This window comes from Oncorhynchus tshawytscha, linkage group LG07 (assembly GCF_018296145.1).
Source record: "Oncorhynchus tshawytscha isolate Ot180627B linkage group LG07, Otsh_v2.0, whole genome shotgun sequence".
Lineage (NCBI taxonomy): Eukaryota > Metazoa > Chordata > Actinopteri > Salmoniformes > Salmonidae > Oncorhynchus > Oncorhynchus tshawytscha.
This window is the reverse complement of record NC_056435.1, coordinates 21,009,574-21,153,752: the sequence shown is the minus strand read 5'-3', so window position 1 is coordinate 21,153,752 and position 144,179 is coordinate 21,009,574. Positions and strand designations below refer to the sequence as shown.

Here is a 144,179-nt window from a genome sequence, read left to right as displayed (position 1 = left end):
TGCTATTCCGGTAGTCGTTTAGCTCAGTTACCTTAGCTTTAACAGGAACAATGGTGGCCCTCTTGAAGCATGTGGGAACAGCAGACTGGGATAGGGATTGATTGAATATGTCCGTAAACACACCGGCCAGCTGGTCTGCGCATGCTCTGAGGGCGCGGCTGGGGATGCCGTCTGGGCCTGCAGCCTTGCGAGGGTTAACACGTTTAAATGTCTTACTCACCTCGGCTGCAGTGAAGGAGAGACCGCATGTTTTCATTGCAGGCCGTGTCAGTGGCACTGTATTGTCCTCAAAGCGGGCAAAAAAAGTTATTTAGTCTGCCTGGGAGCAAGACATCCTGGTCCGTGACTGGGCTGGATTTCTTCCTGTAGTCCGTGATTGACTGTAGACCCTGCCACATGCCTCGTGTCTGAGCCGTTGAATTGAGATTCTACTTTGTCTCTGTACTGACGCTTAGCTTGTTTAATAGCCTTGCGGAGGGAATAGCTGCACTGTTTGTATTCAGTCATGTTACCAGACACCTTGCCCTGATTAAAAGCAGTGGTTCGCGCTTTCCGTTTCACACGAATGCTGCCATCAATCCACGGTTTCTGGTTAGGGAATGTTTTAATCGTTGCTATGGGAACGACATCTTCAACGCACATTCTAATGAACTCGCACACCGAATCAGCGTATTCGTCAATGTTGTTATCTGACGCAGTACGAAACATATCCCAGTCCACCTGATGGAAGCAGTCTTGGAGTGTGGAGTCAGCTTGGTCAGACCAGCGTTGAACAGACCTCAGCGTGGGAGCCTCTTGTTTTAGTTTCTGTCTGTAGGCAGGGATCAACAAAATGGAGTCGTGGTCAGCTTTTCCGAAAGGGGGGCGGGGCAGGGCCTTATATGCGTCGCGGAAGTTAGAGTAACAATGATCCAAGGTAGGTCTTTCCACCCCTGGTTGCGCAATCGATGTGCTGATAAAATTTGGGGAGTCTTGTTTTCAGATTAGCCTTGTTAAAATCCCCAGCTACAATGAATGCAGCCTCCGGATAAATCGTTTCCAGTTTGCAGAGAGTTAAATAAAGTTCCTTCAGAGCCATCGATGTGTCTGCTTGGGGGGGGGGATATATATACGGCTGTGATTATAATCGAAGAGAATTCTCTTGGTAGATAATGCGGTCTACATTTGATTGTGAGGAGTTCTAAATCAGGTGAACAGAAGGATTTGAGTTCCTGTATGTTTCTTTCATCACACCATGTCACGTTAGTCATAAGGCATACGCCCCCGCCCCTCTTCTTACCAGAAAGATGTTTGTTTCTGTCGGCGCGATGCGTGGAGAAACCCGTTGGCTGCACCGCCTCGGATAGCGTCTCTCCAGTGAGCCATGTTTCCGTGAAACAAAGAACGTTACAGTCTCTGATGTCCCTCTGGAATGCTACCCTTGCTTGGATTTCATCAACCTTGTTGTCAAGAGACTGGACATTAGCAAGAAGAATGCTAGGGAGTGGTGCACGGTGTGCCCGACTCCGGAGTCTGACCAGAAGACCGCCTCGTTTCCCTCTTTTTCGGAGTCGTTTTTTTGGGTCGCTGCATGGAATCCACTGCGTTGTCCTGTTTGTAAGGCAGAACACAGGATCCGCGTCGCGAAAAACATATTCTTGGTCGTACTGATGGTGAGTTGACGCTGATCTTATATTCAGTAGTTCTTCTCGACTGTATGTAATGAAACCTAAGATGACCTGGGGTACTAATGTAAGAAATAACACGTAAAAAACAAAAAACTGCATAGTTTCCTAGGAACGCGAAGCGAGGCGGCCATCTCTGTCGGCGCCGGAAGTAGGCGCCGTACATGTTGGCATTCATGGTTCCCTCAATGAACTGTAGCTCCCCAGTGCCGGCAGCACTCATGCAGCCCCAGACCATGACACTCCCACCACCATGCTTAACTGTAGGCAAGACACACTTGTCTTTGTTCTCCTCACATGGTTGCCGCCACACACGCTTGACACCATCTGAACCAAATAAGTTTATCTTGGTCTCATCAGACCACAGGACATGGTTCCAGTAATCCATGTCCTTAGTCTGCTTGTCTTCAGCAAACAGTTTGCGGGCTTGCTTGTGCATCATCTTTGGAAGAGGCTTCCTTCTGGGACGACAGCCATGCAGACCAATTTGATGCAGTGTACGGCGTATGGTGTGAGCACTGACAGGCTGACCCCTTCAACCTCTGCAGCAATGCTGGCAGCACTCATACGTCTATTTCCCAAAGACAACCTCTGGATATGATGCTGAGCATGTGCACTCAACTTCTTTGGTCGACCATGGCGAGGCCTGTTCTGAGTGGAACCTGTCCAGTTAAACCGCTGTATGGTCTTGGCCACCGTGCTGCAGCTCAGTTTCAGGGTCTTGGCAATCTTCTTCTAGCCCAGGCCATCTTTAGGTAGAGCAACAGTTCTTTTTTTCAGATCCTCAGAGAGTTCTTTGCCATGAGGTGCCATGTTGAACTTCCAGTGACCCGTCAGTATGAGGGAGTGTGAGAGCAATGACACCAAATTTAGCACACCTGCTCCCCATTCACACTTACGAGTCACATGACACCGGGGAGGGAAAATGGCTAATTGGGCCCTATTTGGACATTTTCACTTAGGGGTGTATTCACTTTTGTTGCCAGCGGTTTAGACATTAATGGCTGTGTGTTGAGTTATTTTGAGGGGAAAGCAAATTTACACTGTTACACAAGCTGTACACTCACTACTTTACATTGTAACAAAGTGTCATTTCTTCAGTGTTGTCACATGAAAAGATATACTCAAATATTTACAAAAATGTGAGTGCTGTACTCACTTTTGTGATATACTGTATCTGATCTGTTTATTTGAACTCAACAAAGTTAACCCAAATGTTACACTTTTTGGGAGCAAGTGCTAGCAACAACATTGAGTGGAGATTTTGAAGAGTGCGCATGCATGGGTAGGTAATTAGAGCCTATTGATCTTCCAACCTTTGCAATCTCGGACACCCAGCGCATCTGTCCACAAGAGATTACAAACTTGTGACAGTTATTACTGAATCGGATGCAGCTGAGAAGAAATTTGTAACAAGCATGTGTTGGGTCCATTGAGATATTAAATAGAGAAGAAGCATAGAATCTAAGGAGAAAGTTAAGGGTTCTCTGTAGAAAGCCAAAAGGAATGTGGAATGTGTTTGATGGAGGAGAGGAGAGCAACGTGTTGATACAGGAAAGACAGATGGACATCTGTGTATTGATGAAAGAGGGGTTGAGGACAGGAGGTGAGGGGTATCCTGTTACCCTCTTTATTAGCTTCTTGTAGAGCCACAAAATGTAAGGATTCGAGAGAAGGAGGAGTATCTTAAGTGGGATATAAATATCTGGATGGGACAAATGTTGGGTTGCCTGATTACAGCTGTACAGAACCTTTGTGGAGAATTAACTTGGTTAAAGCTTCTCTAGTGTGCGTGGGTTATTTACTCTGAAAAACAAGAACCTAACACATGGTAAAAAGCATTTGCTGTTACACCTCTGTAATTACCACCAGTTACCTGTTGCCACCAGTTACCTGTTATTACAGTGTAACTATGTGCTATTAAAATGAACTACAATGCTTATTACAGTGTAATTAGATGTAACCACAAATCACCACAAATGACATATCACAGGGTCAAGTGCAAGTGTTGGCCCACAAAAGTTTTTTTTTTTGGGGTTTAGGGGTGGGGGGTTGAGGTGAGGGGGATTATTTAAGTTACTGTTTGAAGAGGGAGGGGCAAGGTGTTGTGCAGTGTCACGCCAAAGTTCTTAGCACTCTGGGAGGGCAACACTGTGGAGTTGTCAACCGTGATGCAGAGGTCTTTCAGCAGGCATGCCATCCCCAGAAGGAGGAGCAGCTCCCTTTTGGCAAGGTTGAGCTTGAGGTGAATGGCAGACTTAGTGTGTAAATCTTATGCAGATGTGGGAAAATGGCTAATTGTTGTTTAATTTATTCTTAGGCACACCCAGGTGCTGTAATGGTTTTCCAAAACAAACCAAATCCTGGGTTGCTAAGAAAATGTATGAGCCAACAAAACAGACCTTCCTGTTGGACCCGGTAGAGTGTGTTGCTGAAAAGACAGGAGGACAAGACATTGGTGTACAAGGACCTGCTCTCCCATGTACAACTTCCAAGATGACCACCAAAGAACATAACCAGTGTTCCAAGACCAGACAAGGCTGAGGTTGTAGCTGCACGCCGGTCCCAATTCTGACTCCTGCCCTGTCACTGTAGCTCGAAAAGGACATAATGAACGTTTCCACTCTGGTGCCGACACCCCACAGAGCTCCTGCTAGCTAATCACAGCCACCACACAAATGGTAATCAAAACCGGTTAAGGCCAACTTGGATGTATGTCTTCATGTATGTCTATTAATTATAATCCACATAGTAATTCACATTTCCTGTTGCTGCAGGATTGTTTTCCTTTTGAAGCAAATTGGCTTAAAATAAGATCCTACATCTGTACTTGACTCAACTGCAATGTACCCACCCAACCTACTCTGTTATTACTGTATAGTTTACTGTTCCAATCCAGTCACTTTATCCTACCAACCACTACCTAGCTAGCCAATGCTACTGTACTGATACTGTAGAAAATCTCCTCTGAACCCACTCTCTGACCCTGGGAGTTAGGGAGCCAAACTTCTCTCTCTAAAGGCAATGGGTGAATTAACAATGGGTGAATTGCCCTCTACTGCAAGATGATAGTCAGGCTCTGGTCATGAAGAGTGTTATTATGTTGCGTCGTCAGCACCATCCACAACAAGTACCCCTCATCCACAAATGTCTACGTTGGATTCAATTAAGCGGATATTGCCTTCAGAATCCTTTGAAGAACCTTCCACCGATGGCTCATCACCTTTTCCTTCCCTTTCTACTGTAGATCTCCTTTTCTCATTCATGGGAAAATTGGGATTTTGTGTTACATGTATAGTAAGGATTATCTGATCTTGTACATAATGGCAGCTAAAAGTAGAATTGCAGTATTCAAAGAACAAATGTATTAATGAGAAAAGGACGGAACTGGGTAACACTCGTCATGACCACGGCCAAGTCGTTCGCTTTTCAATCTCCATTCTAAGACCACTCCGTAAACCATCAAGTCTATATTGCCTTGAAAATAAATGGAAAAAACAAACATGTCAGCTCGTTTAGTGAAAGCAGAATAACACTAGATAGGTCTACTGGTGGATATGTGGGTGACTAGTGACATTCTCTATTTGACACAGCCTATGAATACTATAATGTTGTGAAATGTACTTATTTGCTACTGGATGGCACTATTTTCTTCTAGAATTTGAGCCATTTTCAGTTCATCAGAACAAATGATAGATTGCTTTTGGCCAAACTCAAGATAGGGAAAGCCGTGAATAGTTGGGTTTGTGTTATGGGTTGCGGCACTAAAGTTTAAATGAATATTAGGCACCCTTAATTGATGAGCAGATGGCATCACTTGTCTCACATCACCTAATTGTCTAATCATCAATAACAATGCAAATAAAATGTGCTACAGTGCTCAGAGGTTAATAATTAGGTTATTTAGGCCTGGCAAGTTTCCCATCCTAAACCTTGAAGTCCACATTCTTTGGGACACCGGTCATAACAATAACACAGAAACGTTCAATTGCACCCATAGAGTACTCACTGTAATAGATCCTGTTGTAGTAACTAGTCCATGGCAGAGCAGGGATCAATTACTTATTGTCAGCAGGAAAAATAGACTTCCTCGGGAAAGTATCAACTGTCAAATGAACTGTACTGGAGCTCATACAGTATGTTTTGTAAAATGTTATTGCATTAGGCTGAAGTATAAAACTTAAGCCGAGGGGGTAAATAGAGAGTTATGCTATTTTAATCCATGCTTGCCCGTTGGTAGTTGAATAACTTCTTAAAGTCCATGAACACAATTATGTCATGTGTATATGTACCCTGTTCTATTAGTTTAACCGTTACAGTTTGCATGTAAAATAAACTACAGTGGATTCATAAAGTATTCACAACCTTTGACTTAATTAAAAACTTATAGGGATAGGGGGCAGCATTTTCACTTTGGATGAATTGCGTGCCCATAGTGAACTGCCTCCTACTCTGTCCCAGATGCTAATATATGCATATTATTATTACTATTGGATAGAAAACACTCTGAAGTTTCTAAAACTATTTGGATTATGTATGTGAGTATAACAGAACTCATAGGGCAGGCAAACTTCCAAACAGGAAGTGGAAATTCTGGGGCTGCTTGATTTTCAACTCATCGCCTATTCACATCCAAATAAGATATGGATCTGTTCGCAATTCCTACGCTTTCCACTAGATGTCAACAGTCAGTCGAATGTGTGATGTGGGACCGGATGGCAGCTATTTGAGTCACTGGTCTGGCAGAATGCCAGTTCCTGGTTACGCCCAGTAGTCATTATATGCCTTGCGTTCCATTACTCAGGAGACAAAAACGAATACTCAGGTTGGAACGTTATTGGATATATATGATAATAGCATCCTGAAGATTGATTCTCTACTTAAGTTTGACCAGTTTATTCGACCTGGAATATAATTTTTTGAAGTTTTCGTCTGAGTTCGCCTGGACCAGCGCCAGCTTTTGGACATGTGAACTAAACATGCTAGGAAAAATAGCTAATTGGACACTAGTAATGGACACTATGAAACAAAACAATGATTTATTGTGGAACTAGTTCTGAACATGGCACCAAAGTAAACCGAGATTTGTGGATATAAATATGCATATTATCGAACAAAACATAAATGTATTGTGTAACATGATGTCATATGTGTCACGCGGGACTAGGTGGGTGAAGGAATCATGCGCAGAGAGTTCCAGTTGTGAAAAGTGCTCTTTAATACGGCACACAAAAATGATAAGCCAAACAACACAGGCGGTTCTGGCGCAGGACGTGGACCCCACTTCACCATAGCTCTGGTTTGCCTCTTCACCCGCCTTCGTGGCCTCTTTAAAGCGGCGACCCTCGCCACCGACCTTGGACTGGGGACCCTAGAAATGGGTCCCGAATAGGCTGGAGACTCTGGCGGCGGCTCAGGACAGGCTGGAGACTCTGGCGGTGGCTCAGGCTCAGGACAGGCGGGAGACCCTGGACAGGCGGGAGACTCTGCGGGACTCAGGACAGGCGGGAGACTCTGGCGGCGGCTCAGGACAGGCGGGAGACCCTGGCGGCGGCTCAGGACAGGCGGGAGACCCTGTAGGCAGAAAACGGAGAGACAGCCTGTTGCGGGGGGCTGCCACCGGAAGGCTGGTGCGTGGAGGTGGCACTGGATAGACCAGACCGTGCAGGCGCACTGGAGCTCTTGAGCACCGAGCCTGCCGAACCTTACCTGGTTGATTGCTCCCCGTAGCCCGACCAGTTGGCGAACCAGGGACACCATGTGTAAGGCTGGTGCCATGTATGCCGGCCCGAGGAGACGCACTGGAGACCTGATGCGTAAAGCCGGCTTCATGGCACCTGGCTCGATGCCCACTCTAGCCCGGCCGATACAGGGAGCTGGAATGTACTGCACCGGGCTATGCACACACACTGGGGAAACCGCATAACACAGTGCCTGCCCGGTCCCTCTCTCTCTCCGGTAAGCACAGGAAGTTGCCGCAGGTCTCCTACCTGGCTTCGCAACACACGCTGTGTGCTCCACCTGACTCTCGGGATTCCAACCACGCTGCCGTGCTGCCTCCTCATACCAGCGCCTCGCCGCCTTCGCTGCCTCCAGCTCTGCTTTGGGGCGGCGATATTCCCCTGGCTGTGCTCAGGGTCCTCTCCTGTCTAGAATTTCCTCCCAAGTCCAGGAGTCTTGTGTTCTCTGCTGCTGCTGCCCGTTATCACGCCACTTGGTCCTTTTGTGGTGGGTGTTTCTGTAACGGCAGATTCTTCATCTGAAGAGGAGTAAGGATCGGACCAAGATGCGGCGTGGTAAGTGTTCATGATGATTTTAATAAGAAAAGTACTGAACACTATGAAATACAAAAACAATAAATTAATACGTGAAATAACCAAACCGAAACAGTACCGTGTGGCGACAAACACTCACACGGAAACAAACACCCACAAACCAACAGTGAAACCCAGGCTACCTAAATATGGTTCTCAATCAGGGACAATGATAAACAGCTGCCTCTGATTGAGAACCATATCAGGCCAAACACAGAAATAGAAAAAACGGTGGCGGCTAGTAGGACGGTGACGACGACCGCCGAGCAACGCCCGAACAGGCATAGTATAACAGGCATAGGAATACTGCAGAAATGCAAAATTGACTGGCCTGATGAACTCGGGATAACCGGGCAGTGATAGTGGAGCCTCTCCATCACTCGTTGTTTTGATTTCATCATGTCCATTTGGTGATGTTTTTTCACTGTTGCAAATGCACTGTGCATTTGCAATATGTTTCAATAGGCATTTACCATCACGAATTTGTCATGCTCAAAACTCCTGCCGAAATGCAAAATTGACTGGCCCGATGAACTCGGGATGGCTGAGCAGTGATTCTGGTTCCTCTCCATCGTGCGTTGGGGTTGATTTCAGAATGTCACTTTGGTGATGGTACCTCACTGTTTAAACATATTGAAAATGGACCAAAGTCACCAGCAAGTCACCGTCCATCAGTCAATTAGATATCATTCTGACACCAAACTGATACAAACTGACACCACACCCACTTTTTCCAACTCGTTTAGAAGCCAACTATCACATACTTCAGAGCTGGCCCAAAATTCACAACACCTTCTGTTCAAACCATAATAAAAACCTAAAAACACGTAGTTACGTTCTAGCTGCGGTTCCAGTTCTGACATTATGTGTAGGCCTACCTGAGGAAACCCCGAATCCCAAGTTTCGGCTCAATAGGTCATTTGGTGCCCGAGCAAGACCGTAATTGGTGCTGAAAATCCACTTTTTTTCCATGACTTGCTACGGGGTCCTTGAATGAGCTATCAGACAGTAACGTTGGGGTCCATCTATATGGGCCGAGGCGGTCGCAATGCACCTAGTCTTGCGACTCTGGGACATTTCTAAATGTCTGCATTTTCGTGATGCAAAAATGAATTGAAGTTATTGCAAAGGCTACGAGGCTGTTTCTTGGTCCAAGAACCTTCTAGAGCCACATAACTCACCATGCACTATCGACGTGAGCTCTAGAACAGGTTTCTAAAGTTTCAGAACTCTAGGTCTGACGGTTCTTAAAAAGTTTGAACAAAATTAACTATTGCAGGTGCTGTCTGTCTCTACGCACCCCAATGTGTCCCTCCTTCCAAGCTGTGTGTGTGTGTGATTTAGTTTTTCTTGGAAATTTAATGGGAGACATGACTGATTTACAGTTCATGAGGGTTGCCTAATCGCACATGTGAAGTTTTGGAAAGATCTGACGTTTTTAACCCTTCGAAACAGCCCCTGTGACACTAAATATGCACTTCCGGTTGGCACAGGAAGCTAAACGTAAAGAAATATCCTCATTGGGGTATGCTTTTACAGAATCCTGAGTTTTAAGTCTTTACGTTAAGAACTGACCGATTTACACAGGGTTGAATGCACTATTTATCACAAACTGCTGGCTGGGTATGGAAAAACACTTTTAGGGTGATTTTAACCACTTCCGGTTGATCCAGGAAGCTTAGAATCAACACAGGTAGACCTCATAGTGGCCTGATGGATTGTCATCAAAGACCGGTTCATACGGCATTCATAACCCACATAGGCTTCAGGTTGAATTTAGGGGTGCAGGCAATGTATTCCTATGGGGAGAGAAGTCATTGAAAACGGTTTAATGTAAACACCTTTTAACTGTTAAGGGTTAGTGCCACATGGTCAAGGTTAGACTTGCACAGATCGGAGGACCTCAGGAACGTTCCTGAGGTCAAAATGTGCTTCTCACCCTAAAGGTTCTCCCACTGTCACCCAAAAGCAAATGAAAATTAGTGCCAGGCTTCATTATGGGCCTACTTTTTCTCATGGTCGCTGCGCTTAGACCGAGCGAGCTACGGTCAAGCCGGGCATCTCGTTGAACTCGGCACGGCCTTGAGAATATGGAAATGCCATTGTAGTCTCTGTCTTTGAGCACCGCACTTTTTCACTCCATCCTTGCTGTGTGTGTGTGTGTGTGTGTGTGTGTGTGTGAGAGAGCTTTGCTTTGACATCTGTTGGGAGAAATGACTGACTTACAGTTCATGAGGGTTGCCTAATCACACATATGAAGTTTTGAAAAGATCTGACCTTTTAACCCTTCGAAACAGCACCTCTGACACACTTTTAAGGCACTTCCGGTTTACACAGGAAGCTGAAAGTTAACACATATCCTCCTTGGGGTAGGCAATTATAGAATTTAGAGTTTTAAGTCAACGTATTTTCAGTTTAGGAGATAAGGCCACGTCGTGATTCGTGATGTTTTGTACATTTGCAATATGATTCCATTCGCCCTCTTGTGGGATTCACCGGGACAATGGAAAAATGACCAAAATTTGATTATTTTATCAAACGGAAACCGAATGTCCGAGAGAGTTTGTTGGATGACTTCCTGGAAGATCCGCCCCTGCCGCACGGCCCTACGCCGTCCGCGAATTTTAGAAACGTTTTCGGACATCTAGTAAGGGACCATACATTTGCAATGTGGACTTTCTCACTAACCATATGAAAAATGTCAAAATGTTCCCTTAGGTATGGGGGTGATAAGTTTTAGATTTTTTTTTTTTCGTTTTTCAAAATTTTACTTTTTGATGTTGACTTGTTACATTTGAAATATGAAAAATCACGATAGAGCGCACTCGCCATCTGTTGGATTTTGAAGTGTTACACTTGGCATTTGCCATATGGCATTTGCAATCAACTTTGAACGAAACGACACCGAATTGAGTGGTATTGGACACCGTGTATATGGTTTGTCCAGTGCCAATGACTTCCCATTCATTTTTGTACATTTCAGGGGGGTGTTACCTTACAATGTTTAATAATCCAAAGGGGTAATCAAGAGAATGGTTGTGGACAGGCAAAAGGTCAAAACCAGATCAGAGTCCAGGAGGTACAGAGTGGCAGACGGGCTCGTGGTCAAGTCCGTTAGAATGGCCGGTACTCGGGTAAAGAGTACAGAAACAGGCAAGGGTCAAAACCAGGAGCACTAGAAAAAGGAGAATAGCAAAAAGGAGTACGGTAAAAACAATCTGGTTGATTTGACTAAATATACAAGATGAACTGGCACAGAGAGACAGGAAACACAGGGATAAATACACTGGGGAAAATAAGCAACACCTGGAGGGGGTGGAGACAATAAGGAGGACAGGTGAAACAGATCAGGGCATGACAGGTTTGCCCCATTAGGCCAGAGAGCTGCGAGTGTAATCTGATGTCTCTGTATATTTGTCTTAAGGACGGAGTGAGTAGGCTCATCTGTAAAAGAGACCCCTCAGTATGACTTCCCTGTCAAAAATAAAGGTTAAATAAAAATAAATAAAAATGGGCAATCAAAAAGCTGCCCATGCCAAGGTGTGAAGGAGAGTCCCCATTGGCCAGGCACACTGGTCTTTACGAGAGGTTTATTAAATAGCCCTCAGGTAAGGGGCCCAGGCGTATGGGTTACCATTTGTTTCCTGCTGGCCTCTCTAGGGTCTCTGAAAAATCCCACTTAAAGAATGTACAGCAAAAAACATAAGACATGGAAGCCCCCTGTAGATTGGTACACTAAGTGCATGTTACAGAACAAAGGAATGGTAGCTGAGGGCCCAGCAATGGTTTAAAAGCACATGGGCTGAGAGGACATGCTGTGAGAGAGTAGTTGAGGTTGCTGTCCATACATATGACGTGGTCCTGTGTAACTGGATGAGAGATACAGTATGTTGTTTGGCTCCTGCAGTGGAGTGTGACAGATTGCTGTCTGGTTAGGCTGGGGGAATTACAGGGAGAAAATATGAGTAATTTGCAAGAGGCCATGCCCACTGGTGTTGCATACACACACACACACACACACACACACACACACACACACACACACACACACACACACACACTTAAATTAGGTGGTAGACATGCACACACACACACGTTCAGTGTTTCCTGGCTGAGGGTAGGTCAAGCCTAGTAGGGGAAACTGTGACATGTCAGAGACGCCTTTGATAATAAGCACAACAGAACCCCAGCCAACAGCAACACTGCCATTGTGGACACATGGGCCACTGCTGGGCCTGGGTCAACTAATGAAATAATAATAATAATAATAATAATAATAATAAATTACATTAGTGAAGCACTTTTCATTACACAGAATAATTTCAAAGTGCATAAAATAAAACCAAATAGAAAAAAAATACACACAGCTAGACAAGTGGCTCCCCAAGGAATCAGGTCCTGTGACATGAACAACATGGCCAACACAAGACACTGAAACCTTCAAAACCGTCCAATAACCCCAAATATATCCATCACAGAAATGGCTTGAAGGTTTTGTAACAGTGCACATATAACATCATACGTTCAATATTAGTTTTGAGCAGTCAAAATGCAGCCAGGCCCAGACACGTGGCTGGGAACACACAACGGGCAAGAGTGGACACAATGTTTTGGTTGGCAGCACCTAGATCACCTAGACAAAACTCAAGATCACCTTTACTCCACACACAGAAAAAAGCTCTCCCTCCATTTGGCGAATCTGACCAGAGCTTTATCCTGCTGCCAAGCTAAAACTCAAACAGGAAATACCAGTGACACGCTCAATACGGCGTATCAGGTATGAAGGTAAGACCCCGATGCAGACAACGTTGAATTAACAATTGTTTAATAATCCAACAGGGGCAGGAAAATAGACAGGTCAAGGCAGACAGGGGTCAGTAAACCAGAGGAGGAAATGGTACCGGATGGCAGGCAGGCTCAGGGTCACGATAGGCAGAGGTCAATAATCCAGAGGTGTGGCAAAGGTACAGGTCGGCAGGCAGGCTCAGGGTCAGGGGCAGGCAGAATAGTCAGGCAGGCGGGCTCAGAGTCAGGACAGGCAAGGGTCAAAACCAGGAGGGCAAGAAAAAAAGACTGGGAAAAGCAGGAGCAGGGAAACAAAAACACTGGTTGACTTGACAAACAAGATGAACTGGCAACAGACCAACAGAGAACACAGGTATAAATACACAGGGGATAATGGGGAAGATGGGCGACACATGGAGGAAGGTGGAGACAATCACAAAGACAGGTTAAACAGATCAGGGTGTGACAGGGTGCTAAACTACAGGACTGTTTCTCTAGCACAGACTGGAATAGGTTCTGGGATTCATCCGAGGAGGTCACATCAGTCACGGGCTTCATTACAGTAATAAGCGATATCGATGACGATGTCCCCGCAGTGACCGTACGTATATGTATATCCCATATGAATGTACGTACGTATCCCAACCAGGAGCCATGGATTACAGACAACATTCACACTGAGCTAAAGGCTAGAGCTGCCACTTTCAAGGAGCGGGACATTAATCCAGACTTATAAGACCTCCGACGAGCCATCAAACAAGCAATGTCAATACAGTACTAAGATCGAATCCTACTACGCCGTTTCAGATTACAAAAGGAAACGCAGCCATGAGCTGCCCAGCCCACCAGACAATCTAAATGCCTTCTATGCTTGCTTTGAGGAAAGTAGCACTGAACCTTATGAGAGCACCAGCTGTTCCGCTCTCAGAAGAGAATATGAGTTAACCTGTAAAGGTCTAACATTTACAAGGCCGCAGGGTCAGACGGATTACAAGGACGTGTACTCAGAGCATGCACTGATCAGCTGGCAAGTGTCTTCACTGACATTTTCAACCTCTCCCTGACCCATTCTGTAATATCTACATATTTCAATCAGACCATTATAGCCGAAGAACGTCAAGGTAACCTGTCTAAATTACTATGATTGTAGCACTCACATCTGTAGCCATGAAATGCTTTGAAAGGCTAGTCATGGCTCACATCAACACCATCATCCCAGACACCCTGGATCCACTACAATTCGCAGACCGCCCCAAAAGATCCGCACAATCTCTAATGCACTAAAGATGCACGATTGAGAGCATCTTGACTGGCTGCGTCACTACCTGGTATGGAAACTGCTCGGCATCCGATTGCAAGGCGCGACAGACGGTAATGCGTATGGTCCGGAACATCACTGGGGCCAAGCTCCCTGCCATCCAGGACCTCTATACCAGGTGGTGTCAGAGGAAGGCCCTAAAAATCTTCAAAGACTCCAGCCACCCAAGTCATGAAATGCTCTCTCTGCTACAGCACGGCAAGCAATACCGATGCACCAAGTCTGGACACCAACGGGACCCTGAACAGCTTCTACCCCCAAGCCATAAGACTGCTAAATAGTTAGTTAAATAGTTAACCAAATAGCTACCCGGACCATCTGTACCGACCCTTTTTGCAAAACCTTTTTTGACTCATCACCTACGCTGCTGCCACTGTTTATTATCTATCCTATTCCTAGTCACTTTATTCCTAGTTATACTGTATGTACATACAGTATCTACCTCAATTACCTCTTACCACTGCACATCAACTCTGTACTGGTACCCCTTGTACCCACAAGTTGTTTATGAAGCATGTGATGATTTCAATCACATTTTAATTTGACCTCCCAGGGAATATTTGTGCGAAGTTGAGAGATCGAAAATCTGCGCTCCCTGTCCTTCCCAACCGCTCCACTTCCTTTCCAACAGTACTGTTAAAAACCACTCATCTCTCACAGGAAAAAAAACTGCAGTCCCTCCATTCATTAAAATTACCATTTGACCAGCCCCATTCTACCGTATATTAGCCATGTTCCCTCAAATTCTTTCCGGCACAGAGAAAATTTCAGGTCTGCTGAGCGCAAAATTGAATGTTGTGAGAATTCTGTGCATCTTCCAGCAGGTGTTTACTGTGAACACTTACAGTTTTAACAGTGACCTGACAGTTTTAACAGTGATATGGAAATAGCTGTTCTATCATTCAGCCTAAAGTTGTAGCCAATGTGTGGTGTTCAATGTAGGCCTACATTCCATGATGCTTTAAAAAAGACACGGCTTGACATTAACCTGCTTATCCACTTGTCTTATTGAAGTCTGTCTCAAAATACAACACTGCCCCTTTAAAAAAAAAAAAACCTTTACATGACTCTTTCATGGATGTCTAGAAATGTACATATTTTGTGCTCAATCACTCCCCTATTGCTGGTCACAACTGGACTAATAACTCACTAAATATCAAAGGATATGGACAGAGGGATAGGGGCGCTAGTGAGCACCACATGGAGTAGATGCTTTTCAAACTACCTCATCCTCACCCTTGCTTAAATTTGACTTAAATTCTACTTTTGCCCTGCCAAACTGATACAATGAACAACTCTATGAGAAACACGGCCAACACGGGAAACTAATTAATCCAAAAACAACTGGCAAGAAAGATGGCAAAGTCCCCACCACAGCACAAGATGAGGATGGCGATGCTTGTGTTAGCCTGGCTGTAATGGTTAGCATGGCTAACCCTGACTCGGAGTCTTCACCGATTATTATATTATCAGCTATCAAGAAAATGGAAGAGGACATGAACGCTCGATTTAATCATCTCGACTCATCCTTACAATCAGTGCAAACCTCCTCAGCTGACCATACAACCCGCATTGTTGACCTGAAAGGAAACGCAGGTGACCACGAGACACACATCACCACCCTCGAGGGACAGTATGAAGAGTTACTAACAGCAAAGAAAGCTATAAAACTCAAGATAATTGACCTCGAGGGATGATCAAGGCGTTCGAATATCAAAATCACAGGCTTGGAAGAAAAAATTAAGAAGGGCAGACCAACACAGTTCATGGCAGAACTCATACCAAAACTGTTAGGGATTGACAATTTCCCCCAAGGCCTAACAGTGGACCAAGCTCACCGCATCTTCGCTACGCACCCTGTGTCATGACTGCCAAAATACACCACGACCGAGAAGGAAACGATTCTGTGCTTGTCCCGCCAGCAATTCCCCCTGTCCTTCAACGGGGCTCAGATTAACATATACCCAAACTACACTGCTCAGGTAACCAAGCAGCATCAGGCCTCCTCTTCCCTGTTCGGCTGACTCTTACCCATGGTATGGTATAGAAGGTGTTCGAAAGGTGGCCGAGTCATTATAGCCACCGACGCCTAGGACCGATAGGGTTGTCCCAAGTAGCAGTTCATCATGATAGGTAGTTCCGATTGTCCTGCCATTTTTAGATAAGACAGCGTGGTCATAGTCCTACAGGCGGGTAAGACTGCATCTGACCGGTTTCCCTGTTTCAGTAGGGACATATTGACTACATTGTTTGGCTCAATTCAGTTAGGTGGGGGCCCAGTCAGACCACCTGAAGGTATGTTAATTTATTTTTTATTAGAAATTGGTTGGTTAGCTTATGTCTCCCTGTAGTGTCCAGCAGTTCCACAATGTTTATGGGGGAATTTATATTCCACTTCCTTTGGGGAAGTGGACAGGGGAGGGAGGTGGAGAATGTTTTGTGTTTTTCATTTGTTCGTTGCTCTTTACGTGTTGCGCCAGCCCTACTGCTACAATTTGAATATATTTGAGGACCAAATAATTATTTATTATGGCTACTGGTAACTATTACATTGCCACGGTGTGGCGACATTACCCTTCTTTCGTGGAATGTACAGGGTTTGAGAACAAGTTAGGGTTAGGGTTAGTTATTATGTTTCTACAAGAAACTCAAAGCATACTGAGCAAAGGAGATTAAAATGTAGTTGGGTATCACAGATTTATCAATCAACTTTTTCATCCAAGGCTAGAGCTGTAGCCATATAAGTTTTTAAACTGTCCCATTCAAACATATTTCAACTATAAACGACCCCAATGACCACTTTATTATAGTAATAGGCCATATTCTATCACGACATGTAACATACATGTAACATTTTTATATCTTTATGCACCGAATGTCGATGACCCAGGGTTCTTTCGGAATGTTAATCTCTCACCAGATTTATAAACCACACATTTAACTACAGGCAGAGATTATATGGAAAGGCTTCCTACTCGTCCTACCACTTCACTGAATTCCACTGGTGTCTTGAATAATTTAATTGGAACAATGAACCTTGTCAATATTTGAAGATTACAACACCCTACAGATAAGGATTATTCTTTCTTCTCTAATTTTTAACAGACATCTACCGTCACCTCTACCAAGTACCATAATATAATAATGTCTGATCACAGTCCCGTTTTATTTCAAATGGATTTTGGCAGGACAAAGCCTCAATTCAGCTGGCAATTTAATCCAACATTTCTGAATGATGCACAATTTCACCAACTAACAGCCAATTTAATTACAGACTATATGTCCCAGAATGATACTGCTGATGTATCCGAGGCATTTAAGGCTGTTGTGCGTGGGCATATATCATCATATGAGGATAATTGTAGGCAGACAAGATTAGAAATCCATGGTCAGCTCCCGGTACTTGAGAGAGATTATATGGATTCACCCTTGTCTTTCAAGTTGAATGACATAATAAAACTAAATATGAACACAATACTATTCTCTTTAAACAAGTAAACACAATGGTATTAAAGATTAAACAAAAACGCTTTGAGATTGTGACAAACTGGTTAAACTACTGGTGTACCAGCTGAGAGGTATTTAGGCCAATAGAGCTATTCATATAATTAAATCTATCACAGGAGCTTTTACTATGGACCCAAAAGAAATTAACACGTTTCATGAAGTCAAGACCTCTACACTTCAAAGACCACTGCATATACTGCAAAAATGTCTGATTTCCTCTGTTCCCTTTCCCTGCCTAAATTATGTGGCGCTGCTCAAAGGGAGCTAAGTGCAGAGAACTTTAGAAGAGGTTGTCTCTGCAGTACGTTCCTTCCCTAAAGGTAAAGCGGCTGGCCCTGATGGCTTTGGTATAGAGTTTAACAAAGCTTATTCAGAAAAGGTTACACTTCTTATGTTGAGGATGATTAAGCACTCTATTGAAACTCACAGTTCCCGGAGTCTTTATACTCAGCCAAAATCTCCCTAATATTAAAGATAAATATTAAACAGATCCATCTTCATATTGCCCTATTGCCCTCCTCGGATGCGACCTTAAGGTGTTTACTAAAATACTCTAACAGATTAAATAAATGCATTGACACTTTCATCATGACCGAACTGGTTTTAACGCAGACAGATTCTCATTTTCCAATGTTAGGCGATTGATGAATATCATGTATTCTAAACATGACAAAGATTCTAAAGTTGCAATTCTTGCACTTGACGCTCAAAAAGCATTTTGACCAAGTAAAATGGAACTACATTCTGACAGTAATAAATAAGTTTGGTCTGGGCGAGAGTTTTGTCTCTTGGGTTGAAATACTATATGCGTGCCCGATGGCTTCAGTTCTCACTAATTACAATAAATCTCCTCCGATTTCAATGTTCCTGCTGCAGGAGTGCCCCTTGTGTCCGTTGCTATTCACCATTGCAATGGAACCCCTAGCTATGATGCCATTACTCCGCTAAACATGGGCAAGGTTGAACACTGCATCTCGCTCTATGCGGATGACATCATCTTGTTCGTCTCATGCCTCGAAGAGTCACTTCCACAGCTGTTGGAGCTCATTGAATCATTTGGAGATCTCTGTACACCATAAACTGGGATAAAAGTGAATGAACGCCTCTTAAAAGGTGACTTAAACCCAGAGTTCCTTAAACATATACCTTCTAAAATCACAGGAGACTAAATTAAATATTTAGGTGTTGTCATCTCCAAGGACCATGAACTGATTTATAAATTGAACTACCTCGACATAAGAGAAACTTAAGAAACTGGTACCATTAATGCGATGACGATTATTTTATCAAATCAATTAACTATGTTTAATTATTATGATGATTAAATTACTCATGTAACAATTAACTCATTAGCATTCTTGGGGCACCATGGAAAATGTTTGTTTAATGACTTATCGTTTCCCGAATTAACTCTAAAGATATAAATATATCGTTATCATCTTAGTCATGCATTACTTATGATTTACCTCATCAGTCTTATTCCACACGTCGTAATATCCTATGAATGTGCAGGAACCCTAGTCTCAATGATGGATCAGCTATACACAAATTGGCTAAATTATTTATTTACTAACTAAATAAATCACACAGAATTAAATAAAAACACACACACACACACACACAGGATAGAATATACATTGGTTACTAACATGATGCAAAGAAAAGTCCCTAGTGGACTAACCCGATATGACAGCTTGTTACACAATGAAATGGGGGAGAAAGAGTGCAAAAAGAAAAAGGAATTCAACTGTTGTACATAGTTGATTAATACGCTCATCGTCAATATGGTTATTTAGCACCCTATCAACTGCTAATTCGGATTTAGAAATACAACACATACGGTTGAAGTCGGAAGTTTACATACACCTTAACCAAATACATTTAAAAACTCAGTTTTTCACCATTCCTGACATTTAATCCTAGTAAAAATTCCCTGTGTTGGGTCAGTTAGGAACATCACTTTATTTTAAGAATGTGAAATGTCAGAATAATAGTAGAGTGATTTCAGCTTTTATTTCTTTCATCACATTCCCAGTGGGTCAGAAGTTTACATACACTCAATTAGTATTTGGTAGCATTGCCTTTAAATTGTTTAACATGGGGCTAACTTTTTGGGTAGCCTTCCCACAATAAATTGGGTGAATTTTGGCCCATTCCTCCTGACAGAGCTGGTGTAACTGAGTCAGGTTTGTAGGCCTCCTTGCTCACACATGCTTTTTCAGTTCTGCCCACAAATGTTCAATGGGATTGAGGTCAGGGCTTTGTGATGGCCACTCCAATACCGTGAATTTGTTGTCCTTAAGCCATTTTGCTATAATTTTGGAAGTATTTTGGCAAATCTCTTCAAGATTAGGAGCATTTGTCACAAATTAAGGGGGAAACTGTCACCAAAATAACCACATAATGAGAGTTGTTTCAAACAGGACTGTACCTGTGTGTTTGTTTCTCCGTCCTAATCCACCCAGGCCGCAGGCAAGGTCAAGGATAGCAGGGTTTGGTACACAAATCGGGTTCTCGGTAGGTCCAGGTCCAAATGCCAACAGGTAAGTCCAAACAGTCCAGCTCATATACAGTTAATCCAATATATATTGTCTCTTTCTCTATGGTTCACAGATCCTTCCAGCCCCTTCTCTCTCGCTTCCTGGTTTGTCTTGACCCTTTATCTGTGGGTCGGCCCCACCTTCTGAGGGTTCCCCTTGCTTCTGGGAATTGTAGTTTTGGCAGTCAGCCATTTTGTGATCTGTAGCTCTGATCGGGAAGGCCATTTTAGTGATAGGGCAGAGCCCGTTCATTAGTTCTGCTCTCACATATCTGCCATTTATCATTCGACCCCCTTCTTTGCCACACATCTCCCCCCTAGATCCGACCCCCTAGGTTGGGCTCCCGCAGCAAAGCATGCGTGCATGCGGGATAACCCATCCACATTTCCGATTTCTTTCCCCGCTCTGTGTTTTAAGTCAAAGTGAAACGGTTGGAGGCTCAAAAACCACCGCATCACCCGAGCGTTCTTTTCTTTAGCCCTATGCATCCAAGTGAGTGGGGCATGGACACTGATGAGGGTGAAGTGGCACCCCAGCAGGTAGTATTTCAGGCTTTCTAGAGCCCATTTTACTGCCAGCGCCTCTTTCTCAATGACTGAGTAGTTGGTCTCCCGTGGTTCCAGCTTCCTGCATAAAAACAGGATGGGGTGTTCTACCCCTTCTACCTCTTGGGACAGCACTGCTCCCAAGCCGACCTCTGAGGCATCCGTCTGAACCACAAACTCTCTCTCAAAGTCTGGTACCACCAGCACTGGATTACAGCAGAGAGCCTCCTGTAATGTCCTAAATGCTTTGGTGGCCCTTTCATGCCATTTAACCATTTTGGCCCTCTGGCTCTAGTCATGTCTGAGTGGGGTGGCCACTGTGGCATAACTTGGGCTGAACTTTCTGTAGTAACCGGTCAGCCCAGGAAGGCTCAAACCTGCTTCTTATTTACTTTTTTTTGACATTCTCTAATTGCCTCCACCTTCTTAATTTGGGGTTTGATTAACCCTCTTCCCACTGTGGGTTCTGCCACAATTTACAAAGGTCCACCATAAGGCGGGACATAAAGGGGGTCTCCTGGTCAGTAAGGATCTCCTTTGGAACCCCTACCCTGGTGAAGGAGCACATATTCCTTGGTGACATTTTTGGAAGCCATTGTCCGGAGTGGAATGGCTTCTGAGTAGCGAGTGGCATAGTCTAGAATGACCAGAATGTTTTGGTGCCCTCTGGCGGATTTGGGTAGTGGGCCCACTATATCCATCACTATCCTCTCAAATGGCATTTTGATTATGGGGAGTGGCAATAATGGGCTTCTAACAGCTGGTCGGGGAGCTGTTAACCGGCACTCTCCACAATGCCGAGCCACTTCAGCCTTATTTCCTGGACAGTAAAACCTCCTTACAATCCGGTCTCGGGTTTTATCGATACCAAGGTGTCCACCCAGAATGTGCCCATGAGCTAGATGCAGTACTGTCCTCCGGTACCGGGTGGGGACCAACAACTGTTCCACCACATCAACCCCTATTTTTGAGACTCTGTACACCAAACCCTTTTTCATGATGAAGTGGGGAAAATTATTAGGCATCATCCAAACCATTTATGGGAGTACCATCTACGACCTGCACATCTGCTCTGGCTTGCTGCAGGGTTGGATCCTGGTTTTGGGCCGTCCTGAAATTAGTCAGGGACCCTACCAGGTCTGCGCTGGTTCTAGATAGTCGTCAAAGTTAGGAAAGTATCTACCCAGTATTACATCATATGACATCTTTGGGACCTCATAATCCAGCAGACCGTCCTCGGTTTGTATGCTAACTAAGGCTGTGGGGTAAAGACGGGTATCCCCATGAATGCACGTAACACTGATATCCTGACTTGTATACAGTTTATGAGTCGGCACTAGGTTTGCAACAACAGGGTTAGCATACTACCGGAATCCAGCAGTGCTTCAACCTCTTTTCCTTCAACCTTTACCCTGCACATATATTTGTTTCTTGATCTTTCAAGTACAGTGATTACCACAGGGCATACATACCATATATCAGCTTCTTCTTTTTCACAGAGCGGATGAACGGGTCTCTGGTTGCAACCATTTTTCACATTGCATTGGCTCTACTTTAACTTCTCTGGGATTATTGGGATGCTAGCGTCCCACCTTGACAACAGCCAGTGAAATTGCAGGGCGCCAAATTCAAACAGAAATCTCATCATTAAAATTCCTCAAACATACAAGTATTATACACCATTTTAAAAGATACTTATTTTATCATTTTTTTGTGTGAATTTTACCCCTTTTTCTCCCCAATTTCGTGGTATCCAATTGTTTTAGTAGCTACTATCTTGTCTCATCGCTACAACTCCCGTACGGGCTCGGGAGAGACGAAGGTTGAAAGTCATGCGTCCTCCGATACACAACCCAACCAAGCCGCACTGCTTCTTAACACAGCGCCATCCAACCCGGAAGCCAACCGCACCAATGTGTCGGAGGAAACACTGTGCACTTGAGATAGGGGGCAGCATTGGTAAGTTTGGAGAGAATAAGACCACTCAGAGTAAGTGGCTCATAAACAACTCATAGCTTTCAGCTGAGCCACTTACTCTGAGTGGTCTTATTCTCTCCAAACTTCCCAATGCTGCCCCCTATCTCAATGAAGTTAATAGGGCAGTAGGCTGCAATACGTCCCGGTCGATTACAATTGTAACAGATAATAGGGTTTCGGGGGGAAATCCCCTCAACCCCCTGTCCCGGTTCCCGGCATTTTCCATAGTGTCACGGCCCAACGCTGCTCACTCCCCACTCCAAATGTTGGGACAGTCTTACCCTGTCCATTCGTTCGCCCAGGTCTGGGGAATGGGAATATTTCATCCTGTGCCTGCTCAGCTGTCCCTGCCATACAATACCATTCAACCAGACCCACAATATGGTCTGCAGAACGTACCTCGTTCTGGCCAACACATTGTCGAACATCTTGGGTAGACCTCGCTGAAACTGGTCAAGTACGATGGTCTCAACGATCTCGGGGGATGAACGGGTCTCCCGTCGCAACCGTTTCCAGGTTGTCCAGGTCGGTAGGACCACTGGTGGAAGCAATGTGCCCTCATTGTATTGGTCACTCCCAGTTTAGTCAGAATCTCTCCCTTTAGTTTATCGTAATCCTGTGCATCTTTCAACTCCAGGTCGAAATATGCTTTTTGAGCATCCGCTGCCAAGTATGGTGCCAGAACCCCTGCCCATTCTTCTTTCGGCCACTTCTCCCTCTCTGCCGTCCTTTCCAAGGTGGTGAGACATGCTTCCACATCATCCTGCTGTCATTTTTTGAAGAAAATGATTGGCTCGCCTCTGGGTATTTGCAGCTGGTAATAGAGCCCCAATTTGGTCCACTAGCTCCTTTAGGCCTTCTCTTAACTTCTTATGGGCAGGTGGGACAGTAGAGTTCCACCTGGCCAACATCCGGTGAAATTGTAGGGCAAGATTCAAACTACAGTATTATAAAAATGTAACTTTCATGATATCACAAGTGTAATACATCAAAATAAAGCTTAACTTCTTGTTAATCCAGCCGCTGTGTCAGATTTCAAAAAGGCTTTACGGTGAAAGCAAACCATGCGATTATCTGAGGACAACGCACCGCATACAAAAACATGAAAAACATATTTCAACCAGGCAGGTGCGACACAAAAGTCAGAAATAGCTATATAAAAAATACCTTACCTATGATGATCTTCTTCTGTTGGCACTCCAGAAGGTTCCAGTTATATCACAAATGGTCCTTTTGTTCGATAATGTCCTTCTTTATATCCATAAAAAACTCAGTTTAGCTGGCGCGCTTCACTCCATAATCCACCCAGTTTCCCTCCATCAAAATGCATACAAAATTAATGCCAAACGTTACTAATAAACTTTTCCAAACACGTCAAACAATGTTTATAATCAAACCTTAGGTACCCTAATATGTAAATAAACGATCATTATTGTCTTTGCCGGAGAAAAATACCAAAGAACGCGCTCTCTTCCAAGCGCTTGGAAACACTACAGCCAAAATGGGAGCCACCTAGAAAAATGTCAATTTTTGGCTAATTTTTCCAAAACCCAGCCTGAAACTCTTGCTAAAGACTTGACATCTAGTGGAAGCCCTAGGAACTGCAATCTGGGAGGACTTGGCATTATAATAAAAGTGATAGCCATTGAATTTCTTTTTTTGTTGGTTGGTTTGTCCTCGGGGTTTCGCCTGCCATATCAGTTCTGTTATACTCACAGACATAATTCTAACAGTTTTAGAAACTTTGGAGTGTTGTCTATCCACATCTTATGCATATCCTAGCTTCTGGGCCTGAGTAACTGGCAGTTTACTTTGGGCATGCTTTTCATCCGGGTGTCAAAATACTGCCCCCAACCCAAGAGAGGTTAATCAGAACAATAGTTTTCAGCTGTGCTAACAATTTCAAAAGGGTTTTCTAATGACCAATTAGCCTTTTAATGGTGGGTCTCAATGTGTCAGAGTAAATGTACAATTATTTCATGAATTACTGGAATTGATTTGGCCAAGTGCGCTCTCTGCTTAGCAGCGGTCTGCTCAGTTTGGCAGCTGTGTGAGTGTGAGAGGGAGATGCCATGTGCTTCGCGGTTTACCATCTTTTTTCTGCAGTTTTCTTGAAGATTACTTCGCGACACACATGATACAGTGCTGTCGTTCAGCAGCAGATGATGCGCTGTCTGCCAATGACTTGTTTACCATCTTTTTGGATTCTGCAGTTTTCTTGAAGATATAGGAGTGATGAGTTTCTCTTTCATAGAAACTTAAAACGACCCACAATGTGTTTTGTGCAAGTGATACAGTGACCAAACATCCACAGCATGATGGTAAACCCTGGGAGTTCAGAACAGGGCAGATGATGCGCTGGAAAAGTCTGCCAATGACTTGTCATTCTACTTAACTCTCATAGTAGTAGATGTGAGTTTGTCTTTCAAACATTCTCCTGTCCTTGTACACATGATCTGTCCTTGTACACATAAGCCTAATAGCTATCATTCGCCAATGCAAGCTAGCTACTGATAGTAGGGTTGCACTAACAGTACAAATTAAAATGAAAAATTCAGGCCTACTGCACATCTTACTGGAGAAATTATTGTTGAAAACTGGTCTAGGTTGGAACTGTTGCTGTTAAAATACAATATTCATTTTGATTCTAAACTGGAATAAACTGATTGAAGCAAGAAACCTTTTGAGGCAAACGCACACACAGTTCTGGGATGTTCATCTACAGCAGGAAGCGGTCTCCTGCCTGGCTGAGAAAGCAGCAGATGTTCTGGTCCAATTTAGCACCACATACCTATGCGAGTCAGGGTTCTCAACTCTGACATACTAAAAAACAAGTACAGAAACAGTTAAGGCTGTGCATCAAATCAAATTTTATTTGTCACATACACATGGTTAGCAGATGTTAATGCGAGTGTAGCAAAAAGCATGTGCTTCTAATTCTGACAATGCAGTAATATACAACGAGTAATCTTACCTAACAACTACCTTAAACACACACAAGTGTAAAGGAATGAATAATATGTACATAAAAAAATATATGAACTATTGATGGTATAGAATGGCATAGGCAAGATGCAGTAGATGGTATAGAGTACAGTATATACATATGAGAAGAGTAATGTAAGGTATCTAAACATTATATGAAGTGGCATTGTTTAAAGTGGCTAGTGATACATTTAATACATCAATTTTTCCATTATTGAAGTGGCTGGAGTTGAGTCAGTATGTTGGCAGCAGCCACTCAATGTTAGTGATGGCTGTTTAAGTCTGATGGCCTAGAGATAGAAGCTGTTTTTCAGTCTCTCGGTCCCAGCTTTGATGCACTTGTACTGACCTCGCCTTCTGGATGATAGCAGGGTGAACAGGCAGTGGCTCGGGTGGATGTTGTCCTTGATGATCTTTTGTGCCTTCCTGTGACAACCGGTGGTGTAGGTGTCCTGGAGGGCAGGTAGTTTGCCCCCGGTGATGCGTTGTGCAGATCTCACTACCCTCTGGAAAGCCTTATGGTTAAGGGTGGAGCAGTTGCCGTACCAGGCGGTGATACTGCCCGACAGGATGCTCTCGATTGTGAATCTGTAAAACTTTGAGAGTCTTTTTGCTGACAAGCCAAATTTCTTCAGCCTCCTGAGGTTGAAGAGGCGCTGCTGCGCCTTCTTCCCCACGGTGTCTGTGTGGGTGGACCATTTCAGTTTGTCCGTGATGTGTACGCCGAAGAACTTAAAACTTACTACCCTCTCCACTACTGTCCCGTCGATGTGGATAGGGGGGTGCTCCCTCTGCTGTTTCCTGAAGTCTAAGATCATCTCCTTTGTTTTGTTGACATTGAGAGCGAGGTTATTTTCCTGACACCACACTCTGAGGGCCCTCACTTCCTCCCTGTAGGCTGTCTTGTAATTGTTGGTAGTCAAGCCTACCATTGTAGTGTCGTCTGCAAACTTGGTGATTGAGTTTGAGCTGTGCATGGCCACGCAGTCGTGGATGAACAGGGAGTACAGGAGAGGACTGAGAACGCACCCTTGTGGGGCCCCAGTGTTGAGGATCAGCGGGGTGGAGATGTTGTTACCTACCCTCACCACCTGGTGGCGGCCCATCGGGAAGTCCAGGACCCAGTTGCATAGGGCGGGGTCGAGACCCAGGGTCTCGAGCTTGATGATGATTTTGGAGGATACTATGGTGTTAAATGCTGAGCTGTAGTCAATGAACAGCATTCTTACATAGGAATTCCTCTTGTCCAGATGGGTTAGGGCAGTGTGATTGCGTCATCTGTAGACCGATTGGGGCGGTAAGCAAATTGGAGTGGGTCTAGGGTGTCAGGTAGGGCGAGGGTTGACACGCTTAAATGTTTTAGGTGTTTCGGCTGCAGTGAAGGAGGGCCCGCAGGTTTTGGTAGCGGGCTGTGTCAGTGGCACTGTATTGTCCTCAAAGCGAGCTAAGAAGTTGTTTAGTCTGTCTGGGAGCAAGACATCCTGGTCCGCGACGGGGCTGGTTTTCCTTTTATAGTCCGTGATTGACTGTAGACCCTGCCACATACCTCTCGTGTCGGAGCCGTTGAATTGCAACTCTCCTTTGTCTCTATACTGGCGCTTAGCTTGTTTGATTGCCTTGTGGAGAGAATAGCTACACTGTTTGTATTCGGTCATGTTTCCGGTCACCTTGCCCTGATTAAAAGCAGTGGTTCGCACTTTCAGTTTTGCGCGAATGCTGCCATCAATCCACGGTTTCTGGTTTGGGAATATTTTAGACGCTGTGGGTACGACGTCGCCGATGCACTTGCAAATAAACCCACTCACCGAATCAGCGTGTTCATCAATGTTGTTGTTCGACGCAGTGCGGAACATATCTCAGTCCACGTGATCGAAGGAATCTTGAAGCATGGAATCCGATTGGTCGGACGAGAGTTGGACAGACTTGAGCGTGGGAGATTCCTGCTTTAGTTTCTGTCTATAGGCTGGGAGCAACAAAATGGAGTCGTGGTCAGCTTTTCCGAATGGAGGGCGGGGGAGGGCCTTATATGCGTTGCAGAAGTTAGAATAACAATGACCTAGGGTTTAGCTAGCCCTGGTTGTGCAATCGACATGCTGATAGATTTTAGGGAACCTTGTTTTCAGATTAGCCTTGTTAAATTCCCCAGCTACAATAAATGCAGCCTCAGGATATGTGGTTTCCGGTTTACATGGAGTCAAATAAAGTTCTTTCAGGGCCGTCGATGTGTCTGCTTGGGGGGGGGGGAAATATACACGACTGTGATTATGATCGAAGAGAATTCTCTAGGTAGATAATGCGGTCTAATTGATTGTGAGGAATTCTAAGTCAGGTGAACAGAAGGACTTGAGTTCCTGTATGTTGTTATGATCACACCATGTCTCGTTAATCATAAGGCATACACTCCCACCCTTCTTCTTACCAGAAAGATGCTTGTTTCTGTTGGCGCGATGCGTGAAGAAACCAGCTGGCTGAACCGACTCCGATAGCGTGTCTCGAGTGAGCCATGTTTCCGTGAAACAAAGAACGTTACAGTCGCTGATGTCTCTCTGGAATGCAACCCTTGCTCGGACTTAGTCTACCTTGTTGTCAAGAGACTGGACATTGGCGAGTGGTATGCTTGGGAGCTGTGCCCGTCTACGGTGCCTGACCAGAATTCCGCTCCGTCTGCCCATTCTATGGCGTCGTTGTTTTGGGATCTGGTCCATTGTCCTGGGTGGTGGGCAAAACAGAGCATCCGCTTTGGGAAAGTCGTATTCCTGGTCGTAATGTTGGCAAGTTGACGTTGCCCTTATATCCAATAGTTACTCCCGACTATATGTAATAAAACCTAAGATTACCTGGGTTAACAATGTAATAAATAACACAAAAAAACAAAATACTGCATAGTTTCCTAGGAACGCGTACCAGGCGGACATCTCTGTTGGCGCCCGAAATAGACAGCATTGCACTGTCAAGAACAGAGCCCAGAATAGACATGCTCTCAATGTGTGTGTTTTTTGGTCTACATCTGTGTGATGTGATCAAATCAGTCTATTCCAGTTCAAAATAAATAAAAAATATGTATTGTATTTTAACAGCAACAGTTCCAACCTAAACTTTCTTTCAACAATCATTTCTACAGCAAGATAGGCCTGATCATTTTCCGTCTGTTCTGATACTTAGGGTTGCACTATTAAAAAGCCTGTGTGTGTGTTCTGTTATTCATCTGTGGGATGTGATCAATCAGTTTATTCCAGTTCAGAATGAAAATGATTTATTGGATTTGAGTGTTTTTAAATGGGGAAAAATAAATATATATATTTCATTGTTATTTGTTTTTGTCTATATTGCATTTGTTTTAGGCAAAAGGGCAATGAAATGTACCAATATTTATGCATAGTTGCATATTTTCCTTAGCTTGGGTCCCAGGAAAACACAGAATATCTAATTTGGTTTGCAGGATGAAAAAGTTTAAGAACCCCTGTTCTAGGCAAAGAAAAAGCCGTATCTCAGACTGGGCAATAAAATAAAAGATTAAGATGACAAAAGAACACAGACACTGGACAAAGGAACTCTGCCTTGAATGGCCAGCATCCCGGAGTCGCTTCTTCACTGTTGACATTAAGACTGGTGTTTTGCGGGTACTATTTAATGAAGCTACCATTTGAGGACTTGTCTGTTTCTCAAACTTGACAGTCTAATATACTTGTTCTCTTGCTCAGTTGTGCACCGGGGCCTCTCACTCCTCTTTCCATTCTGGGTAGAGACAGTTTGTTCTGTTCTGTGAAGGGAGTATTACACAGCGTTGTACGAGATCAGTTTCTTGTCAATTTCTCACATGGAATTGCCTTCCTTTCTCAGAACAATAATAGTCTGACGAGTTGAGTGTTTGCTATAGTCAAAATGATCCATACATTTTTTAAATTCAAAAACTAGTTGTATGAGCTCAGGTCAGTGAGGCCTACAGACCATAAATGGCAAATAGAAGTTCAAAAGTTCATGTGAACATTACAAGTTAAGTGGATAAGAAAATCTAACACAGCATTCAGTAACAATAGATGTAATATAATGGATTTATACTCAGCTATAAGTGGGGCAGTCATTTTGGACCACGAACAATTAATTCACATGAAACGAAGTGACCTTGAACAAAGGCAAAAACAAGTGCAGGTGTCTGGGGGAAGATACATTTCATAGGGTAGGAATTTATTTCACAATAAATGGAATGTCCTTATAATAATGGCCTTTAATACAGAATGTGTCCTTTTAGCCAGACCCTTCCTTAGCATCATAAATAAGCTTACTCTGGATAATTATCATTTCTGAAGAGGGAGGGAAAGGGTGTTTATTAATTTTTTTAATCCACAGCCAATCAGCCAGCAGCCACTGACAAGCAACGCTTCACTTATATGTTCTTTTCCAATAGGAATTTCCCAGGCTTTCGAGAAAAATGTGAGTGAAGCCTGGAGCAGAGGCTACCCCTCCCCAAACCCCAAAGTCTTGTCCTCTTGGTCTAATGGCTATCCGCAACAAATCTCAGGCAGGGTATAATTTCAAATGACTTCCACTATAATAGTGCTATTATAACAGTGCCACGATCATGGAGATAGTTTCATGCAGATACCTTTTGCTTGGAGGGTATCATTACGAATATCCATAGCCATGGCAGTCAAAGCAGCCTCGTCCACCACTTTAGAATAAAGTCCAATTTTACCCAAACAAAATAGCCCGTTTTCAATCAGAGCCCAAGCAGCACATTTTATAATAGTCAGAGGAGAACACTGACAGGTCTTAAGAGTCAAAAGCTATGGGTTTGACCTGACTATTGAAAAGATATTTGGGAGTTCCACCAAAGTGGGGATCCAACATTGAACCTGTGGGGGTGGGGGGCACACTAAAGAATCATCCAAAAATTGAAGAATTTAAGTAGGCTTTCTGCTTGGCTAGCGAACCCATTAGCCCAGGAATTAAAACTGGAGATTTATTTTCCTCCTTTTAGCTGATCACTTAAAACAGTTCCAGCTGGAGTGTGGCCATTGCCTAGCCTAATCAGGTTAACGTAATTATGAGCTTCGATCAGTTCTTATAAACAAACATTGTGTTAGAATCTTTCACTTTAAAGTCCTTCCTGGGCTTAAAGAGTTGAGCGAGGGGCTGCGACAGGCTCTCATCCAGAACCGGGGTGTAAAACTGTACTGTTTTAAACCCACGGATCCTTTTCATTTGAACATTTTTCTGTTTATGCATTTCTTCCATCGAATGATTATGAAGAACTGGCCGTTCTCGGTGAGTTCCATTTTCCTACAACGTACGACTGCAGCACGATGTCCCATGCAGTTGTTAAACACTAAAATAAACACTTGTGTCATTGGGTTTGCCAATTTTATTGCTCAGGATGCATGCAGCAGTCATCTCATTTTTCACTGGTGCAGATGTTGGTGTACCATCTTTCTCAGATTTAAAAGGGCTGTTTTCTTAAGTGTAAGTAAAGATGACACATACTGCAAAACATTGTGCAGCAGGCAGATATGATTCAGACAGGGCCTGACTGAATGAAACATTCAGGTTCTAATCTCATTCCCTTGTCAAACACAATTTAGAGTAAGACAGACAATGAAGTAAACAATCCAACATTATTTCTCTGGATCCGGTAATTAATTCAAGACTGTGCTCCCTGTAAGACAAACAACCTGTCAAGCTAGGCTTTGACACAGACGTATGCTTGGTCAGGATGAACTAAAATAATTTATCCTCTGTTTCACAAGAAGCACTATTCCTTATCATTTCACATAACTTTCTCATCTTTGCATATCTTCCCCTCTTCTAAAAAAACCTCACCTGTTTAGAGGCATTTTAGAATACTATTCATCAATGATGGGACAATGGGCGTAAGTAAGAAACTAAGTTGTATTAATGGTCCAGAGTTACCCTCCAACTTTGACTTTCTGAATGTTGTTAAACTGTTAGAGTTGTTGTGAAAGGCACCTTCATTGGATTATACTTAGCCATTGGTTAAAGCCTTTGTGATTACCTATGTACTCTTGACTTCTGATTATATTCAATTTTCACAGAACCGCTTGTTGCAATTTTCGATGAGACCCTGGTTCAGATATTGGTAGGTGGACTGGAGGCAGGGCATGTAAGGGATAACGAATTCAGTTGTTTGTGCCATCCATTTCGGGAAGGTACCTGCGTAGTTGCGCACCCAGCTCACTCAGGTGCTTCGCTATATCACATTTGACATTGTCCGTAAGCGTGAGTTCATTTGCACACAAAGGGTCATGCAGTGATGGAAAGATCTGTGCGTTGTCCTTGTTAATGCAAACAGAGAAGAGATCCAACTTAAGCATAACCTCAATAGTCCCACACATTGAATATAATTGCAGAGAGTCCCTGTAATCCTAGAATCAGATCATTCAGGCGAGAAAATACATAGGCCAGTGGTGTGAGAAACTCATCATGCAAGTGGTCAGACTACTGAAAATTATGGTCAGTAAAGAGAACTAAGCTAGTCTCTCAATTTAAAAAAACGTCAGTACTTTTTCCCCTTGATAACCAGCGCACTTCTGTATGTTGTAAAAGCGTTACATGGTCGCTGCCCAAATCATTGCATAATGCAGAAAATAAACGAGTTCTGGGGCCTTGCTTTAACAAAGTTGACCATAACTCATGTGCTGGTTCCCAGTGGCTTGCAGAAGAGGATGTCTTCCTTAATTGACCCCCCATAAATGTAACGAACATACAGTTGAAGTCGGAAGTTTACATAAACTTGTTTTAATAATGTAGCCAACTTAAGTGTTTCAACCACTCAATACATTTGTTAACAAACTATAGTTTTGGCAAGTCGGTTAGGACATTAATTTGTGCATGACACAAGTCATTTTTCCAACAATTGTTTACAGACGTGCAAAAGTGTACATACACTAAGTCCACAGTGCCTTTAAAGAGCTTGGAAAATTCCAGAAAATGTCATGGCTTTAGAAGCTTCTGATCAGCTAATTGACATCATTTGAGTCAATTGGAGGTGTACCTGTGGATGTATTTCAAGGCCTACCTTCAAACTCAGTGCCTCTTTGTGTGACATCATGGGAAAATGAAAATCAAGAAAACCGCTCAGGAAGGAGATGCGTTCGGTCTCCTAGAGATGAATGTACTCTGGTGCGAAAAGTGCAAATCAATCCCAGAAAAACAGTAAAGGACCTTGTTCCCATTTCCTCCAGGATCTTCACAGAAGTATCCATATCCACAGTAAAACGAGTCCTATATTGACATAACCTGAAAGGCTGCTCAGCAAGGAAGAAGCCACTGCTACAAAACCGCCATAAAAAAAGCCAGATTACGGTTTGCAACTGCACATGGGGACAAAGAGCGTACTTTTTGGAGAAATGTCCTCTGGTCTGATGAAACAAAAATAGAACTGTTTGGCCATAATGACCATCGTTATGTTTGGAGGGAAAAGGAGGATGCTTGCAAGCCGAAGAACACCATCCCAGCCTTGAAGTATCGGGGTGGCAGCATCATGTTGTGGGGGTGCTTTGCTGCAGGAGGGACTGGTGCACTTCACAAAATCGGTTGCATCACGAGGGGAAATTATGTGGATATATTGAAGCAACATCTCAATTACATTAGTCAGGAAGTTAAAGCTTGGTCGCAAATGGGTCTTTCAAATGGACAATGACCGCAAGCCTACTTCCAAGTTTGTGGCGAAATGGCTTAAGGACAAAGCCAAGGTATTGGAGTGGCCATCACAAACCCCTGACCTCACCCTACAGAAAATGTGTGTGCAGAACTCAAAATGCGTGTGTGAGAAAGGAGGCCTACATCAGCTCTGTCAGGAGGAATGGGACTGAATTCACCCAACTTATTGTGGGAAGCTTGTGGAAGGCTGCCCAAAACATTTGACCCAAGTTAAACAACTTAAAGGCAATGCTACCAAATACTAATTGAGTATATGTCAACTTCTGACCCACTGGGAATGTGATGAAAGCAATAAAATCTGAAATAAGTCATTCCATCTACTATTATTCTGAAATTTCACAATCTTAACTGACCCAAGACAGGGAATTTTTACTTGGATTAAATGTCAGGAATTGTGTAAACTGAGTAAATGTATTTGGCTAAGGTGTATGTAAACTTGAATTCAATTGTATTCCAGGAGAGGTGCCAGGACCGCCACATCTGTGGACTCATCCAGCTGTAACACATAGAATTCACTGGCTTGTATGCAAAGGTCACTGATTCATCATGTTGTTTGATGAAGACATTGTCTGTATAGTTTTTTTTGCCCTTTTCCCCCAGCAGTATCCCAGCCATATCCACAGCAGCAGGAAGAATTAAGTCCTCCACAATAGTATGGAGCTTGCCTGTCCTAGCCACGCGGTAGCTCACCATATAAGACACTTCTAGACCCTTCTTAATGGTATCCGTTGCATTTGTACATGTCTTACTACTTGAAAGTAGTCTTTATTCTCTCAAAAAAAACTTGTGGCTTACTTTTCAAAATGGTCATGTTTTGTTTCTAAATGTCTGCGCAAGAGTGAAGGTGACCCGCGAGAGAGTAACAGTGTGATGTGATTGGATGTTAATTATTTATGCTAGGCTACCTGTATTTGACATTGTTATTTTGCTGAAAACTAGAAGGTTTAATGTTATTTTTTGCAGTGAAACAAGGCTACTCATGTGAGAAAAATCCCTCACCCAAATGTATAGCCCCGTTGGAAAAAAATAAATGTGCTGTTTGAAAATGCAAAGACGAAATTGTACCAAAAAACAAAACATGGTTAATTTTCAAAGTAAATAACATTTTTATTTGACGTACCCCCGACGTCATTGCGCGTACCACTGGGGGTGCGTGTACCCCAGTTTGGGAATACCCTAGAGAAACAAACTCCACCAACTTTAAGGTGTTTGAGCTCATTCCATGAGGTGCAAAAAAATAAAAAGCAGATTTACTTAACTCACTGGAGATTGAAAGAATCACCAGGGTTAGCCATCCCTAAGTCCAGGTCTGGGAAATTATACATCTGAAGTATCTGAAAGAGCTGGCGTGACGTAAATTGCACGCCATTGGGACTGACAGACAAAATCTTATTTATTTAACTAGACAAGTCAGTTAAGAACACATTCTTATTCACAATGACGGCCTAAGAACAGTGGGTTAACTTCCTTGTTCAGGGGCAGATCACATTTTTACCTCGTAAGCATGGGGATTCAATCTAGCAACCTTTCGGTTACTAGCCCAATGCTCTAACCACTAGGGTACCTGCCTTCAAATCTGGGTTGGAGCACTTAATTTTTTGCTTATAGCCCTGTACAGATCGTTGAGTGCGGTCTGAGTGCCAGCATCTGTTTGTGGTGGTAAATAGATAGCTACAAGATGAACTCTTAGATGAATAGATGAACTCTTGGTAAATATTATGGTCTGTAGTTTATCATAAGGTATTCTAAGTCATTTGAGCAAAACCTTGAGACATTAGAGATCATGCACCAGCTGTTAACAAAGCGACACACCTTCCCCTTAACCTTACCCGAAGCTACTTGACGATGCATAGAAAAACCAGCTAGATGTACACTCAGTGTATAAAACATTACGAACACCTTCCTAATATTGAGTTGCGCCCCCTTTTGCCCTTAGAACAGACTTAATTCATCAGGGCATGGACTTTACAAGGTGTTGAAAGCATTCTACAGGGATGCTGACCCTTGTTGACTACAATGCTTCCAACAGTTGTGTCAAGTTAGCTGGATGTGCTTTGGGTGGTGGACCATTCTTGATACACGGGAAACTGTGGAGCGTGAAAAAAAAAACAGCAGCGTTGTAGTTCTTGACACTCAAATCGGTGCACCTGGCACTTACTGCCATAGCCTGTTCCAAGGCACTTAAACATTTTGTCTTACCCATTCACCCTCTAAATGAAGCAATCTGTCTCAAGGCTTAAAAATCCTTATTTAACTGGTCTCCTCCCCTTCATCAACTGATTGAAGTGTCTAACAGGTGATATCCATAGAATGGATCATAGACTGACTAGGTGAAAGCTATGTTGATTCTATTGGTGAACATAGAATCACTAGAGAACAAACAGGATAGTCTCGAATGGAGCTCGTACAATCAACAGGACCTAAAGAACTGTAATATCCTGTTTCTCAGAGTAGTGGCTGAACAAGGGCATAGATAGATAAAGAGTTACTTGTCTAACAGTAATCCTGCCGACCAAGGAAGGACCTGAGGAGCTATTTGGCATCGCAGCTAGCTAGCGGGGTTTTCTTGAACGCAGCCTGTGACACAGTTAGCCATTGTGGCTGAGACCGCGGATTGTCCCAGGTTTGTGGCTGTCTACATCCCTGCTGTTTGTTGTTTTCAATCTTCCCTGTGACCTGCCCTGTCTGGAACTAGACAGCCACAGGGGTAATAGCGTAACCTACGTTGCTAGCTACCATGACAAAGACCAAAACCAGCGGGAGTACCGTTGAGGACGGTGGTGTCTCTCTATCACACGTGAATGATCTTTTAAACTAACAAAGAGAACTACAAGCAGTTGTTACAAGAAAATAGCTTCAAGTGTTTTGTCCAAATACTCATGGATTCTAATAAAAGAATGGACGACCTGACCAGAGAGGTCCAGGACCTCAGGGTCAGCTCGATGAGTTGAAACAGAATGGCAAGATGACAGCAATCGGTAAGTCATTGAGGACATCAGTTGTGTGTGTGTGAATCCATGATAACAATAACAGATAAATCAGACTGTCTGATTTCAAGGCGGAACATGGTTGTGGACGGAATTTCAGAATCTCCACCTGAGACCTGGATGGTGTCTGAGGACAACGTGACGGAAATGATCTGAGAAATTGAAGATGGACCACAGGGGATATTAATTTATCTAGCTCCCAGTATGCAATTCCTATTTCTTCCACTGGATGTCAGTAGTCTTTGTTCAAGGTTTCAGGCTTGTTTCTTCCCAAACAAGGAAGAATGAGTTTTAGTACTAGGACTATGGAAATCAGTCTATGCGTGCGATGAAGAGGACACACACCTGCTAATATTGTTTTCCAATTAAACATACTTCTTTCCATACAAAATATTATAATTTAATTCAACTTATTTTGACTCGTCTTAAAAGTTTTACCGGTAGCTTTTTGGATTCCTTTCTCTGCATGTTGAACAAGTGGATTACTCAAATCGATGCCGCCAACTAACAGACTTTTTAGGATATAAAATAAGGATTTTATCTAACAAAACGACACTTCATGTTGTAGCTGGGACCCTTTGGATGACAAATCAGAGGAAGATTTTCAAAAAGTGAATATTTAGTTGCAATTTGTGAAACCTGTGCTGGTAGAAAAATATTAATGTGGGGTGCCGTCCACAAACAATCGCATGGTATGCTTTCGCTGTAATGCCAATTTTAAAATCGGACAGTGCAGTTAGATTAATTAACCTCTTGAAACTAGGAGGCACTATTTTCATTTTTGGAAAAAATCACATTCCCAAAGTAAACAGGCTATTTTGTCAGGACAAGACGCTAGAATGTGCATATAGCTTAGGATAGAAAACACTAACGTTTCCAAACTGTCAAAATATTGTCTGAGTATAACAGAACTGATATTGCAGGCGAAACCCTGAGGAAAATCCAATCAGAAGTGCCTCTTATTTTAAAACCGTTGTGTTCCTATGCACCCCTATTGGCCATTGAAAGGGATATCAACAATATTCTTTTTTCTATGTATTCCCTGAGTTGTCTACAGCATTTTGACCTGAACGCCTTTATGTTGAAGAATGAGCGTAAACGACTACATTGCGTAAGTGGCCAGCTGAGAGCTCTGAGTGATTCTTGCGTAAAAGACAGAGGTAGTCATTTTTCCTCTCGCTCCTACTGAAAAGCCAATTGTCCCGGTTGATATATTATAGAATAGATATTTGAAAAACACATTGAGGGTTGATTACAAAAACGTTTGCCATGTTTGTTGATATTATGGATCTAATTTGGAATATTTTTTTGCGTTGTCGTGACCGCAGTTTCCGGTGGATTTCTCAACCAAACGGAGGTATTTCATCTATAAAAATAATCTTTATGGAACAAAAATGAACATTTGCTGTCTAACTGGGAGTCTCGTGAGTGAAAACATCCTAAGCTCAAAGGTAAACAATTTAATTTGATTGATTTGTGACCAAGTTGTTTGCTGCTAGCTGTACATAATGCTAAGCTAGGCTATCGATAAACTTACAAATACTTGTCTTGCTTTGGCTGTAAAGCATAATTTCAAAATCTGAGATGACAGGGTGATTAACAAAAGGCTAAGCTGTGTTTCACTATATTTCACTTGTGATTTCATGAATATATTCTAGTAATATTTTTTGTCCGTTGTGTTATGCTAATTAGTGTCAGTTGATGACAATTCTCCCGGATCCGGGAGAGGTAGTTCTAATGACCTGCCACAAGAATTTAAGCTTTTAACCGATATAACACACGTATGTTCTTAACTTCTTGCGTCGAGCAATCCCGTATCCGGGAGCGTAATCATAGCCTCAAGCTCATTACCATAACGCAACGTTAACTATTCATGAAAATCGCAAATGAAATGAAATAAATATATTGGCTCACAAGCTTAGCCTTTTGTTAACAACACTGTCATCTCAGATGTTCAAAATATGCTTTTCAACCATAGCTACACAAGCATTTGTGTAAGAGTATTGATAGCTAGCATAGCATTAAGCCTAGCATTCAGCAGGCAACATTTTCAAAAACAAGAAAAGCATTCAAATAAAATCATTTACCTTTGAAGAACTTCGGATGTTTTCAATGAGGAGACTCAGATAGCAAATGTTCAGTTTTTCCAAAAAGATTATTTGTGTAGGAGAATCGCGCCGTTTTGTTTGACTAAGAAAAAAAAACGAAAATTCATTCACTACAATGCCAAACTTTTTTCCAAATTAACTCCATAATAATCGACAGAAACATGGCAAACGTTGTTTAGAATCATCCTCAAGGTGTTTTTCACATATCTATTCGATGATAAATCATTCGTGGCAGTTTGGTTTCTCCTCTGAACCAAATGGAAAAATGCACGCAGCTGGAGATTACGTAATAATTTAGACGGAGGACACCAAGCGGGCACCTGGTAAATGTAGTCTCTTATGGTCAATCTTCGAATGATATGCCTACAAATACGTCACAATGCTGCAGACACCTTGGGGAAACGACAGAAAGTGTAGGCTCATTCCTGGCGCATTCACAGCCATATAAGGAGACATTGAAACACAGCACATTCAAAATCTGGGGCACTTCCTGTATGAAATTTCATCTTGGTTTCGCCTGTAGCATTAGTTCTGTGGCACTCACAGACAATATCTTTGCAGTTTTGGAAACGTCAGAGTGTTTTCTTTCCAAAGCTGTCAATTATATGCCTAGTCAAGCATCTTTGTGCCAAAATATATCGAAGTAGTTAAATGTTTAATATCCATGATTTATTTGAATTGCTTGCCCTCCAGTTTCACCGGAAGTTGTCCCATTAGCGGGACGCCTAGCCTTAGCATTACAAACACTACAGGAACAAGATAGTCCACATGTATCGATCACATTTTTAGTAATAATGTAGAACTTTGTTCTGAAGCTGTAACCGTACGTACCAGTTGGATGAAGTGATCACAATAGTGGCTATATCCAGGAAAGCCAGTTCCAACAGCTGGGCCTAAAATAGCATAAGAGATCAATGCTATAAAGATGGAGAAAAAAAACTTACTTTAAAATGAAATGGGCAGAAAGAGACAAATTCAACTCCATCTTTCATCGAATCAGATGGATAAGTCAGCAAAACCATTTGATGTTGCAAATGATTTTATTGATTATTTCATTGGCAAAGTAGGTGAACTTAAGCAGGAGCAATTTGTATTCATGCATAAAAAAACTAATTTGAGCCGAGTCAGGAAACTAGGCATATGTTGCAAGTCACAACTTCACAGAAGAGACATTTGAATGTCTCAGAAATGCCTCCTCAAACATGTGAACTTTCACGTGCCTTAATATCAAACTTGGATGCCATCTGTAAATACGAAGAATTCAAAAAAAATAACAAGCCTAGTTGGTTTAGCCACAGAAAGAGAGCAGCCTTCATGCTAGCTTGGCTGAGATGAGTGGGCTGGACATGCCAAGAGATGAGTTTGGATTAGTCTGCCATAGAGCATGCATCTGTCTATTGGAGCTGGTCAGTATGTTTAGGTAAGTGTCAAACTCTGCTTTAAAAAAATGTATTGTGTAGTAAAACTGCATAAACCTAATGTTAAGTTAATAATCATTGGTGAAACGAAGAAGAGGCACATCCTGGAACGTTACACTTTTGATAGTTATGCAAGAGGGAAAATGGTGCGTGTTTTGTTTACTTGCTGTATCGAATACAGATTCCCCCGTCTACAATTTGATCGATTATTAACGTTTAAAAATACCTAAAGTTGTATTACAAAAGTAGTTTGAAATATTTTGGCAAAGTATATAGGCAACTTTTGAAATGTTTTGTAGTGACGTTGTGTTTTGGAAAGCTGTTTTTTTCCGGATCAAACCTGCTTTATAAAATGGACATTTTGGGTATACATGGACGGAATTAATCAGAAAAAAAGGATCAATTGTGATGTTTATGGGACATATTGGAGTGCCAACAAAGAAGCTTGTCAAAGGTAATGCATGTTTTATATTTTATTTCAGCGTTGTGTAGCGCCGGCTACGCTAATTATTTTGTTTACAACTCGTTCAGGTGGTTCAGGGGGGGGGGTGCATGCTATCAGATAATAGCTTCTCATGCTTTCGCCGAAAGCATTTTAAAAATCTGACATGTTGGCTGGATTCACAACGAGTGTAGCTTTAATTGAGTACCCTGCATGTGTGATTTAATGAAAGTTTGAGTTTTATAGCATTTTATTTGAATTTGGCGCTCTGCATTTCCCGAGGCTATTGGCCACTTGAGACGCTAGCATCTCCCTATCCATAAGAGCTTCAACCCAATTCCAAAGACTGGTGACATCCTGTGGAAGTCGTAGGAACTGTAAAATGGGCGCTATCTAATTTCCCTTGGCAAAGACAACTGAGGGAACAGAGAGGAAAAATAAATTAATAATAATTCGGAACAGTTTTTCCTCTGGGTTTTGCCTGCTACATAAGTTCTGTTATAGTCACAGACATGATTGAACCAGTTTTAGAAACTTCTGAGTGTTTTCTATCCACACCTACTAATCATATATGCATATAACATATTCCTGGCATGAGTAGCAGGAAGTTGAAATTGTGCAAGCTATTTATCCAAAAGTGGAAATTCTGCACCCTATCCTTAAAAGGTTTAAAGTGTACTGTTAGTTTACAAACATTAGCTGGTTGGCTTGCTAGCTAACGTTATGTGTATGCTCTCCACTTTCTGAAGATCAGTGGAATTTGAGTATGACAGCTCAGAAGATGGAGAAAACACCAGTCTGGATTACATCTTCAAATTAAGGGCAACCATGCATGGCATCAGACGTGTCCAACCATGATGTATACGGACGGGTAATACAGCTAGCTACATTCAGATATTGCACGGTTTTAATTTGAACAGAAGTGGTTTAATTTCAAGTGTACTGTTATATAGCTAACATTAGCTGACTGGGTCGCTAGCTTACGTTACGTGTATGTTCTTATTCTTCGTATCTCAGACACATTTGCTTGACTAGTGATAGCCATAGAACCTGGTTGGTTAGCTACCTGCAGATTCATGCAGGGTAGTAATGTCATGAGTTGGGATTATGGTCCTTTGCTAAGCTAGCTACATGTCTTAAAAGACTCCACTATGCAAGTATCCATTTCTATTGAATGTCACTGCAACTGTTGAGACATTCTAGCTGGTAAATTTGCTCTGACTACTCCGATTTCAGACCACGGGTAAGAGTCAGATATTACATGTTTCTAATTTTGACAAAGTATTTCTTTCAAGTTAATGTGTACTGTTAGCTAGCTAACATTAGCTGCTGTCTCACTAACTAACATTACTTCATGCGTTAGGATTCATTGTTTACCTAGCTATATAGCTACCTTAACAAAATACTTGTTTTAGTGTGCCAGAGCGCAGAATAACTGATGAATATGTGAACGCTCAACACCTGTTGAACATGTCCGGTATCAGTAAACATCTGCAACATACCGTAATTCAATTGTTGCCAGCAGCACATTTAGTCAACAACGCTCTGGATAACATGAACAGCCTAACTAGCTCTGCTTAGGGTGAGTAAAATGGTCAGAGTGGGGTGTTCTCTCATTAGGTGTCTGGAACTAGCTAGCCAATGTTAGCTTGGGTGCTTGACTGTTGTGAAGTCAGAGCTTTCAGATCAACCCTACTTATTGGCCAGAGCAACCAGTGTGCACTCTGAATGCAGGAAAGGACAATCTGACAGCACAGTTGCAGTCACCAACGTTCTGGATAACAGCTAACCAGCTCTAGGGCATGTAATGGTCAGTGAGCTGTTCTCGCTCTTAGATGTCTGGAAGTAGCTGGCAAGTTAATACAGAAAGACTTCAAGAGTTTACAAGTTGATCAGCTTTCAAAGCAGAATTACTTTCCCATCGTTTCCTCAAATGCAGTGTATGATATCATTTTGTAGCTCTGAGTCTCTACTTCTATCCAATGTAAAACAGGAAATCTAATTTTGCTACATAAGACAGAATTCAGGTGGAAGTCAAAATGAAAGACAAGCATTGCGAGTTTGAATTTTGTAAAGTTCGTGGGAGAGGTTGAAAAATTGTTATCGATAAATAACAGCAAACCTCCTGGCATTAACTTAGATGGAAGCTACTGAGGACGGTAGCTGACTATAGACACTGCTGTCATATTTTTTATCTGGGCCTAGAGGCAAGTCTGTCCTCAAGCCTGGAGGGAAGCCAAAGTAATTCCGCTACCCAAGAGTGGTAAATCAGCCTTTACTGGTTCTAACAGCAGACCTATAAGCTTGCAGGTCTGAAAAAAGTGGTGTTCGACCAAATACAATGCCATTTCTCTGTAAACAAATTAAGACTTTCATGCTTATAGAGAAGGGCACTCAACATAAAATACAGATGAGTTACTGATTGGTTGAAAGAAATGTAGAAGATTGTGGGAGCTGTACTGTTAGATTTCAGTGCAGCCTTTGATATTGTTGACCATATCCTGTTGGAAAAAAGTGTTATGGCTTCTCAACAGTCAAACATGTAAAGTGTGGTACCACAGGGCAGCTCTCTAGGCCCTCTACTCCTTTTTACCAATTACCTGCCACTGGCATTAAAACACAGCATGTGTCCATGTATGCTGATGATTCAACCATATGCATAAGCAACCACAGCTAATGAATTCACTGAAACCCTTAAGAGTCAAGTCTTTTTTGGAATGGGTGGCCAGTAATAACCTGATCCTGGACATCTAAAACTAAGAGCATTTTATTGGGTAAAAAATAATTCCCTATGTTCTAGACCTCAACTGAATCTGGTAATGAACGGTGTGGCTGTTGAACAAGTTAAGACTAAATTACTTGGTGTTACCTTAATTGTAAACTGTCAGTCAAAACAGATTCAATGGTTGTAAAGATATCCTCTGCTTTTGGCACCACTCAAAGCAGTACATTCTGCAGGCTCTAGTTTTATCTAATCTTTATTATTGTTCAGTCCAGTGCTGCAAGGAAATACCTAATTAAGCTGTAGCTGGCCCAGAACAGAGCAGCACGTTCTGCTCATTGTAATCAGAAGGATAATATAAGTACTATGCATCCCAGTCTCTCTTAACTAAGAGTTTAGGCGAGACTGACTGCATCACTTTGACTTTACAAACAATTTGGGATTTTCAACACAATTTACACACTGCTCTGACACACACTTATCCCACCAGACATGCCACCAGGGGTCTTTTCAGTCCCCAAATCCAGAAGAAATTATAGAAATCATACAGTATTATAAAGAGCCCTTACTGCATGGAACTTCCACTTCATATTACTCAAATAAACAAACCTGGTTTAAAAAAAGATAAAGCAACACCTCTCCCCTATTTCACCTAGATAGTTTGTGTATGCATTGATATGTAGGCTCCCTGTGCCTTTAAAAACATTTAGGTAGTTCTGTCCTTTGAGCTGTTCTTGTCTATTGATGTTCTGTATTATATTTCACATTTTGGAAGAGTAACCCCAGGAAGAGTAGGTGCTGCTTTTGCAACAATGAATGAGGATCCTAATAAAATACCACATAGATAGTGTACATGTGTTCCCTCCAAGAGGCATATGTAACATCACCCTGCTACACACAACTCCCTGTGAAGTGAAAGAGGTATGTGATTGTAGGTGCAGGTAAGGATGATAGGCAGAGAAGTCTACCATTTACAGGGAATTATTTCCTTAACTCAGTAAATGTGGGGGGAAAGGGGCTGGACAGAACCAAGGCAAAGAAATTTGGAACTCCTGCCTCACCTATTCTTAACGCCACCTGGAGTGCTAACCAAAACACAGGGGGTGGTCTGTCCTGGTGTGTTTAGACAGAGTACATACTACAGATATGTATGCCCGCAGGCTTCTTGCCTAAGCACTTCCAATGTGCCTCCCCCTTCCCCCTGGGAACAAACAAAACAGAATAAACTTATAGTGAACAATTTCAATAATCAAAAACACAGTTCTATTGGCACACACACACCTCAAACATAGCCACTGCAAAATACTTTCAACAACACTGTCTCTGAGCAACACAGGACATCCAAGAAACTCTCTCTCCCAACAAAGGAACCCTGGCTTTTAAAGCTGCATCAGGAGTTGGTAATTGCAGACAGCTGTATCCCCTGACAAGAGGGCGGGTTCAGAGAGCCAATCTGCAATGGGGCCGACCAATCAGCTGCTTGGGGGGGATCCAGGAAGCCATTTCATGAAATACACACATACATATAAGCAAACCCACAACACAGAAACTGGGGAACGTAACAGTTCAAAATATTTCCATGACACAGACTGACTAGGTGAAAGCTGTGAGCCGTTCTATTGGCAAACGTACAATCAGGCAGTTTATTTTTCTCGTCAACGTAGTCTCCTCAGGGAGCCCACTCAAGTTTGCCACTCTTGAGCCGTGTCTCCTCCTTTTTCGAGTCCCGCGGTTTAGTGCCTGGTCCGGGATGAGCAGTACATTCACAGTTGCTGACTCGCTGAAGCAGAAATGTTAATCCACATCAAGGTTAGTGATCGCTGTTGTCCAGAAGCTATTTTCAGTCATAGGAAATTATGGCAGAAATACCTATCATGCACAAAAAAAGTTGAGACGAGCGTAAACAAACCTGACAAAATAGCAGAATTGGTCAGGAGCCCATTTTATGGCACCTATCCATCTCTGCAGCGCAATCTTCCAAGGCCTGAACAATAACTGGATTGTTGTTTTTTTTACTTCAAATTTTCTTCAAATTATTTCTGCCATCTACTGTTTTTCAACTAATGGGACACTTGGACTAATTTGGAGAAGTTGGGCGACAGGGATTGTGCTGTCAAGAGCTTTTCACTGCTGTTAGCAAGATGCTTGTAAAGACTCACACAGCACAAGTTTATAAGTGCCATGGACTAGTGTAACAGTTTTTATTAACATGATCACTTTTTTGAAGGAACTACCAAGAGGTTTTTACTTGGACTAAATCTTTGCAATCGCTAATAAAACATTAAAGAACATGGTTTAATATTGTTCAGATGTGGTGACTTACGTAATAAACAACAGCATCATTTGAGTATCACGATCTAGAGGCTATTTCGTATACATAAGAAAGGTAAAGTATCTGACGAAATCCATTTAGATATCATTGCAATTACCAAACACCTGGAGGACAATGACCCCAAAATAACTTCTCGAGAAATTGAGAACATGACTAAAATTTAACACCAATTGCAATTCAATTGTGTGCAGGGGTTGTTTGCTACAGTTGAAATCCATAGCTTCAACTATGGAAAATATTAGTGTCTCAAAGATTGGAAACTCATTATCTCTTGCCTACTGTTTGACTTCAACTAAAGAACTCCACAGAGAACATTTTTTACTTGAGACATACAGTATGGACTTTACAGTAACCTGACAACAGTTTGAGGAAAGACCATATATTAAGCACCATGTTTTTATTTATTAAAGCAGGGAGTCATGCTGAGAACATGGTCTCGTTCGCAGATGAGCCCTGCATGAACACATCAATGAACAACAGTTACACTATACATATCTATATACATATAAATTACACAAGACATGAAAAGCAAACACAAAATACAAAAAGCAAAACACATTCTTATGAAACCAAAAGGCCCTCCAACGTTTGCCTGAATTGCCCTAGAGGCACCAACTCCATCAACTTTAAGGAGTTTTGGAGATCATTCCATGAGAGCCACAAAAAACTCAAATCAGATTTTTCCCCACAATTCCAAACCAATGCAGCTCTGGTATTCATTTGAATGTGTTGACAGTTGGAAAATTGTTTGTGCTGCACTGAGACTTTGAAAAGTATGAAAGCCAACAACCCAATATTCTAGAACACATCTGTGCGTACGTGTACACGTTTTGGACTATGATAGAAGTTAAATGATTTTAAGCTTAAGCTCACCAATCATACTCAAAGCTATTAAGATATAGACTGAGTGTACAAAACATTAAGAAAACCTGCTCTTTCCATGACATAGACTGACAAGATTAATCCAGGGAAAAGCTATGATCCCTTATTTAGGTCATTGTTAAATCCACTTCAATCACATAGAGATGAAGAGGAGGAGACAGGTTAAAGAAGGATTTTTAAGCCTCGAGACAATTGAGACATGGATTGTGTATGTGTGACTGTTAGCTTGTTAGCCTGCTAACTGTCTGAATCGCCGTGTCCCCAGCCAGCCCAACCACTCACTGGACCCATACTGTATGCTCACCTGGCTACGCATGCCTCTCTCTAATATCAATATGCCTTGTCCATTACTATCCTGGTTAGTGATTACTGTCTTATTTCACTGTAGAGCCTCTAGCCCTGCTCAATATGCCTTAACCAACCATGTTGTTCCACCTCTTACATATGCGATGACATCACCTGGTTTAAACACCTCTAGAGACTATATCTCTCTCTTCATTACTCAATGCCTAGGTTTACCTCCAATCTACTCACATCCTACCTTCCCTTTGTCTGTACACTATTCCTTGAATCTATGCTATCGTGCCCAGAAACCTGCTCCTTTTACACTCTGTTCTGAACATGCTAAACGGCCAGTTCATATAGTCTTTAGCCGTACACTTATCATAGCCTCTCCTCTGTTCCTCTGGTGATGTGGAGGTTAATCCAGGTCCTGCAGTGCCTAGCTCCACTCCCATCCCCCAGGTGCTCTCATTTATTGACTTCTGTAAACGTAAAAGCCTTGGTTTCATGCATGTTAACATTAGAAGCATACTCCCTAAGTTTGTTTTACTCACTGCTTTAGCACACTCTGCCAACCCAGATGTCTTAGCCGTGTCTGAATCCTGGCTCAGGAAAACCACCAAAAACCTTGAAATTTCCATTCCTAACTATAATGGTTTCCGCCAATATAGAACTGCCGAAGGGGGCAGTGTTGCAATCTACTGCAAAGATAGATAGTAATACAGAACTCTGCAGGCTAAGTCTGTACCCAAACAATTTGAGCTTCTACTTGTAAAAATTCACCTTTCCAGAAACAAGTCTCTCACTGTTGCCGCTTGCTATAGACCTCTCTCTGCCCCCAGCTGTGCCCTCGATACCATATGTGAATTGATTGCCCCCCCATCTATCTTCTGAGCTCGTGCTACGAGGTGACCTAAACTGGGACATGCTTAACACCCCGGCCATCCTACAAACTAAGCTTGATGCCCTCAATCTCACACAAATGATCAATGAACCTACCAGGTACAACCCCAAATCAGCAAACACGGGCACCCTCATAGATGTTATCCTAACTAATTCGCTCTCCAAATACACCTCTGCTGTTTTCAATCAGGATCTCAGCGATCACTGCTTCATTGCCTGCATCCGTAATGGGTCTGCGACCAAACGACCACCCCTCATCACTGTCAAACGCTCCCTGAAACACTTCTGCGAGCGGGCCTTTCTAATCGACCTGGCTGGGTGGGGTATCCTGGAATGACATTGACCTCATCCTGTCAGTAGATGATGCCTGGCTATTCTTGAAAAGTGCCTTCCTCACCATCTTAAACAAGCATGCCCCTCTCAAAAAATGTAGAACTAGGAATAGATATAGTCCTTGGTTCACTCCAGACCTGTCTGCCCTTGACCAGCACAAAAACATCATGTGGCGTTCTGCATTAGCATCGAATCGCCCCAGTGATATGCAACTTTCCAGGGAAGTCAGGAACAAATATACACAGGCATTTAGAAAAGCTAAGGCAAGCTTTTTCAAACAGAAATTTGCATCCTGTAGTACTAACTCAAAAAAGTTCTGGGACACTGTAAAGTCCATGGAGAATAAGAGCACCTCCTCCCAGCTGCCCACTGCTCTGAGGCTAGGAAACACTGTCACCACCGATAAATCCACTATAATTGAGAATTTCAAAAAGCATCTCTCTACAGCTGGCCATGCTTTCCACATGGCTACCCCTACCCCGGTCAACTGCCCGGCACCCTCCACAGCAACCCGCAGAAGCCCCCACCATTTCTCCTTTACCCAAATCCAGATAGCTGATGTTCTGAAAGAGCTGCAAAATCTGGACCCCTACAAATCAGCCGGGCTAGACAATCTGGACCCTCTCTTTCTAAAATTATCTGCAGAAATTGTTGCAACCCCTATTACTAGCCTGTTCAACCTCTCTTTCTTATCGTCTGAGATTCCCAAAGATTGGAAAGCTGCCGCGGTCATCCCCCTCTTCAAAGGGAGTGACACTCTAGACCCAAACTGCTACAGACCTATATCTATCCTACCCTGTCTTTCTAAGGTCTTTGAAAGCCAAGTTAACAAACAGATTACTGACCATTTCGAATCCCACCATACCTTCTCCGCTATGCAATCTGGTTTCAGAGCTGGTCATGGGTGCACCTCAGCCACACTCAAGGTTCTAAACGACATCATAACCGCCATCGCTAAGAGACATTACTGTGCAGCCGTATTCATCGACCTGGCCAAGGCTTTCGACTCTGTCAATCACAACATTCTTATTGACAGACTCGACAGCCATGGTTTCTCAAATGATTGCCTCGCCTGGTTTACCAACTACTTCTCTGATAGAGTTCAGTGTGTCAAATCGGAGGGCCTGTTGTCCGGACCTCTGACAGTCTATGAGTGTGCCACAGGGTTCAATTCTCGGGCCGACTCTCTTTTCTGTATACATCAATGATGTTGCTCTTGCTGCTGGTGATTCTCTGATCCACCTCTACGCAGACGACACCATTCTGTATACTTCTGGCCCCTCCTTGGACACTGTGTTAACTAACCTCCAGACGAGCTTCAATGCCATACAACTCTCCTTCCGTGGCCTCCAACTGCTCTTAAACGCCAGTAAAACTAAATGCATGCTATTCAATCTATCACTGCCCGCACCTGCTCGCCCGTCCAGCATCACTACTCTGGACGGCTCTGACTTAGAATACGTGGACAACTACAAATACCTGGGTGTCTGGTTAGACTGTAAACTCTCCTTCCAGACTCACATTAAGCATCTCCAATCCAAAATTAAATCTAGAATCGGCTTCCTATATCGCAATAAAGTATCCTTCACTCATGCTGCCAAACATACCCTCGTAAAACTGACCATTCTACTGATCCTCGACTTCGGTGATGTCATCTATAAAAAAGCCTCCAACACTCTACTCAACAAACTGGATGCAGTCTATCACAGTGCCATCCGTTTTGTCACCAAAGCCACATACACTACCCACCATTGCGACCTGTACGCTCTCGTTGGTTGGCCCTCGCTTCATACTCGTCACCAAACCCACTGGCTACAGGTTATCAACAAGTCTCTGCTAGGTAAAGCCCTGCCTTATCTCAGCTCACTCGTCACCATAGCAACACCCACTCGTAGCACGCGCTCCAGCAGGTATATCTCACTGGTCACCCCCAAAGCCAATTCCTCCTTTGGTGTCTTTTCTTCAAGTTCTCTGCTCCCCATGACTGGAATAAATTTCAAAAATCTCTGAAGCTGGAGACTCACATCTCCCTCATTAGCTTTAAGCACCAGCTGTGAGAGCAGTTTACAGATCGCTGCATCTGTACTTAGCCTATCTGTAAACAGCCCATCTATCTACCTACCTCATCCCCATACTGGTATTTATTATTTTATTTTGCTCCTTTGCATCTACCTGCACATTCATCTTCTGCCGATCTACCATTCCAGTGTTTAATTGCTATATTGTAATTACTTCGCCACCATGGCCTATTTATTCCTTAACTTACCTAATTTGCACTCACTGTATATAGACTTTTTGTTTTCTTTTGTTCTACTGTAACTCTGTGTTGTTCTATGTGTCGAATTGCTATGCTTTATCTTGGCCAGGTCGACCTCATCCTGTCAGTAAATGTTGAACTTGTTCTCAACTAGCCTACCTGGTTAAATAAAGGTGAAATAAATAAAAAGATGATAGAGCATGCAATAATCATCATCAAGAGAAGAGAGGACATGAAGTCTAAAGATGGTGAAATAGAATGGTCACCGTCACCACAATGAAGTCAAGGTAGAATGTCAGCTTCCAATGTAATCAACATTGTTCCAGGGCCTACACGATTTGCTCTGCCTCCCTTGCAAAGACAGTAAAACCAGCACCACATAAATATATCTGCAGAATGCACCAATGTACATTGTGTTCAACATGTGGAGAGAAAGACTGAAGGGATCATTTTGATCACTAGAGTCAAATCACACCTAAGTGTTACTGTTACTGTTACAAAAAAATGCCTACTTGGGGAAACAGAAAATGCTTGTTTGTGAGAAAGGAAATATGTTAAACAAATAGTTTCTAAATATGGAGTTTATGATATCAAATATTATTGTATTTCTTCTATCTGAAAGGTCTGACAAGGCTGTTTTTGCTTGATTCTTTGATTGACTTGAGTGTGCTTAAAATGTGCGGGTCAATCTGACCCATACTTTTTTTTCAGCAAAGCACAAGGGCTAACCAATTCACCGTATGGTGATGTCACAATGGAAGGCCGAAACCTCATCCCACCAAAACAGGCTGAAACAGCTCTTACACTAAAAGGGCATTATCATAATTTCACAATATCAGAATATTATTCCTCATAGTGTGGAAATATATATAAAACACAGGAAAATCACATTTTGGACAGCACTGGGTCTTTAAGATAGCTGGATGAGACAACCACATGCAGTGGTTCTTCCTGTAAAAGTTGCATCATACTGCAGTACACCCTGTGGGCTGCAGCAAGGATTCTATGGCACGTTATATAATAGTCAGCCATTGTTGCCATTCTTGTTAGTTAGTGCTAGTTTGACCACCAGAGGGTATCTTTGAGAAGCATTTGACAGACTTCAATATTGGCTGTACTAGAGAATGTAACCTTTTTTGTATATATAGGATTTATTTTAAGAAATGTAATATTAATTTCATTAATATTATGGTGTTTCTATTCCAAGATAAACGAGAAATGAAACCCTCAGTGTTTCCGTTAGGAAAATATGGCACTGTACAACGTGACCGGTCAGGAGTAGGCTACAGTACTAAGAGCATAACATTTCCACACCCTAATTGTAGTCTAACCAGACAGGGATTCAGTGGGGGAAAAAATAGAATTGATTTATCAAAACCAGTCCCCATGCTTGTCACAGAGCAGCGCGAACCGGTGCTGAAATACTTGACCAAACGCAGGTAAGTTATTGCTTCAAATCCTATTGCTTCTAACTTCAATATGCTTTACATTCCACAATGTCACAAATAATTGAAACTCTAATGCTTTACTATTCAATCATTTCTGCCATCCGAATTCATATTAATTATATAAATAGGCCCATGTGCACCTTGATATTAGGGGTGCACCATGCGGCCGTGCCTAACGGGGAAAGGGGGTGCGCCATGCGGCCATGCCTAACAGGGAAAGGGGGTGCACCATGAGGCTGTGCCTAATGGGGAAAGGGGGGATGGAGCCGGTCGGCCACAACCCAGACATGGGGATCAGGGCTCGGGCGAGAGCCGAAGCCACCCCCCAAAACCTCCTGGCCCAGAACCCCGCGCCGAAAAGCTAAAAAAAAGCTAAAAAAATGGTGGAAAATCCATCACGGCAGGCCTCATGGCATGCAAATTTGTTCCTTGTGAGACAAGGGATCTATGCACAGAATTTCAGAACTCTAGGTCAGGGATGGGCAACTGGCGGCCTACGAGCAAGCAAAGGCCTCGGATCAATTTCCCTCGGAAAATAACTATTTTCTGTGATTTATTGTCAGACTATGTCATAATAGTTTTCTAATTCCTAATTCTATTGTCAGGCCACTGTCTGTCTCTCACACCAGTCTCTCTTATCATGTGTCCTCTGCCCAGTATTCATTGATACAACTCTCAGATGATAAACATATGGCCTGTGCTATTCAGAATCCTTTGGACGTCCTTACCCCATTGAAGTTGACATTTAAAATGGTTAGGTAAGGGATTTGATTATGTGTAAGGATAAGGGTTAAGGTTAAGGTTTAGGGTAGGGACGTCCCAAGGATTCCAGATAGCACTGACCCTAAATATATAGGAGCAATGGATGCAAGGACTCTGAGTACACATCACGGACAAACTGAAATGGTCCACCCAAACAGACAGTGTGGTGAAGAAGGAGCAACAGCGCCTCTTCAACTTCAGGAGGCTGAAGAATTTTGGCTTTTCACCTAAAACTCTCACAAACTTTTACTGATGCACAATTGAGAGCATCCTATCGGGCTGCACCGCCCACAACCTCAAGGCTCTCCAGAGGGTGGTGCCGGCTGCACAAGACATCACCAGGGGCAAACTACCTGCCAAATAGGACACCCACACCACCCGATGTCACAGGAAGGCCAAAAAGATAATTAAGCATAACAACCACCCGAGCCACTACCTGTTCACCCCGCTACCATCCAGAAGGCGAGGTCAGTACAGGTGCATCAAAGCTGGGACCGAGAGATTGAAAAACAGCTTCTATCTCAAGGCCATCAGACTGTTAAACAACCTCTCTAACACAGAGAGGCTGATGCCTACATACAGACTCAAAATCATTGGCCACTTTAATAAATGGATCACTAGTCACTTTAATAATGCCACTTTAATGTTTACATATCTTACATTAGTCATCTCATACATATGTATGTACTCAGTGGTAGGCCGTCAGGGCCAGCAAGGCCTTCTCTGCTGGCCTAAACATCATCAGAATATACATTTTTTTTTAAATATATTTTCCCACAAATATGTATTAAATTATTCCCCAGACTAAGAGTTATACTCTTCATTTCATAGCTTTCCTCTTGGTTGCACTGCTTCCAGCCCCAGGTTGAGATTTGGAGGGCTGGTCTTTATGTTAGATCTTTTATCCAATCATATTCAGCCATCATGTGTTGCCAGGGGTCTAAAATCTGCCCTCGGGCCTTTAGAATCAACAGTGCGGGCGCTTGTAGCTTAAAGTGAATGGAAATTCAAATTTAGTGTCAACCAATCAGCTTTAGAGTTGGCTATATTATTTCATTATACATATTTCAAACATGACTCTTTCCACCTATATGACTCAACAGTTTAGAACTTTCAAATGATACCACAGTACACCATGTCTACCTGTAAACAAATCACTTGCATTTGAGGGCAGTGTTACACAGGAGCCAGCTAGCAGGCGTTGTGCATGCTCGTCTTTTGATTGGATTACCAATATTGAGAGGCAGGTCCTATGGGCAGGTCTATGCAGAATCTCAGAACTAGGAAACTGAATTTGATAAACAAATTAATTCGCATACTACTAAGCTGTTTTTTCAACCCACAATGGCGGAAGGAGAATATATCGATTTGGTCGAGGATATAATTATAACGACATTCTCAAGACAAACTTTTCAAGAAAAGTTAGACATTGTCAGGAGAGGTCGACGCCGACACTACAAAGCCTGTCACAGGCGGGAAAAGGGTTCGTTCGCCACTTTCAAAGTTCCAACTATGAGCGCTATCAATGGCTCACAGGCTCCGAGAAGCACTGCAAACTGTACTGCTGGGAATGCCTATTATTTGCAAGTGATCGATTTGGCCCAGGCCCCAGGCCCACGGCACGCCACTGTATGTACTGTATTTTATACCAACTATGCCAAGAGTGTGCAAAGCTGTCATCAATGCAAAGGGTGGCTATTTGAAGAATCTCAAATATACAATATATTTTAATTTGTTTAACACTTTTTTGATTACTACATGATTCCATTTGTGTTATTTAATAGTTTTGATGTCTTCACTATTATTCTACAATGTATAAGATAGTAAAAATAAAGAAAAACCCTTGAATGAGTTGTTCTAAAACTTTTGACCGGTAGTGTGTCAAATCAAATCAAATTAATTTGTCACATACACATGGTTAGCAGATGTTAATGTGAGTGTAGCGAAAGTTCTTCTAGTTCCGACAATGAAGTAATAACCAACGAGTAATCCAACCTAACAATTCCACAACTACTTCCTTATACACACAAGTGTAAAGGGATAAAGAATATGTACATACAGATAAATATTTTTTATTTTATTTAACTAGGCAAGTCAGTTTAGAACAAATTCTTATTTTCAATGACGGCCTAGGAACAGTGGGTTAACTGCCTGTTCAAGGGCAGAACAACAGATTTGTACCTTGTCAGCTCGGGGGTTTGAATTGCAACCTACCGGTTACTAGTCCAACGCGCTAACCACTAGGCTACCCTGCCACCCCATATGAATGAGTGATGGTACAAAATGGCATAGGCAAGATGCAGTAGATGGTATCGAGTACAGTATATACATATGAGATGTGTAATCTAGGGTATGTAAACATAAAAGTGGCATAGTTTAAAGTGGCTAGTGATACATGTATTAAATAAAGATTGTAAGATGCAGTAGATGATAGAGTACAGTATATACATAAACATATGAGATGAGTAATGTAGGGTATGTGAACATTATATTAAGTGGCATTGTTTAAAGTGCCTAGTGATACATTTTTTACATCAATTTCCATTATTAAAGTAAGCTGGTGTTGAGTCAGTATATTGGCAGCAGCCACTCAATGTTAGTGGTGGCTGTTTAACAGTCTGATGGCCTTGAGATAGAAGCTGTTTTTCAGTCTCAGTTCCTGCTTTGATGCACCTGTACTGACCTCACCTTCTGGATGATAGCGGGGTGAACAGGCAGTGGCTCGGGTGGTTGTTGTCCTTCATGATCTTTATGGCCTTCCTGTGACATCGGGTGGTGTAGGTGTCCTGGAGGGCAGGTAGTTTGCCCCCGGTGATGCGTTGTGCAGACCTCACTACCCTCTGGAGAGCCTTACGGTTGTGTGCGGAGCAGGTGCCGTACCAGGTGGTGATACAGACCGACAGGATGCTCTCGATTGTGCATCTGTAGAAGGTTGTGCTTTTGGTGACAAGCTGAATTTCTTCTGCCTCCTGAGGTTGAAGAGGCGCTGCTGCGCCTTCTTCACAACACTGTCTGTGTGGGTGGACCAATTCAGTTTGTCCGTGATGTGTACTCAGTCCTTGCATCCATAGCTCCTATATGTTTAGGGTCAGTGCTGTCCTGTCGATGTGGATTAGGGGGTGCTCCCTCTGCTGTTTCCTGAAGTCCACAATAATCTCCTTTGTTTTGTTGACGTTGAGTGTGAGGTTACTTTCCTGACACCACACTCAGAGGGCCCTCACCTCCTCTCTGTAGGCCGTTTCGTCATTGTTGGTAATCAAGCCTACCACTGTAGTGTCGTCCGCAAACTTGATGATTGAGTATCTACTTCCGGCGCCGACAGAGATGGCCACCTCACTTCGCGTTTCTAGGAAACTATGCAGTAATTTTGTTTTTTTTACGTGTTATCTCTTAAATTTGTACCCCAGGTAATCTTAGGTTTCATTACATACATTCGGGAGGAACTACTGAATATAAGAGCAACGTCAACTCACCATGATTACGACCAGGAATATGACTTTCCCGAAGCGGATCCTGTGTTTTGCCTTCCACCCAGGACAATGGATCGGATCCCAGCCGGCGAACCTAAACAACGTCTTATTCCATCCCTTTAGATATGTGCATATCAGGTAGTTGTGGAATTGTTAGATTTACATGTTAGATATTACTGCACTGTCAGAACTAGAAGCACAAGCATTTCGCTACACTTGCACATCTGCTAACCATGTGTATGTGATCTATAACATTTGATTTGATTTGACTGGCCATCCATTATATACAATTAAAGTTTTAAACACGTTTTGAGGCTATACAGTGTTTGTTTTCAGTTAAACAGGCCTATGTTTGGTTAACGTCCCTTGAACAGTTTTCACATTCGAGATGAACTCCTTTACTCTCCAGCCACACCAGCTCAGGCTCAGGGTGCTAGCCTTGAGATTCACATTTTGAGTATTTGGCACACAGTTGTGGAAGCGGGAGACAATCCATCAGAGAGGTTGAGGGTGGAGAGACCATCTGCTGGTAGGGAGACAAACAAAAATGCATGTATTGTAGAGGACATCACTTTACATGGGGTTTAAGTGAGGAATGGGGTCAGCTGGAAACACTCATCACTCAACCTATAGAATGTTGCTTTTCATTATACTTATAGTTATTATTAGTGTACCGTTTAAATTTATTGTAAACCAGAATGGAAGGACTGCAATTGTTGTTCAACAAAAATATGTTATTGATCCCTTCTCCATCTAATAACATAATAGGCTGAATTTTAGCATGCAAACAACCTAGCAAACTCAAGGTGAAATTATTATATACATTTATTACATACATTTGTTCACCTGCCGAATAAAAACCTCATATGGCCCTACTTTTGAAACAATTTAAATCAGGACAGATATGCTGAAGTGGACTCGGCCGAGTACCATTAGCCAGAACCCAAAGTAATATGATTCTGCCGGACTCGGGAAGAGCTCTGGCCAAAGAGACAATGGTAGCACAGGTCTTCAGAGCTAAAGTAGTTTTGTCAGTGCTACCACACAGGGATACATTTCCTAATCCAACAGGGGTGGATAAGCCCTGCCCCAAGGACCCCAAAATTTTTCAGTTTGGAGCCTCTCCCATTCTAGAGGAGTGGAGAGCTAGGCTCAGTGAAAAGTTACCCAACCGACCTGCAGTCTCCTCCACCAATGAGAGGGATGTCGGACTGGCTAAGGAAGTTACCCACAGTATCCGACTCAGAATCCGACTCCGACCATTCAGAGAATGCACACGACGGCTCACTCCAGCTGATATTGAAGATATACGTCCGCATCTGCAACAGCTGTTGAAGGAGCCCATAGGCCTCCCCATTATGTTTGCCAGGTAGAGGAATGGATCCATCAGAATATGTTTTGATTATCGTACTCTAAACAGAGAACTATCCTTGATCAGTACACCATTCCTCACAATTACGATGCCCTGGACAGCCTGACTGGGAGCAAGTGGTTCTCTGTGCTAGATCTGCGTAGTGGATACTACCATATTGACATTAGCTCTGATGATAAGGAGAAGACAACATTCATCTGCCCTCTGGGGGTTTACCAGTTCGAATGAATGCCTCAGGGGATCACCAGACCACCAGCTTTTGTTGAACGTTCTGGGCTGGCTGGAGGTGTGAGGCTTGAAGCTGTCATTTGACAAATGACAGTTCTGTCAGCATCAGGTCAAAAATGTGGGCCACATTGTGTCAGAGCAAGGCATTCCTACCGATCCCGTCAAAGTGGAATGTATCCAAGGTGTATTTACTAATCAGTTTAGGTGACAGCGGTGTTCTCTTGGCAGCCGCCTTGGCAGCTCTGTCAACCTTTACTCTTTCTTATCTGTAAAGATTTTTCCATGTGCATTTTCAAAATTGCAACATGTCAAGGTAACTGCAGAGCTTTCAGTCAAGCCGTCACCTCTGGTCCATTCTTCACAGGTACTCCCAGTGATGTCCTGAATATTCTTTTTTTCCATATTTTTCCAAAATCATGGGTAACACAAAGCATACCTTGAGTCTGTGTAGATATTAGCCTGCCTTCCTCACCCCCTCCACAATGCTTGCACCGTCTGTGAATAAGATAAAATCAGTGTTTTCCAACCGATTACTTTTAGTAAATCCATCAGAGAGCTGATCCTAAACCAACAGTCTTGTTTAAGTAATGGGGTATCTGGAGGAAGCATCGGAGTAGATGGATAACATGGTGTGCCACATTGTATGATGATGTTCGGAGCCTCCAACACAGTCGACCACTTGTTCCAATGAGCAGCTGTGACCTGTGCAGCTCGATTCATTGTCAAAAGAGAATGAATAGCATGTGGACACTTGATGGTAAGATCTTGGTCAACAGCAAGCGATACCACCATCGACACAGCATGTCGATGGTGGCAGCCGAACGCCACATCATCCAGTTTCTTCGAATAGTAGCCTACAGGTTTCTCTTCTGCTGAACAAATAATGTTATTGGTTTCACTCAGAACCTGCACAACTCTGATAACAGCCGGTTTATTATGTTGATTGATGTCTGTCTAGTTGTAACAGCCTGTAGATGATGTTGCCGTAGTTTTGTTTATATCAGTAGTTGTGGGAAAAAAAGTGTTTCGCAAAACATTGTGTATGGATTACACCATCTGATGTGTGATTGCCCATTTTTGGAGGAATTGAGTGCATCTTCATCTTCCATGTCAGGTAACCCTCTGTCTAACCACCTCTGCTTTGAACCTTTCTTCAAATACAGCAAATGGTTATTTCGGTTTTTGGACACATTTGGTTATCTCTCTGTAACCGATTATAAGGATTTAGATTGTAGAATTTCTTATATTGCTTTAAATGTTCCCACGTCTTCATACCCACTTCTAGTGGATGCTTCAAAGTCTTTGACTTATTCATCCAACTGTTTTGGAGATGCTGATTTATGTGTGATTACTGTCACCGGGGGTTTGTCTTTAATACCTTTTATAGCCTGTGTTCGTTCTGGTTGGCCTAATACATCGTTCGTCACCACTGTCAATCTGTTGACTAAAAGCCAGGCAGTGCTGACCAGATATTTGAAACCCGATCATCCTTGCACAACTCAGCCTGAGGGTAGCATGAGGGAACACAGGGCCCACAGGAGGTGGCCAAGTCTGCCTTTGCCTGTAATTGTTGAATTTTGTCTGTTCACCAAGAGCCCTCAAACTCTATTTCTCTCCCATGTCCCATCAAGATTATCAAGATGGAATTTCTCATCCCGTTTTCTTACTTCGGCTAATACAGTTCAAGACCATTGTGTCTTTGTCAATGAGGTAGACATTCTCTGTATTTTTCTCCAAACGTTGTATGTCAGACAGATTCCATATACCATCTTCGTCAACAATGATATAATATTTCTTTGTTATCTCTTGCCTACACTTCTCTACTTTTAAGTTCTTCATATCACTAGACAGTGAATTCAAAATATTTTTTATGTTCACATCCGGAGCAGCCGTTCCGCCTGTTCTCCAGTGTGGTTTTCTCACTTAAAAATGGCATTACATTAACGTCAAAATTTGTATCTTATAAATCTGTTTATATATTTATTTAACCCCAAAATATACTGTCACAGTTGTTGTCTGGAGATCGAGAGGAGGACCAAGATGCGGCGTGGTAAGTGTTCGTCATTTTAATGGGAAAACTGAACACTACAAAACAACGTGACAGAAAGACAAACTAGACATAGAATGCCCACTCAGATCACACCCTGACCAAATAAAACATATAAACATACAAAGCAAACTATGGTCAGGGCGTGACATATACATACAATATCGTTCAACAGTTTGGGGTTACTTAGAAATGTCCAGTTGAGGACTTGTGAGGTGTCTTTCTCAAACTAGACACTAATGTCCTCTTGCTCAGTTGTGCAATTTCCTCTTTCTATTCTGGTCAGAGATAGTTTGTGCTGTTCCGTGAAGGGAGTAGTACACAGCGTTGTACGAGATCTTCAGTTTCTTGGCAATTTATCGCATGGAATAGCCTTCATTTCTCAGAACAGGAATAGACTGACTAGTTTCAGAAGAAAGTGCTTTGTTTCTGGCCATTTTGAGCCTGTAATCAAACCCACAAATGTTGATTCTCCAGATACTCAACTAGTCTAAAGAAGGACAGTTTTATTGCTTCTTTAATCAGGACAACAGCAAAAGATTCAAACCTTGTACATAAGAGATACATATCACTCATTGCATGCACTTATTATATAACCTGATTTGGTTATTTTAAATGATATCGGTCTAGACTCACCCAGCAATATGTTAGCAGTCAATCAGGAGATTATGAGTTGACTCCCGAAGTGGATTGCACCCAGCCCTCTCACTTTCCCCTGGATCAACACACAGTTGATTCATTCTTTAACAGTTGATGTTATTCTTCAATAACACAGAACCCAAAGCAAATCAGGGGAGAAAATTTGGTTTATTCAAAGAGAACCAATCCTAGTTGTTATGCTGGGAAGTAGATGGTAGCTGATCATTCTTCTCTGTCCTCAATGATTCTCCACCTAACAAAGTGACAGGATTTAATTTATAACCCCCACCTGTGGGTGACCAATTAGAGTTCCTGGAAAATAAAATTCGGCCAATGGCCACATGTCAAGTATCCCATTTCAGGCTCAATGTATAGACAATTTGAACCAATTAGAAATTGCCACGTATAGCTAAGAGTCCCGGACTGAAATTCCTCCCATGTCTCTGATCCATTAATCATTAATTCCCTATTACAGAAAAACAACTATTTTCAGTGATCGTTAATTCCCTCTTGACCTTCAGTCCTTCACTCCTCCTTCAAATATTCTTACAGAGGGATGAGAAGGGACTCTGCTCTGCGTCGTCCCAAGTACGTCGTCCATTATTTCCAAGATAATGTACAGAGCATGGTCGTTATCCTTACATGTGTTAAAGTAATGATGGACTGTCATTTCTCTTTGCTTATTTGAGCTGTTATTGCCATAATATGGACTTGGTATTTTACCGAATAGGGCTATCTTTTTTCTACCACCCCTACCTTGTCACAACACAACTGATTGGCTCAAACGCATTAAGAAGGAAATACATTCCACAAATGAACTTTTAACAAGGCACACCTTTTAATTGAAATTCATTGCAGGTGATTACCTCATGCAGCTGGTTGAATAAAGCCAGAGTGTGCAAAGCTGTCAGCAAGGCAAAGGGTGGCTACCAAAAGGTGTCGCCACAAGATGGTGCCGAAGGAGATGGCAGCATCGTGACTAGCTCAAAGGAAACGTTGCAGTTTTTTGCGATATTACTTGTTAGATATTACTGCACTATCGGAGATAGAAGCACAAGCATTTCGCTACATCCACAATAACATCTGCTAATCACGTGTATGTGACCAATAAAAGTTTATTTGATTTGATTATCCTACAATGTAGAAAATAGTAAAATTAAGAAAAACCTTTGAATGAGTAGGTGTGCCCAAACTTTTGACTGGTACTGTATGTGGTACAGAGATGGGGTTGTCATTCAAAAATCATGTTAAACACTATAATTGCACACAGGGTGAGTCCATGCAATTTATTATGTGACTTGTTAATAACCAGCCTTTCAAACCACTTCATGGCTACAGACGTGAGTGCTACGGGACGGTAGTCATTTATGCAGGTTATCTTAGTGTTATTGGGCACAGTACTATGCTGTACTGTTTGAAACATGTTAGTATTGCAGACTCAGACAGGGAGAGGTTGAACATGTCAGTGAAGACACTTGCCAGTTGGTCACATACTGGTTATCCGTCTGGCCATGCGGGATTGTGAATGTTTTCCATGTTTAATTAAACCACCTGTGGACAATTTCCAGTGAAATTGGAGGGAGCGCAATTCAAATAAATAATCGTTAAAATTATGGATATTAACCATCTAGGTACATACAAGTGTCTTATATCGGTTAAAATGCCTAAATACTTGTTAATCTAACTGCATTGTCCGATTTACATAGGCTTTACAGCGAAAGCATGCCATGCGATTGTTTGAGGACGGCGCCCCACATCAAAATATTTTTCCACCAGCACAGGCTTCATAAAATCAGATAGCGATTAAATAATCACGTACTTTTTGAAGGTCTTCCTCTGACTTGCAATCCCGAGGGTCCCAGGTACAACATGAAGCGTCGTTTTTGTTAGATAAAATCCTTCTTTATATCCCAAAAGGTCTGTTATAGTTGGCCCTGTCGATTTGAGTAATCCACTCGTTCAACATGCAGACAGAGGAATCCAAAAATCTAGCGCTAAACTTTGTTAAAACAAGTCAAACTATGTTTCTATTTTATCCTCAGGTACCCTAAAATGTAATTAAACTATAATATTTCATACAGATAGAAGTATGTTTAACAGAAAAGCTAAATAAGCAGTTATGCGTCCTCTTCGTAGCGCGTGCACAGACTGATTTCCAACTCTTACTCCCAGTCCAAAAACTCTACATTCTTCCTCGTTTGGGATGAAACAAGCCAGAAACCTTGAACAAAGGCTGTTGACATCTAGTGGAAGCCATAGGAATTGCAATCTGGGAGCTTGAATCACATATGACCCATAGCTTCGCTTGCAAGAGCATGAAATCTCAAACAATAAAAAATTCTGGTTGGTCTTTTTCGATTTTCTCCTACCATGTCAATTGTGTTAGTCTCATACATTATTTTAACATTTCTACAAACCTCAAAATGTTTTCTATCCAATGGTACCAATTATATGCATTTCCTGGCTTCTGGGCCTGAGTAACAGGCAGTTTACTTTGGGAACATCAGTCAGGCGGAAATTCTGAAAAAAGGACCCTAGCCCTCTGAAGTTTTTAAAGGTCTTACTCACATCGACTGCGGAGAGCCTGATCACACAGTCGTCCGGAACAGCTGATGCTCCCATGCATGTTTCATTACTTTAATAATTATTTACACTGCAGATTGGATCAGCCTCACCACAGAGGCCTACAACATATCCCACAGACCTCTCATGAACTTTCACTGCCAATTCCCTGGGTAGTGTTAGGTTCTTATTTATCAGAGGAAATAACTCACGGACACTAGAGAAGCTTAACCAAGTTTAATTCTTCCCAAAGGGTTGTAGCTGTAATTCAGACAACCAGACATTTCTCACCATCACAGGTATAAATATCCCACTTAAGACACTCCTCCTTCTCTCCAATCCTAACATCTTACGGTTTTAAACAGGGAGTGGGTAGTAAACCCTTATTACTCCCTTCATGGGATCTGACCTGACCTCAACCCCTCCTTCGCCTAATCCAAAGATGTTCATCTGCTTCCCCTATAGCAATCCTTTGATCTCCTCCCATCCACCCAGCACATTCCACAGCCACTCTGTCTTACAGATCTCACTCCTTTATATACTATGTGTCTGATCTATCATGTCTTTAATATCTCAATTTTCAACATTTCAAATCCAACAGTCCCTCTTGAACAATAGCATCCTAATGTTCAATATATATAAATATAAATATATAATATATAAACTTGGAAATTACTAATTAATGGACGAACGATCATAAAACATGAATTTAAAAACTAACAAATGGAACTAACAATGATAACAAACATTCACCGTGAGGTTTACAAACTCAGAGACTTATGGCCTCTGTTCTATAATCACATCATACACAATTTTATTTCCATCTCTCATCACACAATAAAATGTCATTCTAGCTGAATCTGCTGTCTTGTTCCATGTCAGCTGGAGCGCTTTTTTGTTTCTCCACTCTCTCCTTATGGTTCCTAAGAGAGTTATAGCTTAAGACTTGGAAAGCAACAAAAAGACACACAAAACATAACAGTATGAGCAATGTGATAAGCTATGCATAATTATATATCTGCAAATTCATTACTGGAGAATACGGTTGACTTCATAGCTTTGTCCCATAACACACCAAAGTTATTTACACTTGTCTTCCTATTTCCACATTGTCAGGCCCTGGCCATAGAGAGGCTTTTATTCTCTATTTTGGTTAGGTCAGGGTGTGACTAGGGTGGGCATTCTATGTTCATGTTCTATGTTTTGGATTTCTGTGTTGTTTGGCCGGGTGTGGTTCTCAATCAGAGGCAGCTGTCTACCGTTGTCTCTGATTGAGAACCATACTTAGGTAGCCTTTTCCCACCTGTGTGGTGTGGGTAGTTGCTTTCGTTTTTTTTTTGTGTCTGCACCAGACAGAACTGTTTCGGTTGTTTCTTTGTTGTTTTGGTTATTCAGTGTTCAGTTAAATAAACAAGATGAACACTTACCACACTGCACCTTGGTCCTCACCTTCTTCCACCAACGGCAGTTACACACATAATCTGCCATGGTTCACCACCCCAACAGTGCACAAAACTAACCTCCCATTCACACATACACTTTTAAGGCCACTACAACTAGGCTATAACCCCGTTATAGGTTATGCAGGGCACCAACCCCGCCGGGATTTACCCCCTAGGACTTACCTTTTGCAGATTCTAAACTGCTCAGGTTTACTTTTGGGGCCTCACCCTTTTTTATAGTAATCACATGCATTAACCCACTGGGATTTACTATTGACTTTATAGTACTAGCAGGAACCAACCTACTAGGGATTTACCACCTAGGACACACCCTACAGGTACCAGCCTGTATGAGTTTACCTTCCAGGCCTTACCATTTACCATAAACCTATCACTGGTCGTTACACAATGGGCCTACAGAATTAAACTTAGGCTCTCCAGGTCCGTATCCCATAATTCGTTCAGCCAACGATTCTCACCTCGCCAAGAAGACAAAATTAGTGGAAACAGATATAGGAATAAGACTACCATGTTTGTTGCCAGCTCTGCTCCACTGATCTGGACTCTTTGGTTTGACTACAAATTGTGGTGAATCCTGCCGACAACACCATCTGTTAGGTTCTTATTTATCCGAGTAAGTAACACATGGACACTAGAGAAGCTTTACCAAGTTTAATTCTTCCCAAAGGGTCGTTACAGCTGAAATTCAGACAACCACACTTTTCTCATCATCACAGGTATACAGTGGGGAGAACAAGTATTTGATACACTGCCGATTTTGCAGGTTTTCCTACTTACAAAGCATGTAGAGGTCTGTAATTTTTATCATAGGTACACCTCAACTGTGAGAGATGGAATCTAAAACAAAAATCCAGAAAATCACATTGTATGATTTTTAAGTAATTATTTAGCATTTTATTGCATGACATAAGTATTTGATACATCAGAAAAGCAGAACTTAATATTTGGTACAGAAACCTTTGTTTGCAATTACAGAGATCATATGTTTCCTGTAGTTCTTGACCAGGTTTGCACACACTGCGGCAGGGATTTTGGCCCACTCCTCCATACAGACCTTCTCCAGATCCTTCAGGTTTCGGGGCTGTCGCTGGGCAATACGGACTTTCAGCTCCCTCCAAAGATGTTCAATTGGGTTCAGGTCTGGAGACTGGCTAGGCCACTCCAGGACCTTGAGATGCTTCTTACGGAGCCACTCCTTAGTTGGCCTGGTTGTGTGTTTCGGGTCATTGTTATACTGGAAGACCCAGCCACAACCCATCTTCAATGCTCTTACTGAGGGAAGGAGGTTGTTGGCCAAGATCTTGCGATACATGGCCCCATCCATCCTCCCCTCAATACGGTGCAGTCGTCCTGTCCCCTTTGCAGAAAAGCATCCCCAAATAATTATGTTTCCACCTCCATGCTGCACGGTTGGGATGGTGTTCTTGGGGTTGTACTCATCCTTCTACTTCCTCCAAACACGGCGAGTGGAGTTTAGACCAAAAAGCTCTATTTTTGTCTCATCAGACCACATGACCTTCTCCCATTCCTCCTCTGGATCATCCAGATGGTCATTGGCAAACTTCAGACGGGCCTGGACATGCGTTGGCTTGAGCAGGGGGACCTTGTGTGTGCTGCAGGATTTTAATCAATCACGGCATAGTGTGTTACTAATGGTTTTCTTTGAGACTGTGGTCCCAGCTCTCTTCAGGTCATTGACCAGGTCCTGCCGTGTGGTTCTGGGCTGATCCCTCACCTTCCTCATGATCATTGATGCCCCACGAGGTGAGATCTTGCATGGAGCCCCAGACCGAGGGTGGTTGACCGTCATCTTGAACGTCTTCCATTTTCTAATAATTGTGCCAACAGTTCTTGCCTTCTCACCAAGCTGCTTGCCTATTGTCCTGTAGCCCATCCCAGCCTTGTGCAGGTCTATAATTTTAGCCAGCGCACAGCTCTCTGGTCTTGGCCATTGTGGAGAGGTTGGAGTCTGTTTGATTGAGTGTGTGGACAGACAGGTGTCTTTTATACAGGTAACGAGTTCAAACAGGTGCAGTTAATACAGGTAATGAGTGGAGAATAGGAGGGCTTCTTAAAGAAAAACTAACAGGTCTGTGAGTGTAAAGGATTTCCTCCTCTTCCGAAGAGGAGAGGCGAAACGGATCAGAGGACCAATATGCGGCGTGGTAAGTGTCCATGGTTCTTTTAATATGTAAATGTACACATGAACACTACAAAACAATAAACATGGAACGTGTGAAAACCCTAAACAGTCCAATCTGGTGCAAAACACAAAGACAGGAACAATCACCCACAAACACACAGTGAAACCCAGGCTACCTAAGTATGATTCTCAATCAGAGACAACTAATGACACCTGCCTCTGATTGAGAACCATACTAGGCCGAAACATAGAAATAACCAAATTATAGAAAAACAAACATAGACTGCCCACCCAACTCACGCCCTGACCATACTAAATAAATACAAAACAAAGGAAATAAAGGTCAGAACGTGACAGTACCCCCCAAAGGTGCGGACTCCAGCCGCAAAACCTTGACCTATAGGGGAGGGTCTGGGTGGGCGTCTGTCCGCGGTGGCGGCTCTGGCGCGGGACGCGGACCCCACCTCACCATTGTCTTAGTCCGCCTTATTGTCCGCCTCCGTGGCTTTCTCACCATGGCCACCCTTCTCAATGACCCCACTGGACAGAGGTGGGGCAGCTCCTCGGGACAGAGGTGGGGCAGCTGCTCGGGACAGAGGTGGGGCAGCTGCTCGGGACAGAGGGGCAGCTGCTCTGGGCAGAGGGGCTCCGGCAGCGGCGCCGGACAGGCGGGAGGCTCCGGCAGCGGCGCCGGACAGGCGGGAGGCTCCGGCAGCGGCGCCGGACAGGCGGGAGGCTCCGGCAGCAGCGCCGGACAGGCGGGAGACTCCGGCCGCAGCGCCGGACAGGCGGGAGACTCCGGCAGCGGCGCCGGACAGGCGGGAGGCTCCGGCAGCGGCGCAGCGGACAGGCGGGAGGCTCCGGAGTGGCGCCGGACAGGCGGGAGGCTCCGGACAGGCGGGAAGCTCCGGCAGCGGCGCCGGACAGCGGGAGGCGGACAGGCGGGAGGCGGGAGGCTCCAGGCAGTGGCGCGGCGCCGGACAGGCGGGAGGCTCCAGCAGTGGCGCCGGACAGGCGGGAGGCTCCGGCAGTGGCGCCGGACAGGCGGGACCACCTGCAGGGGGAGGGAGACGGAGAGACAGCCTGGTGCGTGGGGCTGCCACAGGAACCACCAGGCTGGGGAGACCTTCAGGAGGCTTGGTGTTAGGAGGAGGCACCTGAAGGACCGGGCTGTGGGGGAGCACTGGAGCTCTGGTGCGCAACCTTGGCACCACTTCCCCAGGCTGGACAACTACTCTAGCCCAGACCCTCCAGAGTGCAGGCACAGGTTGAACCGGGCTGTGGATAAGCACGGGAGATCTAGTGCTCACTACACGCACCTCTCCCCTAGGCTCCACTCCCACATTTGCCCGGCACGAGCGGAGCGCAGGCAGAGGACGCACTGCACCCTCCCAGCGCCCCGGAGACACAGCACGCAGAGCCGGCGCAGGATAACCTGGACCAAAACTGCGTACCGGCGACCAGACCCGCTGAGCAGGCACCATACGCCCTGGCTCAATGCCCACACTCGCATGGCACTTTCGGGGGGCTGCCCTATAGCGCACCGGGCTATGGACACGCACTGGCGACACCGTGCGCTTAACCGCATAACACGGTGCCTGACCAGTAATGCGCTGCTTATCATAAGCACGAGGAGTGAGCTCAGGTCTGCTACCTGGCTTAGTACCACACCTCGTCTGCCCCCCCCCCAAAAAAATTTGGGGCTGCCTCTCGTACCTGTCGCACTACCGTGCTGTCGCACCCAACTCACGCCCTGACCATACTAAATAAATACAAAACAAAGGAAATAAAGGTCAGAACGTGACAGTGAGAGCCGGAATTCTTACTGGTTGGTAGGTGATCAAATACTTATGTCATGCAATAAAATGCAAATGAATTACTTAAAAATCATACAATGTGATTTTCTGGATTTTTGTTTTAGATTCCGTCTCTCACCGTTGAAGTGTACCTATGATAAAAATTACAGACCTCTACATGCTTTGTAAGTAGGAAAACCTGCAAAATCGGCAGTGTGTCAAATACTTGTTCTCCCCACTGTATATATCCCACTTTAGACTCTCCTCCTCTTCAACCCTTATTACTCCCTTCAGGGGATCTGACCTGACCTCCTGACCTCAACCCATCCTATAGCAATCCTTTGATCTCCTCCCGTCCAACCAGCACATTCCATAGCCACTCTGTCTTTCTACAGATTTCACTCCTTTATATACTATGCGTCTGATCTATCATGTCTTTAATATCACAGTGTTTATAATGTAGAATCCAACAGTAGTAATCTGCCTTTCTTCAACATTGTGTCATCATTCCAATGCCTGATGCAGGATAACTACATATTCCCTTAATGCATCTTCATAGTATAGGATCACTGTGTTCCTTCTCCAGCTGTGTTACAGATGAAGGATCTTAATTTGAGCCAGTTTGCTACATTAAGAAAATACTCCTGCAGCAACAGGGAATGTGAATTATGTGGATTATAATTAATGGACATTTTTGTAGAGGTTGATCCATTTTTCGAAGTGGAAATTACAAACTTCAGAAGCCTTTTTAACCTCAAAGATACCATATGCTTAACATTTCCTGTATTGGAGGAAAGTTCTCCTGCAAATGAAGATCGTACATCTGTAGCTATCGCTGACAGTGAGTAAGACTTGAACAATGCTAGCCTTATTGCCAGCTCATGCCCTCAAAGCCTAATTTGATAACTAACATCTCCAGATGATTCCCCCCTTGTGACTAATGGAGGACCAACAAAGTTGTCTGGCAAGAGCCTTGTGGTTCAGGAATATTTTTTTGTAGTTCTGTCTCCCAAGTGATGGTGCAATTAACCACACAACCAACACATTCCCCATAATTCTCACTTCCCTAGAACTGGTAAGTAGGGATGAACAATATTTTAGACAATGTGCTGTGAGGGCTCATAGTACGGTCATTCTGTAATGCCTGGTTTCTTAAAAGCATAAACAAGTGGCAGTCCAAGCAGACAAATATTTCAACTGTAATAATGGTGACATGCTCCTTACTGTCTCTGACCACGAAAGAGCCGGGACATTAAGGGAAACTACAGTGTGGAGGAAAATTCTCACCTACCATAAACAGGTCTTGGAGAGTGACGCAGACAACTAAAACATTACCTCATCCAGTCCCTACTGTGAAAACATCACTTCAATCCCTGAAGTGTTTTTGTTCCTTCTACGTGGGTGTAGTGTGGGGTTTATGTATTATTTTTCTCAATCTTTCATGCAGAAGGTACATTACATATTTTGTGATTTTTGGAATGGGTCAGGCAGGAAGCCTTCCAATGCTCGGATGCCTTTGAACAATTTGCAGACGCAATGATGCATGGCATTGCTTACTTTATGGCTTGGGAGCTGTGAAATCAAGTACTTAACCAACATTCATCTTCTCTTCTGACCCAGCCAGATGCTTGTCAGTTTGGGATATGTTATATTTGTCATTTGCATATACATTTTGGCCAAGGCCAACCAGCTTTAACTCTGTTCTGCATCATGCAGATTCTTTGCTAATAGTGTTTCTTGGCTGTTACTTATTTGGACATTTCCAAAAGATTCTTAAACACACGTCAAGCATTACACACTTGTTCAGGTTTCACAGTTCTAGTAAAGAAGCTGAACATGTCAAATGTCTGGCAACCATGTACTATGTGTCTCACTTGCACAGGCTCTACAGACATAACGTAACTCCATCTCCAACGTCTTAAGGCTGAGATCGCGCTAGCGGGATCGATATGACAACAGCCAATGAAAGTGCAGTGTGCCAAATTCAAAACGAATTCAAAACAACAGAAATCCCATAATAAACATTAGAATAATTCACACCATTTTAAAGACACACTTGTTAATCCCACCACAGTGTCCAATTTCAAATAGGCTTAATGGCGAAAGCACCACAAACGATTATGTTAGGTCAGAGCCAAGTCACAGAAAAACACAGCTATTTTTCCAGCCAAAGAGAGGAGTCACAAAAATCAGAAATAGAGAGATAATGAATAACTAACCTTTGATGATCTTCATCAGATGACACTCATAGGACTTCATGGTACACAATACATATATGTTTTGTTCGATAAAGTTCATATTTATATAAACAAATCTCAGTATACATTGGTTCGTTATGTTCAGTAGTTCCAAAAACATCCAGTGATTTTGCAGAGAGCCACATCAATTTACAGAAATACTCATTAAAAATGTTGATGAAAATACAAGTGTTATGCATGGAACTTTAGATACACTTCTCCTTCATGCAACCGCTATGTCACATTTCAAAAAGCTTTACAGAAAAAGCAAACCATGCTATAATCTGAGTACGGTGCTCAGAGACCAAACAAGCCAAAAAGATATCCGCCATATTGTGCAGTCAACATTAGTCAGAAATAGCATTATAAATATTCCCTTACCTTTGATGATCTTCATCAGAATGCACTCCCAGGAATCCCAGTTCCACAATAAATGTTTTTTTTTGCTAATGTCCATCATTTATGTCCAAATAGCTACTTTTGTAAACAAATCCAAAGTCACGAAGCGCGTTCACTAGGAGCAGACAAAATGTCAAAAAGTTCTGTGACAGTCCATAGAAACATGTCAAACGACGTATAGAATCAATCTTTAGGATCTTTTAACATACATCTTCAATAATGTTCCAACCGGAGAATTCCTTTGTCGGTAGAAGTGTAATGGAACAGAGCTCACTCTCACGTGAACGAGAGTCACGAGCTCAAAGCATTCTGCCTCTGACTCATTCCTCTCTCATTCGCCGCCACTTTACAGTAGAAGCATCAAACTAGGTTCTAAAGACTGTTGACATCTAGTGGAAGCCTTGGGAAGTGCGATATGACCAATATCCCACTGTATCTTCAATAGGGAATGAGTTGAAAAACGACCAACCTCAGATTTCCCAATTCCTGGTTGGATTTTTTCTCAGGTTTTTGCCTGCCATTTGAGTTCAGTTATATTCACAGACATCATTCAAACAGTTTTAGAAACTTTGTTTTATTTATTTCATCACATTCCCAGTGGGTCAGAAGTTTACATACACTCAATTAGTATTCGGTAGCATTGCGTTTAAGTTGTTTAACTTGAGTCAAACGTTCTGGGTAGCCTTCCACAAGCTTCCCACAATAAGTTGGATGAATTTTGGCCCATTCCTCCTGACAGAGCTGGTGTAACTAAGTCAGGATTGCAGGCCTCCTTGCTCGCACATGCTTTTTCAGTTCTGCCCACAAATATTCTATGGGATTGAGATCAGGGCTTTGTGATGGCCACTCCAATACCTTGACTTTGTTGTCCTTAAGCCATTTTGCAACAACTTTGGAAGTATGCTTGGGGTCATTGTCCATTTGGTAGACTCATTTGCGACCAAGCTTTAACTTCCTGCCTGATGTATTGAGATGTTGCTTCAACATATCCACATCATTTTCCTCCCTCATGATGCCATCTATTTTGTGAAGTGCACAAGTCCCTCCTGCAGCAAGTACCCCGACAACATGATGCTGCCACCACCGTGCTTCACGGTTGGGATGGTGTTCTTCGGCTTGCAAGCCTCCCCCTTTTTCCTCCAAACATAACAATTGTCATTATGGCCAAAAAGTTACATTTCTCTAAAAAGTCCAATCTTTTTCCCCATGTGCAGTTGCAAACCGTAGTCTGGCTTTTTTATGCCGATTTTGGAGCAGTGGCTTGGCTGATTTATTTGGATTTTCTCATGATGTCAAGCAAAGAGGCACTGAGTTTGATGGTAGGCCTTGAAATATATCCACAGGTATGCCTCCAATTGACTGAAATTATGTCAATTAGCCTATCAGAAGCTTCTAAAGCCATGACATAATTTTCTGGAATTTTCCAAGATTTTTAAAGGTGACCCACTGAAATTGTGATACAGTGAATTATAAGTGAAATAATCTGTCTGTCAACAAATGTTGGAAAAATGACTTGTGTCATGCATAAAGTACATGTCCTAACAAACTTGCCAAAACTATGGTTTGTCAACAAGAAATTTGTGGAGTGGTTACTTTTTTTTTTTACTTGAGTTTATTTTGTAAATATTTTCTTAAATCTATTTATTGAACTGCATTGTTGGTTAAGGGCTTGAATGTAAGCATTTCGGCGCATGTGACAAATACAATTTGATTTGATTTTGATTTGATTTTAAATGTATATTTACTCTGTTCCATCTCACTGCACAATCCACTGTCTCATCATTATAGCCAGGGAATTTCTAAACTTGAAATTCGATCTCCAGCTGTCCCATAGTAATGAACATGTTGGGAGTCGGAACGAGACACATGCAGGCAGCATTTCTCAGCCAGTTGAAATTATGAATCAGCTGGCATCATTTTTGTGGATATATACAAAGAAATGTCCATAGAAAACAGTTCAAATGAATTGAAATGTGGCTAGTTTGCGGTCTTTCCAGCTTCAGTTTGAAATGATTGTGTTAGCTGTGTTGTTGGCTAGCTCTTCTGAACAACAGTGTCCTGACGGGAGAGCCAGGCGAAATCGCGGAGCATTAGCTTATTGTTATGAATGTATCCAAATAAATGTCACTAGAAAACAGTATAAACATTTGCAAATGCAGCTACTTTGCTGTTATTCTGGATGCACTGTTTGATGTGACTGTAAGTTAGTCATAGTTGGATAGCTAGCAAGCCAGTATGGCAATGGAACATGTAGAATGAACGACTGGGTCGTGTCCATAGCTGCAGAACAAAAAGACTGACTGACTGGGTTATGTCTCTGGCAACCGAACATCCTGCCAGCTTGGGTAGCAACTCAAGATTTCTGTCAAGACTATATCTTGTGGAAGGATGAAAAAGTATGAATAAATTTATTAAAATAATGTTTTTTATGAAAATATGTCAATCATTATTTGAATATGTTGGTAAGCGTTGTATAAAAGTGATGATGCCCTCAAAGCCGGTGTTTGGTGGATATATTCGTGAGATTTTGTGAGATTTGGTTGAGGGCCCCCCCACCTCAAATATTTTCGTGGCCCGTCACTTGACGTCGGAGAGAAAACAAAGTTAAGTTAATTACCTGCGATTCTACACATTTTGTAATGGGGTGAAGAGAAAATAGAGACATTTTATAAAGCATTTTATGCAATTCTACACATTTTACCATGGGGCAGAGAGAACAAAATGTGTCATTTTACAACTGATTTCCTGTAATTCTACCCATTTTGCCATGGGTGAAGATACATGTTTTGCAGTTTTAAACTAAGAGAGGAAATTCACTTTTTTTGCCAGTTTAATGACGATGCCCATAATATATTTGGGCTAGGGCTGTTAATGGTTATGCTTATCGGTCAATAGGTTAATTTGCATAATTTAGTGGAATTAATTTGGCACGTGTCTTTTCATTAGTTGTCATTAGAACCTGACTGATTTATTGTTTGACTGATATTATCACCGATATTAGCCTTTTATGGATGTATTTGCATCGGTGTTTAATCCACCTAAAAGGACCGATTTAGAATAGATATATAGAATTTGTTTTTTGCATTTCATTATTTGTCCTGAAGAAACTTCTTCTCGGGCCTAACAACACCCGTGCCAATAAATACTCCAAACACTGGATTCTCGGGCATTATCACTTAAGAGTGCCTTGAATTTAAAATATTCTGCACACCCTAAAACATATACACATATGCGTACCTGCATCCTTCATTTCGCTTGTTCAAGTATACGTGCCCATCTCCAAAGAGCGCCTCTCATCTGGATACGAAAGACATGCTCCTCCAAACGTATTCAATTATTCAGTCCTATAATGCTGTATCAATGGTAGGACTAGGCTATATTTTACTTAATGAGACCATGCCTCAAACATACAATTTACAGGCTCCTAGTCTTTTTTATTTTAGGAGCAGTGCCAGAATTTATTAAAATACTGATGGAGAGAATTGTTTCTCACTTTTAAAATGAAAATGTAGGCTGTAGGAATCAAGAGCCTGATGAACGCTTTTCACACTCTAGTGGACAAAAGTGGTGATGACAGCTAAATATCTTTCAAATTTGAAATAATGTCTTCTTCTCCCCGGCACAAATGGTGAATAGTTCATATTTTCCTTGTGGTGTGGTGAACTCAATGTGATTCACTTCGTTTATTTTACTAGAAATGATTATGAAAGGTTCTGCACAGAGCACAGAATAACTGCCCCAGAGTATCCTGTTGCAGGCTTGAATAAAGATATTAGCAAGGACGTAGGAGCCGGGGAGACTGAGGCCTCTTTATTTTGAAAAGGCCTCTGCGGCTGGAATATGAGTCACTTCCCCCGCCTTCACTGACTGCTTCCTTCTCACTCTTGGTTGTTACAAGCAGTGTGACAGTGTGTGAGTGAGAGAAAAAGCACTGTGCAGCACAAAAGCATAATTTCTCACCGCACAAGGTGAATGCAAAGTGAGACATTGACATGTCAGTTGGCTAGCTAGCTTGAAGCTACTAGCTGAACACAGTCACTAATGTCATCAACAACATGAGTGAGGCTAGCTAGCCACAATAAGGATTAGACACAATAGTGGAATTTGTGGTTCAAAATAAAAGTTGGAATATCCTATTTTTGTTGGCAACAACATAGTACGTTTAAGTAAAAATGTATGAATGTGAATAAAGGTTGAAATGTTAGAACGAATGTGAGCAACTATAAACTTTCTCCTGGCTAGTAGCTAGTTTGCTTTACATTTACAGTTTAGTCATTTTTAGCTGTGTCAGGTTTTATCTAACTAGCTAATGCTGGGTAGCTCTGGATGTGTGAAAAACTGATAGTGAATGTTTTGAAGCCAATAATATTTGCTAGCTACAGAATTACTTGCACAATCACTGTCTTAGTCGTCATCATATAGCAAGTTAGCAACAGATTTTTTTTTTCAGAGAGAAAAAAAAAGCACCTAAGAGTTTTATTTCAAAGGACTGCAGAGGAGATTCTTGGCCACTGACCCCACACCACCCCTGGCAAACTAGCTGAGATTAACTAGCTGAGATTAACACGTTTAGGCATGACATGGGCTCCCGAATGGTGCAGCTGTCTAAGGCACTGCATCCTAGTGCTAGAGGCATCACTACAGACCCTGGTTTGATTCCAATCTGTATCACAACCGTCCGTGATTGAGAGTCCCATAGGCCGGCGCACAATTGGCCCAGCGTCGTCTGGGTTAGGGTTTGGCCGGTGTAAGCCGTCATTGTAAATAAGAATGTTCTTAACTGATTTGCCTAGTTAAATAAAGGTTCAATTATGGTTTTGCCTACACCTAGCAACCTGTTTAAATTGTATGAGCAAAAAATCTAAAATTTTATTTGGAATGGCAAGCCAATCAAAATGATTGGATTACTCACTCATTAATGGCTTTGGATCAAAATAAATAAGCACCAACATTATTTATGATAGTCTTTAATAAATACATGTTTTGACTGTTTTGACCAGATTCATCTGCTCATGTTGTGTGTGGTCAATTATTTGTGACGTGGCATTTAATGCATAATGAAGATAGAATCCGCCGTATTTGATGCTTATATACTCTAAAGTTTTACACAGTATCTGTTCATCAAGATCTTTATGCTTCGTTAATAAAATAAAGATAAAAAAATACTTTAAAAATGCAGATGTTTATTTCAACTACTGTACAGTACATTTCAGCTACATTTTAGTTGCACTTCCCCCGAGCTCCACGACCACAGGTAAAACCTTGCTGAGATGTTTTCAAATACTTATTTTTCACAAGGGCTATTAGCAGGACAATAGACATGATGTGGTTCTAAAAACATTGAATGTCTCGCAAACTTTGATCCATGCCAGGGCCTGCAGCACGCAAATCATTTGATCAAAACTACAGAACAGTACAAAACAAGAGAACACACATGGTTAATGTTCTTGGAAAAAATAATTTAATTAATTAAACACTACCGTTCAAAAGTTTGGAGTCACTTAGAAATGTCCTTGTTTTCCATGAAAACATACATGAAATGAGCTGCAAAATGAATAGGAAATATAGTCAAGGCGTTGACAAATAATGATTTTTAATTTAAATAATAATTGTCTCCTTCAAACTTTGATTTTGTCAAAGAATCCTCCATTTGCAGCAATTACAGCCTTGAGGAACTTTGGTATTCTATGTGTCAATTTGTTGAGGTTTTCTGAAGAGATTTTACCCCATGCTTCCTGAAGCACCTCCCACAAATTGGATTGGCTTAAAACTTCTTGTAACTACCCATCCCGGGTCCAGGAGCATTGTCATCAACTACAGTAATTAGCAAAATGCAACGGATAAAAAATATTTTCTAGAAAATATTCTTATTCATGAAATATAGTGAAACACAGCTTAGCCTTTTGATTATCACCCTGTCATCTCAGATTTTGAAATTATGCTTTACAGCCAAAGCAAGACAAGCATTTGTGTAAGTTTATCGATAGCCTAGCATAGCATTATGCCTAGCTAGCAGCAGGCAACCTGGTCACGAAAATCAGAAAAGCAATCAAATTAAATCGTTTACCTTTGAAGAGCTTTGGATGTTTTCACTCACGAGACTCCCAGTTTGATAGCAAATGTTCCTTTTTTCCCAAAATATTATTTTGTAGCCGAAATAACTCTGTTAGTTCTTCACGTTTGGCTGAGAATTCGACCGGAAATTGCGGTCACGACAATGCCGAAAAATATTCCAAATTAGCTCCATAATATTGACAGAAACATGGCAAACGTTGTTTATAATCAACCCTCAAGGTGTTTTTCTAATATCTATTCGACAATATATCCACCGGGACAGCTGTATTTTCAGTAAGCCCGGGAGGAAAAATAGCTACCTCTGTCTATTACGCAAGAATTACTCTGAGAGCCCTCAGCCGGACACTTACGCAATGTAGTCGCTTACGCTCATTCTTCAACATAAAGGCGTGAAACTACGTCATAATGCTGTAGACACCTTGGGGACTACGTAGAAAAAGGAATACCTCCGTTTCTTGTCCACGTTTTGTTTATAAATCCACCAGAAATTGCGCTGAAAAAAACTCCAAATTAGATCCATAATATCAACAGAAACATGGCGAAAGTGGTTTATAATCAATCCTCAAGGAGTTTTTCAAATATCTCTTCGATAATATATCAACCGAGACATTTGGCTTTTAAGTAGGAGCGAGGGGAACAATGGCCGCCTTTGTCTATTACGCACAAATCACTCTGAGAGCCACCACCTGACCACTGACGCAATGTTGTCGTTCACGCTCATTTTTGAAAATAAAAGCCTGAAACTATGTCTAGTGGCTGTAGACTCATTAGGGAAGCCATAGAAAAGGGAATCTGGGCAATAGGGATGCATAGGAACACAGGGGTTTCAAAATAAGAGTCACTTCCTGATTGGATTTTTCTCAGGCTTTCGCCTGCAATATCAGTTCTGTAATACTCACAGACAATATTTTTACAATTTTGGAAACTTTAGAGTGTTTTCTATCCTAAGCTGTCAATTATATGCATATTCTAGCATCTGGTCCTGAGAAATAGCCCATTTACTTTGGGAACGTTATTTTTCCAAAAATGAAAATAGTGCCCCCTAGTTTCAAGAGGTTAAAGAAAAACTAACAGGTCTGTGAGAGCCAGAATTCTTACTGGTTGGTAGGTGATCAAATACTTATGTCATGCTATAAAATGCAAATGAATTACTTAAAAATCATACAATGTGATTTTCTGGATTTTTGTTTTAGATTCCGTCTCTACATATACATATATATATTCCCCAGGGCAGTGATTGTGGACATTACCCTCTGTAGGGTGCTGTCATTTGGGTGGGATGTTAAATGGGTATCCTGACTCTCTGTGGTCACTAAAGATCCCATGGCACTTATCGTAAGAGTAGGGGTGTTAAACTTGGTGTCACAGCTAAATTCCCAATCTGGCCCTCACACCATCATGGCCACATAACCATCCCCAGCTTCCAATTGGCTCCTTCATCCCCTGTAACTATTGGTAGCCATCTACTCCAGCCTTGTCTGTAAAACACTCAGTTACATAAATTAGAATTTTCGAGCTAGTTGTGTGTTGGTATGAAAGTGTATAAATTGGCTGTAGTTCATAGACTGTCTCAGTTCTCAAGCTAGAAATCTTGCTGCCAATTTAGTGACATTAACTAGATAACAGCAAGCTGACAATATTGACATGTCTATGTTAGGTGTGCTAAGATAGCCAGTCTAATAGAGATCAATACACTAAGTGGTTAAATTGTGTATTTTGTTGTACTGTAGGTGGTACAGAATCTGATTCCACCAGCCTGTGCTTCTAACCCCTAGCTCTGCACAAGGTGAAGGTAAGTTGGGAAAAATACAAACTGATTGCTAAAATAGCTCAATTTACAGTAAGCATGGCATAAACATGAATTGGGTCATGTTTGTATGGTTTTGTATTTGTATTATGGGATTACAGGTAGCCTAAGGAGTGAGGACCATAGACTACCTTCCAGACCATGTAATCAATTTAGTCTACCTGTCACACCTGCTCCTGCAACACCCTCTACTGCTCATCCTGTGTCTCATTGACCTGCCGCCACTCCCCCAGTACTCTCTCCCTCTCCGTGTGTGATGGTGTGGGCGGAGACAGGTGTGCTAGAGTCAGAGCAGATCCCCACCAGCTGCAACCAGTTCCATAATCAAGACCTCTACAAACTCAGCCCTGCCTCTTCCACACTGCCGGAACGTAATCTGTTTATTCTGCCCGCTCTGACTCTGGTCCCTGTCTCACGGCTCGTCCTCATGCTTCTCTGTCCTGGATTCCCCACACTACTACCCCCTTGGATTCCCTCCGGACCTGCGTACCCTGTCTCAAACCCTCTCGCCTCCGCACGTGGTTTCCAGCAACTCGCCCGAGCTTCCCGTGACTTGCACTCCATCTCCCCCCTGCGGTTCAATAAATACCTTGGTTACTTCATCCCAGTCTCCTCATCTGAATCTTCTCTTGAGTTCCCCTGTTCCACTCCGCGTAAGACTACCTCTTTTCTCTTTTATCATTTTCTCTTTGTAAAACAGGTTATCGAGAGTCCTTTGGGTATACAAGCATGTGGGAGTGAATACATATTGTGGGACAGAAACCAGCAAGGGACACTGAAAGGTATAAACTCAAGACTACAACAATAAGTCTGTCAATTTGTTTACTGTAAAATTGCATTCTAAATCAAATCAAATTTTATTTGTCACATACACATGGTTAGCAGATGTTAATGTGAGTGTAGCGAAATGCTTCTATCTGGTCAAACAATTTTTCCCCCAAATGTTTACTAAGAGTTGGTAACCGGCTGATTGGTTGTGTCACGTCCTGACCTTAGTTCCCTTGTTATGTTTCTTGTTTAGGTTGGTCAGGGCGAGTTGGGGTGGGCATTATATGTTTTGTGATCTATGTTTTCCATTTCTATGTATTTGGCCTGGTATGGTTCCCAATCAGGTAGCTGGCAATCGTTGTCTCTGATTGAGAACCATACTTAGGCAACCTGTTTTTCCCACTTGAGTTGTGGGTAGTTGTTTTCTGTCTCTGTGTCTCTACCAGACAGGACTGTTTCGGTTGTTCTTTTGTTTTACTTGGTGTTTCAGTGTTCAGTTTTCGAATAAATCTAACATGGACAGTTATCACGCAGGATCAAAAAAGGACCAAGCAGCGTGGTCACCAGGAGCAGCGTGGAATGGACTCATGGATATGGGAGGACATTCTGGATGGGAAGGGTTCCTACACATGGGAGGAGATCCTGGCTGGAAGGGATCGCCTCCCATGGGAACAGGTGGAGGCAGCCAGGAGAGCGGGGCAGCAGGTAAAGGGAGCCAGCGCTTTGAGGGAACACGGCTGGCAAGGAAGCCCGAGAGGCAGCCCCAAAAACGTATTGGGGGGGGCACACGGGGAGTGTGGCTAAGTCAGGTAGGAGACCTGAGCCAACACCCTGTGCTTACCGTGGAGAGAGGTGGACCGGGCAGGCACCGTGTTATGCCGTGAGACGCACGGTGTCCCCAGTGCGCAGGTATAGCCCGCATCTGGTCTCCAGTGTGTCTCCTCGGCCCGGGTTATATGGCACCACCCCTAAGCACGGTGTCCCCGGTTCGCCAGCACAGCCCAGTGCGGTCTGTTCCACCCCGCCGCACTTGCCGGGCTACAGGGAGTATCCAGCCAGGACGAGTTGTGCAGGCTTGGTGCTCGAGACCTCCAGTGCGCCTCCACGGTCCGGTCCATCCGGTGCCTCCTCCACGCAACAGGCCTCCGGTGGCAGCCCCACACACCAGACTGTATCTCCATCTCCTCCCTCCAGGTGCTCCCTCCTGTCCAGCGCTTCCAGAGTCTCCCTCCTTTCCAGAGCTTCCAATGCCTCCCTCCTTTCCAGCGCTTCCAGAGCCTCCCTCTTTTCCTGCACTTCCAGAGCCTCCCTCCTGTCCTGCGCTTCCAGAGCCTCCCTCCTGTCCTGTGCTTCCAGAGCCTCCCTCCTGTCCTGTGCTTCCAGAGCCTCCTTCCTGTCCAGAGCTTCCAGAGCCTCCCTCCTGTCCAGCGCTTCCAGAGCCTCCCTCCTGTCCAGAGCTGCCAGGGCCTCCCTCCTGTCCGGAGCTGCCGGGGCCTCCCTCCTGTCCGGAGCTGCCGGAGCCGCCCGTCAGTCAGGAGCTGCCGGAGCCGCCCGTCAGTCAGGAGCTGCCGGAGCCGCCCGTCAGTCAGGAGCTGCTGGAGCCGCCCGTCACTCTGGCACCTCCAGTGCGCCTCCACGGCCCGGTCCATCCGGTGCCTCCTCCACGCAACAGGCCTCCGGTGGCAGCCCCACGCACCAGACTGTCTCTCCGTCTCCTCCCTCCAGGTGCTCCCTCCTGTCCAGCGCTTCCAGAGTCTCCCTCCTTTCCACAGCTTCCAGAGCCTCCCTCCTTTCCAGCGCTTCCAGAGCCTCCCTCCTTTCCTGTGCTTCCAGAGCCTCCCTCCTGTCCTGCGCTTCCAGAGCCTCCCCCCTGTCCTGCGCTTCCAGAGCCTCCCTCCTGTCCTGCACTTCCAGAGCCTCCCTCCTGTCCAGCGCTTCCAGAGCCTCCCTCCTGTCCAGCGCTTCCAGAGCCTCCCTTCTGTCCGGAGCTGCCGGGGCCTCCCTCCTGTCCGGAGCTGCCGGAGCCGCCCGTCAGTCAGGAGCTGCCGGAGCCGCCCGTCAGTCAGGAGCTGCCAGAGCCACCCGCCTGTCCGGCGCTGTCGGAGTCTCCCGTCGATTCGGGGCCCGCTGCAAGGGTCCCCAGTCAGAGGTCGGCAGCGAGGGTCGCCGAATCAAAGGCGCCACGTAAGGGGGCCAAGACTATGGCAGAGTTCTCGCCTGAAGCCCATATTTGATGATTCTATGTGCGTAGAGTCAGTATAAATGTGTGCAGAGTCCTGTGAACGTGCATAGAGACAGTGCAAAAATAAAATACAAGGGTCTATGCAGATAATCTGTGCAGCCATTTAGCAGTTTTATGGCTTGGGGATAGAAGCTGTTCAGGAGCCTGTTGGTATCAAACTTGATGCTCCGGTACACCTGCCATGCAGAAGCAGAGAAATCAGTCTATGGCTTGGGTGGTTGGAGTCTTTAGCAATTTTACGGGCCTTCCTTTCACACCACCTGATATTAATAATTGTTTTACCTTTATTTAACTAGGCAAGTCAGTTAACTTAATCGATATGACAGCAGCCAGTGAAAGTGCAGGGCGCCAAATTCAAAACAACAGAAATCTCATCATTAAAATTCCTCAAACATACATGTATCTTATACCATTTTAAATGTAATCTTGTTGTTAATCCCACCACAGTGTCCGATTTCAAATAGGCTTTACAGCGAAAGCACCACAAACGATTATGTTAGATCAGAGCCAAGCCACAGAAAAACACAGCCATTTTTCCAGCCAAAGACAGGAGTCACAAAAATCAGAAATAGAGAAAATGAATCACTAACCTTTGATGCTCTTCATCAGATTACACTCATAGGACTTCATGTTACACAATGCATGTATGTTTTGTTTGATAAAGTTCATATTTATATAAAAAAATCTCAGTATACATTGGGCGCGTTATGTTCAGTAGAGAGCCACATCAATTTACAGAAATACTCATTATAAATGTTGATAAAAGTATTATGTTAAAATACAAGTGTTATGCATGGAATTATACTTCTCCTTAATGCAACCGCTGTGTCAGATTTCAAAAAAGATTTACGGAAAAAGCAAACCATGCAATAATCTGAGTACGGCGCTCAGAGAACAAATGCATATATCCGCCATGTTGGAGTCAACAGAAGTCAGAAATAACATTATAAATATTCACTTACCTTTGATGATCTTCATCAGAATGCACTACCAGGTATCCCAGTTCCACAATAAATGTTTGATTTGTTCGATAATGTCCATCATTTATGTCCAAATAGCGCGTTTGGTAAACAAATCAAAACTCACGAAGCGCATTCACTAGTTGCAGACGAAATGTCAAAAAGTTCCGTGACAGTCCATAGAAACTAGTCAAATGATGTATGGAATCAATCTTTAGGATGTTTTTAACATAAATCTTCAATAATATTCCAACCGGAGAATTCCTTTGTCTTCAGAAAAGCAAAGGAACGGGAGATACCTCTCATGTGAAATGCGCGTGACTGCTGCCAGACCTCTGACTCATTCAGCCCCCCTTCATAGTAGAATCCTCAAACAAGTTTCTAAACGAGGTTGACATCTAGTGGAAGCCTTTAGGAGGTGCAAGATGACCAATGGTCGATTTTCTTGTATCTTCTATAGGGGCTGAGTTGAAAATCGACCAACCTCAGATTTCCCACTTCCTGGTTGGATTTTTTCCCTCAGGTGTTTGCCTGCCATGTGAGTTCTGTTATCCTCACAGACATCATTCAAACAGTTTTCGAAATGTCAGAGTGTTTTCTATCCGAATACACTAATAATATGCATATATTAGCAACTGGGACTGAGGAGCAGGCAGTTTACTCTGCCCCCCAGCCATAAGAAGTTTTTAAGATTCTTATCTACAATGACAGCTTAGGAACACTGGGTTAACTGCCTTGTTCAGGGGCAGAATGACAGATTTTCACCTCAGGGATTTGATCTAACAACCTTTCGGCTACTGGCCCAACGCTCTAACCACTAGGCTACCTGCCACCCCAAGGATTCCTGTGAGTAGGCAGAGAACAAGAGAGAGTGACGTGAAGAATATGTGCTTCAGTAAACTGGGATTTTTAGCATTTATAGCCATGGTTGTTAATTGTACAGCAGAAGTGAGTCAAAAGTGTGTACGGTGTGTGTGTGTATGGTGTGTGTGTGTATGTGTGTACGGTGTGTGTGTACGGTGTGTGTGTGTATGTGTGTACGGTGTGTGTGTATGTGTGTACGGTAATAGGTGGTAGGGTCATTTTCCTTTTCCCCAATTTATATACTAACATTCTAACGTGTATGAGATGGAGTGTGTGTGTACGGTGTGTGTGTGTATGTGTACAGTGTGTGTTTGTATGTGTATACGGTGTGTGTGTGTGTGCGTGTGTGTGTGTGTGTGTGTACGGTGTGTGTACGGTGTGTGTACGGGAATAGATGGTTGGGTAATTTTCCTTTTCCCCAATTTTGTATTATTGTATCAAAGAAAATAATGTAGGTGGGTGATTCTGCAACTATGTGCACTTCTATGTCCTCTGGGTTAATTTTAGGGATTAAAAAAAAAAAACGCTTTTATTCTTTATATGTTAAGTATCAAGTATTTTAGCTACTTTCAGATGCATTTTATATCTCAATTGCCCTTGTCCCTGACCCATACTTTTGAGCTTCTACTATGTTTTTCTATAAGAAAACATGAATTAACCCGTATATAATGTATCCACTTGAGGAGGTCAATTAAATAAAAGCTATATCAATATTTATTGTGAGTTTGCCCGTAATTTTTTTACACTTCATTTTTTTACACTTCATTTCTACCACTGAGGGCAAATTCCTCATTAATAATGTTTTTTCAAGTATGTTTTTAGAATATGCTACATAAAACAGAGGTCACAGACATAGAAATATATACGATACCAGGAACATCTGCAAAAATAATGGGAGAGATACTGGAAGAAAAAAGAGAAGGGAGAAGTGAAATCTATCTCTGAGCTTACAAAGCGAGAACAAAGAGGCAAGAGAAGGCAATGGAAATGCAACCAATGGAATAGAAGACAGACTTCAAAGACCACAGTTGAAATGGAGACGTACCTATCAGGCAACACACCACCTCAGTCACCAGATGACTTGCAGCCAGAACAGCATACCACTCTGCATACCACTGCTGGCTTGCTTCTGAAGCTAAGCAGGGTTGGTCCTGGTCAGTCCCTGGATGGGCTAAATTCCCAATCTGGCCCTCAAACCATCACAGTCACCTAATAATCCCTAGTTTAAATTGGCTCATTCATCCCCCCTCCTCTCCCCTGTAACTATTCCCCAGGTCGTTGCTGCAAATGAGAATGTGTTCTCAGTCAACTTTACCTGGTAAAATAACGGAGAAAAAAATATGTTAAAAAAACTTGATAAAGCTTTACGGAAAGCTGAGAAATACAAAAAACGTTCCACTGATGAAGAAAATGGAGAGACAAGATTTGTCACACCTGCTCCCGCTCCCCTTCCCTGGCACTTGAAGGCGCCAGGCTCCCCAGCATTATGCACTCCTGCTACCATCATTACGCACACCTGCCTCCCCCTGTCATGCGCATCAGTGAATTTTGGATCCACCTGGACTCAATCACCTTTCCGCTCTGTTCCCTGTTTCAGCATTAATTGTCGTTTGTCGTTGCTTACCCGTGTGCTTACGCTGTTCCCGCTCTTCCTTGTCCAGTGGCCGCGCCTTGGCCGGCCCGTCAGGCTCGCCCAGGTGGGACGAGGGTGGCACCCCTAGAAGGGGGGTACTGTCACGCCTGCTCCAGCTCCCTGGCACTCGGAGGCGCCAGGCTCCCCAGCATTATGCACTCCTGCCACTATCATTACGCACACCTGCCTTCCCCCGTCATGCGCATCAGCGATTATTGGACTCACCTGGACTCAGTCACCTCTGTCATTACATCCCCTTTTTCTGTCTGGTTCCCCGCTCTGTTCCCTACTTCAACATTAATTGTCGTTTGCCGTTGTTTACCCGTGTGCTGACCCTGTTCCTGTTTTGTTACCTGTCTGTTCTTGATTACATGTTGACTCCCCGTACCTGCTTCTCATCTCCAGCGTCGGTCATTACAAGATTCCCCAAAGACAAAACAGCAAATAAAGGGAACTCCGAAGAACTTGAGAAGTATTTTATTGTATCAAAATACCATCATTGCTGAAAAGTAAAAACAAATGTGCAGTGCCAAGGACAAACAAGTGGCTTCAAAATTGTTCAGAGGCAACATCCTGAGAAGGTATGGCCTGGGCAAAGCCGCAAACAGAGAATTTGGGTTTTCAGCAAAAGCAATTAGGGCAAATCAATACAGGCCAAGAAGTCTTCAATACTCCAGGAAAAAGCAGTGTAACAGAATTAGCATAGCCACAGAAGAGAATATCACTAGATGATATGAACGTGATTGCTTTGCAGAGAACTACCTGTGTAAATTAACCAGAGATATCCCGGCAGTTCACTTTGGTGATTCTCATAAGCAGGTGAACCTCCACACCTGTGTTGGATATACCACAAAGGATACAGTTTCACTTTGCTCACTGAGCTCTTCTATGCAGATGATCTCTCAAAAACACTGGCCTACTTCCTTGAGCTCTGCCCATCGGCTACTTTTGGAATCTTACTTTGTGTTATGTTAATTACATGTTTTAAAATGGTTGTTGTTCAAAATGTTTGCAATAAAATATTTTTGTTCATTTTTTTTTTACCATAGATGTAATTTCCACCACACCTGGTCATTTCCACCACACCGATATTTTTGAGGTAAATTCGTATATAATTTACATTGATTGATTTGTTTTAGATAAGGAAAGTATATGGTTGTTATTATAATCTCACAAAAAGTTGGGTGGAAATATATTGTTTTTCATGATAAATGTTTTCAGTCGTCACGAAGGCAAGTTTATACATTCAGGCGTCGTGTTGATTTATTAATATTAGGAAAACCTTAAAAATCACTTAAAATAATATCCAATACAAGTTCATGTACACATATAAGAAATGTGTTATAAATGAATTGTACGATGATGTTTAATGCCTTGACAGAAATGACATTTGTCTATGGCTGTCTGAGAAAAAAAATCTACAATATATACATGCCTGAATAGTATGATCGCAGCCATGATCAGATATTGCTTCAATACAAATCAAAGACGATTATAATACTTGTATAATTGTGTTTCAATCAGTTTAATTTATGAAAGCCTGCAACGCCGAAGTGCACGAAGTTGCAATTATCCAGGTAGGCCGTGAATACCCTCACACGCCAGTACAGTAGGTGGCAGTGTATGTACCTAAAAGTTGGATGTGATCAACCAACCAAAAACCAAATCAAAAAGAAGAAGTAGGGCCAGTGTTACAAAACGTGAAGATTTAATTGAAACACATTCTGTTACCCGCGTCTTGGTTTCAATACGTAGGTTAAATATTGTAACTTTTGTCGGAGTCATGTATCGGCGACTATTGCAGTCCGCTGTGAGGAACATAATAAATACGTCAGCATCCAGAGTCACCTTCGGCAAGGTAATGTAAGGCTTGCTCACATGAAGGCTATAGCTAGCCAGCTAGCTTAGCTAACAGTCAAGTCGCAACATTTTCTGTATTGGTTGCCAAATAAAATAACTTCAGTGCCAACCAAATTTCTCGCCCTTGTTGGATTGGAACATGAATCATAGATCGTAGCCTTACTCTATTGAATGTTCCAAAAACAAGAAAAACATGAGCTAACGTTAGCCAATGTCAGCTAGCATTACCTCCAACCCAGGAGAACTAGGGTGTCACTAACTTATTTCAATATTCTTCCTAAATTGCACTCTCCTTGCCTTTGTGTAAAACTTCGAGAGATGTACTCGATTACACACTATGACGTGGTAGGCTGCTTCATCTTTTTGCTGCGGTTGAGAACAGTCCGCAGTGACTAACTCTCTTATACACTTCACTAAACCAGAGGCCAAGTCAGGGTTCTAAGATCACAACGACAGCAATACAAAATGTTATTGGTATACAGGTAGCTTAGCTCTCGAGAATCAAATGTGTTGGAGTCAAAAAGGCAATCAGGTAGCCAGGGACGTCACTAGAGATTTCATGGATAGAAGCACAAGCATTTCGCTACGCATTAACGTCTGCTAACCATGTGTATGTGACAAATACAATTTGATTTGATTTGGATTTGATTTGGATAGGGGGGCTAAGCCTCTTTTAGGAGGGTCTGGGCATACTCCCCCAGCATTTGTTTTAAAGCCCCCCAAACGTTTTCATCAATCAATTCAAATGTATTTATATAGCCCTTCGTACATCAGCTGATATCTCAAAGTGCTGTACAGAAACCCAGGCTAAAACCCCAAACAGCAAGCAATGTATTTTTAGAGTAACAACGGGTGTAAAATCGATCAAAATAAGGTTATTTTTGGTTAAGGTTGGCTAAAAGTATACCTGTCTCATAGTTTGTGTTAGAAACTGATATATAATTACTTTATTTGAATATAATTTAAGTCCACTCTGTCCCCATCCATCCAACACCAACAAAAGGTCCAAAAATGCCTGTACTATCTAGCCAAAATACTTTTGGGATGTTATTTTGAGAGAGAGGGGGAGAAATGTGAAGACATGCAGGTCATATTATACCACTAGAAAAAATCTTTATTTAAATTTGTTGCTCAAAATTAACCCAGTAATTCAGACACATGGAACATCTTAAACAGTATCATCCACAATGGGGCAAAACTAAATTAAACTAATGAGCTAAATATGATTTTAAAAACTGAAAAATAATTAGGAATAAAATCTGATAAAGAACATCCCAAAGAAATATTACAACCTATATTACAGAACTTCTCCTGCTTCTCTCTTGATGCTTATTTTGTGGTTGGATGCATCAAAGTGTACCTCCAATTTTTAAAGGTGGAGGTCAACAACACTATTGTGGCTTAGTGGCCAAAAGCACTTCACCCTCAATGGACATGGCTGCAAGACTTGCAAGCCTTTTCTGGCCCATTGTCTTACGCAACCAGGAGTGCATCCGGCGCAGTGCACTAAAGGACCTTTCACAGGAGCAGCTGCTCACAGGAATTGTGAGGGCAACCTGAATGAAACATATCATCATCCAGGAGGTTATGCACAGCAAGCATATCTTTGGGAGGACATCCAGCCTTTCTTTTCAGGGCAAGGAAGTTTCTGGCCACCAACATCTCTTCTGTTTTAACAGAAGTGCTTGGCAAACTCAGTTAAGCATGATGTACCAAGGAAGTTTTTTGAGCTGGGCAGCATGCCTGTATGCCTTTTGAGTAGACCTGCATCTACAGTCGAGAATTGCTGGTCAAGCTCACAAACCATCCTCTCCAAGCAGGGGAGCAACAACTCTGTTTTCATTGTTTGGGAACATGAACATTCTGTGCCTAAACCCAAGGAGGTCTCCACCACAAAATCTCCCATTTTCCTTTGTTTGTGCTTTCTTGATGCATCTGCCTCTGGAATGTTGTGAATTTCAGAGTGCTTTGGTTCTATCATGAAGTTCTTTGGCAAATGTATCTGTGAGTTTGCCTATCAGTGTGTCACATACAGGCTTGTTTGCTGAAACAAGCTTCTGCCAGGTCTCTTTCTGGAGGAACTTGTGTCGTCCCTCAGTTATAGAAAGAAGGGACTGAAACATCAATAGCAAATACACGGTGGAGAAATTATGAAGCTTTGCTCTCAGACCAACAGCCATGGGGGATCCAATAGTAGATGGACAATCAAAAATAGCAGTTAAGGTGTCATGCCCAGCAAGTGTTTGAGAGCTGTACAAGTTCAGCTGATGCTATTCCAAGTTTGGACTGAGCTTCTTTGAACTTGTGGTGGTTAACTAGGGATGTACTGAAAAATGAATACACATTCTCCAAGAAACTGAGAAACTCGGCAGCTTCCGAAATTGCTCTGCAAGTATGACACAACACCAAATGATGCTCATGAGCATAGCAATGTACATAAAATGCCTCCGGATGCAGCACTCTGAAATGTACTTGCACACCTCCTTTGGACCCGCTTATGACAGCTGCACCATCATAGGTCTGTGCCTGCTACCCCTCATTTGTTGTAGCTGTCGCAACTCATATCGATTGGGCATCAACTGACTTGATTTCTGCTAGTGCTAGTAAACACTCCTTAACTGTCCCCTCTGTTACATACCTAACACACAGAGCCAACTGTTCAGTCTGCCCATCCCTGGCCTCATCTGCCATAATGGCATACATTCCAGATTTTGACATCTCAGAGACCATGGTGTCCATAATCTCTTGAGCACAGCATTCGATTATGTCATTCTGAGATTCTGGAGAGAGACGTTGCATTTGATGGAGTATTGTACCTTTGCAGGAAAGGGTCAAACTCCTTCATAAGCTCCATACATTCAAGAAATTTCCCTCTATTTGTGCTTTCACTAGATTCATCATTGGCACGGAAAGAGTCCCTGTCTTCCTAACTTTGAGGTGACTGCAACAATTCTCCTCAGATACTCCCTTCTCTCTGCAATATCACTAGCATGGGCAGATATTAAAATCTGAGTAATGTTCCCATGACTGCTAGTTGCCTGGTAGCTTTGCCATGCCCACAACACTGTCTCTGTGCCATTTCATGTTTACCGAAGATAAACAAAGCTTTAAAAAAATACATTGTAGCCATTACTGACAAAATAATCAAATGTAATGTTTTTGCCAAAAACTCTACATGGAAAGCAGAAAGCTGCGTTTTTGTGGACAGAGTACTCTACCCAATTGTATTTCTCAAACCAGCAGTGCTGAAATGCCCTTTTCTCTGTACCAAAACATTAGTGTGGGTAGCTATTCAGCTTCACTTGTCTGGGCCCAGTGTCTTTGACACCTAAATTGCTCTAATTTCTGGAAGGAGTTGCTGCAGCGGCTTGATTTACTTTCTTTCTCTGGATCTGTTTGTTGTCCCTGCCTCTCTGGATCTGTTTGTTGTCCCTGCCTCTCTGGATCTGTTTGTTGTCCCTGCCTCTCTGGATCTGTTTGTTGTCCCTGCCTCTCTGGATCTGTTTGTTGTCCCTGCCTCTCTGGATCTGTTTGTTGTCCCTGCCTCGCTGGATCTGTTCGCTCTCTCTCACTTATACAGCTCGCATGTTGATCTCTGCCTTGCATAGAAGCCTCTCTTTCTGCATGACCCTTTAAGATATCATGAACATAATTTATTTATGCCTAACAAAAGTAAGACATGCTGTACAAATTTAACTGAAAGCTTAAACATCTACTTGCTTTAAAAAAAAATCACCAACCTTCATCAGACACGCTCCCTCAGCCCTGTCAGCCTCCAGCTTCTTTCTCTCATTCTTGTCTGCTGTGTTTTGACATGTATTGTTATTAAACTCATATTTACAATAACTGAAGGCTTAATAGGTGATTAATCAGTTTAAGTTTTAATTTGCTTGTTTGAACTGGTAAAATCTTAATTTCTCACCGGATTGGCCTTCGGCAGAGCTGGTGGCACTGCCTCGCTTGAAGAATTTCCGTATACCCATCTAACGTTAGTCGTTAACTAGCCTACAGTTTAGAAATTAAGGATAATACAATCACATTGTGATCAACACTATACCACCTTTTATACACATGACCTACTTATAATTAGGTGGCGACGATACCTAGTTATGTCGAATTTAAAAGATACCGTTAACTAGCTCGCAGCGTTTGTTACACTGTTAATTTACAGGCAGCCTCACATTAAAACGTATTCGTTAACAAAGCTTTGATTATGACCAAAGTTTATAGTAGTGAATGCTCTTCTAAATTACCACAAATTCACATTGTATCCTATCTGCATGAATCCGCCCTGTCAGAGCCTATTCCTGTCAGTTTACTGTTAGCTAGCAGTCTCAAGCTACAGCAGTAGCTAACGTTAACCAAAATGTTATATACAAGTAGACCTAAGTCACTAGCGCATGCAGCAGCCTCCCCTGAAGCCCCCCTAAAATAGGCCTATCGACGTCTCTGCAGGTAGCTATGATAGTTCAGCAAAACTGAAAAGCTTTGAGAACATTTAGCCTACCATGGACACATGCACATATTTTTTTCTCTTTATAAAATGTATATAATCGGACTTTACTAGTGCTACTACTAATTGTCTAATTGCATGGTACATCCACTCCCAAATATGTTGGTAAGTAGGCCTAACTGCATCTGACAGTCCTTTTATTGGATTTTACCTAATGCCATATTTTTCTGTCATTTTTTTAGGCATTTGAGCAAGAGGCCTGTCTTGGAAGAGCTTTAATTGCTTGCCGGTTGTTAGCCTCAACCTCTCCATCCCAGACACAATGCCGGACCCTTCACAGCACTTCACAGGTATGTGCTAACCACCATGACTCACATCAAGGCTGGAACAACAGCAAATGTGCCTTCGCAGATGGTATTTTCAGTCTAGCCTAAGCCTAATTTAGCCCAATATTGAACTAAAGGAGCCTAATATTAATGTAAGGTCCTTGGACTAAGGAGTAACATGTTCTGTTTAAAAGACTAATTGGCTCCGGGAGGCAAAACGGCCAAATACTCCATAAAAACGTGAATCGATTCTGAATTGCGTTACTGTTCTAGAAACATAAATCTCTCTACTTGCATTGGGCGGCAGTTAAGTAAAGGTACAATTTTTAAATAAAATATCACAATCAATTATTTTGCAAAGTCCACACTACCTGTACACAGTTTTAACCAGGGATTGGAACTGGTTCAGGGAACCGAACTAATAAATACATTTTTGAAAGAACAGAAACAGAACTAAGAACAAAAGTGATCCATACTATACTAAAACAGATGTTATTTGAAAAGCATGGGATCTGGTTAATGTTATTTTTATGTTCCATGCGTTTGTTTTTTTATTTTTTTATTTAACTAGGCAAGTCAGTTAAGAACAAATTCATATTTTCAATGACGGCATAGGAACAGTGGGTTAACTGCCTGTTCAGGGGCAGAACGACAGATTTGTACCTTGTCAGCTCGGGGATTTGAACTTGCAACCTTTCGGTTACTAGCAATAAAGCGCCTATGCAAATCCCTCTCTGCCACTCAGACTTATTCTAGTGTCTGGCTGAAATCTTTGCCATAGTGTGTATGTGTTTAGTCTTCCTGCCCCTCCTCACTCTGAAGCATAGGCTACTGTACTGACATTACAAGTGTGATTCGGAAGATATACATTTTTTTATTAGTTAGAGAAGAATGTATGAACTTTTTCAATGCTAAACTCAGCAAAAAATGAAACATCCCTTTTTCAGGACCCTGACTAATTATCTTTGAAAGAAAAAATCAAAATATCTTAATTGTAAAGGGTTTGACTTCTTATGGTATAAGAGGACGCTTGCGTCCCACTTGGCCAAAAAACAGGGAAAATGCAGCGCGGCAAATTCAAATAAATTGATATAAAAATCAAACTTTCATTAAATCACACATGTAAGATACTCAATTAAAGCTACACTCGTTGTGAATCGAGCCAACATGTCAGATTTTAAAAAGGCTTTTCGGCGAAAGCATAAGAAGCTATTATCTGATGATAGAACAACAGTAAACAGAGGGTAGCATATTTCAACCATGCAGGCACTACACAAAATGCAGAAATAAAATATAAAACATGCCTTACTTTTGACAAGCTTCTTTTCTTGGCACTCCAATATGTCCCATATACATCACAATTGGTCCTTTTGTTAGATTAATTCCGTCCATATATATCCAAAATGTCAATTTATTTGGCACGTTTGATCCAGAAAAAAACAGCTTCCAAAATGCGCAACAAAATATTTCAAAAGTTGCCTATAAACTTTGCCAAAATATTTCAAACTACTTTTGTAATAAAACTTTAGGTATTTTTGAAACGTTAATAATTGATCAAATTGAAGACGGGTCTATCTGTGTTCAATACAGGAAGATAACAAACCAAGCTACTTTTCAAGTCTTGCGCAACTCTCAACAGTGTTACGCAGTTCCTAGTTGGCCCTACTTCATTGCACAAATGAATAACCTCAACCAAATTTCAAAGACTGGTGACATACAGTGGAAGCGGTAGGAACTAAAAACAAGTTCTTAAGAAATATAATTTTCCTATCAGAAATCAGTGAACAGAGACTTAAAAAAATAAAAAATTCTGAACGGTTAGTCCTCAGGGTTTTTGCCTGCTACATACATTATTATACTCCCAGTTGAAGGACATTAAAAGATACTGACATTACAAGTGTGATTCAGAAGATATACATTTTTTTTATTAGCTAGAGAAGAATGTATGAACTTTTTCAATGCTAAACTCAGCAAAAAATGAAACATCCCTTTTTCAGGACCCTTAAGCAGTCAAAACTCGTACAAAGTGACATCAAATTGCCTTCTCTGGGATTTATCACCTCACACTTTAATCTATATGTAGGATGTCATGTTCAATAATGTATTGAGGTTCAGTCGTGAATCACAGATTAGAGGTCGACCGATTATGATTTTTTTTTTTAAATGCCGATACCGATTATTGGAGGACCAAAAAAGCTGATGCCGATTCATCGGGGTATGTATATGTGTGTGTTGTAATTGTCATTATTACACACACACACAATACGGAATGAACACTTGTTTTAACTTAATATAATACATCAATAAAATCAATTTCAAGTAAATGACACATTTCCTGAACAAATTCAGTGATATCTGCTAACCAGACCTCTCATTAAGCGATGGTCAGACGATGGTCTTGTATTGCTAAAGAATAGATAGACCAAAGTTTTAGAAACTTCAGTGTTTTCTATCCAAATCTACTAATAATATATATACATCTTATATTCTTGGCATGAGTAGCAGGAAGTTGAAATTGGGCACGCTATTTATCCAAAAGTGAAAATGCTGCCCCCTATACCTTAAGTTAAACACTTTCCCATGCTTGTTCAATGAACCATAAACAATGCAATGAACATGCACCTGTGGAACAGTCATTAAGACACTAACAGCTTGCAGACGGTAGGCAATTAAGATCACAGTTATGAAAATTTAGGACACTAAAGAGTCCTTTCTACTGACTCTGAAAAACACCAAAAGAAACATGCCCAGGGTCCCTGCTCATCTACCTTAGATATGCTGCAAGGAGGCATGAGGACTGCCGATGTGGCCAGGGCAATAAATTGCAATGTCTATACTGTGAGATGCTTAAGATGGCACTACAAGGAGACAGGACGGACAGCTGATCGTCCTCACAGTGGCATACCATGTATAACAACACCTGCACAGGATCGGTACATCCTAACAACACACCTGCGGGACAAATGCAGGATTCCAACAACTGCCCGAGTTACACCAGGAAAGCACAATCCCTCCATCAGTGCTCAGACTGTCCGCAGTAGACTGAGACAGGCTGGCTTGTAGGCCTGTTGTAAGGCAGGTCATCACCAGACATCACAGGCATCAACTTTGCCAATGGGCACAAATCCACCGTTGCTGGACAAGACAGGACTGGCAAACGAGTTGCGGTTTTGTCTCACCAGGGGTGATGGTCGGATTTGAGTTTATCGTCAAAGGAATGCGCGTTACACCGGGGCCTGTACTCTGGAGCGGGATCGATTGGAGGTGGAGGGTCCGTCATGGTCTGGGGTGGTGTGCCACATCATCGGACTGATCTTGTTGTCATTGCAGGCAATCTCAATGCTGTGCGTTACAGGGAAGACATCCTCCTCCCTCATGTGGTACCCTTCCTGCAGGCTCATCCTGACATGACCCTCCAGCATGACAATGCCACCAGCCATACTGCTCATTCTGTGTGTGATTTCCTGCACGACAGGAATGTAAGTGTTCTGCCATGGCCAGCAATGAGCCCGGATCTCAATCCCATGACAGTGAGGACTTTCTTTTTTTGGAAAAAGTAGCCTAGCACTGGTTAGCTGTTAATGCTTAGCCTACATGCTGAAATAACAAGCCATTATTGTTGCATGTTTGAATTTTTAAATGTGTTTCTGAGAAATATTTAATCAGATGCGTTTTGAATTTACAGGTTGCGGGTCCCTTACTGTATCACATCAAGACGGGCATTTGCCGGATCAGTTCTTTTGAAATTGTGGACAGTTGTGGTTTTGAAAACCGCTGATCCGCACATCACTAGTCAGTGTCTGTAGTTGGCTTACTGGGCTACCTTTTCAAGCTGATATCATGCGTAAAGGCTCTTCCCTCTTGTCCCTCCATTCCCAGCTCTTTAATGTGAAAGAAACCCCACAGACGGCCATGGAAGAAGAGGTGGGGGCCTTCACCAAGCTCATCGAGGCCATGGGCTTCACAGGGCCTCTCAAATACAACAAATGGGTAAGTGCCTCAAGCGTTCACCAAACCATTCAAATGTCCATCCACTGCAGTTCTTCATACAGCATTACTGTAGGTCTCTCACAAGTAACCTCTGCTTTATCACCTCACACTTTAATCTATATGTAGGATGTCATGTTCAATAATGTATTGAGGTTCAGTCGTGAATCACAGATTAGAGGTCGACCGATTATGATTTTTTTATTTTTTTATGCCGATACCGATTATTGGAGGACCAAAAAAGCCGATACCGATTCATCGGGGTATGTATATGTGTGTGTTGTAATTGTCATTTTTACACACACACACAATACTGAATGAACACTTGTTTTAACTTAATATAATGCATCAATAAAATCAATTTCAAGTTAATAATGACATGTTCAATTTGGTTTAAATAATGCAAAAACAAAGTGTTGGAGAAGAGAGTAAAAGTGCAATATGTGGTATGTAAGAAAGCTAACATTTCAGTTCCTGGCTCAGAACATGAGAACATATGAAAGCTGGTGGTTCCTTTTAACATGAGTCTTCAATATTCCCAGGTAAGAAGTTTTAGGTTGTAGTTATTATAGGACTATTTCCCTCTATACCATTTTGTATTTAATTAACCTTTGACTATTGGATGTTCTTATAGGCACTTTAGTATTGCCAGTGTAACAGTATAGCTTCCGTCCCTCTAGTTAGCGCGTGCTAACTAGCTAGCCATTTCACTTCGGTTACACCAGCCTCATCTCGGGAGTTGATAGGCTTGAAGTCATAAACAGCGCAATGCTTGACGCACAACAAAGCGCTGCTGGCGCTTGAATGAATGTTTACGCGCCTGCTTCTGCCTACCACCGCTCAGTCAAATACTTGTATGCTCAGTCAGATTGTATGCAACGCAGGACACGCTAGATAATATCTAGTAATATCATCAACCATGTGTCGTTAACTAGTGATTATGATTCTTTTTTATAAGAAGTTTAATGTTAGCTAGCAACTTACCTTGGCTTACTGCATTCGCGTAACAGGCAGTCAGTCTCCTTGTGGAGTGCAACGAGAGAGAGGCAGGTCGTTATTGCGTTGGACTAGTTAACTGTAAGGTTGCGTCCCCCGAGCTGACAAGGTGAAAATCTGTTGTTCTGCCCCTGAACAAGGCACTAGGCCGTCATTGAAAATAAGAATGTGTTCTTAACTGACTTGCCTAGTTAAATAAAGGTATAAAAAAATCGGCGCCCAAAAGATTGTTATGAAAACTTGAAATCGGCCCGAATTAATCAGTCATTCCGATTAATCGGCCGACCTCTAGGACAGATGCATCCAAAAGTATGTGTCCCGAAATGGGAGTTGTTGCAACTCTCTTGTTGTTTTAGACCTATCGTTAAATCAGAACTAAATTAAAAACAGTGATGTTTCACAAATGCCTGTGTCACATTGAATGCACACATTCCCATCTCTAAAGACAGGACTGGCACTTAAAAAATGTCCATCCTGGTTACAGGTGGATATGAGGCTTATGAACCCCAGCAGGGGAGCATTAACCCTGTGGTGAACCAGGAATCTTCCCTGTGGACGAGCCAAGTACCTCCATGGGTTAGGGGTGACAATGTATTCTAAAACCACCCTCTCATGGGTTGGGCCCAGACCTGGGTTCAAATAGCCTACCATTTGAAATCATTATAAATACTTTAGCTATGCTTGATTGAGCTTCCCTGTTGCAATGGAACCGATAGAAAACAGGTAACCCTGCCCATCTGGGACTAAAGCAAACACTCAAAGTATGTGAAAGGTTTCAAGTTAAGCTAGGTCTGGCTCCTAATGTTGGTAACTCTGGGCTGGGCCTAGACTTTAAATGGGTCCCTGGGATGTTTTTCTGGACAGGTTACAAGGACAGAAACGTGTATCTGACAAGGTATAGCCTTAGTAATATGGTAATAGCCCCACCTCACCTATTTTTTTTATTTTACCTTTATTTACCTATGGAGGAACTTTGACTGTCCTTTGAGCTAGCTAGCTAATAAGCTTATTTGTTCAGAGCGGCACCAGAATTAAACACACGTCTTACCTTTTTGTAGTTAACCTGTTGCGACGAGCAATCCCGTATCCGGGATCGTAATTATAGCCTCAAGCTCATTACCAAAACGCAACGTTAACTATTCATGAAAATCGCAAATGAAATGAAATAAATATATTGGCTCTCAAGCTTAGCCTTTTGTTAACAACACTGTCATCTCAGATTTTCAAAATATGCTTTTCAACCATAGCAAAACAAGCATTTGTGTAAGCGTATTGATAGCTAGCATAGCATTAAGCCTAGCATTCAGCAGGCAACATTTTCACAAAACAAGAAAAGCATTCAAATAAAATCATTTACCTTTTGAAGAACTTTGGATGTTTTCAATGAGGAGACTCAGTTAGATAGCAAATGTTCAGTTTTTCCAAAAAGAATATTTGTGTAGGAGAAATCGCTCCGTTTTGTTCACCTTTGGCTGAGAAAAACCCCCGAAAATTCAGTCATCAAAACGCCAAACTTTTTTCCAAATTAACTCCATAATATCGACAGAAACATGGCAAACGTTGTTTAGAATCATCCTCAAGGTGTTTTTCACATATCTATTCAATGATAAGTCATTCGTGGCAGTTTGGTTTCTCCTCTGAATCACATGGGAAAATACACGCAGCTGGAGATTACGCACCAATTTCGACGGAGGACACCAGGCGGACACCTGGTAAATGTAGTCTCTTATGGTCAATCTTCCAATGATATGCCTACAAATACGTCACAATGCTGCAGACACCTTGGGGAAACGACAGAAAGTGTAGGCTCGTACCTGGCGCATTCACAGCCATATAAGGAGACATTGGAACACAGCGCCTCAAAATCTGGCTCACTTCCTGTTTGAAGTTTCATCTTGGTTTCGCCTGTAGCATTAGTTCTGTGGCACTCACAGACAATATCTTTGCAGTTTTGGAAACGTCAGAGTGTTTTCTTTCCAAAGCTGTCAATTATATGCATAGTCGAGCATCTTTTCGTGACAAAATATCTTGTTTAAAATGGGAATGTTTTTTTATCCACAAATTAACCTCTTGCTCCTACTTGAGACGCAGACGTCCCAACTAGAGCTCTGGAAATGCAAATGCGCTATGCTAAATGCTAATAGTATTAGTTAAAACGCAAACGTTCATTAAAATACACATGCTTGGTATTGAATTAAAGCTACACTCATTGTGAATCCAGGCACCAAGTCAGATTTTTAAAATGCTTTTCGGCGAAAGCATGAGAAGCTATTATCTGATAGCATGTAACACCCCAAAAGACCCGTAGGGGATGTAAACAAAAGAATTAGCATAGTCGGCGCTACACAAACCGCACAATAAAATATAAAACATTCATTACCTTTGACTATCTTCTTTGTTGGCACTCCTTATGTCCCATAATCAATACTGGGTCTTTTTTTCGATTAAATCGGTCCATATATAGCCTAGATATCGATCTATGAAGACTGTGTGATAAACGGAAAAAAATAGCGTTTCATAACGTAACGTCATTTTTTAAAAGTTAAAAAGTCGACGATAAACTTTCACAAAACACTTCGAAATACTTTTCTAATGCAACTTTAGGTATTAGTACACGTTAATAAGCGATAAAAATCATCAGGAGGCGATGTAAATTCGATAGCTGGTCGTCTGGGAAAAAATGTCAGGAAAAACACCGGGCCAATACATCAAGTTGGAGGTCGGAGGGAATCGGTTCCCTTTGGTCGGTTCTACCAAGAATCAAATCCGAATCAAATGAGAAGACTCTATACATCCTGTGGAAGCTGTAGGTACTGCAACCTCGGCCTCATTTAATACGGTTCACCTTTAACAATGGGTTGAAGTGGCGCATGGATATTTTTTTCCACTTTCAGTGATCAGATTTTCCTGCGCTTTTCGATGAAACAGACGTTCTGTTATAGTCACAGCCGTGATTTAACCAGTTTTAGAAACGTTAGTGTTTTCTATACACACATACTAATCATATGCATATACTATATTCCTGGCATGAGTAGCAGGACGCCAAAATGTTGCGCGATTTTTAACAGAATGTTCGAAAAAGTAGGGGGTAGGCTTAAGTTAAGAGCGCCCCCTATATCCAAGAAGTTAATAAGTCCAACGTGAAATGTGATAACTAGGCCTATACTATCGTTAACTAGTGTTGAAAAAGTTAAACCATTCCTCTCTCGCTAATAAAAAATCTCTCCCTATCTTCTGAATTATGGTTGTAACGTCAGTATAGTAGCCTAGGCTTAGGAGTGGTTAGGGACAGGTAGCCTACACTCTGGCGAAGATTTTCAGCTTGCAGGCAGACACTGAAATACGTTTCTGATTGACAGTTATGCCTTTGCATAGACACATGGTTGCGTTTTTTGTGTGGGTCTAGATAATTTTAAAAAATGCCTTGAACGTAAAAGCTTTTGAAATAATGGTTCTGTTCCAGAACAGTAAGGCTTTTCGGTTCCAACCCCTGGTTTAAACCATGTTTTGAGGCTATATAGTGTTTGTTTACAAACATTGGAGTAAAACAAGCTTATACTTTGGGTTCTGAAGGGGTATGACAGTTGAACTAAGCTCATGAGGCATTTCTAACTTATATTCGTCAAGAATCAATGGGTATATATCATTAATTTCTGAAAATGGATGTAGCAACTGCAGATTGCCCCTTTTTTAAGTCAGCTGTCATTTACCTCCTTTTTTGTTCTGCACTGCTGCTCAATTTGCGCATGGACTTTGTCACCACTGCTATAGGGTCTTAGAACAGCAGAAAGTATCTTAATTTAGATCAGCTTGAAAAGCCTTCCTCTGAACCGTGTCTTACGGTTTAAATTGGTTTGGTGTCAAAAGCCTTAGGGAATGCAAAGGCATACCAACTCCAAACACAGCCACTGCTGTGCTGTGAGTGGGTAGCAGCAGAGTTCCTATATGAATTTTGACTCGCATGCACAGCAGCTGAGGGCCTCCCATGCCACCGCCAAGCTTACCCAGAATCCACGGACGGAGAGCGATTTACCCATGATTCACAATCCACTCTTCTTATTCCACCACCCACCCTGGGCCTAAGCCCTCTGCTTTTATTATGTGTGAACTTTGGTTTACATTTTGGAGAAGTTAAAAGGAAAGTTGTTACTGTGTGGGATACTCTTTAGGTCTTATCTTATCAACTTATTGCTACGATGTGTTTTTGCAGAAAATCAAGATTGCTGCCTTGCGCATGTACACATGCTGTGTGGAGAGAATCAACTATGATGAATTTTTTGAAAGTAAGTATTTACATGTATAGATTCAGATTCCTTCTATGTAGTTAATTCCTTCTATAGAGTTCATCACCTGAGGTAACCTATTATTCTACCCAGATGCCAACAGGTCTTTGTTGATAATTAATTGAACATAAGCAATTGATTTAATAAGTCAACGACAGGTTAGTAATCTATGACTGAGATGTAGTTGTGCTAGTCTGAGTACATTTCCATAGCTTTGAGAATAATGGCCGTGTGGACCTTACCAGTCCAATGGATGGCGGGAAGGGCTGCTTGGGCTTATCGACCCAAAGTCCCAGAGTAACTTCACATCAACAAGCCTGCCCAAGTGCCTAAATGGACCCTTTCATCTGCATCCTGAAAGATTAATGTGACACTTTACCGGGTGGTTAGGCTGTTTTCTTTAGCGGGTGGGGGGATGGAATGTAAGCCGGTCTTGGCTGACACGCCCCCTCTGATCTCTTCGTCCACAGAATGCTCCCTCCCCGACACGCTCAACTCCTGGTTCCTGGTGGCACAGCTCCATGTCTGGCGAGTACCTCTGTTACACCCCCTCTACAGGCCCTCCTCAGGCCAGGTTTACTTAGCATTTGCCACCCTCTGTTAATTTTGAAACCCTTTTGGGAACTTCAAGTTCCCATGATGAAGCTGTGACTGTGCCTTATTTTCTACTTTGACCTCAATTCTGTGTTATTTCAGTTTGGCTGTTTTGTCTCTCATCCGCTATTCCTTTGAAGTCAAATCTAGACTTTCGATTTTGTATTTTCTGGTAAAAGGATTTGCCATAGGAGACATTCTAGGCATGAGCGCCAATGACGGCTAAATAACATTTTATTTGACACATACACATATTTAGCAGATGTTATTGCAGGTGTAGCGAAATGCTTGTGTTCCTAGCTCCAACAGTGGAGTAGTATCTAACAATACACACATCAAAAAGTAAAATAATGGAATTAAGAACTATATAAATATTAGGATGAGCAATGTTGCAGTGGCTTTGACTAAAATACAGTAGAATACAATACAGTAATACATATGAAATGAGTAAAGCAGTATGTAAACATTATTAAAGTGACTAGTGTTCCATTAATCAAGTGGCCAGTGATTCTATGTATATAGAGCAGTAGCCTCTAAGGTGCAGGTTGAGTGACTGGGTGGTAGCTGGCTAATGATGACTATTTAACAGTCTGGTGGCCTTGAGATAGAAGCGGTCTCTCAGTCCCAGCTTTGAAGCATCTGTACTGACCTCGCCTTCTGGATGGTAGCAGAGTGAACAGGCCGTGGCTCAGGTGGTTGATCCTTTTGCCTTCCTGTGACAACGGGTGCTGTAGGTGTCCTGCAGGGTAGGCAGTGTGCCCCCTGTGATGCGTTGGGCAGACCGCACCACCTCTGGAGAGCCCTGTGGTTGCGGGTGGTGCAGTTGCCGTACCAGGCGGTGATACAGCACCAACCGGGTGCTCTCAATTGTGCATCTGTAAAAGTTTGAGAGTGTTTTTGGTGAAAAGCCCCCAAAAAATCAGCCTTCTGAGGTTGAAGAGGCGCTGTTACACCTTCACCACACTGTCAGTGTGGACGATTTCAGATTGTCAGTAATGTGTACACTGAAGAACTTGAAGCTTTCCACCTACTCCACTGCTGTCCCGTCAATGTGGATAGGGGCGTGCTCCCTCTGCTGTTTCCTGAAGTCCACGATCAGCGCCTTCGTTTTATTGACGTTGAGGGAGAGGTTATTTTCCTGGTACCACTCCGCCAGGGCCCTGAACACCTCCCTGTCTATGTATAGAGTGCAGTGGTAAGGGCTTAATTGTTTAGGTATGTTTCTATTTGGATAAGAATTGTTTAGAGGTAAATCTTGCCATCTTGATTTTCCAAGAGAAAAATCTAACCTCACTGCCCTTGTTTCATCTGTACTCTCAAGCCCCAGGTAGTTCAGGTTACATGCCTTGAGTTAACACATGCCTTGGTATTTGATCCAGACCTGGGAAAAAAAGGGATGCATGCATGAGCTCATCAGTGTTGGGTGATAAATTGCGCTGCCACGAACCTCTTCATCAAACATGCCCACCACTCCTCTGACTTCCTGTCAAAGCTACTTTCCTGCCACTAATTCTGTTGACTTTGGCATGTGGGATGACATAAGCTCCAAAAGCCAGGCCTGGACTCAATCAAAACTGCTGTGCGCATGAGGCTAAACAATCTTCACACTATGAAAAGGGTGTCATGTCGTGGGAATAATGCACACAAATGCGGATTCATACGCACACTGGTTTAGGTTATTTGCATTTGGATCTAAGAACTAGTGAGTGAAAATGTAGAACAACCACAGATTCAGTTTTATTGACTTAATCAGCGACCCGTTTCAGAAATTGCACAGTACTATTCAGAATAAAGCCCATTTAAGAAAGGGTTGAAAAAACATGTGAACCCAACACCGCAGAATCAACATGAACCACTTAAAAGTAGCATTGTTACAATGACAAATTATAACTTGATACAAGCATGTGTGACTTGAACATAAATAAATCATGCATTGATGTCAGAGGATTTCCTAGGTATGGCCATGTACACTACATGACAAAGTATGTGGACACCTGCTCATTCAAAAATCATGGGCATTAATATGGAGTTTGTTCCTCCTGCTGCTATAACAGCCTCCACTCTTCTTGGAAGGCTTTCCACTAGCTGTTGTTATTGCTGCGGGGACTTGCTTCCATTCAGCCACAAGCATTAGTGTGGTTGGGCGATTAGGCCTGACTCGCAGTCTGCGTTCCATTTCATCCAAAATATGTTTGAGGTCAGGGCTCTGTGCAGGCCAGTCAAGTTCTTCCATGCCGATCTCGACGAACCATTTCTGTATGGACCTCGCTTTGTGCACGGAGGCATTGTCATGCTGAAAAAGGAAAGGGCCTTCCCCAAACTGTTGCCGCAAAGTTGGAAGCACAGAATCTTCTAGAATGTTATTATATGCTCTAGTGTTAAGATTTCCCTTCACTGGAATGAAGGGGCCTAGCCCGAACCATGAAAAACAGCCCCTGACCATTATTTCTCATCCACCAAACTTTACAGTTGACACTATGCATTGGGGGCAGGTAGCTTTCTCCTGGCATCTGCCAAACTCGTTTGTCTGTCTGACTGCCAGTTTGGGAAGTATGATTCATCACTACAGTGAACACATTCCAGTGTCCAATGGTGGCGAGCTTTACACCACCAGCCGACGCTTGGCATTGCGTATGGTGATCTTAGGCTTGTGAGCGGCTGCTCGGCCATGGAAACCCAGCACATGAAGCTCCTGACTAATAGATCTTATGCTGACTTTGCTTCTAGAGGCTGTTTGATGAGTTTTATGCGCTATGCACTTTGGCACGTGGTGGTCCCGTTCTGTGAGCTTGTGTGGCGTACCACTTCACGGCTGAGTTGACCGGGGCATCTCTAGAAGGGGAGAAATTAATAGGGGAGCCTATTAATTTGAGGAAGTGAGGTGGCATCCTATGATGGTGCAATGTTGAAAATCACTGATCTCTTCTGTAAGGACATTCTACTGCCAATGTTTGTCTATGGCGATTGCATGGATGTGTGCTCGATCTTTATACCCCTGTCAGCGACGGATATGGCTGAAATATCCAAATCCACTCATTTGAAGGAGGTTCCACATACTTGTGTATTTACAGTGCACTTGGAAAGTATAAAGACCACTTGACTTTTTTTGTTACGTTACAGCCTTTTTCTAAAATGGATAAAATAGTTTTTTCCCCCTCATCAATCTTCACATACCCCGTAGTGACAATGCAATAACAGGTTTTTAGACATTTTTGCAAATGTATAAAACATGTTACTGAAATATCTCGTGTATTCAGTCCCTTTACTCATTACTTTGTTGAAGCACCTTTGGCAGCGATTACAGCCTTGGGTATGACGCTTCAAGCTTGGTACTCCTGGATTTGGGGACTTTCTCCCGTTCTTCTTTGCAGATCCACACAAGCTCTGTCAGGTTGGATGGGGAACGTTGCTGCGCAGCTATTTTCAGGTCTCTCCAGAGACGTTCGATCTGGTTCAAGTCCGGGCTCTGGCTGGGCCACTCAAGGACATTCAGAGACTTGTCCCGAAGGCACTCCTGCGTCATCTTGGCTGTGTGCTTAGTGGTGTTGTCCTGTTGGAAGATGAACCTTCGTCCCAGTCTGAGTTCCTGAGAGCTCTGGAACAGGTTTTCATCAAGGATCTCTCTACTTTGCTCCGTTCATGTTTCCCTCAATCTTGACTAGTCTCCCAGTCCCTGCTGCTGAAAAACATCTCCACAGCATGTTGATGCCACCACCATGCTTCACCATAGGGATGGCGCCAGGTTTCCTCCAGACGTGACGCTTGGCATTCAGGCCAAAGAGTTCAATCTTGGTTTCATCAAACCAGAGAATCTTGTTTCTCATGGTCTGAGTCCTTTAGGTGCCTTTTGACAGGCTGTCATGTGCCTTCCATCTGGCCACTCTACCATAAAGGCCCGATTGGTGGAGTGCTGCAGAGATAGCTGTCCTTCTAGAAGGGTCTCCCATCTCCACAGAGGAACTCTGGAGCTCTGTCAGAGTGACCATCAGGTTCTTGGTCACCTCCCTGACCCTTCTCTCCCGATTGCTTAGTTTGACTGGGCGGCCAGCTCTAGGAAGAGGCTTTGGTTCCAAACTTCTTCCATTTAAGAATGATGGAGGTCACTGTGTTGTTGGGGACCTTCAATGCTGCAGAAATGTTTTGGTACCCTTCCCCAGATCTGTGCCTCGACACAATCCTGTCTCTGAGTTCTACGGACAATTCCTTAGATCTCGAGGCTTGGTTTTTGGTCTGACATGCACTGTCAACTGTGGGACCTTTTATATAGACAGGTGTGCATTTTCTAATCATGTCCAATCAATTTAATATACCACAGGTGGACTCTGATCAAGTTGTCAAAACATCTCAAGGATGGTTAATGGGAAACCGGATGCACCTGAGCTCAATTTCGAGTCTCATAGCAAAGTGTCTGAATACTTATGTAAATAAGGTATTAATGTATTTGTATTTATTTTTTTGGCTAAGGTTTCCAAAAAACTGTCTTCGCTTTGTCATTATGTGGTATTGTTTGTAGATTGAGGGGGAATAAAATTGATTGAATCAATTTTAGAATGTGGCTGTAATGTAACAAAATGTGGGGAAGGAGTCTGAATACTTTCCAAATGTACTGTATAGTGTATCTCAAGTTCGGTATTGGCCCTTTAGGGTAAGAGGCTGTCTGTCCCTGTCAGATAAGGTGTTAACTCTGTTCTCCCCTGTAGGATTTGTCTGGTGAGGATTAGGCAAGAAGGCCGTGAGGGGAAGTACATGTGCCGCTACATCGTCCACTCAATGTGGGAGGACGTGGAGCAGAGGAGCAAGATCATGGGGGTAAGTCCCTCAAACTTCAACCTCATGTCTTTTCCAGTCTAAAACCTGGGACCACATCTATCAAGCATCTGAAAGTAGTAGTGCTGGTCTAGGATTAGGTTCCCTCTGTCCATGTAATCTTTTTTTATAATGACTTAAAAGGCAAAACTGATCCTCTGATCAGACGGCTAATAATGGCTCAACTTAACCTTCTGATAGGATGGATGGAGTTTCTACCATTTTGCTTTCTCAATACCCATCCAGTAATGTCAGGTCAAGGTTACATGACGTTTTTCGTAGCAGAGAAAAAATTGGGATTCATTGCATATTGGACATCTCCATTTGAATCAGTGTGCCCAAAGGGTACCACTGGGAGGGACAAACTTCTGCGTATTGCTTTTCAGATATCAATGAATTCTACAAGATGCACATCTGTTGCAATAACAAAGCATCCTGTATTATCTATAGGCAGATATAGGGAACTGCCAAAATAATGGGAACACTTGAGTAAATTAGGGATACCAAGTATATTTAAAGCGGGTGCTTCCATGCAGGTTGTGGTTCCTGAGGTAATTAACTTCCCATCATGCTTAGGTTCAAGTATAAAAATGCTAGGCAGGCCAAAATTATTTTGGCTACCATGGCTATACCCCCATAGGATGACAATGCCTCCTTCCACAGGGGCACGAGTGGTCACTGAATGGTTTGATGAGCATGAAAACAATATGCCATGGCCTTCTGTCACCAGATCTCCACCCAATTATTGAACACTTATGAGTTTCTCTTGTGGCCCCTGAATGCTGTTGCATCCCTCCAATAGAGTTCCAGACACTTGTAGAATATACATTGCGTTGGAAAGTATTCAGACCCCTTGACTTTTTCCACATTTTGTAAATTTACAGCCTTATTCTAAAAATTGATTTTTTTTCCCTCATCAATTTAACCAATCTATACACTACCCCATAATGACAAAGTAAAAACAGGTTTTTAGACATTTTTGCAGAGTTAATACAAGTAGAAACCTGAGATTACATTTACATAAGTATTCGGATCCTTTACTCAGTACTTAGTTGAAGCACCTTTGGCAGCGATTATAGCCTCAAGTCTCCTTGGGTATGATGCTACAAGCTTGGCACACCTGTATTTGGGGGAGTTTCTCCCATTCTTCTCTGCAGTTCCTCTAGCGCTGTCGCGTTGGATAGGGAGCGTAGCTACACAGATATTTTCAGGTCTCGAGGTGTATGATCGATCGGGTTCAAGTCCTGGCTTTGTCTCGGCCACTGAAGGACATTGAGATTTGTCCCGAAGCCACTCCTGCAGTGTGCTTAGGGCGTTGTCCTGTTGGAAGGTGAACCTTCACCCCAGTCTGAGCTCCTGAGTGCTCTGGTGCAGGTTTTCATCAAGGATCTCTCTGTACTTGCTCCATTCAGCTTTCCCTCATTCCTGACTAGTCTCCCTGTCGCTGAAAAACATCCCAAAGCATGATGCTGCCACCACCATGCTTCAACGTAGGTATGGTGCCAGGTTTCCTCTAGATGTGATGCTTGGCATTCAGGCGAAATAGTTCAATCTTGGTTTCATCAGACCAGAGACTCTTGTTTCTCATAGTCAGTGTCCTTTAGGTGCCTTTTAGCAAAATCCAAGTGGGCTGTCATGTGCCTTTTACTGAGGAGCGACTTCCGTCTGGCCACTCTACCATGAAGGCCTGATTTGGTGGAGTGCTGCAGAGATGGTAGTCCTTCTGGAGATTCTCCCATCTCCACAGAGGAATTCTGGAGCTCTGTCAGAGTGACCATCGGGTTCTTGGTCACCTCCCTGATCAAGGCCCTTCTCCCCCGATTGCTCAGTTTGGCCAGGCGGGCAGCTCTGGGACGAGTCTTGGTGGTTCCTAGCTTCTTCCATTTAAGAATGATGGAGGCCACTGTGTTCTTGGGGACCTTCAATGCTGCAGAAATATTTTGGTACCATTCCCCAGATCTGTGCCTTGACACAATCCTGTCTCGGAGCTCTACGGATAATTCCTTCATCCTCAAGGCTTGGTTTTTGCACTGTGGGACCTTACACAGACAGGTGTGGGCCTTTCTAAATCATGTCCAATCAATTGAATTTCACCACAGGTTCACTCCAAGTTGTAGAAACATCTCAAGGATGATCAAGGATGTACCTGAGCTCAATTTTGAGTCTCATAGCAAAGGGTCTGAATACTTAAGTAAATAAGGTATTTCTGTTTTTGCTTTTTTTCATCCAATTAGTGAGATATTGTGTAGATTGATTGAGAAGGGAAAATATTTAATCTTAAAACAAGGCTGTAACAAAATGTGGAAAAGGTAAGTGTCTGAATACTTTCCAAATGCATTGTATGCCTAGGTGCATCAACTGTTCTGGCTCTACCTTTTCTTCCTCTATCTGCTGGTACAGCCACTTTCACTCAATGTCAAGCTTCTGTCTATAACCCTAGGAAACAGCAGACCCACTGCTGAGTGGCTTAGCAGTCTAAGGCTTGAGGCGTCACTACAGACCTGGGTTCAATCCCTGCCGTGACCAGGAGACCCATGACGCTGCACACAATTTGCCCAGTGTTGCCCGGGTTAGGGGAGGATCTGGCTGGATGGAATGTCCTTGTCCCATCGCACTCTAGCGACTCATTGTGACGGGCCGGGCACCTGCAAGCTGACTTCGGTCGCCAGTTGGACGGTGTTCCCTCCGACACATTGGTGCGGCTGGCTACTGGGTTAAGTGAGCAGTGTATCAAGAAGCAATGCAGCTTGGCAGGATCGTGTTTCTGAGGACACATGTCTCTCAACATTCGCCTTTCCGAGTCCGTAGGGGAGCTGTAGCGATTAGACGACTAACTACCAATTGGATATCACGAAATTTTGGAGATAAAGGGTAAAAGTACTGCAAAAGAAACGACAGACCCTTTTTTTTCTCTTTTTTTTTTTAAATACTAAAGTGTGCTGACTTTTACCAACTCTCTCCCAATCTCTCTCAGCGTGATCTTCAACCTAACCGGTCAGGCTTCAAGACAGGTCACTCAACCGAGACTGCTGTCATCTGTGTCACGGAGGCTCTCCGCACTGCCAAAGCTAACTCTCTGTTCTCATACTCCTAGATGTATCCGCTGCCAATTAGATCCTTTTTTCCACCCTTTTGGGCCTGGGCGTCTCAAGCTTGGTACACTCTTGGATTGCATCCTACCTTGCAGGCTGCTCCTACCAGATGACGTGGAGAGGATCTTTGTCTGAAGCATGTACCCTCACTACTGGTGTCCCTCCAGGCTCAGTTCTAGGCCCTATTCTCTCTTCACACCAAGTCACTTGGCTCTGTCATGTCCTCACATAGGATAGACTATCATTTGCTATGCGGATGACACTCATGATGACACTCAACGGATGACACCCCCCCAGGTGGTGACACGCATCTCTCCGTGCCTGCAGATAGCTCGGCCCACCACCTCAAGCTCAACCTCGACAAGACTGAGCTGCTCTTCCTCCCAGAGAAAGCCTGCCCTCTCCATGACCTCTCCATCATGGTGACTACTCCAGTGTCCACTTCCCAGAGTGCAAAGAACATTGGCGTGACCCCGGACAACATCCTGCCGTTCTCTGCAAACATCAAAGCAGTGACTTGCTCCTGAAGGTTCATGCTCTACAACAGCTCCTATCGCACATAGGAAGCGGTGCAGGTCCTAATCCAGGCATTTGTCATCTGTCTGGACTACTACAACTTGCTGTTGGCTGGGCTCCCTGCTTGTGTCATCAAACCCCTGCAACTTACCCAAAACGCCGCAGCCCGACTGGTGTTCAACCTTCCCAAGTTCTCCCATGTCACCCCGCTCCTCCTCATACTCAACTGGCTTCCAGTTGAACCTTGCATCCACTACAACACCATGGTACTTGCCTAAGGAGCAGCGAGAGGAACTTCCCCTCCCTACTTTCAGGCTATGCTCAAACCCTACACTCCAACCCGAGTACTCTGTTCTGTAATTTCTGGTCTCTCTTACCCATACAGGAGGGTAGCTCCTACTCAGCCCAGTCAAAGCCCCAATGGTGGGACCAGCCCCCTGAAGCTAGGATGGCAGAGTCCCTGCAAATCTTCTGAAAACATCTAAACCCCTGCCACCCTGCATCCCACTGCTGGCTTGCTTCTCAAGCTTAGCAGGGTTGGTCCGGGTCAGTCCCTGGATGGGAGACCAGATGCTGCTGGAAGTGGTGTTGGAGGGCCGGTAAGAGGCACCCTTTTTCCTCTGGTCTAAAAACATATCCCAATGCCCCTGGGCAGTGATTGGGGACATTGCCCTGTGTAGGGTGCTGTCTTTCGGATGGGACGGTAAACGGGTATCCTGACTATCTGTGGGCACTAAAGATCTCATGGCACTTATTGTAAGAGTAGGGGTATTAATCCCGGTGTCCTGGCTAAATTCCCAATCTGGCCTTCATACCATCTTGGCCACCTAATCATCCCCAGTTTACAATTGGTGTTTTCATCCCCCCTCTCCCCTGTAACTATTCCCCAGGATGTTGCTGTAAATGTGTTCTCAGTCAACTTACCTGGTAAAATAAGGCTTAAATAAAATAATTTGAGGAAAAATGTACTTACTATTTTAAGATGAATGCACTGTAAATTGCTCTGGATAAGATTGTCTGCTAAATTACTAAAATGTAATGTGGTGGCCTAATGCCATATTTAAGCACTTTGTTTCCTTTATTTTTGCAGTTACCTGTATATGTCCAAGTCAAATGCTATTGGGTCCTGATGTTGCAGCCCCCGGTAGTGTCGCTATTAACATTACCAAAGCAGGGGCTTGAATAGTGTTTGAAGGGCTTTTTAAAGTTTCCGCTGTCATGATAAACTGTGAAAACAGTCGGTGCCTTACTCTGCCCCCCACCCCAAACTTTAAACGTGACTGTCATTCCTCATCTCTGAACCCAGAAAAACACAGAATTCTTATTTCATAACTGATTTACATTTATCTGTGAACTTGTTTAAAATGCAATACATTGTCTTATGGGATAGATTACTTCTGTATAGCCTACTTCCATAGTGTTATTGCATAACCCCTGAACCAGTTCTCTTGAACCAGACCAGCTTTGGCTGTCAGTCATGTCAACATGTACAGAGTTGGATGTTGGCCAACAGTTTCACCAGCTATATGCACAGTAGGAAAGTCAAATGTCCTGTCCCCCACCGTCTATTCATTTTAAGGAATGATTTGCCTGGTTATCAAGTCAAGATTCCCCCTTGGAGCTTTAAGTAATACTTTTCTATAACTTTCTATCATGTTGAAGTCTTCAATTGATTTATGGTTAACTTGTAATAGAGAAAGATGTCTGACAAATGAATACCTTCCTTGTAAAACAAATGTCAATGTCTCCATTTTCAAAGGCCATGCCCTCGTATATCTTTTACTGCGCTCGCACTAACGTCTGAGGCCGCCGCTATCTTCGCCCATTTTCATGATTTCCTTCCAAGCAGACTGTAAATCAAGAAGGAAAGGTTTCAGCATTGGATTTTATAAGAATATCCTCACATTTTCAGGTGTCTAGGGAAAATGTATTTGGTCATTATCAGTATTATTTAGCCCAACTGAGGCGGGCGAGCTGCTGCCAGCTATTTAGAGTAATCCTCTGTGAGTGGGCTAGCTTTTTACAGGGCCCTGAATAATCACCAAGACATACTGTAACCGCCCCTATTAAATCGTTGGAATCAGCTGATAGAGCCATCCCGAAACATGAAGCATCTTTGTGTGTCCTGTGTATAGGAGTACAATATTGTACATTGTAGTTCCATACCAGGAACACCTGAAGTCAAAGGTCGCTGCTCTCCATGCTCCGGGCACCCAAACATGCCTTGTTGAAGCCGGTTTTCCATGGAGAATTTGGGCATCCGTTGGTGTGACCTCATTCTCGACAGTGGCGGGGGAATGAGAACCCAAGCTGTAAAGATTGATAATGACTACAGTAGCGGGGCCCTCGCTGTAAGCTCAGTCGTATACCTTCTCCCAAATTTTAACCACTCCTGTGCCCTGGCAGCTCAAGCCCCACTTGGCACTGCTTCAACCTGGCCTCATTTTCCTGCTCCTCCACCGGGGCAAGCCCATGTAACTTCAGAGGAGAGGGTTACTAAAATGAAGGGATCCCTTGTTCCCCACAGCATTAACGTGGCACTGAGCAGATGGCTCTGCGAGTGCATATTCTGTCTTTACCTGGACAATGGAGCTACAGACCAGTACAAGGCTGACATACACAGGCTGTTTCATTAAATAGTACCCGCAAACCACCAGTCTCAACGTCAACAGTGAAGAGGCGACTCCAGGATGCTGGCCTAGGCAGAGTTCCTCTGTCCAGTGTCCTTTTGCCCATCTTAATCTTTATTTTTATTGGCCAATCTAAGAGATCTTTTTCTTTGCAACTCTGCCTAGAAGGCCAGCATCCTGGAGTCGTCTCTTCACTGTTGACATTGAGACTTGTGTTTTGCGGGTACTATTTAATGAAGCTGCCAGTTGAGGACTTGTGACGTGTCTGGTTCTCAAACTAGACAATGTATTGTCCTTCTGCTCAGTTGTGCGCCGGGGCCTCCCACTCTTTCTATTCTGGCTAGTGCCAATTTGCACTGTTCTGTGAAGGGAGTAGTACACAGCACTGTACGAGATCTTCAGTTTCTTGGCAGTTTCTCGCATGGAATAGCCTTCATTTCTCAGAACAAGAATAGACTGACAAGTTTCAGAAGAAAGTTCTTTGTTTCTGCCCATTTTGAGCCGGTAATCGAACCCACAAATGCTGATGCTCCAGATACTTAAGTAGTCTGAAGAAGGCCAGTTTTATTGCTTCTTTAATCAGCACAACAGTTTTCAGCTGTGCTAACATAATTGCAAAAGGGTTTTCTACTGATCAATTAGCCTTTTAAAATTATAAACTTGGATTAGCTAACACAACGTGCCATTGAAACACGAGTGATGGTTGCTGATAATGGGCCTCTGTACGGCTATGTAGCTATTTCATAAAAAATCTGCCGTTTCCAGCTACAATAGTCATTTACAACATTAACAAAGTCTACACTGTATTTCTGATCAATTTGATGTTTTTTTTAATGGATAAAAAATGTAATTTTCTTTCAAAAACATGGACATTTCTAAGTGACCCCAAACTCTTGAACTGGTGTGTGCCTTTTGGTAGGCCGTCATTGTAAATAAGAATTTGTTCTTAACTGACTTGTTAAATAAAAAAATCTGCAAATATAGTAGCTTAAGTTTCAGATGAGTCATAAGGAAGGTCATTGGTATATAAACTCAGCAAAAAAAGAAACGTCCCTTTTTCAGGACCCTGTCTTTCAACGATAATTCGTAAAATTCCAAATAACTTCACAGATCTTCATTGTAAAGGGTTTAAACACTGTTTCCCATGCTTGTTCAATGAACCATAAACAATTAATGAACATGCACCTGTGGAACAGTCGTTAAGACACTAACAGCTTACAGACGGTAGGCAATTAAGGTCACAGTTATGAAAACTTAGGACACTAAAGAGGCCTTTCTACTGACTCCAAAAGATGCCCAGGGTCCCTGCTCATTTGTGTGAACGTGCCTTAGGCATGCTGCAAGGAGGCATGAGGACTGCAGATGTGGCCAGGGCAATAAATTACAATGTCCGTACTGTGAGACGCCTAAGACAGCGCTACAGGATGGACAGCTGATCGTCTTCGCAGTGGCAGACCACGTCTACCAACACCTGCACAGGATTGGTACATCTGAACATCACACCTGCGGGACAGGTACAGGATGGCAACAACAACAGCCTGAGTTATACCAGGAACGCACAATCCCTCTATCAGTGATCCGACTGTCCGCGAGAGGCTGGACTGCGGGCTTGTTGTAAAGGCAGGTCCTCACCAGACATCACCGGCAACAATGTCGCCTATGGGCATAAACCCACTGTTGCTGGACCAGACAGGACTGGCGAAAAGTGCTCTTCACTGACGAGCCGCTGTTTTGTCTCACTAGGGGGGTGTTCGGATTCGAGTTTATCGTCGAAGGAATGAGCGTTGCACTGAGGCCTATACTCTGGAGCGGGATCCATTTGGAGGTGGAGGGTCTGTCATGGTCTGTGGCTGTGTCACAGCATCATCGGACTGAGCTTATCATTGCAGGCAATCTCAATGCTGTGCGTTACAGGGAAGACCTCCCTCGTGCTACCCTTCCTGCAGGCTCATCCTGACATGACCCTCTAGCATGACAATGCCACCACGCACAAAACAAACAGTATGACATTCCTGTCTTTCAGGAAATCAGCCAATGTTCTGCCATGGCCAGCAACGAGCCCGGATCTCAATCCCATTGAGCACGTCTTGGATTGGAGGGTGAGGGCTAGGGCCATTCCCCCAGAAATGTCCGGGAACTTGCAGGTGCCTTGGTGGAGGAGTGGGGTAACATCTCACAGCAAGAGCTGGCAAATCTGGTGCAGTCCACGAGAAGGAGATGCACTGCAGTACTTAATGCAGCTGGTTGGCCACACCAGATACTGACTGTTACTTTTCGTTTTGACCCCCTCCCCCCGCTTTGTTTAGGGACACATTATTAAATTTCTATTAGTCACATGTCTGTGGAACTTGTTCAGTTTATGTATCAGTTGTTGTATCTAATGTTCATACAAATATTTATGAACATGTTTGCTGATAATAAATGCAGTTGACAGTGACAACTTTTGCTGAGTTTAAGTAAAGAAGTGGCCCAGCAGTATTCCACAGTTTAAAGCATGAGGGGAAGAAAATGTGGAAGCCCTTAAACTGATTTTTAATAAATGAGATCACTTTTATTAAATGAATCCAAAAACACCAGAGATTGCAGCATGTATGTTACTGTGGAGAATTGCGCAGAGCAGAGGTTAAGGGACTCATGAAATGAGGTTAAGGGACTCCCCTGAATGTCTTTTAGGCCTTGTTGTAATTGTTCTAAGTGGGAGTTCTTACTCCGGTCTTATCACGCCTGCTTCAAATTGACCTATTTTCAATGCGTGTCTCATCACACCTGAAATGTGAAGTTGGGCGTGTTGAACCGGTAAAACTAGGTCCTCGTCTATTGAGTTCTCAAACCGCTTCCAGGTTACCGTTTTTCAAGCTGCTGAGTTTGTATGGAAGAATCCTCGAGGCGACCTCTGATTTCATTCTTGTCATAGCCTATTGAGTTCTGTGTTTTACTCCCCTAGTCTATTACAATGCATTCATTATCTAAACTCCCTGAGTGTTATTAGTGTACCTAATACAGTACTGTATGTAAGCATGTGTGCTGTACCTGTGTATTTATGTAAGGGTAGTTTACTCCACCTGCTGGACACACTCAGTGAGTGGCCACAAAGATCCCCTACTCTCAACCTAGTCCAGCACTCTAAACTGGCTCCAATAGCTCAAGGAAAAGGTTATTTATATTTCAGGAGGGGAAAGTGTGTGTGCGTGCATGCGCTTGATGTGGAAAATGTGACCAAATTTGAGGAACTCAAGCAAAGCAGTAGTATTGGGACTGTTTACCCAAAATAGTGTTAATAACAACTTAGGTCCTTGCTTTCCAGCTGGCTAACCCACATCCCTCCATCCTCCTTCCCTTCTCTCTTTCGCCCGTCTAGATTGATGCCATTCACCGGAAGGAAAGCATGAGGGCTATGACAGAGACTTTCTATGCTGCTATTTTTGGATATGATGAGGTAAGACCCCGCTTTGACCATTAGGGTTATCTTTGCCTCAGCTGTGGCAGATAGTATAAAACACAACATATACTGGAAATGATGACTGGGAATGGAATGGCCCCAGAGACCAAGCCTGCTTGGGAACAGGTCCGCAGCTAGTATTTTGTGGTGCTGTTCTAGGCCTGACTGGCGGAACGGTCCTGCAGGAGCCACTGTGTTCGGTCTGGTCCAGTCCTCAGTGCTATTTGACAACGCAGTGATTGAAGGTGACAACCATGATTCACCTCCTCTGTTGTTGCATTTGAAGGGAATCCTTTCGGACGATGGGGTGCTGGCGGCCGCCCTGTGGAGGAACATGTTCAACCGCCAGTGCGAGGACCCCAGGCAGCTGGAGCTCATGGTGGAGTACGTCCGTAAACAGGTGAGAAAGGAAGACGACCCTCTATATCACCACAGATGGGATACTTGGACCCTAAGTCCTCAGTGGTTCCCCAAATAAAGAGAACCAATGTTTCTGGCCTCAGTTTTCTGCCTGCACCCAAAAATAATCTGCCCTGACTTCAGGTTTGGAAAGACATGGGGACCACCAGATGTTTCACAATGTTGTAGCCCTGAACTAGCTCACCTAATTCACCTATTCAAGGGTTTGATGATTAGTTGACAAATTAAATCAGGTGTGCTAGTTCTGGAATAGTTCAAAAACATGGCATGGCTGGGATTCCTGAGGAAATATTTGAAAAGGGCACTCTGGGGAGCCTAGTTTATATTAATTGTAGTTATTTAAGCTGAATGTTTAAATAACTAAAAAATAATGAAAACTAAGCTCTCCAGAGTGGAATTTGAAGACAATTATTCACAAAAAAAGATTAACATTTCGTCATGTTAAAACTGACACCGTCATGTTCCACACCTTATGCCAGGTTCGGCAATTTACCTGTCTAACATCAGCTCGCTTGTGCTGAGGTGGGAGGGATGTAAGTATAGGTGTGTCCTTAACATGTGCCAATATGCACAACTAAGGATATTTAAGACTGACCAAAAGCAGGTTTATGGGGAACGAGATTGGTTATGACATTGATTTTGACAGCAGAGAGGCACACAGTACTGTAGGCTTACATCACCAATGTTTTATTAAAATAAAAACTTTCTAAATGTAATCTGTGAGTGACAGTTGCCATGGGAAAATATTGTGATACTGATATCTTCCCAACCCTAGTTACTATACAGAAATATAAAAGCAACATGTTGTCTTGGCCCTCAGTGTTGGTCCCATGTTTCATCAACTGAAATATAAGACCCCAAAATGCTAATTTCTGTCTGATTTTGTGCAGAAATTTGTTTACATCCCTGTTAGTGAGCATTTTTCCTTTGCCAAGACAATCCATCCACCTGACAGCTGTGGCATAGAAGAAGCTGATGAAACAGTGTGATCATTACACAGGTGCAACTTGTGTTGGGGGCAATAAAAGGCCACTCTAAAATAAGCAGTTTTGTCACACATCATTCCACAGATGTCTCTAGTTTTGAGGGAGCAAGTAATTGGAATGCTGACTGCAGGAATGTCCACCAGAGCTGTTGTTAGATAATTTTATGTTAATTTCTCTACCACAAGTCACCTCCAACTTCCTTTTAGAGAATTTGGAAGTACGTCCAACTGGCCTCAACTGCAGATCATGTGTAACCACGCCAGACCAAGACCTCCACACCTGGCTTCTTCACCTGAGGGATGGTCTGAGATGAGCTACCTGGACAGCTGATAACTGTGGGTCTACACAACCACAGAATTACTGCTCAAACTGTCAGAAACCATCTCAGGGAACCTCATCTGCATGCTCGTTGTCCTCACCAGGGTCTTGACCCGACTGCAGCTTGGCGTCGTAACCAACTTCAGTGGGAAAATTCTCACCTTGGATGGCCACTGTCATGCTGGAGAAGTGTGCTCTTCATGGATGAATCCTGGTTTCAACTGTACCGGCAGTTGGCAGACGCAAACAGCCATGGCGTCGTGTGGGTGAGCAGTTTGGTGTGCCCCATGGTGGTGGGGTTATGGTATGGGCAGGCAACGAACACAATTGCAATTTAATCAATGGCAAATTGAATGCACAGATACCGTGTTGAGATCCTGAGGCTCATTGTTGTGCCATTCATCCACCACCTCCTGTTTCAGCATGATAATGCACGGCCCAAGGATCTGTACACAGTTCCTGGAAGCTGAAAATGTCCAAGTTCTTTCATGACCTGCATTGATTATGTTTGGGATGCTCTGAATTGTTGTGTACGACAGCATGTTCCAGTTCCCGCCAGTACCCAGAAACTTTGCACAGCCATTAATGAGACAATATTCCACAGGCCACAATCAACCGCCTGATCAACTCTATGAGAAGGAGATGTATCGAGCTGCATGAGGCAAATGGTGGTCACACCCGACACTGACTTAAAAAAAAAAATGTTTAAAGGTGTCTGTGACCAACTGTTATTCCCAGTCATGTGAAATCCATAGATTAGGGCCAAATTAATTAATTTAAATTGACTGATCTTCCTTAACTGTAACTCAATAAAATTTGTTTTTATTCAGTGTCATTTAACTATTATTATAAGTAACGTCATTATCATTAGTAGGCTTAGTGTACAGTGGTTCCTCCTTTAAAAGTTGTGAGTTTACGCCACGGGATTTAGAGGTAATTTGTGGTTTAGAGGATACCTTGTATCACCACTTCATTGCTCCAGACCAGCGCCAGGGGGAGTTAGAGCACCGATTTATGCTTTTGGGTCCTACTAACAATGAGTGGATGGCATAAACCTAAATAGAAACTGATAATTGTGCACAACTTCAGTAATACTTACTAAAACTGTTACACTCAGGGTTTTATTTTGTTAGGATTATTATTATTTTGCTCATACTGTAGGCCACTCCTGACCGGTCACGTTGTACTGCGCCTGGGTGGCGCAAAGGTCTAAGACACTGTATAGCAGTGCAAGCTGTGTTGCTAAAGATGCTGGTTCAATTACCCATGCCGGCCTCGACTGGGAGACCCATGGTGACATGTTTTTTTCCCCCTCTAAAAACAAATTAGTAACTATGTCTCACCCCATGTTCAAGAATGGCCTTTTTCTCACTCATTTTACATTATTTCAAAACAAAATCATCTCAAATATTTAAGGGGCATTGCACTAATGGCGCTGACTAGGAAAATGTTCCCACTGTTCTGTTCTTAGTGTCAGTCTGCAGGTTCAAACTAAAACAATGTAACTAATAATGGCATCTTTATGCTATCATAATAAAAATACTCTTTCAGCCCTTCGCTGGCCATGGCAGAACATGGACATTCCGTTCTTTCAGGAAATCACACACAGAATGAGCGAAATGGCTGGTGACATTGTCATGCTGGAGGGTCATGCGCAGTGTTGAGATTGCCTGCACTGACAACAAGCTCAGTCCGATGATGCTGTGATACACTGCCCCAGACCATGACGGACCCTCCACCTCTAAATCGCTCTCGCTCCAGAGTACAGGCCAAGTCTATATGGCAAGAACAGCTCAAATAAGCAAATAGAAACGACAGTCTATCTGGAAAAATGTCAAATGCAGTTGCAAAAACTATCAAGCGCTATGATGAAACTGGCTCTCATGATGACTGCCACAGGAAAGGAAGACCCAGAGTTACATCTGCTGCAGAGGATAAGTTCAGTTACCAGCCTCAGAAATTTCAGCCCAAATAAATGCTTCACGGAGTTCAAGTAACAGACACATCTCAACATCAACTGTTAAGAGGAGAGTGCGTGAATCAGGCCTTCATGGACGAATTGCTGCAAAGAAACCACTAAAAGGACACCGATACGAAGAAGAGACTTTCTTGTGCCAATGTGGCGTTGGTGGGTGGAGCGAGACATGATGTCCCAGATGTGCTCAATTGGATTCAAGTCTGGGGAACGTGCGGGCCAGTCCATAGCATCAATGCCTTCCTCTTGCAGGAACTGCTGACACACTCCAGCCACATGAGGTCTAGCATTGTCTTGCATTAGGAGGAACCCAGGGCCAACCGCACCAGCATATGGTCTCACAAGGGGTCTGAGGATCTCATCTCGGTACCTAATGGCAGTCAGGCTACCTCTGGCGAGCACATGGAGGGCTGTGCGGCCCCCCCAAAGAAATGCCACCCCACACCATGACTGACCCACCGCCAAACCGGTCATGCTGGAGGATGTTGCAGGCAGCAAAACGTTCTCCACGGCGTCTCCAGACTCTGTCACATGTGCTCAGTGTGAAACTGCTTTCATCTGTGAAGAGCACAGGGTGCCAGTGGTGAATTTGCCAATGTTGGTGTTCTCTGGCAAATGCCAAACGTCCTGCACAGTGTTGGGCTGTAAGCACAACCCCCACCTGTGGACGTCGGGCCCTCATACCACCCTCATGGAGTCTGTTTCTGACCGTTTGAGCAGACACATGCACATTTGTGGCCTGCTGGAGGTCATTTTGCAGGGCTCTGGCAGTGCTCCTCCTGCTCCTCCTTGCACAAAGGCGGAGGTAGCGGTCCTGCTGCTGGGTTGTTGCCCTCCTACGGCCTCCTCCACGTCTCCTGATGTACTGGCCTGTCTCCTGGTAGCGCCTCCATGCTCTGGACACTACGCTGACAGACACAGCAAACCTTCTTGCCACAGCTCGCATTGATGTGCCATCCTGGATGAGCTGCACTACCTGAGCCACTTGTGTGGGTTGTAGACTCCGTCTCATGCTACCACTAGAGTGAAAGCACCGCCAGCATTCAAAAGTGACCAAAACATCAGCCAGGAAGCATAGGAACTGAGAAGTGGTCTGTGGTTACCACCTGCAGAACCACTCCTTTATTGGGGGTGTCTTGCTAATTGCCTATAATTTCCACCTGTTGTCTATTCCATTTCCATTTTTTTGAGCAGTGTATGAAGCATCCGTTTGCCTCTGTAATGATGTCCTTGTGCCAGTCTTAATGGTGCTTTCTTTGTCTTTATCTGTACTTGTTCCACACAGATGCAGTTTATTGATGCTCTGGACGGGGAGGACCTCCTGCTGACTGGGGAGGTCAATTGGCGCCCCCTTCTGGAGGATAATGCACAGAGCATCCTGAAGGTCCCCACGCCCACCTACAACGACGCTGGGCTCTAAGACGCCCACCCCCATCACCCTGCTCCACCTCCTTCTCTACCCATACTCATCTGTGGCCAGAAACACTGTACTCTAGGCAGGATAGCCATGCAGGGACTCTCACACCTGATCTACACAACATACACACACACACACACACACACACTCACACACTCACACACTCTCTCCCTTCACACCCCTTCCCCACCCACCCTCCAAAACAACCCCCTAACCAGTGTCCCATCAACCAACTGACTGGCAGGGAATACCATCCACTGCCATTTCCTATAAGTTTTGAGAGTAAGAAGATGCCTGCTTGGAATGTTGCACTTCATTTAAAAAATTATACAGAAATCCTTTCTAGTTATCTATTTTTTTCTGATACCATAACATTTATAAGCGTTCCTCATAGCCTTTGCGGTTACATGCCCCGCTGTCGAAGTTTTTCTGGTGCAGCGATTCCTTCTTCCAATGCTCTCCGAATGTTATGGGAAACATATACATGTTGCCTGGCGAATCATCAATGTATAAAATGGGACTATTGCCCTAACTGAAATAAGTCTCAAAGGAATATTTTGTTTTTCTTTTTGTTTGTATGAATCCTCCTTCAAAATAAATCTGTAAACCAGTAATGAAGTGCCTGATAAGTGTAGCCCAGTTTTGCATAACAGGTGTGCTAGTTGATACATGTTTGTCATTTGCTCTCAGCCAATTGCTTTAGGTCTTTGACAGTGAATGGAGGCTTCTCCATGGAAACGGTGGTGTTGGGTTTCCCTCTGACTGACAGATCACTGTCTTGTTGGTCCACAAGGGGCTCTGGGAGAGGGAAAGAGTCTACTGGGTCCTGTGTGTGAGAACAGGTCTAAAGGGTGTTTAAGAAAGGGAAGTTTTATGTTCTGGTCTGGAGAAGAGACATAGATAGACTCCTCTCAGGAATAACAGTTGTCCAATTGCAAATTCATTTTTTTGTTAAATTCATCTGAAATAATTTATAATGTTACATATTTTCTGGAGCTGTATGTTTCCTTTTTTTAAACCTTTGGTTTGGAATTGGGTATGTGTGTGAGTGTCTGGCCATCCGTTTGGCTGTTCAGCTGACTGTGACTGTGATGAGGGAGGGAGTGGGCCCTTTTAGGTCCCACCTCCTGCATTTGTTTGAGGGCTTTTTTTCCACAGCAGGAGTTTTCTCATTCAGTAAAATCACCCCATCCATGCAGTCTTTCACCTATGCTTCGAAAACTCATATGGGAGCTGTATTTCACATTTCCCATGAATGTTTAGAAAACGCATCTTATGAAAGACAACAATCCAAAACTAGCGATAGTGGCATAAACATGTATTGGTCATTTTATGATGCTGGGAAGTGATATAAACAAAGATGGAGTCATCAGCAAGTCACCATTGTTCACTTAAGCAACAGGTCTATATAAAAAGGACTTTATATACGGTTGCTAGTGGTTAGTACTACATGGTCATATGATCTTGTTTGGTGTACCTTTCTAGGCCATGTCTATTTGCTCTGCGGGCAGCCAGGCGCTGACCTATACTGCTAACACAGAGATCATGTGCAGGTTTACAGCATGGTGGTTTTAGAGCAGTCAACAGGACAGCAGTAAAACTTAACAGTCTTCCTGTGTTATATTATCCTTCAGGTGTGTCACCTGGTGTTTACTTACTACACCATGATCCACACAGCCTGCTCACATGACCAGGCAGGATTCAGTGTGCCACTTCTGTTGTGTTGTTACGTCTTCCAGTACTGTGACCCTTTTGGGTTCAGATCAGTCACCCCATTTCCTCTACTTGTTTGTGTTCAGATCGGTGCGCCACCTTTCTACAAAGATTATTTTGTGATCTGAATAGTGCTGCGGTAATCTTATCAAAGATTACCTTTTGAGGTTTCTTGACCTTGTGATTCGACCAGGAAAAACGTAGGGCTCTAACCAACACTGCTATATTTCCAGTTTGGGTAAAAGTTGAGGGAAGCCTTAGTGAATATTCCCAGTGAATTGTTGGATGAGGCAGTTATTCTCCTGTTGTGAAACAAATGTGGTATTGCCCATAGTTGAAGTACAGTAGTCTCATCTAGGTCTCAGAGATATACAGTGTAACACCCAACCTTCCCCCAAACTACATTTAACAACCTACCCAAAATATTAAATCTCAAACAGACTTTAAACAGGAAATGGCTCAAGTCGGCTTAGTGTTCCCATGGTAGTAAACTGTAAATGTCCCGAGGCCCAGACCAGAGAGTGACAAACAGCGCCTTGGAAAAGGTCGACGTTAAGCTGTTTAGAGCAATGTTGTCAGGCTGCAATTTATTACCATGAGCTGGATGGAGGCCCTGGCACCGCACCAGGGAGTCAACTGGTTCAAACACGGCCCTGTTTTTTTCCTATTTGTTTTCTTCATGAGAGTCCTGAAGGAGCACTCACCCTGCTGCTGTGTTAAGGGAGTGTTTAGTGCATGCCTATGGGTGGAGGAGGTTTGACTTCACAAACCCAGTGGTATCATGGCTAAGCTCGCTTCAGGTGATATGTATAATCTCTAGGTGTAAGCAGTACTGTCAGTAACTTAAATGCAAATAATTGTTTCCTCCCTAAGGAGAGAATGTTGATTTCGCTTAGCTCGGAAAACATTACGAGGGTTCTGGCCCACGTTGATTTCAGAGAAATTGTTTTAATTGGGATGTCATATAATCAATCAAAAATGACCCTACAAAGTGCTCAGTGAAAATCTGAGGTGGCCCTTCCAATTTTAATTAACTTATGCTCTCAATTTTTCAGGGATAATGCCTTCCCATTGTATTAATGAAATTAGGTCATTTTAAGCATTTGTACACTTAAACCTCTACCCGGTACAGCCAGAAGAGGACTGGCCACCCCTCGGAGCCTGGTTCCTTTAGGTTTTTTCCTAGGTTCCTGCCTTCTCGGATGTTTTTCCCTACAGCAACCTTTCGGGTACTGGCCCAATGCTCTAACCACTAGGCTACCTGTCACCTCTCTTTGTGTCAACTGCTGATGAAAAAAGGCTTTATAAAATGTGTTGGATTGATTTGCCATAAATATATCACCTAGATATGTTAAGTTTGTAGACAGCCTCACATGTACAAAGTTATTTATTGACAGAGGCAATCATGAAAAGGACTACAAAGTAACTTAATTGTTGTGCTATATCCTTTCATTTAAGAACCCGTTCCTCTATCTGCTACTGTCAATCTAACTACACTTTATTCAGCCAGTCTTTACAGGCAATTCCCAGGAGGTTAAACATGATCTAGGAGAAACTGGATTAGCAGGGTGAGACCAGCTAGCTAAGGTTATCTGATGAAACGTTCCATGTTAGAGTACATTTTTTTTTAGATCCAATGCTTAGTCAAGACTACAGTAGGATTGTAGCATAACCGAGACCTGTCTTGTGAGCCCTACTTAACGCACGCACGTGGATGCAGTTTGGTAAATAGACAGGGAAATAAGTGCTAAATTGTTTTGTTTTTTCTGACTGAATCAAGTCGGAATGTTTTCCCTAGCTGAGAAGAAAAAATGCTTAGGACTGACACATCTTACCGAATATGTATAGTATGCAAACCCTACAGCATGTTTGATGGTTTTATTAGAAAAAGTATTTCTCCACAAAGAATGAATTCATTAGGAGAGTGTTGGCCTTATGTCATATGGGGCATCCTTGACTTGTATCAACTTTTACTGAGCGGTTGCTGGGACAAGTTCGAGTCAGGTCACATCTTTTTAATCAAATCGAATTTTGCAAATTTGTACTTGCCCTCCCTGCAGGGCTGTGGCTGTCATTTCCATTTATAATGTAACTCCTGTTATTTAAGCATTACTTCAGCACCTCTTAGCACCACCCTTCACAAACAATCAGATCAAAACCATTATTTGAGTTCTCCATCTTGAAACATCTGAAAAGCTGAGGAAGAAGGTGCCAAAGATGCCAGATGTCTGGGTAGTTCAACAATTCTATGGCAGTGCTCCATCTTCCATTTTTTGTTTTTACTGGAATAATGGGTGGTGGCATATTACTACTATTGGTGGGATATTTATGTAAAAATTAATAAGGCTGGCACGTAGCTCGTAGTCAATGTATTATTACGATTATTGCCATTTTACCTATTTGAAAGGTCCAATTTGTATTTCTGAGAATACAGTGGGGCAAAAAAGTAATTAGTCAGCCACCAATTGTGCAAGTTCTCCCACTTAAAAAGATGAGAGACCTGTAATTTTCATCATAGGTATACTTCAACTATGACAGACAAAATGAGAAAAAAAAATCCAGAAAATCACATTGTAGGATTTTTACTGAATTTATTTGCAAATTATGGTGGAAAATAAGTATTTGGTCAATAACAAAAGTTTCTCAATACTTTGTTATATACCCTTTGTTGGCAATGACAGAGATCAATCGTTTTCTGTAAGTCTTCACAAGGTTTTCACACTGTTGCTGGTATTTTTTATTTTTTTGCCCCACTATATGTCCACTCAAACTCAGCAAGATAATCCTGCTGTGTATTTATTATTGATTGTGATTTCAAAATGATCCGTTGAAAAGAAGTTGAGAACCCATATCTAAAAAGGGAATATCTGTTTACTATTTTGCTGGTCCCAAAAGTAATGGGAGCAGCAAAGCAGTGAGCGAACATAATATTTTTCTGTTTATTGGACCTTACTTTTGTCCAGCTCCTGTTATTATTGTGGATGTGCGTAAAAAAAGTTTAAACTCCATTCATTATTCCTATATGTTAAAATAATGTGCTATTCACAACACAAGTGTTTACTGTTGTATCACGATGAGCTGTGTCACCATTACCTCTATGGTCACCTCATTTGAAAGAATCTGGTTAAACCTGATTTGTTAGTTTTGTAAGGAACACACTGTAGTTGCAGTGGTGATCGTAGTGCAAACTGATGACAATTCCGGTCTCATGATAATGGGTGGTTAGAGGAAGAACACATCTGAGCTGTTTTGACAGCTTTTAGATCAGCATATATGAATGTGATCAACAAGAATAACCCTACTTGTACTGTTAACACTTCAGTGACAGACGATTAGTTGATTCGGAGATAAGTTATTGTAGATAAGGGCTTGATGTCAGGCATTGTATGTATGATATCAACCAGGTATAATATTGCTTAACATGAAATAGTAACTACAAGCATGGGTATTGATTACCTCTACATCCTACCGCATCACTTCACAATGGAGTACCCCATCCTGTGCCTTCAATTACTAGTTTTGAGTTTTTGTGGGAAGAAAGATTCCACCATGGGTGGGCCTACATCTGTCTTACCCCAGTAAGGATCTCTTCAGTGAATGTGATCAAAAGTATTAACTGCTGGTCAGTTTCATTTTTAAATATCCTTCTTTTGAAATCGAACCTCCACATTGTGGAAAATTCAATCATTATTTTGTATCAATCAATTTGACCTGAAAGATAAAGGAAATACAAAACAAAAGACAAATTAAATATCTGCGCCTCAGATGCTGAGATGTAGGCTACTGATTTCCTTCCTGTTGAGGACTTTTAATTTGAGTGTGGATGCTTTTTTAAATATAATTTGCCTTGTGGCCTTTTGTGTGCAAGATGACATGTAAATTAACTTCTACAATGTCATGCACTCTTCCCTAGTTCCTATATTTACTAGTCAGTCAGTGGCAGTGCAGCCATAGCCAAGCTGGTATGATATGAGTGCCTGATCAAGCAAGCCTATTAAATCTAAATGCTTACATTGCTAGAAGGCAAAATACTAGATGTAACAAAGGTAAATCCGAGACACTCAAATTAGTATGGTATGGTTATATAAGTCAAAAGTAGGGTCAACTTTAGCATTTTAGCTAATTAGCACATTTTCAACTACTTAATACTTTTTACCTACTTTGCAACTACTTAGCATGTTGCCTAATCCTTCTCCTAACCTTAACCCTGTTAGATAACCCTTCCCCTAACGTTACCCTTAGCTAAAACATCCCCTAACCATAACCCTTTAACATGACTCCTAACCCCTAGCCTAGCTAATGTTAGGTGGCTAACGTTAGATAGCTGGCTAACTAGAATTCATAATGTATCATACGTTTTGCAAATTCGTAACATATAATACGAATTGTAAATAATAACATATCATACGAAATTAATGATGGCATCCACAAATGAATACATCCAGAATAATATTAAATGCTCTGAGACCAGGTTGAAAATAGAGGTAAATTACTACCAGATAGTCTTGTCTTGTGGACCCGTTTGTCAAATTTAGGTGGACACACAACTCAGAAGCCATATCTTTGCCACTGCTTGAGACCCATTTGTCTATTACATACAAAATTGGGTGGGCCTATAATAGTATAATAGGCCTACATTGCCTAATTATAACCTATGTAATAAAATAGAAAGGTGACATCAGGTATAGGTTTGTAACAGCGTATTAGGAGAAGTTGCAGCCATGCATTCATTTGTTGTATGCAGACTACAACAAAAAACAAACAATGGAGTGCTAATCCTATATTGTCACTTAATAACTTCATCCCACTCACGGGGAGGGGTGGAATTGAGAGAGCTCTCAGCCGAATTGAGGTGGAACATTAGACTGTGTAGAGCCCTTAATCTAACGTAGCAGGCATAAAGGCCTCTCTGAAACGCAATACCACCAATTTCACATATATATATATATATATATATACACACTACTGTTCAAATGTTTGGGGTCACTTAGAAATGTCCTTGTTTTTGAAAGAAAAGCACATTTTTTTTGTCCATGTAAAATAACATTTAAATTGATCTGAAATACAGTGTAGACATTGTTAATGTTGTAAATGACTATTGTAGCTAGAAACAGCATATCTACATAGGCGTACAGAGGCCCATTATCGGCAACCATCATTCCTGTGTTCCAATGGCACATTGTGATAGCTAATCCAAGTTTATCATTTTAAAAGGCTAATTGATCATTAGAAAACACTTTTCCTAAAAATAGGACCCGCAAAACAACAGTCTCAATGTTAACAGTGAAGAGGCGACTGGAATGCTGGTCTTCTAGGCAGAGTTGCAAAGAAAAAGCCGTATCTCAGACTGGCCAATAAAAAGAAAAGATTAAGATGGCCAAAAGAACACAGACACTGGACAGAGGAATTCTGCCTAGAAGGCCAGCATCCCGGAGTTGCCTCTTCACTGTTGACATTGAGACTGGTTGAGGACTTGTGAGGTGTCTGTTTCTCAAACTAGACACACTGATGTACTTGTCCTCTTGCTCAGCTGTGCATCGGGTCCTCCCACTCCTCTTTTTATTCTGGTTAGAGCCAGCTGTGTTAACATAATTGCAAAAGGGTTTTCTAATGATTATTTGTCTTTTTTTAAATAATAAACTTGGATTAGCTAACACAACGTGCCATTGAAACAAAGGAGTGATGGTTGCTGAAAATGGGCCTCTGAACGCCTATGTAGATATTCCATAAAAAATCTGCCGTTTCCAGCTACAATAGTCATTTACAACATTAACAATGTCTACACTGTATTGTGATCAATTTGATCACAATATTACTACACTGTATTGATCACTGTATCTGATCAATTTGCTGGTATTTTAATGGACAAAAATATGTGCTTTTCAAGGACATTTCTAAGGGAGCACAAACTTTTGAATGACACACGCAAAGTGCCTCGGAAAGTATTCAGACCCTTGGACTTTTTTCACATTTTGTTACGTTATAGCCTTATTCTAAGATGATGTATTAGATTGTGCCCCCCCCATCAATCTACACACAATACCCCATAATGACAGAAAAAAACTGGATTTCAGAATTTGGGGAAAAAATATTAAAAATAAAAAACTGAAATCACATTTACGTATGTTTTCAGACCCTGTACGCAGTACTTTCTTGAAGCACCTTTGGCAGCGATTACAGCCTCAAGTCTTCTTGGGTATGACCCTACAAGCTTGGCACACCTGTATTTGGGGAGTGTCTCACATTCTCCTCTGCAGATCCTCTCAAGCTCTGTCAGGTTGCTGCACAACTATTTTCAGGTCTCTCCAGAGATGTTAGATCGGGTTCAAGTTTGTGCTCTGGCTGGGCCACTCAAGGACATTCAGAGACTTGTCCCGAAGCCACTCCTGTGTTGATTTTGCTGTGTGCTTAGGGTCGTTTGTACTTTTGGAAGGTGAACCTTCGCTCCCAGTCTGAGTTCCTGACTGCTCTGGAGAAGGTTTTCATCAAGGATCTCTCTGTACTTGCTCCATTCATCTTTGCCTCGATCCTGACTAGTCTCCCAGGCCCTGCCACTGAAAAACATCCCACAGCATGATGCTGCCACCACCATACTTCACTGTAGGGGTGGTGCCAGGTTTCCTCCAGATGTGACGCTTGGCATTCAGGCAAAATAGTTCAATCTTGGTTTCATCAGACCAGATAGTCTTGTTTCTCATGGTCTGAGAGTCTTTAGGTGCCTTTTTGTCAAACTCCAAGTGGGCTGTCATATGCCTTTTTACTGAGGAGTGGCTTCTGTCTTGTCACTCTACATAAAGGCCTGATTGGTGGAGGGCTGCAGAAATGTTTTGATACCCTTCCCCAGATCTGTGCCTCGACACAATCCTGTCTCTGAGCTCTACAGACAATTCCTAAAACCTCATGGCTTGGTTTTTGCACTGACATGAACTGTCAACTATGGGACCTTATACAGACAGTTGTGTGCCTTTCCAAATCATGTCCATTCAATTGAATTTACCACAGGTGGACTCCAAGTTGTAGAAACATCTCAATGGAAACAGGATGCACCTGAGCTCAATGTTGAGTCTCATAGGGTCTGAATAGTTATGTAAATAAGGTATTTTAAAAATAATTTTGCAAAAATGTCTGTAGATTGCTAAGGAATTATTATTATTATTATTATTTATCCGTTTTAGAATAAGGCTGTAACGTAACAAAATGTGGAAAAGGTTCAGGGGTCTGAATACTTTCCAAATGCACTGTATGATGGCTACCATAAAGAGACGCTGGGGATAGGTTTTCAATTTCATATCATGTGAGCGAGAGGTGGAGCCAGATGACGTTAGATACCGCGACCGCTATATACAGGGGTGTATTCATTGCACCGATTCTGTTGCAAAACTTTTCGTAAACGGAAGAAAACAGAACGAGGGCGAGACCTACCTGAATGTGTCCAATAGAAACTCTTGTTTTTGTTGCAAAACGCAACTTTTTGGACTAATGGTTACACCCTGGTGAGGAAGAGGCGGTGTGCTTCTGAACAGACTATTAGACCAACAATACGAAAGCCCCCGCGGGAATAGCCTACAGTCGCTGTCATGATCGGCAACTAGAGAAGTTCAGTCCATTTCAGCGCAGGCCGTTTTCATAAAGAGACTACTATAGTTTTTAGCGATTTACATTTGCTATATGCCTGTAAGAGTACTGTAGTGTAGGAGAGTACACCGCCATCTGTTACCTTAGTGCTGCGTAGGCACAATGATGAGCTCCGACGCGCTCCGGCCGACACAGAACTCTGGGCGCAAAGCGCTTGGTAAACTCGCCAGCAGGTTAGAAGAAGTGAAGAACCCATGGCGACAAGGCTCGACGCTCGAACTCAGCCATAACGAGGCGGCCAGGTTGGCAACCGACGCTCTGTTGGAGTCTGGGGAGAAGGAATACAGACGAGTTCTGACAGAGGAAAGGGAATTAAATTTTCTCTCGCCGCTTGAGATTCATTATATTACGGAGAATGCAGCCAAGAACTGTAGCTCCGAAATCAGCTCAAATGGCACCGAGGGGGACATTGGGGAGGGGGATACGGTGTCGGAGCTTACCTCGGGGACCTATTTCCCAATGATGTCCGACGAAGAGCCACCTATTCTGGAACTAGGGTGGCCAGAAAACCCCCAACGATACGGACCCTCAGAAACACAGATCTATTTCCAAAGGGACAAGACTCACAATGTGAAAGACCTCATTCGGTCGTTAATTAATAAAGCAAAAAGGGTAAGTCATTGAATTGTATATATACATGAGATAGAGAGAGAGAGAGTAATGGCTATGGTCCTCCAAAAAGCACTTGGGTTATTTTCCTACCTCTGTCCACTCCTGTGGTATGGCTATGGGCTTATTTTGCTTTAATACAAACAATTGAACTATTTGACATGTCTAAACATGCCCATGTACTGTATATTTTGCAATCTTATCTGGAAAAGTTGTGTGTTGTCGCTAAAACACATTCATTTACCTCCATGTATTTTAAAGGAAATTGGGGGACAACATTACAAGCCTTTAAGGTTTCGTTTTGGAGCAAGAGGCCTCCCCATACAGTAATCCATAGGCCCAGGCTATAATTTTCTTAGGGTCATCAATGTTTCATACATTAATTTCAGCCTGTAATATGTAATGTGTGCCTCATTAATTTGAAGAAAATATAGCCTAGTGCAATAGCAATACTTTTTATAACAGCATGTACAGAGGCATACAGGCCTGCAGCTCATGCCTAGTTGTCCTTGGCAAAAAGCCATGTAGACTTGTGTTAGATAAAAATTTTAACATTTCCTATGAATACCCTCTGCATAATGCATTGTAATGCACACCATAGGTGTATTACTCATATATCCCTACATTCATATAGCATTATGACCAATACTATATAATGCCTTTAAAAAGCAAAGTGTTTTAATGCCCTATATGTAAACCTCATTAAGAGAGCATTATATTGTGCTCATCAAAGGGTATATTCCTCTTTTTTCAATAGGCTAAAAAGGGTATATTCCCATTCCCCTGCACACCCTCTAATACAATGTTTCTAAAAAAAACTCTCCTCTGGGACCCCCAGAGATTTCACAATTTTGTTGTAGCCCTGAACTAGCTCGCCTGATTGACTTAGTCAAAGGCTTGATGATCAATTGGCAAGTTGAATCAGGTGTGCTAGCTCTGGAATATATCAAATACATAGAACAGCTGGGGGTCCCTGATGAGAGGTTTGAAAACTACTGCTTTAATACACCTAGCTGTCTTTCATACCAAACATGTACTTGGTGATTCTGATTCTAAAATTGTATGATGTTTTAATTATCGTTCATACTTGGCTGGTACAAAATACAGACGTGATTTAAAAAAAAGTATTATTATAGGCCTATAGATAAAATTACCAAATAGAAAATAGCAAATTAAATGTTTGTATTTATCAACTTTTCCCTGTGTGTGCAGGTCATAGCGTTGGTCATGGACCTCTTCACAGATGTTGATCTGCTGTGTGACTTGATGGAGGCCTCGAACAAACGCAAGGTCCCTGTGTACATTCTCCTGGATGAGAAGAATCTCAACTACTTTGTTGACATGTGTGCAGCACTGGACATCCAGAACTCTCACCTGGGTGTAAGTATGGGATGTGGTGGGTGCATGGGTTGATGGATTGCTGAATAGAATGTACTATTTCTACTCTGTATTTCGCTCCCTCTTTTCTACCCCTCTCTTTCGCTGTGTTTCTGCTTCTCTTTCTCTCTTATTCTGTGTGTGTGTGTGTGCACGCATGTGCATGCATTCATTATACAATGTGCAGTGGTACACTTTTTCAGTGTGAAAATGGAAGATGGGTTGATACCATTTATTACCTGCAAACATACATCATGATTCATTAGATATTGTTAATCTCATGGGTGTTATTATTTCCACAAATTTTGACATTTTCATTACCTTTCCAGAACATGAGAATCCGCAGTGTGTGTGGAGATACGTACTGCACTAAAAGTGGGAAAAAATTCACCGGGCAGGTCCAGGAAAAGTTTATGATTATAGACTGTGAGGAAGTCATTGCTGGGTCATACAGGTAAGGATTGTACTCATGTCTCCTGGGAAAATACATATCAGTTATTTATCTATTAATTTGCAGTAAATCTAAAGCATAGTAAGCGTGAACTGAGAATTCCTATATTGCACAGTATGCTGCTTCAGCTAAGCGCTAGCCTTGCTCTGGACATTGTCTACCAACATTGGGTGGCACTCTGAATTATCTAGTAAGGTGACTCAGGCAAACATAGCTGTAATTTGAGTCATTAGGTAAACATCCCATTCCTAAGTGCTTTGTGCTCTCCCTCAGTTGAACCTTGGTACCTTGTACCGGCATCCAGAAGCCAATTGGTCAAACTCTTTGGAGAGTGGATGGGATAGGTCTTCTAGGAGGAAGGTCACCTTGTGCAGCAAGAGTTTGTCGTGTCAGGCAAGGCTGGGTAGCTGTGATCCCATTAGATGGAGAGCAGACTTTGATGGTTGTCTGTAAAGCAGTTTTTACAGATAAATGGTTTAATAACGAAAACGCTATCACAACGGCATCAGGGGGACTCTAGAGGCAAAAAAAATCAAATGTTCTGCTATTTAATAGTTATAACAGCTAAATAACCACTGTGTTAAACTCTATCTTTGATGCTGATTAAATGTCTCCCAAAGCTAGTGGCCTATGGTGCTTTTATTTTAATTTTTGTGTTTTTTTGGGGGGGGGGGGTAGATCAGCCTTTATATTGCAGATAGATTGTAGCTTCCATCAATGTAATTGTCTGCATCATTTCCAATAATATACTCATTCAAGGGGTTTTCTTCATTTTTTTCTATTTTCTACATTGTAGAATAATAGTGGAGACATCAAAAGTATGAAATAACACATATGGAATTATGTTGTACCCAAAAAAGTGTTAAACAAATCAAGATTTATTTTAGATTCTTCAAAGTAGCCACCCTTTGCCTTGATGACAACTTTGCACACTCTTGGCATTCTCTTAACAATTTGGTTACTACATGATTCCATATGTGTTATTTCATACTTTTGATGTCTTCACTATTATTCTACAATGTAGAAAAGAAAAGAAAAAAAACCTGGAATGAGTAGGTGTGTCCAAACTTTTGACTGGTACTGTATATATTTAAAAATGTATATATTTTCCTTTATTTTCCCCTAACCATACCACCCCTCCCCTAATTGGAGTAAAGTGCTTTTCTTGTACGATTGATAGAAGTGGAAGCATTTGAAACAAGCAAATAATACTTGACCATGATAGAAGTGGTTATAAAATTAGTCCCAGTAAGTGTGTTTTAACAATTGAAGAAGTGCATACATGCACTTATTATCTACACTGTATTGCTCATTGCTCTTGTCACTTAATCTCATGCAAAACATTCGTACACCCTCCATTTTGAAAAGCAATGTGTTGGCAGTTTTGTCAACTGCCAACAAAACTAGTATCAGTTGAACAAACTTGTTCTTGAGAGCCCTCGGGCGTTTTATGGGCTTGATGATGCCTAGAGGAAGGTGTGTAGAGGAACTTGAGATTAATGTGTACATTTCTTCCTTGGCCTTACACTTTTTCTATGTCTCACTTCACTTTATGGGGAATATGTAGCTTGTATGTTTAGATTTTGCCTTCATGTTCAGACAGGAAGATAGAAGTGTCAGCTGATGATGATTCATTACTGGGTAGGGAGATCTACAAGGGTTTAACTCGGGGGTGAGTGTGCAAACAATGAGGTTTGTACGCATGTGCCAAGCCCTCAGTCAATGCAAAAGCATTTACCTGTAGAGTTTACTGGAAATATATTTGTAGTTCCATTTTATGTTCATCTTGAAATTCAAACAAAACACTTTTATATTTGGAAGTGGTAGCTATTTTGACTATCAAGCACATCCGTATGACAGGCTTTACAACAATGAAAGGGAAATCAGTAGTACTTCAAACAAAAACAATTGCTCACATACAGAGGAACACTGAGATGCTATGTACCCAAGTTGTTCTTCTGGTTAAGTATTCAAATTGAATTCAAAGTTAGCCTGTTCATATTTGTTTGGTCGTTTTGAAAACATGCTTCCCCTAAGAAACTGTTGATAACACGGGTATTATTATACAGGCATAACGTATTATGTGGTCATAGTGCATTCTAAGTAGGGACCTCACAATATATTATCACAATACTTAAGTGCCAATACGACATGTATTGCAATTCTCATGGTTCTCACGATTCTATATTTATTGCAATTCATTACTGAGATGTTATTGTGATTTGTCCCAAACATATTGCTCACTATATGTCTGCTGCGGAGAGACAATATCATTTTATGATCAGTCATGGAAATAAAACTTTAACTTTAAGCATCAGCTGTCAGAGCAGCTTACAGATCATTGCACCTGTGTAGAGCCCATCTGTAAATAGCCCACCCAACTACCTCATCCCCATATTGTTATTTATTTATTTTTGCTCCTTTGCACCCCAGTATCTCTACTTGCACATTGCACCGCAGTTGTGAGAACATGTTCTCAACTGGCCTACCTGGTTAAATTAAGGTGAAATAAAAAGAAAAAAGTGCGAAAAACATGTTAGCTCACTATTTAAAAAGAAGATGGAGGACAAGCTATAGGATGAAAAACACCAGAGTTGTGGCACAGGTACAGCCGACTAACGCAAGCTAACCCTACCTAGCAAATAAATAAATACATATATTTTTATATATTTTTCAAATCGATACTTGGAGTCAAAGTATCAATATAATATTGAGATATGTAACCATCTATTTTTCCCCTATCACTAATTATAAGACTTGTCATAAGTATCTTTGAACTAGTTATAATGTGTGTTATGCTATAATGAATCGGAGTTATCAGTCATTTTTGCCTGTTGGAAATTGCCACATAGAAAGACAACATTAAGTTGATTTATAAAACTTTATAAGGCCTCAGACATGCTTAAAACAAATGTTTTATGACTATATGCCCTAAGTAAAGTGTTACTAAACTGTCATATTGCTTGCTGCATGTCGTCTAAAGCTGTTCAAAAGATATGTTGGTTTCTCACCAGAATTAGTTACCAGTTGCACAGGATGTACTTATATCTTTTTCTGAAGGTTTATAAATAGTGTGCAAACCATTTGTGAGTTGAAAAAGTTTTTATGCACTACAGGTCATTTGTTTTTAAGTAGAACATTACTGGGTAGGGATGTATTTGCTGTATGGCATATTTAGCCCATTATGTACTGAGTACATTTGTGTGTACATACTGTACAACTACTTGTTGATGTCATTGTTTTCGATCATGTTCCCTTTCCTGTAGTTTCAGCTGGCTCTCAGCGCAGGTCCACAGCAACATGGTGATGCACTTCTCTGGGCAGATCACTGAGAGCTTCGACCGAGAATTCCGCTGCTTGTACGCCGACTCTCAGATCATTGACTGTTTCCATAACCCAGATGAGGAGGGTCTCCCTTACTACCCCTACCCTGTTACTGCGCCCAACATGGGGCTAGACTTCTTCCCCGAGAGGTCACGGGAGAGGGTTCTGAGTTCAGAGAACTCCAGCAGCCAATCCAGTTGCAGCATGTCCAGCATCAAGGCAGCACCTGGCATGACCAATACGGTTTACAAGGTCACTCAAGGTCATGACAAGAAAGAGACCAGCAACTCTCACCTGAGCCCTGAGAGGAGAGGAGGGGCACTAACTCCCTCCCTTCATAATCAGACTGCCCAAGGCACAAGAGGCTCCCCCAATGGGACCAATCACAGCCCAGTTACAGAGCACTCTTCCTCTGGGATCGGCCAATCGGTCGGGATAGAGTGGTCCAAGTCCATTCCCACAGAGTTCCGCCAACCAAAAGTTGGCGGAACAACGTCCAAGTTTCAGACTCTTGGTTTATACGACCAAAAGTCAAGCCTCTTCAACATTAGCCCCAAGACACAGTCTCCAATGCCGGACAGCAAACTCTCTGCCAAGCAGAGGACTACCTCCAACCCCGTCCTCAACAAGCTCACCGACCTCTTCCTCCCCCCAACCAAAAAGGACTTCCTCCCCCCAACTGAGAAGGACACCTACATCTTCAGGAGGTCTCCTCCTCACAGCACAGCCTTTGGGGTGCCAGACCTCTCCCAGACAGAGCCGGAGAGCGAGCAGACTCCCCCGCCACCCATGATAAACCGGAAGGACCAGAAACGCATGACCTTAGGCCACAGCAAACTTGACCTGGTCAACCACTACAACAAGATGAAGTCCAAACAGGTGTACAGCAGGTTTGAGTTAAAGAATAACAACTGAAGCTCTGCTGAGAAAGTACTTTACCTCCCCTACCCCCATCGCACTGGACCTCCAGGAAGCAGAGCACACCTTTTTGCCTTTTGTAGAGAACATTATAGCGGAGTGGCATTTTGTACCTTAATGCCCAGATAGGAGTTTAGAGGAGGGTAGAGTACAGCCTGAATTAGCCTGTTTACACTGAGTTGTAGTGATAGCTTTTTAGCATTTAGCTTCTTAGCATTTGCATGTAGACATTGAAGCTGTGGCGGTCCTGCCAATAAGTGACATGACACATTTTGCTTAGGGTCCCCAAAATGCTAGGGCCGGCCCTTCATTCAATGACTGTGTATTGTTTTCTTATTTCTGTGTCTTTCACTAGCCAGTATGGCTTTAATGATTTAATACTGTATGAAATGAGTTGTAAATGGAGTTTTACTGGGGTATTTTAAGATGTGTTTTTACTTTTGATCACACCTACTCATTCCAGGGTTGTTCTTTATTTTTACTATTTTCTAATGTACTATTTTTACTAATGTAGAAAATAGTACAAATAAAGAAAAAACCTTGAATGAGTAGGTGTGTCCAAACTTTTGACTGGTACTGTATATCTATAAGTTTAAGTTAGTCTTTTTATATATATATATATATATGTATGTGTGTGTATATATGATTTGGTGTGAAAAGAGGGACTTCATCAAAGTGAGGATATTAATAGTGAGATGTGCAATGACATTTTGTTTCAATATTTTATTTATTTCATTAAAATAATATACTTGATTGAGAAAATGAATACTGTTTTAGACAGGGTAGCTGTGGTTCTGATGTTGTTGAGCACAATGTGAACTTTAGTTTTAACCATCGATCATGTGTAAAAAGTAGAATAGCATGTTTTTGTGTTGTGCCGGGCATACACTACACGACTTTCCAACATTGCTGAGCCGCACACATTAAACAACTGTCCTTCCTCTAGTTTTTTGTCTTGCCAACGTAATGTTACGCACACTAAACTATGTGGGACAGACGGTAGTACGGGTCAAACACTACAATATTCTTCACTTGCCACGCTGTCTCGTGAAAACGATGTGGTTTGGATTAACGTAACTAGAACGAGCTGTGGTTCAAAGCAGCCTCAACACATTTTCAGTCAGATATTCACGCTTGCCATACAAGTTGAAATATCTAGCCAATACATTTTAAATTGATTTACATTGTCTGTGAACTTCAGAGCTATAATGATTTGACACTAACTTTGGTTAAAGGTAAGTATAAACGCATACTAGTAGTAGTCATCACTAACGCGACACGTCTTCATCTCACTGGCATCTTCTTTGGCAAGCTCTCATTGGCTATTGCTGATTACTGTTCTCAAAACTTGTCGTTGCACATCTCACACTACAAGAGCATTGCAGATCTTGTGCGAATAAAATTAAACGTTTGAAAATATCGGGATGGCTCAAAGACTGGATCAGTATCAGTAGCTCTCAGATTTCGGTAGCCCTCAGACAAAATCATGTAGTGTACGCCCAGCTTTAAAGGTGCAATATGCAAAAATCTCTGCAATTTCCTGATTGCCTAATTTCATTTTAACAAACTAATAGATTTGTATGTGACAAAACAAGCAATGCATAATGTATAGAATCATTGTACCATCTAAACCACTGTCAAATATATTTTCCAGAACCAAATATATTGTATTTTCAGCACTTAGAAGCTGGTGAACGGGAAGCGTAGAAATAGCGCACATAGAGCAGATCTACCGCTTCCTGGACTTGCTTTCAATGAGAACGACAGATCTATAACTCACTTTTCTACGTGAATTTGGTCGGGTCGCCCAAAAAGTTATATATTGCAGCTTAAAGAGATGAGTTTGGCAAATTAAATATGTGAACTAGAGTTAGAACTGTTACAAGGGCTATGATTAACGGATTACAGTGTTACTGAAAATAACAATTTGCAATAAAGCTCTTTTTGATTGGGGTTCTAATCTAATTCTGTGTATGCCACCAAATATAAATACTGATGATGTAGGGTGGCACCAGCCCACAAAGTGATCCTTATCAACTATGCAAGGATGCCTCTGTGTTGTCTTAGAAATGCTGCATTATCTCACCAACCCCCATTATGTCACACCTCTGGGTAGCAGAGATTCGATTGTGATATCATCCTGTAGATCTGAAGTCTGAGTGGAAGTTAACTCAACAGTTATGCAATTGGTCAACCACTCAGATTTTGAATCCGACTAACTCAGATGCTTATAAAAGTCTTAGATTCATTGTCTCTCTCCTTTGCTCCTGACCTGCGCTGTTGAGATACTCTCTCACTCCCATGAGCTATGGTCAATCCCTATCCCAGTCTGTTGTTCCCACATGCTTCAAGAGGGCCTCCATTGTTCCTGTTCCCAAGAAAGCTAAGGTAACTGAGCTAAATGACTACCGCCCCGTAGCACTCACTTCCGTCATCATGAAGTGCTTTGAGAGACTAGTCAAGGACCATATCACCTCCACCCTACCTGACACCCTAGACCCACTCCAATTTGCTTACCGCCCAAATAGGTCCACAGACGATGCAATCTCAACCACACTGCACACTGCCCTAACCCATCTGGACAAGAGGAATACCTATGTGAGAATGCTGTTCATCGACTACAGCTCGGCATTTAACACCATAGTGCCCTCCAAGCTCGTCATCAAGCTCGAGACCCTGGGTCTCGACCCCGCCCTGTGCAACTGGGTACTGGACTTCGGCCGCCCCCAGGTGGTGAGGGTAGGCAACAGCATTTCCAACCCGCTGATCCTCAACACTGGGGCCCCACAAGGGAGCATTCTGAGCCCTCTCCTGTACTCCCTGTTCATCCACGACTGCGTGGCCACGCACGCCTCCAACTCAATCATCAAGTTTGCGGACGACACAACAGTGGTAGGCTTGATTACCAACAACGACGAGACGGCCTACAGGGAGGAGGTGAGGGCCCTCGGAGTGTGGTGTCAGGTAAATAACCTCACACTCAACGTCAACAAAACTAAGGAGATGATTGTGGACTTCAGGAAACAGCAGAGGGATCACCCCCCTATCCACATCGATGGAATAGTAGTGGAGAGGGTAGTAAGTTTGTACATTTTTACATTTTAGTCACTTAGCAGACACTCTTATCTTGAGCGACTTACAGTAGTGAGTGAATACATTTTTGTTCTTTTTCATACTGATCCCACATGGGAATCAAACCCACAACTCTAGCATTGCAAGCGCCATGCTCTACCAACTGTGCCACATGGGAGGATCTGTAACTCAACTAGACTATCTGGCATATTGCTGAATCATCTTTATGGAGTCAGATATAAAAATGTAACAGGCTTTGTTAATATAGAAATTGCATAGTCTTATCACGGGTCACATGTGAGGTGTGTATATATAATATATACTTAGGCTATATGATAAATATTACCCCACTACTATGATGATGATGGTAATGACGATGACCAGATACTCTCAGTAAAACATTTATTGCTCACATATAGATTGCGCCCCACTTCTCTGCCCTTCTCTTAAAGTGTGCACTTGTACATTTCCCATCATGGATTTCACAATGTGCCACATAAAGATCCACAATGGCCCTAGAGTTGGATAGGGTACCCTCTGATGCACGATTGACATGAGCCAGAAATAGAATTTGACCAAGCCGTGTGCCCTGACATATAATTACAATATGTCCTTGTTACCCATGAATTTGCTGGTTTGCATCCCTTTGGATAATTTTCAAAGGCCACTACCAATTGGCAAGCCGTCCAGGAGTTACCCCGTCACTACCAGTCATGGGATTACTCTAGTTTTGGGGGAACTTTGACCTGGTTCAGTGGTCCTTTGTAGGGCAGAACTATCTCTACTGGTCGTGTTTCAGACCTGACTGTCGTTCTTTAAGTTTTCACAACGTCAATTATATAAGTGTACCGGTGTGACTGTACACTAACAGCTGTACATTTATACCCCAAGGAGTAAAAATACATGATTTATTTTTTAATATACAGTTGAAGTCAGTAGTTTACATACACTTAGGTTGGAGTCATTAAAACTTGTTTTTCAACTACTCCACAAATTTCTTGTTAACAAACTATAGTTTTGGCAAGTCGGTTAGGACATCTACTTTGTGCATGACACAAGTAATTTTTCCAGTTAGGATCACCACTTTATTTTATGAATATGAAATGTCAGAATAATAGAGATGACTTATAAATAATGATTTATTTCAGCTTTTATTTATGTTATCACATTCCCAGTGGGTCAGAAGTTTACATACACTCAATTAGTAATTGGTAGCATTGCCTTTACATTGTTTAACTTGGGTCAAACGTTTCGGGTAGCCTTCCACAAGTGTCCCACAATAAGTTGGGTGAATTTGGCCCATTCCTCCTGACAGATCTGGTGTAACTGAGTCAGGTTTGTAGGCCTCCTTGCTCGCACACACTTTTTCAGTTCTGCCCACAAATGTTCTATGGGATTGAGGTAAGGGCTTTGGGATGGCCACTCCAATACCTCGACTTTGTTGTCCTTAAGCCATTTTGCCACAACTTTGGAAGTTTGGCGTTTGGGAATTGCTCCCAAGGATGAACCAGACTTGTGGAGGTCCACCATTTTTTTCTGAGGTCTTGGCTGATTTCTTTTGATTTTCTCATGATGTCAAGCCAAGAGGCACTGAGTTTGAAGGTAGGCCTTGAAATACATCCACGGGTACACCACCAATTGATTCAAATGATGTCAATTAGCCTATCAGAATCTTCTAAAGCCATGACACAATTTTCTGGAATTTTCCAAGCTGTTTAAAGGCACAAGTCAATTTAGTGTATGTAAACTTCTGACCTTCTGGAATTGTGCTACAGTGAATTATAAGTGAAATAATCAGTCTGTACACAATTGTTGGAAAAATTACTTGTGTCATGCACAAAGTAGATGTCCTAACTGACTTGCCAAAACTACAGTTAACAAGAAATTTGTGGTGGTTGAAAACTAGTTTTATTGACTCCAACCTAAGTGTATGTAAACTTCAGTATTCAAATGTGTGTGTGTGTGTGTGTGTGTGTATATATATATATACGTATATCTACATACAGTGAGGCAAAAAAGTATTTAGTCAGCCACCAATTGTGCAAGTTCTCCCACTTAAAAATATGAGAGAGGCCTGTAATTTTCATCATAGGTACGCTTCAACTATGACAGACAAAATGAGAAGAAAAAAATCCAGAAAATCACATTGTAGGATTTTTTATGAATTTATTTGCAAATTATGGTGGAAAATAAGTATTTGGTCACCTACAAACAAGCAAGATTTCTGGCTCTCACAGACCTGTAACTTCTTTAAGAGGCTAACCATTGCTTTTGTTTGTTCAATACACAGGGTTAAGTAGGCTAATCTGTTGTAGTTATTCACAAAGATTCTGTTGACAATCAGAGAGGTAGATACTGTCACGTTCGTTATACGAATGAGACAAAGGCGCAGCGTGGTAAGTGTACATTCTTCTTTTATTATAAGAACGAACACTGAACAAACGAACAAAATAACAAAACGAACCGTGAAGCACTATGCGTCTTGGCAATGCGTCTTGGCTGGATGCTCACTTGAGCCCGGCAAGTGCGGGGCGCTAGCACAGGACGCACTGGGCTGTGCAGACGCACCGGAGACACAGTATGCAAAGCCGGCGCAGGATATCCTAGTCCAAGGAGGTGTACTGGAGACCAGGAGGCTGAGCCGGCACCCTCCGTCCTGGCTGGATGCCCATTCTAGCCCGGCAAATGTGAGGAGCTGGAATAGATCGCACCAGGCTATGAATGCGAACTGGAGACACCGTGTGCATCTCTGCATAACACAGTGCCTGACCAGTCACACGCTCCCCATGGTAAGCACGAGGAGTTGGCTTAGGTCTCCAACCTCGGTACAACTCCTCGTAATATCGCCGTTCCGCTTTCGCTGCCTCTATCTCCTCCTTAGGAAGGCGATACTCCCCCGCCTGCGTCCAGGGTCCTGCTCCATCCAGTATCTCCTCCCAGGTCCATTTCTCCATAAAACGCTGCTCCTTCTTACCACGCTGCTTGGTCCTTTTGTAGTGGGTTCTTCTGTCACGTTCGTTATACGAATGAGACCAAGGCGCAGCATGGTAAGCATACATTCTTCTTTATTATAAGAACGAACACTGAACAAAATAACAAAACGAACCGTGAAGCTAATATGAGTAGTGCAGACAGGCAACTACACAGACAAGCACCCATGAACACAAAAGGGAAAATGGCTACCTAAATATGACCCCAATCAGAGACAATGATAAACAGCTGCCTCTGATTGGGAACCATATCAGGCCACCATAGACATACATACTATCTAGACCTATAAAACCTCTAGACATACAAAAACCCTAGACAATACAAAAACTAGCATACCCACCCTAGTCACACCCTGACCTAACCAAAATATAAAGAAAACAAAGATAACTAAGGTCATGTAAGATAACTAAGGTCTGACGAAGAGGAGTAGTATGAAGGATCGGAGGACCAAAACGCAGCGTGGTAAGTGTTCATGTTTTTTAATGAATAACGAACACTGAACAAAACAATAAACGTGAAGTAAATCAAACCGAAACAGTCCCTTGTGGCACAGACACTAACACAGAAAATAAACACCCACAACTCAAAAGTGAAACCAGGCTACCTAAGTATGATTCTCAATCAGGGACAACGATTGACAGCTGCCTCTGATTGAGAACCATACTAGGCCGAACCCAGAAATCCCAAATTATAGAAAAACGAACATAGACAACCCACCCAACTCACGCCCTGACCATACTAAAACAAAGCCATAACAAAGGAACTAAGGTCAGAACGTGACAGGTCAGGGTGTGACAGATACAACATTGTTGTGTGTGTTTTTTTTAACAGAACTTCTTGAAGGCAGAAATGAGCAATGACTACCCGGCAAATCTCTGGTTTTAGTTCTTGATATTCGTCATACCTGCAGTATAAGCCTAGTTTCAGTCAGCAGGCTTGTGGTTTCACTGTCTCCCAGCTGTGGAGTGTGACAGAGCCACACAGCATAGGTTTTAGCAACACTATTCCACTCTGTACAAAACCAATTCTGTTCCAGTTAGTTTCTATCAGGTTGTGTTTTGATGATCAATTTCTTCTCTTGATCTCATCCATTTCAAAA

General features: G+C 42.6%; 2 protein-coding genes across 2 annotated transcripts; both read left to right on the top strand.

Annotated features, from left to right (window-relative positions):
• Positions 1-86,547: 86,547 nt before the first annotated feature.
• Positions 86,548-121,604, top strand: LOC112254130 (ubiquinol-cytochrome-c reductase complex assembly factor 1). The gene is made up of 9 exons (XM_024426396.2): positions 86,548-86,750; positions 91,448-91,555; positions 95,411-95,521; positions 100,725-100,797; positions 101,268-101,325; positions 106,092-106,200; positions 115,794-115,871; positions 116,161-116,274; positions 120,859-121,604. The coding sequence occupies exons 1-9, from the start codon at positions 86,676-86,678 to the stop codon at positions 120,991-120,993; spliced, it is 861 nt and encodes a 286-aa protein (XP_024282164.1). The 5' UTR covers positions 86,548-86,675; the 3' UTR covers positions 120,994-121,604.
• An 8,490-nt stretch (positions 121,605-130,094) lies between these two features.
• On the top strand, positions 130,095-138,970 carry fam83c (family with sequence similarity 83 member C). Its single transcript, XM_024426394.2, has 4 exons — positions 130,095-130,950; positions 132,160-132,327; positions 132,654-132,778; positions 136,042-138,970. Exons 1-4 carry the CDS (start codon positions 130,441-130,443, stop codon positions 137,012-137,014), a joined length of 1,776 nt encoding a protein of 591 aa, XP_024282162.1. The 5' UTR covers positions 130,095-130,440; the 3' UTR covers positions 137,015-138,970.
• Positions 138,971-144,179: the final 5,209 nt, after the last annotated feature.

Excerpts from the sequence above, each read along its gene's own strand:
- LOC112254130 (XM_024426396.2), top strand. The coding sequence starts at position 86,676 with ATGTATCGGCGACTATTGCAGTCCGCTGTGAGGAACATAATAAATACG. Across the intron at positions 86,751-91,447 it reads CCAGAGTCACCTTCGGCAAG|GCATTTGAGCAAGAGGCCTG; the intron begins GTAATGTAAGGC and ends TCATTTTTTTAG. Across the intron at positions 91,556-95,410 it reads CCCTTCACAGCACTTCACAG|CTCTTTAATGTGAAAGAAAC; the intron begins GTATGTGCTAAC and ends CTCCATTCCCAG.
- fam83c (XM_024426394.2), top strand. The coding sequence starts at position 130,441 with ATGATGAGCTCCGACGCGCTCCGGCCGACACAGAACTCTGGGCGCAAA. Across the intron at positions 130,951-132,159 it reads TAATTAATAAAGCAAAAAGG|GTCATAGCGTTGGTCATGGA; the intron begins GTAAGTCATTGA and ends CTGTGTGTGCAG. Across the intron at positions 132,328-132,653 it reads TCCAGAACTCTCACCTGGGT|AACATGAGAATCCGCAGTGT; the intron begins GTAAGTATGGGA and ends TTACCTTTCCAG.